We start from the raw sequence: 103,872 nt of genomic DNA on the forward strand, positions 1-103,872 counted from the left end.
TTGAAGCCCTGGGTTAGGTGCCTTGATGCCCTCCCACTCCCTCAGAAAACCCCTGCCCTCCCTGTCGGAAGATATCCCTCCCCTAAGGCTTTGGTGCGTGCTTGCAAGCTTGAGTCTGTGAGCGGTTGCCCTTTGCTTAGTCAAGCTGACTTGTGGACGGTGAGGATCATCCCCAGTGTTTGATGTAATTGACATCCTTAGAAATGTACCCAAAAAACCATGCACACCTCTCTAAAGTCAGTAGTTTTTTCTCGGCTACCATGTCTGATCACATACAAGAGAAGGATATTCTTTCTGAAAATGGTACTTCTTTGGCAAGTTGCAAAAGAGTAATTGTGTTGAGAATACCTTCCTTTTTAAAAAAATTTTTATTTGTTTATTTGACACAGAGAGAGAGAGAGAGAGAGCACACAAGCAAGGAGGAGTGGCAGGCAGACGGGGAGGAAGAAGCACGGGAGCCTCACCTGATGTGAGGCTCGATCCCATGACCTGGATTCATGACCTGAGCTGAAGGCAGACACTTAACCCACCGAAGTGCCCAGAGAAAAAAAATAGTATCTTTTCCCTGGATTTAATTCACATGACCAGAGGTGTATATTGCCCTTTTTACCATCCGAGGGAGCAGTGCTAGATCTTGAGAGATTCTTCTTTATCATCTCTTTCCTCCCTTCTAAACGAGGTAGAAGGTGAAAGTTCTCCCATCAATTTAGCAGTCTACATAGAGGGGCAGTGAGAACCCCCGATAGAGATGGAAGCAATGGAAAAGTGCACAGTAAAAGCCAGAAAGCCATGAGAGAAAATTCGTGTTGATCCTCAGCATCAGATGCTATCTTTTGGACTTCCATAAAAACTCTCCGTATATTTATAAAGATAAGCACAGCAACCACCTTCATCTAAAAAAGGGGTCAGCAACTTTCTGTAAAGGATAGTCAAGATTTCAGGCTTGGCAGGCCACACAGTCTCCGGCAACCACTCAGTTCTGCTATTGTAAAGGCAAAAGCAGGTATGTCATAAGCATGACTATGTTCCAATAAAACTTGATTTACAAAACCCAATCACAATACCATTCTCCAGTTAAAAAAAAATAACTGGGGTTCCTTGAAGAAATGGCTTATTCTAGACATTGGGTGGGGAATCCATGAGTCAGGAGTATCTTGTAGTGCCCGTAGGTAAGGAAGGGCTCAGAAAACAAGACGACAAGGAGCCTGTTGGAAAGGGACACAGGAGCCAACCCGGAAGAGCTTCTCATGGCCAAAGCAAGAACAGTTTGAGCAACGGCATGGGGAGAGCAGGGAGAGAGGGAAAGGGACAAGCTGACTCCATGCTGAGCAGAGCCCATTGTGGGGCCAGATCCCACAAGCCTAAGATCATTACCTGGACCAAAATCAAGAAAGAGGCCCAACTGACGGAGTCACCCAGATGCTCCCGGGAGGTGGCTAAGTTAAAGGCAGGGAAATTGTAGTTCTGAGTGCGAGAACCCAACAGAGGAAGTAACAGGGATGAAGGCTCTGGAGAGGCTGGTTTGCATTTGAAAGGAGCACTCAACAGCACTCTGTAGGAATTGGCTGTTGGCCGTGTTAGGTCCCTAATCAAAGAAGTGAGACTGATACAAAGTGAAGGTCAAGCAAAGATTTATTTCGCACCAAGCATCGAGAACCAAACTGACCATTCCGGGTTGCCTCTTACAGAGAGGGTGACCCTCCCTGCCTTACCGACTAACTTTTATGGAGCAAAGGCCATGTGGTTGGGCCTGGCCACACACAGTTGGCCAATGAGATTGTAACACACAGAAAAAGCTGCACAGTCATGCTAGGTCACACATGGGTGGCCAATTGAATTACAATTTACCCTAGTAGATATTTGAACTATCCTATCACCTTGGTCAGAATTGGCGCCCAAAAGGCGGGACTCATACTCCTTGGTATGTGTGCCCCACTGATTGGATGTCTCCACCTGGCCTGACCCGCCCTTGTATTTGGGCTTTGTTACCTGGGACTGGTTTCCCAGTCTTGCTTCAAGTAAGTTCCCGGTTGGGGGGGGTGCGGGGAGGGGCAGGGTCACTTTAAGTTTTACTGCATAAACAACAAAATCACTGTTTAACCGGATGGAATCGCCCTGGCTAAATAGGCCCTTACAGGTGGGAGGGCCAGTCTCTTCAGGGTTTGCAAGATGTCAAAGCATCAGAAACACATGGTTAATATGGTAGTATTGGATGATAACCCAAAGCATAAAATAAATATCCATGATTCTACACTGATATAAATAAAAGATAGAATATTTAAACACATGGAGAAGAGTCAAGTCTCCCTTATAGAATTCTAGAGAATTTAGGTAACTCCTCTCCATTCTAGGAGATGGAGCTTAATTTCTACCCTCCTGTCTTGAGGATAAGCTGTGCATACTGACTTGCTTCATCAGAGTATGGAGGATGGGAAGAGAGGGAAATGATGTTTTCATCCAAGACGAAGGTAGAATCTTGTGTCAGAGAGTGTTTCATGATCCAATCCTACACTTCTAGCCTTCAGTCATTTTCTATCATTTCCAGGATCTGTTCCCCTTACATGAGTGAATGTGTCTCCTAGAGGAACTAAGGTAAGTTAAGCAGATAGAAGAACATCTGGTTGTAGAATCTTAGGATGGTATGAGCCTCATGTCATGGGAATCAGATAATGGCCCATGTTCCCTCCAACAAAAAGGGTCACTTCTCCCAACTCTCCTTCTCACATCCACAATCCCTCTAACTGAAGGGGGTCAGAACATTTTCTGACTATATTTTATTACCAATGCTTTCTTACTCTCTTCATTTCCTCAAAAGAAGATAGTAGGTATTCTAAAGCAATGAGATGGGGGCAATTTAGAGAATAAAAAGAAAGTCATTATGCAAATATGTTAAGTTATTCAACCTTGAGAAGCGTTGTTGCTTAGAATGAAAGGGGATGCTAGAGTCTTGGTTTCTGCCTCAGTTGTTAGCATTCCTTGTAATGAATGCCAAGTCTCTGGTGATCTTACTCCTCACTGAATGGTTATTATTCAACCTAAGAGCCCTCCAGCTGTCTTTCCCAGCACGTCATTCCCTTTCTGTCCTTCTACTACTTTCTTTGGCAGAGAGAAACCCCCATATGGTCCCCTAGCTTTAGGAAAGCCCACCTGAACACACAATCCGTTGAAGCAGAGAATCCAGGAACAGTAAGTACCAGGCAAAAGATTTTTGCATCCTCTTTTTTTTTTTTTTTTTACGATTTTATTTATTTATTTGAGAGAGAGAGACTGAGAGCCAGAGAGCACGACGAGTTGGGCGTAGGGCAGAGGGAGAAGCAGACTCCCTGCTGAGCAGGGAGTCCAATATGGGGCTCAGTCCCAGGACTCCAGAATCATGACCTGAGCTAAAAGCAGATGCTTAACCTACTGAGCCACCCATGCACATCTTGTTTTTTGAATGAGGAGTTCCCAACACTTTTGTGGAGAAGAGCTAGCTAGTTATTTCCTAAACCCTTACAAAGTCTAAAGGGCTTTTGCCTCTACCCCTTCTCAATAGAAATGCCACCTGTAGGCTGTGATGGCCCCTGGTTGTGCAGGGCCTTTTTTTTTTTTTTTTTTTTTTTATCTGGTGGGAATGCCTGCCCTACAGAGCCTGAAGGAAAGAAAGGTTGAGCACTTTGTGACTGTCATTTAAATTTAAAATTGAGGTATGCCCCCCTGCTAATTGTGGCTCCAATGTAAATGTAAACCACTGAAAAACCAGTTGGCTTAGTTCACAAGCAGGGGAGCTTTGGTCATTCATTAAGAGAGATTTATGCTCAGTTGCGGCAATAGGTTGCAAAGGAGTGTGTTTTTTTTAAAGACAATTTTTTTGGACGTTTGAGTTCTTTGGGGAGGCTCTGCATTTAGGCAGACAGTGGGGTTAAGGGGGGAAAATGCCTATTCTCCAATGCCTTCAGCTCAAAATACTTTTTGTTCTGCATTGGCTACTATGGACCCCTTAAGCCTTATTCCAAGTAGAGGCTGCTTGCTGATGGTAAGACTTGACTGAGTGCCATGTTGTGATTGCTGCTCACCACTAATCCCTTACCCACTAATCCTTGGAATCCACACCCCTCAAGCTGCTGTTCCAGTACCACACATTACAGTGACAAGAACCACCTTTCTCTGACATGTGTGTTCTTGTCCTGTCCCTAACCACTGCTGCTCATGAACCACTGTGGTCTCCACTCCTGAAGCCAGGGTAGCTAAGTCCCAGAATGTAGGTTAGAATTCTTTCACCTCAAGGGTGACCTCATTTTCTGGAGAGAGAGCTCCCCCTGTTGAGAGGTGACCAAGTCTTCAGGTTGCAAGACTCCCAACTCATGGGGCATCTGGGTGGCTCAGTTGGTTAAACCTCAGTTGGTCATCACCTCAGGGTGCTGGGATCGATTCCCACCTTGGCTCTCGTCTCAGTGGGGAATCTGTGTCCCCACCTCACCCCGTGTGCCTTGTACCCCCTGCTCCCAACCCCCCTCCATGCTCACGCTCACTCTGTCTCAGATAAATAAATGAAACTTAAAAAAAAAAACTAACTCAAACTAGTTTAAAAATAAATAAATGAAACTTAAAAAAAAAAAAGAATCGAACTAGGTTAAAAAAAAAATCACTGGCTTACATAATGGCAAGTCTGGGGAGGGAGGAGAAGATGGCCTTAGGCACAGTATTCTGAGTCACATGACTTCTCTCCTTCTCTACCTTCTGACTTGACTTCTTTAAATCCTGGGCTTTTCTTCTTCTATCTCTTCCTCTGGCTGATACAGGCTATCTGGGGGGAGGGGGACGCATCCTTAGGTCCTCAGAATAGAAGAAGAGTTTCTTGGTGTCTAGGTAAATCCCCAGGGGAGGATTCTGCTTGGTTCTAATTGAATCCACTGACTGACTCATCCTTGACCCAATCACTGTGGCAGAGTGGGAAGGATTCTATGATTGGCAGCCCCAGGAGGACCAAAAGGAGTAGGGGTTCTAAAAGCCAGGAATCTTGGCCGACAAAAACAACAGATGTTTCCTACAACAATATATTGATAAGTACCAGAACTCCTACAAAAAAGACACATAACCTCATTTAAAATTGGCAAATGTGGGGTGCCTGTGGCTCAGTCAGCGGAGCCCTTCAGCTCCCGGGATTAAACCCATAGGTCTCCCTGCTCAGCAGAGAGCCTGTTTCTCCCTCTCCCTCTGCTGCTCCGTCTGCTTGTGCACCCTCTCTGTCAAATTAAAAAAAAACCTTTAAAAAAAACTGGCAAAGTTCTTGGATAGATATTTCTCCAGAGAAGATATACAGGGGCGCCTGGGTGGCACAGTGGGTTAAAGCCTCTGCCTTCAGCTCAGGTCATGATCATCAAGACCAGCAGGGAGCCTGCTCCCCCCTCTCTCTGCCTCTCTGCCTACTTGTGATCTCTATCTGATAAATAAAATCTTAAAAAAAAAAAGGATATACAAATGGCCAATAAGCCAAGATGCTCAGTATTATTAGGTATGATATGCAAATCAAAACCACAAGATACTACCCATTAAGATGGCTATAATCAGATAATAACAAAGATGTACAGAAATCTGAATCCTCACACGATTATGGTAGGAGTGTAAAATGGGGCAGCCACTGTGGGAAACAGGCAATACTTCATATGGATTAACATAGGTAACATATACATATATATATGGAAGAGATGAAAATATATGTTTTCAGAAAAAGCTTGTAAATGAAAGTTCATAGCAGCATTATAATAACCAAAAAGCAGAAATAACTTTTTGATGAATGGGTAAACAAGATGTGGTATACCACACAAGGCAGTATTATTCAGCCCTAACAGGGAGTGGAGTAGATACATGCAAATGTGGATAAACCCTGAAGACATTATGCTAAGTGAAAGAAGCGAATCACAAAAGACCACATAAACATGCCATTTATACTAAATGCCCAGAATCTGTAAATCTAGAGACAAAGATTTGTGGTTGGGTAGGGCTGGGGGAGTTGAGAGGATTGGGAGCGATAGCTCAAAGGTATGGAGTTTCTTTTTGGAGTCGTTAAGATATTCTCAGTTCCATTATGGTGATGTTGCACCACTCTGTAAATATACTAAAAACCGCTGAATGAGCACTTTAAATGGGTTAAGTATATGATGTGTGTGTAATATACCAATAAATAAATAACCAACCAGCGTTCCTTCTTCATGTCCTGCTCCCTTCTTTGGAGTCTCTGAGCCACGGGGAAAGCTCCATCTGAAGCTAAACAATTCCAATCCCGCTTCTATTTCCCCACAGTTAACTCTTTCCTCAGTAGTACCATGGTATGATAATCCCTGCTTGGGAAGGTTATGATTTTTAAAAATATACATCAGGGTTAATAATGTACAGTATCTGATACATAGTTAATGCTCAATAAACACTGCTGTGAATGTATACAGCAATGCATACATATATACACAAAAACATGGGGGCTGCTGGGGAGATTTTTTTAACGACCAGGATCTGGAGGACCGGTCGGATCCGTGGTCTCAGCCCTGGCCGTCCTTGTCTCTCCAGCTCTGGGACACTGAGGCAGCAGCGCAGCGCACGAACCCCGGGGCCAAGGGAAAGTCCCGCATCCCGGGCCGAGCAACGGCAACGAACGGGATCGAAGGGCGTCCAGAGGCCGCTCTACCTAGCAGACAACGATGCCACGTAACCGTGGGGAACCGGAACGCAACAACATAGGTTACCCATGGCTGAGATCCCCACCAACCGCTCACAGCAAAACCGCGAGCGGAGAACAATGCGCTCAGCCCTGCGCGCGGAAGCTCGCGGCGCCGCGCCCGGGGGCGTGCCCGGCCCGGGGCCTTGTGGGAAATGCAGTGTCTGAAGCTGTCCTACGCAGCCCTGCTGCTCTTCGGACCGAGCCCAGTGCAACTACAAGTCCCATCACGCTCCGCGAGGTCTTGCTCTCCCGGCTTTTGCAGGGAAAGGAGTGGGGCGAACATGGCTGAAAGCAGCAGGGGCGGCCCAACGTGCTGCGGGGTGGACCCCCGGCAGGACACGGTCTCCAGCAGTGAGAACTGCAACTTTCCAGAGTACGAGCTTCCAGAGCTGAACACGCGCGCTTTCCACGTGGGCGCTTTCGGGCAGCTGTGGCGTGGCCGGTTGCGCGGGGAAAGGGATTTGTCGCTGAAGGAGCCACAGGCATCTGCGTTGCCTGGGAGCCAAGGGGTCACCGACTGGGGCCAGGAGGATGCTGCGGTGGCCGGGGATCTGGGCTGCAGCCTGGAGGCCGCAGCCGAGCTGCGGACTGTGTGCGGGTGAGTGCGGGGCCGAGGGCTCTTGTTGCTTAGAGCTAACCTGGGTGCAGCCTTGCTCCTGCGGTACTCTGAGACTCATGTTTGGGAGGGCCTGTGGTTTACCCTTAGGGGTAAGAGGACCGCCCTTCCAAACCTCTCAGCTGCTGGAGTCTTCCTGGAACCCCCGGAGAAGTCCCGTGATCCGAATGAGCAAGTTCGGGGAGTTGGGGACGGGAGAGCTGCATAAAAGCTTAATTTTTCTACTGGTTAATTTTTTTAAGTGCTTGATAATGTAGAAAAAACATCAGAGTAAGGCGATGTGTTGCTGCCATTGACAAGACACTTTGACAATGGAGGAGCCTTAGTAATGATGAGGCTGGAAGGAGATTTAATCAGAGGAGTGTTAAACCCTTTGACTAATCGTGGTTACTTTTGGGGACCTCCAGGTATGCTGGAGGCATAAAGGGCTCCAAAGTGCTTTTATAGGGTGGAAAAAAAAAAAAACTTTTAACGATCTCTTTCTTCGTTTAACAGTATTTGGCCACCAGCCATCAATCGGCCATGTATCCTTTTCTCTGTCGAAAATCCGCATAGATGTCATTGTTCTGAATTCCGGCCTCCTCTGAGGCCCGCCTGCTGGGTTTTATCTGACTTCTTAATTGTTTAATGATGTATTTAGGACACAACCCTGACTCGTTGTGGTCTGGAAGGGTGATTGCTTTTCCTTTTTGTTTGTTTTAGCCTTGATAAACTGAAGTGCCTTGAGGAGGGTGAGGATCCCGAAGTCATCCCCGAGAATACTGACCTAGTGACTTTAGGGTACGGAAGACTTTCCTTTTATTATGTGATACTTATTTAAATATTTTTTCAACGTTATACGATTGATGAGTTAAGAGTACATAATTGTTATCACCCCACCCGCTAAATCGAGCCATTAAACATTTGACCGAATTTGCTTTAGCTGTGTGTGTTTGAGATACCTGCGGCAAGTCCCTCTATTGCTGAGCCATTCAGTAAGTTTCAGCTATGGTCTTTTAGACCTAAATACAGCAGCATATAGGAGGAGCATATAGCTCCTCCAAGTATCATTCTCCCACATAATCAGAGTGGTATTATGGCACTTAGGAAAATTAGCAGTAAATCCGTAACCTCTAATGTCCAGTCTGTATTCAGATTTGTGTTTATTTTTGTTTATTTTTACTTATTTTTGTGTTTCTTTTTAAATGTGTGTTTACAAAGGGACAGTGAATCGACTTAGGTTCCAGTGCAAGCTGGATACTGATTGTGTCTGTCAAACTGTTTTCAGTCTTTAATTTTCACAGACTCATTTTTTGTGAAATAGGATACCAGTGAATTACTAGGAAAATAGAATTAAAAGGCAAACTCAATGATAAGTTTTTTTTTAGAACAGAGGTTATTATTACTATTATTTTTTGAAGATTAAAAAGACTATTAGGGGCATCTGGGTGGCTCAGTGGGTTAAGCCTCTGCCTTCGGCTCACTCAGGTCATGATCTCAGGGTCCTGGGATCAAGCCCTGCATCAGGCTCTCTTTCTTTAAAAAAGAAAAAAAAAATACTTTATTAAGATAACTCCCCCTCCCAAACTTCCAGACCTCTGGGTTATTGTGCTTTTTATTTTTTTCATTTTTGGAAGTATATCATTGTTTTGAATTTTTTTGGAGAGAGATCATGCAGGGGAGGATGGGGTTCAAAGGGAGAGGGAGAGAGAATCCTAAGCAGTCTCCACACTCAGGATGGAGAGCTCGATCTCATGACCCTGATATTATTACCTGAGCCAAAATCGAGTTGGATGCTCAGCTGACTGAACCACCCAGGTGCCCCTTGAATTTTTTTTTTTATTGAAGTATAGTTGCGATAAAATGCTTCATTAGTTTCAGGTGGATGGCATAGTGCTCTGACCGCTCTCTATGTTCTGTGCTTACCATCTGTCACAACACAAGGCTGTTCATAATACCTGTTAAGTTACCACTCACTGTATTCTCTGTGCTGTTCCTTTATCCCCATGATTTATGTATTCCACAGCTGGAAACCTGTACCTGTCACTCTGCTTCACCCATTTTGCCATCCCACCTCCTGGCAGCCATTAGTTCTCTGTATTTATGGGGCTGTTTTCTGCTTTTTTATGCTTGTGTGTTTTCTTTTTTAAATTCCACATATCAGTGAAATTATATAGTATTTGTTTTCCTGTGTCTGCCTTATTTCACTTAGCATAATACCTCTAGGTCCATTCATGTTATTGCAAATGGCAAGGTCTCATTCTTTTTTTTCTTTTTTTTTTTAAGATTTTATTTATTTATTTGACAGAGAGATCACAAATAGAGAGGCAGGCAGAGAGAGAGGTGGGGAAGCAGGCTCCCTGAAGAGCAGAAGCTCGATGCAGGGCTCGAACCCAGAATCCTGAAATCATAATTTGCACCAAAGGCAGAGGCTTAACCCACTGAGCCACCCAGGCACTCCAAGATCTCATTCTTTTTAATGGCTGAGTAGTATTCCATTACACACACCAAATTTTAATCCATTTATCTATCAATGGACACCTGAGTTGCTTCCATATCGTGGCTATTGTAAATAATGCCTTAGTATAGGAATGTATATATCTTTTGGAATTAGTGTTTTTGCTTTCTTTGGATGAGTACCTAGTCGTGAAATTATTCGATCATATGGTATTTATATTTTAATATTTTTCAAGAACTTTCATACTGTTTTCCACAGTGGCTGCACCAATTTAATTCCTACCAACAGTGTGCAAGGGTTCCTTTTTCTTTACATCCTTGCCAATAATTATTTCTTGACTTTTTGATTTTAGCCATTCTGACTAATTAGTGATCTCTCTTGGTGGTTTTGATTTGCATTTTTTTTTTTTTTTTTTTTTAAGATTTTATTTATTTATTAGAGAGAGAGACAGCAGGAGAGGAACACAAGCATGGGGAGTGGGAAAGAGAAAAGCAGGCTCCCCGCTGAGCAGAGAGCCTGATGTGGGGCTCAATCCCAGGACCCTGGGATCGGGACCTGAACAGAAGGCAGATGCTGAATGACTGAGCCACTAAGCCCCACTTGATTTGCATTTCCCTGATGATTAGTGATACTGAGCATCTTTTCCTAGGTCTGTTCACCATGTGTATGTCTTCTTTGGAGAAATGTCTATTCAGGCCCTCTCCTTTTTTAGTATAAGTTCTTTATTTTGGATATTGACACTTTATTGGATATATCATTTATAAATATCTTCTCACTTTCAGTAGTTTGCCTTTTTGTTGATGATTTTTGTTGCTATATGAAAGCTTTTTATTTTGGTATAGGCCCAAGAGTTTATTCTGTTCTGTTTATTTGAAGGTTTTATTTTATTTATTTGTCAGAGAGCACGCAAGCAGGGAGAGTACAGGCAGAGGGAGAAGCAGATTTCCGGTTAAGCAGGGAGCCCCGTGCAGGTCTCAGTCCCAGGACCCTGGGATCGTGACCTGAGCTGGAGGTGGACACTTAAACCAACGGAGCCACATAGTTGTCCCATCCCTTGCCTGAGATGTCTTGAAAAATATCGTTAAAACTGATGTCTAAGAGATTTTTGCCTGTGTTTTCCTTCTGGGAGTTTTACGTTTCAGGTCTCACATTTAGGTCTTTAATCCTTTAATCTATTCTTTGTGTGTGGTGTGAGACAGTGGTTCAGTTTCATTCCTTTGCATGTTAGCTGTCCAGTTTTCCCAGCACTATTTGTTGAAGAGACTGGCTTTTTCCCATTGTATATTCTTTCCTCCTTCGTAGAATAATTGACTGTGTAAGTGTGGGTTTATTTCTGGGTTCTCTGTTCTGTTGTATGGGTCTATGTGTGTATTTTGTGTATACTACAGCTTTGTAGTATATCTTGAAATCTGGGATTGTGATACATCCAGCTTTGTTCTTTCTCAAGATTGCTGTGGCTGTTCCGGGTCTTCTGTGATTTCATACAAATTTTTATATTATTTGCTCTAATTCTGTTAAAAGTGCTATTAGTATTTTGATAGGGATTGCCTTGAGGCTGTTGGTTATTTTGGGAAGTATGGGTATTTTTTTTTTTAAGATTTTATTTATTTATTTATTTATTTGACAGAGAGAGAGAGAGAGAGAGAGATCACAAGTAGGCAGAGAGGCAGGCAGAGAGAGAGAGAGAGAGGAGGAAGCAGGCTTCATGCTGAGCAGAGAGCCCGATGTGGGACTCGATCCTAGGACTCTGAGATCATGATCTGAGCCGAAGGCAGCGGCTTAACCCACTGAGCCACCCAGGTGCCCCCGGGAAGTATGGGTATTTTATCAGTATTCTTCTGGCCCATGCGCATGTACTATCTGTCCATTTATTTGTGTTGGCTTCAGTTTCTTTCATCAGTGTTCTATAGTTTTCAAAATCCAGGTCTTTCACCTCCTTGGTTGAGTTTATTCCTTGGTATTTTATTCTGGTGAAATTGTAAACGGAATTTAAAAAAAATTTTTCTTTCTGCTACTTTATTATTAGTGTACAGAAATACAGTCAATTTCGGTTCATTAGTTTTGTATTGTGCAACTTTATTGAATTCAACTGTTACTTCCAATTATATTTTATTATTAAACTCAATAGTAAAAATTTTATTCATACTCAAAGTAAAATTCATTACTATGACTTTCTAAATGCGTACTTTCATTGTTTCTACTGATTGAATGAAGAAATAGCTCTCAGATCAGTGTTGGTCTGCCAGTCACACTGAGCTGTGCTGTGATAGTACTATAGAGAAAATATGTGTGTAATGGTGACATTTATCATTTCCAGTTTGGAGTCCGCTTCACACCACCTCATCATTTTTAAACTTTGATCCTATCCTTTCTGTTTTCCCCCTCGAAAATTTGGGTGTTTCATTTCCACCTTGGTTTCTTTTATAATTGCTAAATCTCTTTTCCTTATCCCCACTGCTAATGTGTACATTAGTGACTTGGAGCACCAGGAATGCCTCCCATCTCTCCTAGGTCTAGTTTTTTCCTCTTCTGATTTACTCATCTGTGCTGCCACTTGAGCATGCTCATTTGCTGAGAAGTTCCCAATGGCGTACCTTTCCTCCATGACAGATTTTAGATTCCTTACGTAGACATGTGAAACTCCCCACTTAGAGTCCAAATCTGCCTTTCCAGAGTTCTTTTCAACCACTTTCTCTTTCAAATGGCTCAGGAGGGCCCTTTCCCATCTATTTGAAGCCATAGATTCCTTTCCACATTACTATAGCCAATCTCCTCCCTTAGGAAATAGATTCCCTTGTAATGTCCAGAACTCCAATTGTAATATTTCTGAAGTTTTTGAAAGCTCATTGAGAGTCCAGACTCCCCTATCTGTGTATTGCCCCTAAGCTTACCGTGCTGTTTTGCTTCCATTGGTGCTCTTTAACTGTCATTGATCGATGGAGTTGGATAGTTCTAAAATGTATATCGTGTCTCTCTTAAAATCTTTCACTGGCTCTTAGGCAAAAATCCTAAGTTACTCAGTGGCTCCCAAGGGCCTCTGTAGAATGGGTCTTGCAGATCTTTTCAGCTCTCTGTCTGCAGTGCTTCAGACACACTGCAGTTTTCAGTGCCTGGAATGTGCACTCACTCCAGGCCTTTGCTTTGAACACTTAACACCTCTGCATCCTTCTGGTCTTGCTGACTTTTACTCATCCTTCAAGCACTGAAGGACTGTGGACTCCCAGTGAAGCCCCTTTTATGCTCATGTAGCCCCCGTACCTCCCTGTTGAAATACTCATCACAGGCACACCTGGGTGGCTTAGTGGGTTAAGCCTCTGCCTTTGGCTGAGGTCATGATCTCAGGGTTCCGGAGCCACATCCGGAAACTGCCCCCCCCCCCACTCTCTGCCTGCTGCTCTGCCTTCTTGTGATCTCTCTCTCTCTGTCAAATAAATAAATAAAATATTTTAAAAGAAGAAATACTCATCACATCCATGATATACTTGTTTAATTTTTTGTCTTCCTAGCTAGACTTAAAAGTTCCATTAAGTATGTCTGTCATACACACTGTTGTATCCCCAGTTCCTGGAACTTTGGCACATAATAGGTAGTCAGTAGATACTTGCAGAGTGAGGAGAATAAATGAAACTTTCATAAACTTGAGAAAGCAGTTTTTAGCAATTGCCTGAAAAAAGATTTTTTTTTTAAGGTTTTATTTATTTATTTGACAGAGAGAGAGATCACAAGTAGGCAGAGAGGCAGACAGGGGGTGGGGGTGGGGGGTTGGGGGGGATGGGGAAGCAGGCCCCCCGCTGAGCAGAGAGCCCAGTGCCTGGCTTGATCCCAGGACCCTGGGATCATGACCTGAGCTGAAGGTAGAGGCTTTAACTCACTGAGCCACCCAGGCGCCCCTAATTGTTTTTTTTTTTTTTAAAGATTTCTTTATTTATTTTGGGGGGCAGAAGGAGACGGAGAGACCATCTTAAACAGATTCCCAATGGAGCACGTGGAGCCTGTTGTGGGACTCAATCCCACAACCCTGAGATCGTGACCTGAGCCAAAATCGAGAGTTGGACACTTAACCAACTGTGCCATCCAGGTGCCCCTGAGATTAATAATTATAAACAAAGCAAACTTCTTTGCTATAGTTAATAAAATACCAATTGGCTTATAATAACTTTTTTTTGTTTACTTGTAATGATTTTATTAAGCCACATTGTATAATAATTTTCAGGTCACTTGACACGTTTCACCTGGCTGATTTTCCAGATCGACTGAATCTCCTTGCTTGTCTTCTGGTCCCTTCCACAGGACATGTGAATTATATATGATCTAATGTAAAAGGAGTCAGTGTGGCATTATTTTGCTGGAATTATTTAGATGTACTTTGAAACGATTAGATTTTAAACATGACTAGCAGTAATCTGAACAGTACTGCAAGTAAATTAGACTTGTACCAAATGCTAAATCTGTATCCCTTTGCTTTCTCTAAACCTTCCTTTCTTCTCTCCACCAGTAACTTAAAGACAAAATCTGAATACATGACCCCTTTATTATGGCATAAAAATGAATACACTTCGAGCACTTTTTAACCTCAACAAAAGGCACTTGAAAGAGGTTGATTCTCCTCTCATACATGCTGCTGTCTTTGTTCCATACCAAGCTAAATAACTTGCTGTCAGCATTTCTGAAAATTTTTTTAACTGCTTGAAGACTAATTCCTAGGAACTGGAGCATTGTAGTGATTGCTACTACATGGGCACTACTGAAACTTATCTGTCATCCCCAAAGCTTCAGCAACATTAGTTTTAATACAATAGCGATTTCATTTAGTTTGCCCCATCCTCTGACTTGACTAGCCAGCAGAGCACTGTCCACTATTTAAAGGATGTGAAAGGGGAACTTCAGAGTCCTGCAAGAAAAAGAGAGCCACAGAACTGAAGGACTCAACTCTACTCTCCCTGCCACCAGAACAAACAAACAAACCCATTGTAGTTTACCTGGGCTTTGTTAGAAGGACAGAAAAGAGTACCATTAAACTAGGAATCTTACAAACCCTCTTCCACCACAAGTATCACAAAATGAGTAAGTAGAAATAAAGTTCATAGGGAGTTTATTGCAGAAAATCAGAAAGCTGTTTATACAAATCATCTCTCTCTTTTTCCCAGGTAATAACTAGGAATCAAGAAAACCAAGTTTGCATTCCAAACAAAATTGAGTATACTAAAACAAGCATTTGAGGATAGAAAAGCATTTTGGATCTGAAATTTTGAAACTAAGAACAGAAATGATGAGAAAAAGGAGGAATGGAGGAAAAAAGTGGTGGAACTCAGAAGTGGAAGAAAAAAAATTTATCAAACGAGTTATGATATAACTAAGGCAGAATAGATGCAAATGAAAATTTGATTTGATTTAATGCCTCTCATTAAATTAGTGTCCTACTGTTAGGGAGTTCCTAGCTGTGCATCTTGTATGTGCTATAGTTTTGTTCTGTAAAGTTGATCACTATTATTTGGTATGTGTGTGTATACATACATGTATGTGAATGTGTGTGTGTGCGCGCGCACGTGTGTGTATCCCTAAGTATTCTATCTCAGTTGGGATTTGTGGCATTAAAATGTGACCTTTGTGGGCACTTGGGTGGCTCAGTGGATTAAGCGTCCTACTCTTGGTTTCAACTCAGGTCATGATCTCAGGGTCCTGGGATAGAGTCCTGCAGTAGGCTCCACACTCAGCATGAATTCTCTCCCCACCACGCCCTCTCTCTGCCCCTCCTACTTGTGCTGTCCCTCTCTCTCTCTCAAATAAATAAAAGTCTTTTTTAAAAAAATACAGAGGTCCCTGGGTGGCTCAGTTGGTTAAGCATCTGCCTTTGGCTCAGGCACAATCCCAGGATCCTGGGATCAAGCCTCACATTGGGCTTCCTGCTCAGTGGGGAGTCTGCTTCTCCCTCTCCCTCTGCCTGCCACTTCTCCTGCTTGTGCTCTTGGTCTATGTCAAATAAATAAAGTCTTAAAAAAAAAAAAGTGAACTTTGTCACATTTTATGTTTCAGGGCTTGAAATCTGTTTCCTATCAGGACAGCTGTAGCTGCGTGATTTTCCTTTCCATTTATCTGGCATACTTTTGTCCAGTCCTTTTTTTCCCCTTGGAATCACTTTATTTTATATATGCCTGTTGTCTGCACAAGGTTTTTGTTTTGTGAGCCACATGTAAACCCCTTTTATATTTTTTCGGTTTTTTTTTTTTTTCAAAGATTTTATTTATTTATTTGACAGAGATCACAAGTAGGCAGAGAAGCAGAGGGGGAGGAATATTAGGGAACACTTGGCATACCCCCACGAGTTGATTGTATATTAGATCACAAAGAAAACATAGTAACACACATAAAGTACAAACTACTATAAACAGTACTCTGTGGTCACAACATAATAAAACTAGAGTTTACTAAAAAAAACAAAATGAGGCCATTCTAGGGGTGCCTGGGTGGCCTCGTCACTTGGACTCTCAGTTTCTGCTCAGGTCATGAGCTCTGGATTGGGAGATCAGGCTCTATGTTGGGCCTTGTATTTGGCTGGGAGTCTGCTTGCGATTCTCTCTTTCCCTCTCCCTCTGTCCCTTGGCTGGCTTATGCACAGTTCTCTCTCTTTCTCAAATAAATAAATAAATGCAGACATAAATTTTTTTTAAAGATTTTATTTATTTATTTGACAGAGATCACAAGTAGGCAGAGAGCGAGGAAGGGAAGCAGGCTCCCTGCTGAGCAGAGAGCGGGACATGGGACTCGATCCCAGGACCCTGGGATCATGACTTGAGCCAAAGGCAGAGGCCTTAAGCCACTGAGCCACCCAGGTGCCCATACATAAATAAATCTTAAACATCAGCCCATTCTACCTGGAAATTTTTAAAAGTTGTTAAATACAGGCATACCTTGGAGATCTTGTGGGGCAGTTCTAGGCCACTGCAGTAAAGCAAATATTACAATAAAGCGAGTCAGGTGAATTTTTTTGATTTCTCAGTGCCTATAAAAGTTATATTTATTTTTTATTTTTACTTTTTATTTTTTTTAAAGATTTTATTTATTTATTTGACAGAGAGAAATCACAAGTAGGCAGAGAGGCAGGTAGAGAGAGAGAGAGAGGAGGAAGCAGGCTCCCTGCTGAGCAGAGAGCCCGATGCGGGACTCGATCCCAGGACCCTGAGATCATGACCCGAGCTGACGGCAGCGGCTTAACCCACTGAGCCACCCAGGCACCCCTATTTTTACTTTTTAAAAAAAAGATTTATTTGAGAGAGAGAGAGAGAGAGAGTACAAGCAGTGGGAGGGAACAGAGGGACAGGGAGAATTAGATTCCTGCTGAGCAGGGAGCCCTACGTGGGGTTTGATCCCCAGGGCTTTGGGATCATGACCTGAGCCAGAGGCAGACACTTAACCAATTGCGCCACCCAGGTGCACGGATATAAGCTTTCTCTAGGGTTATTTGGTAAAGTCTGACACAAACTACATAGGTGCTTATCTTTTCATCCAGGCAGGCCCACTTCTGGCAGTCTATACTAAGAATACACTCCCAATAATATGAAAATATAGTATGAACAAGGTTATTCATTGCAGCATTGTTTGTAATTCAAAATATTTGAACTGTCCTAAATATACATACATAGGAGAGTGTTGAAAAAGAGTAGGACGTCCATATAGTTGAGTGTTTAAGCTCTACTAAAGGTTGAGGAAGGATGAACCAATAGGGTGATTTCTAGGAGATGCTGCTATACAAAAAAAGCAAAGCCTCCCCAAAAAGTGTATCCTACCTTTCATGTGGAAAGTAGGTTTGCAAGTCATCAGTTTGTTGGCTCTCATCTATAAATTGACCTTTTTCGCCTGCTCTGTAAAAATGGGCCTTGGCCCTTTAAATATTTATCCTTTGTCAGTACCTGGCAGTCAGTAGCACCCATTGCTCAGCCCCTTCCTTTGCTGCTCCTCTCCTGATGCATCTCCCATACAGCTTTTCCTGGTACCCTGGATTTCTACAGTTGCATTGGTGGAGAACCATAGCCACTTTCTCTGCCCTTCAATGAGTCCCAGCCATGGCCTTCGAGCAAAGTGCAGATCTCATTTCCGGGATGGGTGGGGGGGTACATGACTTCTTGGATACGACTTCTTGGGTATGCTTTCTCTGTCCAAATGGTAGGATACTCCTTAGATCTGCTGTTCCTTTATAGTAGAGTTTTCTTCTTAAGAGCTAATCTCTCATTACTCTAATACTCTTTTCATTTTTGGATTAAGCTTTCTTTGTTCTATACTGTTTAGGTCTCAGACTGATAGAAAATTTTAGGAAAATACACAAACACTTGCTTATTTGAACAAAAGAAATGGAAGGGATAAACTAGAAATGTAGAGATTGGTTGCCTACAAGGGGTGGGTGGGCATGGAGTAGAAAGTAAGAAGGGAGTGGGAACAAGTTAGTAGGGATGAAGAGGGAATGACACTTCTTGGGAGTGTGGTCATATATGTATTTATAACTCTGATTCTTAGAACCATAGTGATGTTTCACCTGTCTTTTACACATCCCAAAAGCAATCAAAACCAGCCAGGGTGTGGGTGGGGGAACCCACAAATAGAGTATAAAAACTAACACACGAAGGGCACCTGCGTGGCTCAGTTGGTTAAACGTTTGCCTTCGGCTTGGGTCATGATCCTGGGGTCCCAGGATCAAGTCCCACATCGGGCTCCCTGCTCAGCCGGGAGTCTGCTTCTCCCTCTGCCCCTCACCTTGCTCATGTTCTCTCTCTCTTCAAATAAATAAGTAAAATCTGAAATAAGTAAATAAATAGGTAAATGAAGTTTAAAAAAATAAAACCAAACACTAACCCATGAGCCTGTGTCACAACATAACACTGGAGAGAAGGGGAAGAAAGAACTGACCTAAGTGCTACAAAAGCATGTCTTGATTTAGTGTTACAAAGCTAGAAACAAAAGGTACTGCTCATGTTTTAGTGTTTCTCACAGGGGTATAGATGAGCAATTCTGAAACTATGTTTTCTAGACTCAAACAAATAATAGATAATAGGAGTGGGGTTTCTCACTTTTGGGGAAAAACGTGACAACAAAAGGTTAAAGGCTAAATGAGTGATTTTAGTTTGGGATTAGGAGCATCAGTATAAACTCATGGTTTTAAGTATATAACAGAAAAATACAGAAGTGCAGATATTCGTACATATATGGTATAATACACATTTATGTTTTCTACCTTTCTCCCCCAAGAGGTCTGGAAGAAGTGCTGACTGCTCCAACAGTGACCACACCTAGTACTCAGCTGATGGCCTCTAAAACCTGTCTTGTTGAGGCTCTTAGATTTTAAGACTGAGACAAGGAAGTGCAAGGTGAACCTCAACCATCTTACAGTGTTAGAAAATAAGGAAATGCTCATAAAAAGGGATGAGGGTTTGTTGAAAGACAGGCTCCAACTCAAAGGAGCTCCTAACAGCCACCAGTAGAACAGTTAGATTGATAGAATAATTACATTATTAGATTTTTTAAAAAGATTTATTTATTTATTTGACAGACAGAGATCACAAGTAGGCAGAGAGGCAGGCAGAGAGAGAGGAGGAAGCAGGCTCCCTGCTGAGAGCCCGATGCGGGGCTCGATCCCAGGACCCTGAGATGATGACCTGAGCCAAAGGCAGAGGCTTTAACCCACTGAGCCACCCAGGCATCCCACATTATTAGATTTTAACTTACAGAATGAAATAAATGCAAGCTCATAGTAGTATAAATGATCAAATATATGGGAGGAGACAGATAGGTCTTCCTCATAATACCAGTGAGTAAATGTAGAAGGAGGGAAACAGAGAATCACCCTTAGGCATGTTCCACGATAGAAAATGTTGCAGACAAATCTGCCTTTGAATGCTAAAATCCCTGGGTGAAATTTTGAGGAGAAACAAGATTTGCATGGTTTCAAAGTATCTTCTCCCAAATACTTAACAAGTACAGAGGAAAAGAAAGTTACCTCTCTACTATAGGAATCTGGTGTTCAGGAGCTTAACCAAAGTAAACATCACCAGTAGCAGGACATGTAAATATGAACATGGTGAACCTCTTGGTGTGACACCATGAGGACATCATCCTTGTGATCGTCCTGCAAAAAATGGGCAGCATTACTCCAGTCGTGGGGAACCAGCAGTCAATGCAAATTCAAGGACATTCTACAAAATAACGAAGTAGAGCTCTTCAGAAGTGTCAGGGTAATAAAAGACAAGGAAAACTGCAGAATTGCAGACAAATAGAGGGAATGCAGTATAGTGTCCTGCAGAGGATCCTGGGGCAAGAAAAACGGCATTTCATCAAAAAAAAACTTGTGAAATTTGAAAAAGACTTAGAGTTACTGATACTATGTTAATGTTAATTTTCTGATCCTGATAATTATGATCATGTAAGGTGTTAACATAGGGAAAACTGGGTGAGAGATTTAAGGGAACTCTACTATTTTTATAGCTTCTTTTAGCTTTAGGTCTAAAATTAGCTCAAAATTCATTCTCAGGGCACCTTGGTGGCTCAGTGAGTTAAGTGTTGGACTTGATGTCGGCTCAGGTCATGATCTCAGAGTCATGAGATCACTGGGCGCAGAGCCTGCTTGGAATTCTCTCCCTCTGCCCCGCCACGCTATCTCTCAAAAAAAAAAAAAAAAAAATCAAGTGAAAGTTAAGTATTAAAGATACCTCGGAAGACCTAGTACAGGTATTGAAGTTTGATTTTTCTTGTTCCTCTAACAGGATTAGAAAAAAGCTTCTGGAACAGCGGGAAGAAACTATAACAATAGACCGGGTTTGCAGACAAGAAACGTTTGCTTATGAGATGGTAAGAATCTCATCTTTTTTTTTCCCCATGAAATTGTGAACGCTGTCATTGGGTGTTAGTGATGACTGATGGTGTCTTTATATTGGATATGCTTATTTGAAAACAAACTTAGAGAAACCTCATTGGGACTGGTAAAGTAGGAGAAAAAGACCCACAGAATTCAAATGATGGAGCACCTGGGTCCCTCAGTCAGTTAAGTGTCTGCCTTTGGCTCAGGTCATGATCCCAGGGTCTTGGGATTGATCCCTGTCTCAGGTTCCCTGCTCACTGGAGAGCCTGCTTCTCCTTCTCCTCCTCACACTAACTCTGCCTCTTGTCTCAAATAAAAATCTTTGGGAGAAAAAAGGGATTGAAGTGATGGCACGTTTGACTCTCAGATCTCTGCCTTTGTTCTTACATTTATTCATTCAGATTTTATTTATTTATTTGACAATGAGAGAGCACAAGCAGGGGGAGCAGCAGAGGGAGAGGGAGAAGCAGGCTCCCCGCTGAGCATGGAACCCAATGTGGGACTTGATCCCAGGACCCTGGGATCCTGACCTGAACTGGGGTCAGACGCTTAACTGACTGAGCCACCCAAGCATCCCTTTATTTCTGCTTTTAATTTGGTTTTGCTCTTTATCTTAGGCTAAATTCATGCCTTTTCATCCCCCTGTTGCTAGTACTTTAGTCTGCTCCTGATTTTGGTTTAGCCACATTATTAATCCACCATCTCTTATGTAAACCCTCAGAAAAATTTAAGATAATAAATAATGAGGGTTCATTCAGTACATATTCTTAAGGACCTACTGAGTATCAGATGCTGTGTTGGGCACTTGATAATACATAGAGACATTTGTTTTCTTTCCCTTTTATTAATTTTTTTAAGCTTTTATTTATTTGTTTGAGAGATAGAGTGAGCATGTGTGAGAGAGAAGAGGCTGGAGGAGGGGCGGAGGGAGAGGGAGAAGCAGGCTCCTGGATAAGCAGGGAGCCTGATGCAGGACTTGATCCAGGCCCCTGGGCCGAAGGCAGACGCTTAGCAGCTGAGCCATCCAGGCACCCTTTTTTTTTTTTTTTTTTTTTTTTTTTGTGGTAAAGTTTGCATTACATAAAATTTACTATTTAACCATTTTTAAATGTTTGATTTAAGTGGCATTAAGTACATTCACTGTTTCAGGTACTTCTCCCTCTCCCTCTGCCTCCTGCTCTACCTGCTTGTGCTCTCTCCGTCAAATAAATAAATAAAATCTTAAAAAAATAATCAGAGATTTTGATAGGGATTGAATTGATTCTGTATATGACTTGGGGTAGTATTGTCATCTGAACATCTTCAAATCCATGAACAAGCCATGAACAAGCTATGTCTTTCAGTTTATTAAAGTTGTCATTAGTTTTGTTCAGTAATGTCTTATAGTTTTTAAGTGTACAAGTCTTTGATTTTTTTTCTTTTTTTATTTTTTTTTATTCTTCTAAAGTAATTTCTACACCCACCATGGGCTTGAACTTAACAACCCTGAGATCAGAGTTGCATGCTATACAGACTGAGCCAGGCAGGCTTCCAAAGTCTTTTCATTTCTATGAAATTTATTCCTAAGTATTTTATTACTTTTGATGCTATTGTTTTCTCTTTCTTTCTTTCTTTCTTCTTTTTTTTTTTTAAAGATTGTATCTATTTATTTGACAGACAGAGATCACAAGTAGGAAGAGGCAGGTGGTGGAGGGGTGGGGGGAACCAGGCTCCCTGCTGAGCAGAGTCTGAGAGTCCGATGCAGGGCTCCATCCCAGGACTCTGGGATCATGACCTGAGCTGAATTCAGGCAGAGGCTTTAACCCACTGAGCCATCCGGGTGCCCCGCTATTGTTTTCTTAATATCCTTTACAAGTTATACACTGGTTATATAGAAATACAACTGGTTTTTGTGTGTTGATTTTGTAGCCTGCAACTTTGGTAAATTTATTTGTTCTAATAGGCTTTTTGTGTGGATTCTTTAGGATTTGATACATAGAAGATCATGCCTGTTATCTGTAAACAGAACTAACTTTATCTCTTACTTTCTATTTTGCTTGCTCATTCACTCTGTTTCCTTCCTTTTTAAAAATCTAATTGTAGCTAGAATTTCTAGTACTATGTTGAGTAGAAGTGACAAAAGTGTATATCCTTATAGTCTTTCAACACTGAGTATGATTTTAGCTGTGGATTTTTTGTATATATCCTTGATTGTGTTGAGGAAGTGCCCCTTTATTCCTAGTTTATTCAGTGCTTTTATTTTGGAAGGGTTTTGGATTTCCTCATACTTATTCTGCATTTCAGTGAAATAATGATGTGGGTTTTTTCCATCCTTCTGTTAGTGTGGTGTATGACATTGATTGACTTGCATGTGTTGAACTACTCTTGCATCCTGAGGATAAATCCCACTTGGTTGTGGTATATAATCCTTTTCATATGCTGCTGAATTTGGCTTGCTGTATTTTGTGGTTTTCTTTTAATTTTTTTTTTAGATTTTATTTATTTATTTGCTGAGCAGGGAGCCTGATGGAGGGCTCAATCCCAGGACCCTGAGATCATGACCTGAGCTGAAGGCAGATGCTTAACTGACTGAGCCACCCAGACACCCCAGTTTGCTGGTATTTTGTTAGGGAGTTTTGCATTTATATTTATAAAGGATATTGGCCTGTAGTTTTCCTGTGGTGTCTTTGTCTGGCTTTGGTATCAGAAAATGTTGATCTCAGAATGAATTAGGAAGTATTCCTTCCAGGGGCACCTGGATGGTTGGGCGTCATGATCCCTGGGTCCTAGGATTGAGCCCCACATTGGGCTCCAGACCCTCTCTCTCTCTCTCAAATACATAAATAAATAAAATCTTAAGAAAAAAAAAGTATTCCCTCGGTGCACTTGACTGGCTTAGTCAGTAGAGCATGTGACTCTTGACCTTAGGTTATCAGTTCAAGTACCACATTGGGCATAGAGCTTACTTTAAAAAAAAAAAAAAAAAAAAGGTATTCTCTCTTCTTCACACTTCTTTCTTGGAAGACATTGAGAAGAAGGATGTTAATTTTTTGGTACAGTTCACCGGTGAAACCATCTAGTCCTGGGCTTTTCTTTGTTTATAAGTTTTTAATTACTGTTCAGTCCCCTTACCATTATGTCACTGCACCAATATACTGTTAATATTCAGATTTTCTGTTTTTCTTAGATTAGGTTTTTTTTTTTTTAGATTTTATTTATTCATTTATCTGACAGAGATCAAAGTAGGCAGAGAGAGAGGAAGGGAAGCAGGGTCCTCACTGAGCAGAGAGCCTGACGTGGGGCACGACCCTGGGATCGTAACCTGAGCTGAAGGCAGAGGCTTTAACCCACTGAACCACCCAGGCGCCCCTCTTGGATTAGTTTTGATTGTTGCCGTCCTTCTAGTTTTAGGGTCAGTTTCCCCTTCTTACAGTTCCTTACTGTATACAGTAAGGTTATTTACTTGAGATCGTTCTTTTTTAATGCAGATGTTTATTAGCTGTAAGTTTCCCTTTTTATATTGCTTTTGCAACATCCTGTTCCTTTTTTTTTTTTTTAAGATTTTATTATTTATTTGACAGAGAGAGAGAGAGAGAATGAGAGAGCGCGCACGCACAAGCAAGGGGAGTGGCAGGCAGAGGGAGAGGGAGAAACAAGCTTCCACAGAGCAAGAGGAGCCTGATGTGGGACTCAAACCCAGGACCCTGGGATTATGACCTGAGTCAGACAACCAACTGAGCCACCCAGGTGCCTTCATATAAATTTCTCTTGTGTTTTTGTTTTCATTTGTCTCAAGGTATTTTCTTGTGATTTCTTTTTTGACCCATTGGTTATTTAAGAGTGTGTTGTTTAATTTCCACTGATTTTTTTTAGTTTTTTTCCTATTACTGATTTTTAGTTTTGTTCAGTTATAGTCAGAAAAAAAACTTTTCATGATTTCAGTACTTTCATATTCATTAAGGCTTGGTGGTCTAGCTCAGAGAAACATCCATGTGCACTTGAGAAGAATGTTTTATTGGATGGAGTGTTCTGTATGTGTCAGTTAGGTCTCATTGGTTTATAGTGTTATTTCCTAATTAATTTTGTGTTTAGTTATTCTACTCATTGAAAGTGGGGTATTGAAATTTGCACCTATTATCATTGAACAATATGTTTTTTCCTTCATTTCTGTCAGTTTTGCTTCATGTATTTTGGCTTTCTATTGTTAGCTACATGTGTGTATAATTATTGTATCTTCTTTTGGGATTCCATATTTTAAAATACTCAGTGTCCTCCTTTGTCTCCTGTAACCTTTTCTGACTTAAAGTTTTGTCTGACAATAATACAGCTTTCATTTGGTTACTATTTGTGTGGAATATTTTTTCCATTTTTTTTTACTTTCAACCTCTTTGTGTCTTCATGTCTAAAGTGAGTCTCTTACAGAGAGTGAATGGATGATCAAATATTTTTAATCCATTCTGCCAATCTTTGCTTTATTAATGGGAAAGATTGGCCCATCTCTATTTAAAGGAATTACTGATGAGGATTTATTTCTACTATTTAGGTATCTGTATGTCATATCTCTCTTTTGTTCCTTGGTTCCTCTATTACTGTCTTTTTTGGTATTTAGTTAAATTTTTAAGGTATATTTTGTTTTCCTTCTTTCCATGTGTATGTGTTTACTTATTTTTGTAGTGGTTACCTTGTGGATTACAATTACCATTTTAAAGTTCCAACAACCTAATCTTAATAATACCAACTTTGGGGGCACCTGGGTGGCTCAGTGGATTAAAACCTCTGCCTTCAGCTCAGGTCATGATCCTGGGGTCTTGGGATCGAGCCCCACATCGGGCTCTCTGCTAGGTAGGGAGCCTGCTTCCCTTCCTCTCTCTGCTTCTCTCTGCCTACTTGTGATCTCTCTGTCAAATAAATAAATAAAATATTTAAAAAAAAAATACCAACATTTTTTAATAATACCTTGAAGGATAGATACTCCATTCCTATACATCTCTGCCCCTACCCCTGATGTTGTTACTGTCTCAGATCACATTTTTATGTGTCTGTTAACATAAATTTATAAATATTGGGGTGCCTGAGTGGCTTATTTGTTAAGTGTCTGCCTTTAGCTCAGGTCACCATCCCAGGGGCCTGGGATCAAGCCCCACATCCAGCTCCCTGATCCACGGGAAGCCTGCTTCTCCCTCTCCCACTCCCCCTGCTTGTGTTCCTTCTCTCACTGCATTTCTCTCTGTCAAATAAATAAAATCTTTAAAAATAAATAAATAAATTTATAAATATTTTATCCATTTGCTTTTGGGAAAAAAGTTAATAAGCTAAAAGTACAGTAGCTCTGGCTTTTATATTTGCCTATGTAGTTAACCGTTCCTAGTGTCCTTTATTTTTTTCTTATGGATTCAAGTTATTGTGTATTGTCTTCTAATTTCATCCTGAAGAGCTCTCTTTAGTATTTCTTAAATATAGCCTACTGGTAATGAATTCCCTCATAATTTTTATTTTTATTTTTTAATCTGAAAATGCCTTAATTTCTTCTTTTAATTCCTGAAGGTTAGTTGTGCCAGGTATAGAATTCTTGGTTAATGTTTTTTTCTTTCATGACTTTTGAATGTGTTTTCCTACTCTCAGCTCACTGAGTGCATTTAAAACAGTTGATTTAACATTTTTTTTTAAAGATTTTATTTATTTATTTGACAGAGAGAGATCACAAGTAGATGGAGAGAGAGGCAGGCAGAGAGAGAGAGAGGGAAGCAGGCTCCCTGCTGAGCAGAGAGCCCGATATGGGACTTGATCCCAGGACCCTGAGATCGTGACTTGAGCCGAAGGCAACGGCTTAAACCACTGAGCCACCCAGGCGCCCTGATTTAACATTTTTGACTAGTAACTTCTATATCTGGGCCACCTCAAGGGTAGTTTTTGTCAGATTTTTTTTTTCTGTGAATGCGACATTTTTTTTTTGTTTCTTTGTGTGCTTTATGTTTTTGTTGAGAACAACAAATCTATACTGGACATCCTGAGTATATTTTTTTTACTTTTTGATTGTTGGAGCTGCATGTATTCCTTGTTGTATATAGTTATGGATGTTTCTGTTTCATCATCTCTGCGGACAGCCAGTGACCTGTTTTGAGATTTCCTTAAATGTCTGCCTCCACAAATTTAAAATAAAAGTGGGGGAGGGAAAAATGAAACATGGTGAAACCAGAGAGGGAGACAAACCATAAGAGACTCAATCTCGGGAAACAAACTGAGGCTTGCTGGAGTGTGGGGGGGGTGGCAGGGATGGGGTGGCTGGGTGATGGACACTGGGAAGGGTATTTGCTATGGGGAGTGCTGTGAATTGTGTAAGACTGATGAATCATAGACCTCTACCCTGAAACAAATAATACATTATATGTTAATAATAAATAAATAAATAAATGAAAGAAATAGTTAAAAAAAAAATAAGCCCTTTTTCTAAATTTCCCAGTAGGTGCTGCTGTGGGAAGACACTGCTGGCAGGAGGCCCAACACCAAGGCCAGTGTCTCATCAGGGCATTACCAGAGCAAACGAAATAACCCCCAGTTTTGGGAGAACTGGTTTCCCATTGCTTGTCATGGCATCAGCCATCATTTAGGAATGGGCCCCTATTTCCACATCTTCAGGGGGGCTGAGGACCGGGGATGGTGGCTGGTTTGCACTCTGTGCTTATTAATAAAGAGAAGCAGCTTGTCCTTTCATTGTCACTTTCTGAGTTGATATAACTGACTAATCAGGTTCCAGAATTCCACAACAGTTGGTTCCAGTCTCTCTTTCCATCTTCTTGGTTGCTATGGGGGAGGGACTGATCCCTAGAGCTGCCTGCTGTGCCATTTTGCGTAGTGTCACTCTCTCTTATTTTTGCGTCTGTACTTCCTAACTGGTCTCCTCTAGGGCGCCTGTTTTATAGTTATCGTGCACACATAATAGAAGTGTGAGGGAGTACAGATGCACTAATGTTGTAAAAGGCAAGACAGTGTTGGTTTTAGAGCCAAACCAGTCTATATTTACATTCAGGCTTGCTGGTTTATCTTGGGTAAATCTGAACCTTGGTGCATCTGTCAAATAGCTTCATAATAGTGTGAGAGGAGGCATGTGGAAGTGCTATTAGCAGCTGTAAATGCCAGCATTATACCAACATTAGTTGATACTCATGTTTTATCATCGGTTACTAAGCATCTAGGGCCAACCATTATTAGATGCTTTATATACATATTCCTAGCAGTAGTCCTATAAAACGAGTATTTTCTGTTTTGTTGGGGTTTTTGTTGTTGTTGTTTATAGACGATGAAAATAAAGCTTAGAGAGGTTTTAACAGTTTTCTTAAGGTAAAATTGGGAGTCAAAGCCAGGGCTGCCTGACTTGCTTACCCACTGCCTCATAGCTGAGTCACACTGATTTTAAGGTCTCTTACTTGTTTTTTTCTCCTTCAGGAGTCACATGCCATAGGAAAAAAGCCTGAAAATCCAGCAGACATGATTGAAGAAGGGGAGCTTATCCTATCTGTGAATATCTTATATCCTGTTATATTTCATAAGGTCAGTAGTAAAACCTTTTTAATTTCACAGATAAAATGGGTGACTTGTGTCAAACGATTTAATTATTTGAAGAGTCACAGTCCTTAGGGTCCAAAATCAATGCAAACATATGCTGTTTTATGTAACAGTTATACTATTGGAATGTGTTATTCCTGATTACTTCACTGGAAGCAACTGAAAGTATATGTGAATCCACAGTGACTCTAATTATATGAATTCTTGGGTTTGTTTCTTAGTTTTCTTTTGCTTTTGTTTTTGTTTTAATAGAATAGATGACTGGTAAAGGTGTAAGTGAACCTTTTTTCATGAATTCAGAATACTTGGGAAGTTGTCTAACTAAAGACAGTTCTTCTTTGATGAAAATGCAGAAAGTCAATAGCTTAAGGAGTATTCAGAAATTTCATAGAGGTCTCTAATTAAAAGAATTCAGTCCTAGCCCAGATGTGTGTATTCTTGATTTCCTGAATAGATGTCACAAACTTTGATAAGGTTTAATTGAAATAATAGTATACCTGATTTGACTTGTGAATAGTAGTCAGTAATGAAGCATCTGGGATGTAGTTGGTACTAATTACCCTGCCAGTCAAATCAAACCAATAAAACCAAACTTTTGGGTCTGTAACATGAGAGTAGTGTATAGATTGCTTGACTTCCATGAGGTAACTTGCAAGACATTTTAAAACACTGTTGCTGGGGCACCTGGATGGCTCAGTCAGTGTAGCTCGCCCAGCTCTTGATCTCAGGGTCATGAGTTCAAACCCTTGGGTGTGGAGCCTACTTAAAAATCATAATAAATAAAACAGTGCTGCTAGGTGAAGTTATATTCCAAAGGTTCTTGGTAATTACATTTTAGTAGCATCTTGATGATAAACTTTTTAGCTTAAACTAAGAAATTCTGTTGCCAAGTGTCTTAGTCTTTGTGGCTGCTATAACAAAATATCACTGATAGAGAGGCTTATAACCAGCCGTTTGTCCCAGTTCTGGATGCTGGTGGTCCAGGCTTGGGGCCAGCACAGGTGGGTGAGGCCATCTTCCATGTCATGGACTTTTCAGGTGGCAGAAGGAGCTAGGGTGCTCTGTGGGATCTTCTGTAAGATCATGAGGCTCAACTCTCATGACTTCATCACCCCCACCCCCCAAAGACCCAGCCTCCCAACACTATCACTTGGGCATTAGGATTCCAGTATCTGAATTTGGGGTAGACACAGACATTCAGACCATAGCACCAAGTATCTCAGTTGTCTGTTGGATTCTAAACTTAACAGAGGTGGCCGACTGACCATACGAGAGGTTCGTGCCATTGAGAAGAGCGAGTCGGCTGCAGCCACAGGGGGAAGCACTAGAGACAATTGGGAGTGAGAAGGAGTGAGGAGAAGCTATAGACCACAGCCTTTATTGAGGTTTCCACGGGCAGGGCAGGGCAGAGCGAACGGTTCAGGCTTGGCTAGTTTGAATAATTCCAGCGGGCTTGGGGGTATAGGGTCTGTCTCCCTAGTTGTCTGCTACCTAACCTTAATTGATTTAGAACAGGGAAATAACCTACTTGGTGTGTGAGTGAGAACAAGGAAGGGGCTGCAGAGACCAGGCTCTGGATCACGGTGGGGATGTAAACAATTTTGGCCATTAATGTGGACCTGTAATTAACGGGTGCCAAATTGACAAATACAGAATCTAAGAAAACACAGAACACTGAGTTATGGGGATAACTTCAAATTAAGAAGACCAGTAACTTCATTTAGATCTGTTCAGGACAGGATTTACAATTTAATTGCTTTGTCTGTAAGTGGACATTTACTTATTTACCATTTGATTTGTAGCACAAAGAACACAAGCCATACCAGACGATGCTGGTATTGGGCAGTCAGAAGCTCACAGAACTGAGGGATTCAATTTGCTGTGTCAGTGACCTCCAGATTGGTGGGGAATTCAGCAACACTCCAGATCAAGCTCCTGAGCACATAAGCAAAGTAAGGTGTTGTGTTTTCTTTTTTTTCCTTAACCCTCATAAAACAAGAAATAATAATAGTAGTAACAATAATAATAAGCTAAATAAGTAGTGATTACTGTAGCAGAATCGTAAATGTTCCAGAAAATCCTTTCTTCTTTTATGCCATTCTGTCAGATTTATCTGTTCTCTTCTTTTTATCATCAAGTCATTTTCAAAGATGAGGCTGGGCTCAGGTTTGATTTTCTGTCTATCTCCCATTCAGTTCTCACCCATTCTCTTGTATACACTCTTCCTTTTAAGGTCATAGTGACACCTAATTGTCTCCTCCATGTTCATACAACTTGACCTTACTAGCATTTGAATTTGCCATTCACTCTCTCCTCTTTCAAACTCTGAGTTTCCATCTGTCCTAACTGGCCCCAGCAAAGGGTGGGTGTCCGCCTGAGGGCTCACTGCCCAGAGAAGGTCCTGTCAGTCCAAGGTGCAAAACCAAGCCCAGACACATGGCATCTGATGTTGGTCCTTAGCTGCTATTTGCCACGGAGATGCTGTCAAAAGGACAGAAGTTTACATATCCATTGGTTAAAGATAGAAAGGGGCAGAGTGGTAGACTGGCCACCCACAAAGTTTTCCGAAGGGATTGCTTGCCCTGTAGAGTAGTAGGGCCTTGATCTCTCTGTAGTTCATGGTAAGGCCAATGAGCTAATTCTGTTACTTTGTGCAACTCTGGTGGAAGACTCAGATTTACTGGCCCACTTAAAAGGGGCAGCCTCTCCTGTAGCTCAGAAAAGAATATTTGGGTCAGATAGAATGGGGAGAGAGTTTGGATGAGAACCACCACAGTCACTATTTTTGCCAGTTCCTGTGCCACCAGCCACAAAACTGTTCTTAGCACATAGGTTTCAGGGTGCCTGGGTGGCTCAGTCAGTTGTGTCTGACTCCGCTCAGGTCACGATCTCAGGGTCCTAGGATCAAGCCCCGGATTGGGCTCCCTGCTTAGTGGGGAGTCTGCTTCTCCCTCACCTCTTGCCTCCTTCTCCCTGCTCATGCTCTCTCTGTCAGATTTAAAAAAAAAAAAAAAAAAAGTGGGCTTCACTTTGGTGGTTCTTATAAATTCTTCTGGGCTTTCCTCAGTTTTCATGGTTTTAAGTGTACGCTAATCTTTGTTAGTGACTCTCTGTCTGCTGCCTTCTCTCCTCATTTCCAAACCATTATTTTGAGTGCCTGCTGGACATTGTCATTGAGCCTCAGTGCTGCCTGGCATTTTTTTCACATCTCTATAGTTGATTCACTCTGCCCCTTTTCCGGAGGTGCAGTGGGGGGCAGCTGTGATTCATTCTGCAACTGCCTACATATCCTCATGACTTACCATCAGTGGAAACTCTGGCTGTTTGTTTCATGGAGAACATAAAGTTACCAGAAAAGAAGTTTCCATCACCTCTCACCTCTTTACCTCCACTGAGCCATCTCCTGCCTTCCCACCCGGGACAGAGCTGGACTAAAGCTACTGCCACCTGAGGCCAGGCTGCCTGCCCATGCGGTCCCATGTCTCACCGTGCTTGGCCTCACATCATGGTCCACTCCATTCTGCCAGTTCTCCCTTCATTACAGGTGTGCCGTGATGGCTCCCTTCCTGAACCTTGTCTCGACGCGCGGCTTCCTCTAGCCACCATTCATCTTTCTGCTTCCTCCTCAGCAAACCAGAGAGAATAACAGCAAGTAGGAACAATAATGCGTTATTAATAATAGCTCCTAAATTCATTGTTTGTCTCTTTCTGCCATCACCTTGTCTTGTACTCACTCTTGTTCCCACCACTCTTCAAAAATCACTTTTCTTGCTGCCACCGTATATGTCGTTCTCAAACCTTTTCTGACCACTTATCAGGTGTGACTCCATTGACTGTTCCTTCTTCCTTGCAGGATTTTTTTTACTCAACTTTTAGGACATTACACCCATCTGATTTGCCTTCTCTCTGACTGACTTTTCATTAATTCCTTTGTTGAATGCTTCTCATTTTCCTGGCTCTTGTTGTAAAGTCCTGGGAGTCGGTCCTCAGACCCCTTTGATGTATCCTCCCTAGGTGATCTGACCCAGATTCAGAGCTGTCAGTACTGGGAATTCCAAAATTCTCTCCAGTCTCAGCATCTTCTCTGACCTCCAGACTTCTATATCCAACAGTCTTCTTGACAGTTTTTTTATTTATTTAAGTAGTGTCTAACCCAATGTGGGGCTCTAAGAGTCTCATGATCTTGGTCCCTGAGATCAAGACTCGCGTGCTCTTCCAACTGAGCCAGCCAGGTGCCCCATCCTTGACAGTTTTTCTTGGATGTCCAACAGCCATCTCAAATATAATCTGCTCACCAGCAAATGCTATACTGCTCCACGAAAGCCTGTGTGCCCCCCAGTGTTCCTGTCTCAGTAAATATGCCCATCGTGCATCTGGTGACTTGGGCTAGAAACCTGGAGTCCTCATCTCCTTTTCCTTCCACATTGAAGGCATCAGCGAGAGCTTTGACTCTACTTTGAAAACACATTTAGGCTTTGCCCTGCTCCTCTCTCTCTCTCAAAGATAAAAAAAATAAATCTTTAAAAAAAGTAAAAGATAAAGTCTTTGAAAATAAAAATGAAAAAAAAAATCAATCCTGTCATTCTCCGACCTAAAAATCTAAGTGGATCTCTGTAGGCTGACATACAAGGCCTTTTGTCATGATGATTCCCAAGTTAACTTTCCATGCTATCCAGCCTCTACTTCTGCAACTTATGTTCCAGCCACAGAGAATTTGTGTTGCTCAAGCATGACACTTTTTCATGCCTCCAAATGTCTGAACTTGGTCGGAAGCCCTTTCCCTCCCTCCCTCTGTCCGTCTGACTCATGCTCATATTCCAAACCCAGCTTAAAACTCATATTACATAAAATCTCTCCTGACTGCCCTCTCTTCGCCACTCTGGCACCATTTCTTTGGCCATTATGGTGTCTGTAATAATTGGCTGGTGCTGTCTGCTGTGTCTCTGTGCCCCACAAGGTGGGCTGTGTTCCAGTCCTTTTGCTGATGGGCAAGGAGACCAGCATTCTATGACTCACATGTAGATTTCACTTAGTTTTCTCTTTCTACCAAAAATGGTTTTAAGATCATTGGTTTTTTCAGGTTTGGCATCTCGGTGCTGTGGGACATAAACATTAGATTAGAGAGAAACAAATGGAATTTCAAGGCTGTATGCAGACCAAGAAATAAAAATTTATCTTCTTTTAAAGGAGAAGCAGCAGCCTTCAGCAGTTTCTCCACCCTACCAAAAAAAAAAGTGTAATTATAAAGTTTTTATAAATCCACTTTAATAAGCAGACTCTGAGTTCACTCTCATGGCAGTCTCATGTTGTCCTTGTTCAAGGCAGCTGGATTCTGATCTGGGAGTCAGTCTGAGGGCCAGAAAGCCCAGAGAGGGTTTCTAACCAGGTATGCCTAGTTTGTAGTTTTTATGTGTCGGAGCTGATGTGTTTCACAGCCTTTTTTTTTTTTTTTTTTTTTTTTTTTTTTTTTTTTTTTTTAAAGATTTTATTTATTTATTTGACAGAGAGAAATCACAAGTAGGCAGAGAGGCAGGCAGAGAGAGAAAGAGGAGGAAGCAGGCTCCCTGCTGAGCAGAGAGCCCGATGCGGGACTCGATCCCAGGACCCTGAGATCATGACCTGAGCCGAAGGCAGCGGCTTAACCACTGAGCCACCCAGGCGCCCCATCACAGCCTTTTTAAAAAAGATTTTACTTATGTATTTGTCAGAGAGAGAGAGAGCACAAGCAGGCAGAGGCAGAGAGAGGAGCAGGCTCCCCGCGGAGCAGGGAGCCCGATGCGAAACTGGATCCGAGGACCCTGGGATCATAAACTAAGCCAAAGGCAGTGGCTTAACCAACTGAGCCACCCAGGTGTCCCCGTTCAGCAGCTTTCTCAGCAGGGGGCTGGTAGGTTTCATTATCCTGGCTTAAATACCGAACGCATGTGTGGTTGTATTGTTTCTGCCTCTTCCAGCTCTTTATTAAACGAATAACCTCTGATGATTGAGTGCTTGCTACCTGCTGGACAGAAGTATGCTTTGGACAGAATTAGCACTGGTCGAGGGGTAAGAAAAAGTTGGGTCAGCGGGCCCTCATGTGTTGCCAGAGTTGGGTGAGCAGGGTGGAGGATTCAGACTGCTGTTGACTTGCCTTCCAAGCCCCACATCCTCCTTTGCTACATGTGATGTCAGGCCCGAGGGTTTTCCCTGCCCTTTGGTTGACTTGCTGACTAGGCAGCGAGTGAAACCCCGAGCTGTGCTGTGCGTCACCGCAGCTTCTATAAGGACTCCGGAATCTCTGTTCAGAGAGCTGTTTCGTGCTGCCTTGGTCTGCAGCTGTGGTTTAAGGAAGTGAACGGCTGAATTAGTGACATTTTGCAGATACTGACATTTGTCTGACCTATGGAAAGATTTTCATTTCACTGATTGGCATTTGTATTTTATGGTTTGGTTTTTTAAAAAGTTTTGCTTTGGAATTTTTTTTTTCCTCTGATTATCTGAATCCTCATCTTTCTTGGTGAGTCTGGTCCCTTGGAAAAGTTTGACCATACGCACAAGAGATAGTATGAGTCCTTATGTACCCATTACCCACCTTCCCCAAATCTCAGCATTTGCCAGATTGTTTTATCTGTTCATCCAGCAAAACGGAGAACTGCTCCTTAAGTTATAGTGCTTTTTCTTAAGTTAAATAGCATGTACTCCACTGGTAAGCATGGGCAAAACATCGGTAAATTGCAGTTCCTGTAGCTGAGGAAAGGAGTATCTTCATTTCAACCATAAGCAAGAATTCTAAAGGCTAGATGACTTTAGTATCTGAGCAGACTGGGAACATTGAGCCAGTATATTTTAATCTCTTAAATCTTACATCTGAAGTGTAGTAAGTTTTGCTAACATTTGTTTTTTGGACTATAGTAATCAAAGAATGGAGTGCATTTTTAAAAATACATGTATAAGATCAGGCCACTGGAGTGGTAGGATTGGGCCCCGAATCAGGCTTTCTGCTCAGAAGGGAGCAGAAAGGCCGAGAATGTAGTTCGTAAGTGACAAGGCTACTATCTACAGGAGTCCCACTGGTAGTCTTTCCCCCTGAACCGGTTCCTTTGCTGTTTTTGCTTGCCTCCGGCTGCAGCTCTCCCTCAGCACCTCCCCACAGCTCCTGCTCTCTCTCTCTCTCTCTCTCAGTTAAATAAATAAATAAACAAAACCTTAAAAAATAAAAAACCCAAAACACCAGGTCTTTATTTATAATAAGTAGCAGCAACAGGTGCCAGGTATTTTCTTAAAGTTCCTCTAAGCAAGATGCTTAAGAGATTGACAACAAAAAGAAAGAAAAAGATGAACTAATCTGAGCAATGTTAAAAACAGACCAGATATTAAAATGTGAGGGACCACTAAAAAAGCAAAACAACACTCGAGTAGAAAATAGTGGCCTGATTTTATACATATATTAATTAATTAATCATGATCTGAGCTGAAGGCAGTCACTCAACCAACCGAGCCACCCAGGCCCCCCGGAGGCAGACACTTAACCAACTGAACCAGCCTTCTGCCCCTGCTTCTGAAGTTCTAATACAGCTGATTTGAATGTTAGCAAAAGAACAAACTACTGATGCTTAAAATTACATATAGGTGACTTTGTTCACATGATCTGGTTAGTTCTTGATAGTTACTTTGTTTATGAAGTGGAAATAGTAGACTCTGGGGCTATGTTAGGTTTATAACAGAAGTAACTTCTTTCACTAGGTTTTCCATATTGGTTGGCGATCCTCCCCTCTCCAAAGCTGGTCAGCTAAACTAGCTGACAAAATAGGGAAACTATTAGTGAGGATCTCTGCTTGCCACTGAAAATCAGAATTACCTGGTGTTGACATTGCTCACATCTTCTGTTCTGTTTGTGTACCAGAGTTATTATAGGAGGACTTCAGATTTAGGGAAAACAGTTCCCCTTCTAAATAATAACGATGCCAGCCAAAAGCATTAAGTTGCCTAAATCACTTCCATTTTTGTAGAAGCATTTTATAATGAATAAAAAATGAAACTTTTGTTTTTATTTCCAAAATAAGGCAATATTCTTTCAGAACCTTTATTTTAGGGGCGCCTGGGTGGCTCAGTGGGTTAAAGCCTCTGCCTTTGGCTCAGGTCATGGTCTCAGGATCCTGGGATCGAGCCCCACATTTGGACTCTCTGCTTGTCAGGGAGTCTGCTTCCCTCTCTCCCTCTGCCTGCCTCTCTGCCTACTTGTGATCTCTGTCTGTCAAATAAATAAACAAAATCTTTATTAAAAAAAAAAAAAGAATCTTGATTTTAGACCCTAGCTTTCTTCGTTGAGGGTACAGAAGTATATTTAGTGGTAGTTTTTGTGTTTAACAGTAGCTCGATTCAGCATTCTATTACAGATTATCCTTTTATCTCTGCAAGCACCTAGGAAGAACGTAATGGCTTTACTCATGCGTTACATGAAGAAACAGGGTCGGGGTGCCTCGGTGGCTCAGTTGGTTAAGCAACTGCCTTCGGCTCAGGTCATGATCCCAGAGTCCCAGGATCGAGTCCCATATTGGGCTCCCAGCAACACGGGGGGTCTGCCTCTCCCTCTGACCTTCTTCCTTCTGCTCCCTCTCACAGTCTCGCTCTCAAATAAATACATAAAATCTTCAAAGAAAGAAACAGGGTCAGGGAAATGGAGTGACGGCCTGAGGAGAAACAGCACAGCCAGTCTCGTAAGGGTGGCTGATGTCATTACCGGATAACCTGTAAACGAGGGCATGGAGAAAGAAAAATAGAAGCTTTGTGGGAGGAGATGAATTGCAGTTATTTTGGGGGAAGATTTTTTTTTTGAATACCCAAAACTTACATATCTTTCATAGTTGATGAACCACAGTCTTGTAAGATAGCGGGACAGAGAGACTCACACAGGTGAGGAACCCAAGGTCTGAGGAGTACATATACGCAAGGAGAAAGAACACAGGTCTCCTGACCCTCCCCCAGGGCTCTGGTTGTTAGGACATCGTGAAGAGCAGTCGAACAGAGTGCCTCTGGCACTGCTTGCCTGTCTGAGTCCTGGGGAGCTTGGGAAAACATCAGTGCCTGGGCCACATCCTGAGAGCTTCTCATGTAATGGCTCTGAGGTGAGACTTGGTCTTTGGTGTTCCTGTGATTCATTCTGTTACCAGTGAGCATCAAGAGACACTCGCCCCTCTGGAAAGGCTGGTAGGCTGAAAGTTAGGAAACCTGACGGTTCAAGCCAGTTGTGCGACTACTCTGGTATTCTGGGGCAAGCCTGCTTGAGTAAAAAGAGTTAATTTTGCCTAAAAAGAGTTAATTTTGCCTAAGTCAAATTCTGCCTAAGAATTACTGAAGATTTGAAGGGAGAATTTTTTATAAAAGTACACTGAGAGGCGGCACCTGGATGGCACAGCTGGTTGATCCGAATCTTGGTTTCGGCTCAGGTTGTGATCTCAGGGTTGTGGGATGGAGCCTGTTGTTGGGCTCCATGCTCTGTATGGAGCCTGTTGGAGAGTCTCTGTCCTTCCGCTCCTCTTGCTTGCGCTTTCAAAGAAATAATCTTTAAAAAAAAAAAAAAGGTATACTGAGGGGTGCCTGGGTGGCTCAGTCGGTTGGGTTTCTGCCTTCACCCCAGTTCCTGACCCCAGGGTCCTGGGATCGAGCCCCACACCGGGGTCCCTGCTCAGCAGAGAGTCTGCTTCTCCCTCTCCTCCCCACTCACACTCTCTCTCACTATCTCTGTTTCTTTCTCAAATAAATAACTAAATTTTTTTTTAAAGTATCCTGAAAATATTAAAAAATAGAACAGAACAACCTAAGTTTGTGATCACTAATTATTGCTGGGGAAATATAAAAGATGTGACTTTTGGTTTTTACTTCTAGTATCCAAAATAATTCACTGCTGTGTATTCGCAAAATAAAATAATATTGTTTATTTCACTTCTAATTAGGGTCCTTTCACAAATCTCAGAATATACAAAATTTAAGTCGGACTTAGTGATTCAAACTGCAATAGGATAATGAAAACAGCTGCAAGGATCAGATGTTTACATTTCCATCCCTGGTAAATAGCATAATACTTGTCACATAGGAAGTTCCCGTTAAATAGTAAGGAAATTACCGAGCTAAGCGTGTTCTGTAAGGTTGCATACAGTTACTATAAAGCATATTAGTGTGGTTTTATGACCTATAGATTTTGAATTGGTAGCAATTTCCTAATCATTAGTAGAGGACTCTCTTTCAGTGCCGTCTGTTTCCTTATAGGACCTGTACAAATCAGCCTTCTTTTATTTCGAAGGGACATTTTACAATGATAAAAGATACCCGGAGTGCAGAGATTTAAGCAGGTACAATTTTCAAAAATCTTCTCGGTTTTTCCTGGTTCTAGTTCTTGGAATAGATCTCCACACATCCTGTTAACTGGTCTGTTAAGGGTCTTTGCCAAAGAACTGTTTTGTTAAGACTGTTTGGTTGTTTGTTTGGGGATCAGAAGTATCTCTCAGTTTAAAATATATTCAGTTATTTCATCTGGTTGGCTTAGGTATTAGTAAGTTAATCACAATTCTTACTTCAGGAAGAAACTTCCTAGCAAAGACCTGACACGGACCATTTCAAAATCTTTGTGTTATCTACTATCTTAGAAACGACAGCAAATCTTGGAATGCTTGGTTGGCTCAGCCAGTAGCTACTCTTGATCACAGGGGTTGTGAGTTTGAGCCCCATATTGGGTGTGGAGCCTACTTTTTAAAAAGTCTAGCAAATCTTGTATTGAGCCATAGATAATCTGAGAAACTAACTCCCTCTGAAACACTTCATTAGTCTTTTTCATATTTAGGTGATAGCAATAAGTTAGTCTTACTGTTTTTTCTGTTTGTCCAGTACATACTGTTGTTTGCCCTAGATGAGTGTGTAAATACATGGGTAAGTGTATAACATGAAAAATGTATAGCTTATAGTCATGTTAATTAGCTCATACTTTTGCTATCAGTGTCCTAGCAACTAGAACATACATGTATATTGCTTTTGATTATGTGGGCTATAGCTGTCAGTGTTTACCATATTAGAAGTTGAAACTAAGAAATATTTCAAATATTAACTACTCCCATCACATGTTAACATTAATAATTTGGGGGAGGAAATAACTGTTTTTCAGAACTGAATGAGACAAATGGCAATGTTCTGAATTTTCCATTCAGTCTGAAGTAATAAAACACATCATGTAGCCGTTAGAATACTGGAGAGAATAGGAGTTGAAAAGGGCAAATGACATTTTATCACAAAGATCCTTTTGACTTCAGGAACCACACTTTGAGAACTGTTGCTCTAATGGATAAAGACACATTCAGAGTTCTTGATTTCTACATGTGTCAACCACTGAGATTTTCACCTCAAGGTGGCAATTGTCCAGTTTATTGGGTGAGCCAGGCTTTTGAAATACTTGTAGTCACAAACCATTTTCTGTCATTTTTAGATTTTTGTGGCATAATGAAATATCATCTTTTTCCCCCGCTTCAGAACTATCATTGAATGGTCAGAGTCCCATGACAGAGGCTATGGAAAATTTCAGACTGCCAAAATGGAAGATTTCACCTTCAATGACCTGTTTATTAAACTGGGTTTTCCTTACTTATATTGTCACCAGGGGGACTGTGAACATGTCATTGTCATCACTGACATAAGGTAAGTAGCAGCACTCAGAACATGGTGTCATTTGCTCTGTTTTCCTTTTCTTGATTTCACAGTGTAAAAGCACAGGCAGTTGGAGTTGGTTTGTTTCTGTTTTTAAGATTTTACTTAATTTGACTTTAGCGAGAGAGGGAGTGGGAGAGGGAGAAGCAGCTTTCCTTCTGAGCAGGGAGCCCTATGTGGGGCTTGATCCCAGGACCCTGGGATCATGAACTGTGCTGAAGGCAGATGCTGAACGACTTAGCCACTCAGGCTCCCCTGGTTTTGCTTTTGTTTTTGTTAAGATTTTATTTATTTGACAGAGAGAGATCACAAGTAGGCAGAGAGACAGGCAGAGAAAGGTGGGGAAGCAGGCTTCCTGCCAAGCAGAGAGCCCGATGTAGGGCTTGATCCCAGGACCCTGAGATCATGACCTGAGCTGAAGGCAGAGGCTGCACCCACTGAGCCACCCAGGCACCCCTGTTTTTAATAAGAGAAATAGTCAAGCTAGTCACTAGCTTGGCTTGGGACCAGCAAAATCATGTCTGCTTTCCATGGACTGACCAACTCTTCATCCATTTGTATCCTGTCTTTATTTTGGGAATATCTATAATAGAAATACTTGATTAGAGTTGTCAGAAATCCATAAATAAGTGTCTCCATTTGTATATCCAGCAGGCAGTAGCCATCCACTTCGTGTAGCACTTTGTATCTCCTGTTGCGGCTTTTGCTTAGCAAACTTGCAACTGTGTATCTAGGTTTCTTGTCTCTTTCCAGAATTTTAAGGAGATCAAAGGGAACTGGGGGGAAGAGAAGAGTAATTCTAATATTTGACAAATGTGAAGTCTTAATGTTTTCATCAAGTATAAAGTGAGGACTAGGTTTTTTTTTTTTTTTTTTAATATTTTATTTATTTGACAGACAGAGATCACAGGTAGGCAGAGAGGCAGGCAGAGAGAGAGGAGGGAGAAGCAGGCTCCCCTCTGAGCAGAGCCTGATGCAGGGCTCGATTCCAGGACCCTGAGATCATGACCTGAGCTAAGGCAAAAGGTTAACCCACTGAGCCACCAGGTGCCCAGGACTAGTTTTTTATAATTAAAGATTTTATTTATTTATTTGAGAGATAGTGAGAGAGTATGAGAGGGGAGAAGGTCCGAGGGAGAAGCAGACTCCCTGTGGAGCTGGGAGCCCAATGCGGGATTCCATCCGGGGACTCTGGGATCGACACCTGAACCAAAGGCAGTTGCTCAACCGAGTCGCCCAGGTGTCCGAGAGGACTAGTTTAAAATAAGATTTTGTTATAATTTTATATAGCTTGGGTTGTGTCTTTCTCATGAATAAGGCCATTCGTTTCCTTATTTAGGAAATCTGTAAAGGATCAGTATATAGAAATAAGCCCTGCTCCATCCCTGCTTTAATTCTGAGACCATTTTTAGGTTTTTTGTTTGTGGAGCAGTGATACACCCATACTTTTTATTATACCAGTAATAGGAAATGATGCCTTTACAAAGTCCCTGCCTCCACATTTCTTGAAATTTAGTGACCAGTTTCCAAAATTTACCTGGCATGCACTCATTCTTGGGAAGGTCCCCAAGGAAGTACTCCAGACTTACCTTTAGTAAACCTTGAAATAGAAAAACAGGAGTACAGGGGCGCCTGGGTGGCTCAGTTAGTTAAGCATCTGCCTTTGGCTCAGCTCATGATCTCAGGGTCCTGGCATCGAGTCCCATGTTGGGCTGCCTGCTTCTCTGTCTGCTGCTGCCCCTGCTTATGCTCTCTTTCTCTGACAAGTAAAATCTTAAACAAAAAAACCATGAAGGCAAAGCAGAACAGATAATGCAGGGAAAGGAGAATCCCAGCACGATGGCCATCTAGCCAATTCGTCCGAAGACTAGAGCACAGCGGAGAACTCGGGAAGGAAGGGTGTCTAGGACTGCCATGTCTCCCGCTTGTGCATTAACACACTCGACAGTGCGGTTCTCATACTGTCGGGAAGTACAGAACTAAATTGGCGACAGGTATGTGCAACCTAAGCAGATGTGAATCTGAGAGAAGTAGCTAGCTGGCAGCTTCTGGCTTGCAGCTAGAGAACCGTGTATTACACGATAAAGGGAAAGTTAGGGAGTTTTAGGTGCAAGTAGTAATATTAATTTGGCAACATGTAAATGTTGAATATTTAACCAAAGTTATTTTGGTTCTGTAGAGGGATGTTGAGGGGATAAATTCTAAAGAAACAGTTAAATGTTTCAGTAGCCCTTAGGGGAAGGAAGTAAAGGAAGCAAAGGGCCAGGGGGCCAGGAGAGCTCATAAACTCCAGTTTTGTAGGACTGAAAATTATATACATTTGATAATGTGTTACATTTTATATAAGCTTTTCTGCCTGCTCTTTCACTGAAGCGGAATGTGCCTGAGAATTAGCCTAAGATGGAAGACAACCCACTTTTCTGTTATTTTAGTTTATCATTTCTTACTGTACAGCAGTGTCATCCTTAAACTCAAGGCAATATGGGAAAAGAATTCATGCTTATTTATTTTTTAAAGATTTTATTTGACAGACACAGCAAGAGAGGGAACACAAGCAGGGGGAGTGGGAGAGGGAGAAGCAGGCTCCCTGCAGAGCAGTGAGCCTGATGAGGGACTTGATCCCAGGACCCTAGGATCATGACCCAAGCCGAAAGCAGATGCTTAATGACTGAGCCACCCAGGTGCCCCACAATTCACGCTCATTAAACATCTGAAGTGTGGGATGTTTCTAAGGAAATTTTTAGTTTGTTTTTTTTTTTAAGATTTTATTTATTTGACAGAAAGAAATCACAAGTAGACAGAGAGAGAGAGAGGAGAGAGAGAGAGAGAGAAGCAGGCTCCCCGCTGAGCAGAGAGCCCGATGCGGGACTCGATCCCAGGACCCTGAGATCATGACCTGAGCCGAAGGCAGTGGCTTAACCCACTGAGCCACCCAGGCGCCCCGGAAATTTTTAGTTTTTAAAAAAAATTTTTTTAATTTCACTTTTTAAAAGATTTTATTTTTAAGCAGTCTCTACTCCCAGTGTGGGGGTTGAAGCCACAACCCCCGAGACCAAGAGTTACATGCTCTATCAACTGAATCAGGCAGGCGCCCTTTAAAGAATTTTTAGATGTAATTTGGACTACAAGTCATTTTTCAAAAAGATTTTATTTATTTGAAAGAGAGGGCACATGAGCAGGGAGGAGGAGTAGAGGTAGAGGGAGAAGCAGGCTCCCTGCTCAAGCCTGACACAGGGCTTGATCCCAGGACCCTCGGATCATGACCTGAGCTGGAGGCAGAAGTTTAACTCCCTGAGCCACGCAGGCGCCCCTGCACTACAAGTCTTCTAGGTGGATTTAATCATTCAGTGCCATTCCATAGTCTGATCGTTGGTAAACTCTTACAAGTTTACTAATATTTTTTTTTAAGATTTTATTTATTTGACACAGAGAAGTCACAAGTAGGCAGAGAAGCAGGCAGAGACAAAGAGGGGGAAGCAGGGAGCCTGATGTGGGGCTCGATCCCAGGACCCTGAGATCATGACCTGAGCCGAAGGCAAGGCTCAACTCACTGAGCCACCCAGGCACCCCTACCAATCATCTTCTGATACGAAGTTGATATATTGCTATCCTTTCTTACTAAAAGACAAAAACTAAGAATAATTTTAAAATTAAGGTCAGGACCTTTAGAATACTCTGGCACAGTCCCTTTCATTTTCTGGATGACGAATGTAAGGTCCAGTATGGTTAAGGAATTTATTCACACCCAGTCAGCTGATTAGTGGCACAGTAGAGACTGATTTCATTAATAATTCACAAATTCTGACACCTAAAGCTAAAGTCTTCTGTCAGTTCACATTATACCAGGAGTCTGATTTAGATTTTAATAAAGAGGATAGTAAACAAGAGCCACGTAACACATGACCAAATAGGTAAAATAGTTGCTCAGACTGTCTTCCAGGAAGGTGGTGAGTGTTGAGTAAAGCAGGGGCTCTCTGATGGAATGTGTTCAAGATCTGCACGCAGACTGCCCTCTTGGAGGGTCATAGAGCACATGACCTGTTCGGGAAATTTCACCTGAAAGAAAACATTGTTTAATCCCAAATGATCTTCAGGAGATGTTTTCTTAGAACAAAGTTTAGTCAGACCTAGTGTAACAATTTTATACCTGAGTCTTTCCTAAGGAAAAAAATTGAAAAATATATCTACTAGGTTCTTAATGTTGAGGAACAGATGTTTCTTCATCGATAACAATTTGCATTTTAATATATTCATTTACTTCTCGTGTACAAAAGGCTCGCACATTGTGATGACTGCTTGGACAGGACACTTTATCCCCTTCTTATCAAGAAGCATTGGCTGTGGACTAGAAAATGTTTTGTTTGTAAAACATACACAGCCAGGTAAGTGGTATCTATTTCTTTCTTCAAATTTACTGGTTTTCAGTAAGTCAAGTACTTTCCATTTTTGGTATTTCGGTGTTTCCTATTTTAAATTTGAATCTGAGAACTTACACTGTGGGGGTATGAATAAAAGAAATGGTTTTATCTAGTACATAAGTGCTGCAAATTAGCAGGTTACATTTAAACAGTAAGGAAATGCATTCTGTGTAGTGAAAGTCCAGAGCTGGCTCAGACTTTGGATCTTTAGGGAGCCATGTTGTCTTTCTCTCTGCAGTCTACAAAATCAGCTTCATCCACGGCTGCTCCTCCATGAAAAAACAATACAGCATTCAGTATATAGAATGAGGTCAAAATATGGGTTCATAAAATTTTTACTTTATGTGATACTTCACGTTTAGTTTGGTTTTTAACTGTGGATCAGGGTCAAAAAATTCTGAGGAAAAAAGAATATTTGTGTATCAGATTTGGGGGTGTGGGTTCTTCCCATCCCGCCCCTCCCATGAGCTTTTCTAAATGATCAGTAGGAAAACATGGTAAATCAGTTATCAAACTGAAAATCGGGGAATGTTAAAATAGACCATGAGAAGCAGATTCAAATAGATTGCTGAAAAAGTCTTTCATCTTCCCATGACCAGTAGTAATGTCTCAGGCAAGAAAACATCGCATCAATTCAATGTTGCCCATATTCCCATTTGCATACACTCTGTAACATTTTATCCGGACTTCTAGGTAAAACACATGGGAGTTTCCAAATTTGCCAGGACTAATTTACCAGTTAAAAAGATAAGTTACAGAAAAGTTCATCAGGTCTGTAGCATCTAATATATTCCGTTTTTTCAAGATGGCCAATTACATTTTAACAGTTACTTGGAGGATAGGTTAAGTCATACCAGAAGTGTACATAGGGTGCTTTCACGTATGGATTTTTATTTTGCTGTACTTACTTTTAAGAAGTCTTTAAGAGAAACAGCCTTCTGCAGGGTTTCTGTTAGTTGCCCTTTTGCCTTGCAGAGTATTGGTAGTGATATTTCTGTATCTATATGTATACAAAATTGTAGAAAGGATTACAGTGTATTAAGATAGGATGACAAGGCAATAGTGGGAATGTTACGTTTCCACATCACTACAGGTCATAATGCATTAAAGTTTGAGAAAGTTGATTGTGATGGTGTAATCTTTTTTTTTTTTAATTACAGATGGGTAACGAACAATGACAGTTTTGCACCAGAGGACCCATGTTTCTTTTGTGATGTTTGCTTTCGGATGCTCCACTATGATTCAGAAGGCAACAAACTAGGAGAATTCCTTGCTTATCCTTACGTTGATCCTGGAACCTTTAATTAATAACAACAAAAAATGTACCTGTGAAGTAACTGTCCTCTTGGATGGTTACTTTATTTCCAGAAGGTGCCACTGAAGAACAGGACCCACCTGAAATATTCAGCTAGTTACCCACATGCCAGCAAAAGTTCACATCACAGGTTTTTTGTTTTGTTTTTTTTTTTAAATCATAGTTTTTCTTATAAAGTAACTTCTGTTTAGAAATATTTTTTTAGTGTTCATTTCAAAATAAGGTTTTTATTTGATGTGTTTGCCCATTTTTTAAGTGTGTTTATTTTACTTAGTTGTAGGACTGCTTTATATTTTTTTTGGCCATTCTGTGATATGCCTATTCATTCTGTGTCCAGAGTACTTATTGCTAATCTGTAGTTAGAAAAATTCAGTTAATCAAATCATACATCAAGTGGTGGAGGTGTTTTGAAAATTCTTTGGAAAGAAAAAAAAAAATTCTTTGAAGAATATGAGAGTTGTATCTTGTACCATGAGGCTTCCAAGGTAAAGATCCTTTAAATACCTGTGATAAAAATGAGGGGGAAGAATAAAAGTGTATTTAACAAATACAGTATTAAGAGTAGCGATTCTGTAATCTGATCTCACAGTGGGCTCTTTTTGTAATACTAACTTTTTGTTGGTAGAAACTAGTAGGCATACTAATCATTTTAATGAGACTCACTGCATGAATTATGAATATAAAAATACTTCGGTATATACTCAGACCTTCACAAAAGTCACATTTCAATTGATTCATTTCTTGAGAACTTCTTCAGTTTAATATTATGCTTAAGAAAATAGATTTTGGGGCACCCGGCTGGCTCAGTCGGTAGAGCATGTAAGTCTTGATCTTGGGATTTTAAAAGTTTGAGCCTCACACTGGGTGTTGAGATCACTTAGAAATAAAATCTTAAGAAAAAAAATAGATTTTCTGTAATATGATCATTGGGACATGGGAAGGCAGGATCCTGTGGATTGCCAGCTCTGATTCACTCATTCTTGCGCAATAAAAATATCCAGGATTCTATATGCAAAAACAAAGAAGTTTTTCTGGCCCAACTCTTCCAAATTCCTTCAGCCCCCTCACCCTGACAACACTGTGTATTCACATCTCTAATTGTGGGCAATAGGACACCTGAGATGAATTCCAAGATCTAGATCATCACAGAAAATTATGTTTTCCCAAAATCTTTAGTTTTTGGTGGAAAGTTTAGTTTTAAGATGTTTAAGAATGCTGTAAAATAGTTCCTTTTAAATGTGTTATTATTTAAACTCCACTTTCTCTCTCCTAGGTTATTTATTTAAATTCAGCTGAGTTCCACATTCCCTGGATGGCTAAGAACAGACATTTACCATATAAATAAAAAACTGATGAAGCCTTTAAGCCTGTATGTTAAAAGACTGGCAGTGAGATGTTTTATGGCCTTAAGTACTACATATCCAATTAAGTTGGTGTGCAGAGGACAGGCACCCGTTTCTGGTATGTGTAGTGATGGTCTCATTCACTGATTCAGTAAACAGACTAGAGGATCAGTAAAGAGAAGAGGTGCCTCCCATGGCTGGCTTACATTACTGTCTAGATTTTTACTTTCATGTTTCCGATGATGCTAAATCGAACAGATTGAAAATGCTGTTAGAAAACCATGTTTACCCAATTCCTATAAGTTCCACAGCTAAAAAAGAATTTTTGAAAGTTTTTTCTTAGAGAGCCATTGAGTGTGAAGGTAGAAGGGCAGTGAGAGAGAATCCCAAGCAGACTCTGATCCCAACACAGTGCAATCCCAGGACTCCGAGATCATGACCTGAGCCAAAATCAAGAGTTGGACGGTCAACTAACAGAACCATCCAGGCACCCCTGCTTCCTTTTTTTTAAACTGTATTCCTTGTAGGTCTTGCATTAGTATGCAAGGGTCTGTTTATCCTTCTTTCTCTCCAAATTAAACTCTAGTTAGTTAATATATAGTGTAATATGTTTCAGGTGTTTACTTTTATTCGTTTCCATTTCATATTCTCAAAACTGCAAATTCCAAAATAATGCACTGTATTGTCCTAACAGAAGCATTAGTCCGTGTGTGGTCAATTCCTTTTAGTGGTCAATTCCTTTTAGTGGACAAAGAAGAAAGACCGCTAAAATGCTACTGCTAGTGAAATTGATTTTTTTAAATTTAAAGATTTTTGTCAGCACACACAAGCAAGGGGAGTGGCAGGGAAAGAGAGAATCAGGCTCCCCACTGAGCAGGGAGCCCGATGTGGGATGTGATTCCAGGACCCTGGGATTGTGATCTGAGCTGAAGGCAGATGCTTAACCAACTGAGCCACCCAGGTGCCCCTTATTTTATCATTTACTAAGAATCTTACCCTGCTGGTTCTTGAGGGTACTTTTCCACCAAAGTTAGAAAGGCTCAAATATCTTTATGTTATCATTTCCCCTTGTGAAATCTAGGGTTAGAAAGACTAACCTAGTCACTCCCAGAATTTGCCCATGTATTAAGTTTATCAGTTACAAGTCGAAAGGCCTTCCAAGTTTGAAACAAGCCTAAAAGAGTATTTGAATTAGGGACTCTCTAGCTGTAAATTTCAGTATTAAACAGGACCTAAATTATATATGTTATTTTATCTAATGAAGAAAAGCAAATATGAAAATATGGTAATGAAATTATTAATCAGCATCCTCCGTAGTTAGAAATGAGATTTTTTTAAAAAAGATTTTATTTATTTGATAGAGATCACAAGTAGGCAGAGAAGCAGGCAGAGGCAGAGGGAGAGGGAGAAGTGGGCTCCCCGCTAAGCAGAGAGCCCGATGCAGGGCTCCATCCCAGGACCCTGGGATCATGACCTGAGTGGAAGGCAGAGGATTTAACCCACTGAGCCACCCAGGCACCCCTAGAAATAAGATTTTGGTATGACAGCTGAACATGCACAAAAGCACTATTTAGAAAAGCACTGTTTATCTTTAAATATTTTTCAGCCTTTGTTATCCTTAAGGATAATTTTACCTTCTCTTAATCAAATCATAATGTCTTTATTATCTTTAAGGTTAGAGAGTTCCATAGCACACATTTGAAAACATTTTTCCCTATATAGCAGCTTCATTTCTTAAGGTTTGTAATTATGGGTTTGTTATTTCTGATAGATCATCCTTTCTCTGACCAATGGGACAAAATAAGGTGTTAGTAAAGCCCTCACAGAACCTTATAAAAGCCTTTGCTCTTATATAGGATTAGTTGGCTGACGTCATCTTGACCTGACATCTTCAATCAGGTAAGTGTGTGCCGGTACACTACAATCAATGTATCAGCAAAAATCGGGTAAAAAAGATCATCCTAGTTGAAAGCACAGGATGTATTAGCAGAAGGTTTAATTAAGATCATCAAGTTGTTCATACATTCATTTTCTCCAGTTAAGATGACACCTCTGAAATGTCTCCAGAGCAGCTAAGCAAGCTTCCAACAACTCATTCTGAAGGGCCCTGCTAACCTCCTCTTTTGAATGTTAGTGGATGGTTTCAATAGCACAAAATAGGTGGTTTATATGTGCCCCGCAAAAAGAGGAAGACATTTTTTTCTCTTATTTCATTTAAATTCTTAGAGAATTGTTCAGCAGTGAAGTTTTGACCAACTGCTTCTGAAAGTTCTTAGTATTTAGGACTTTATAAGAGTTCGGAGAGTAGTAGTTACCTGTGAATAAGCTTATGACCAATAGAAAATGGAAGGCCAGTTATATTTTCACACTACAGTAATCAACTGTTCTGCATGGCCAGCCCAAACAAATCATACACAAATTATCACAATGCTGGTATATGTATCTCCTGAAGCTGAATATTCTGTAGTTTCTCAGTAAACTACATTGATCTGTTGGGTCACAGAATAAAAGAGAGTGAACAAAAAATGACATTTTTAGTTACCTATTTCCCCAGCCAACACAATCTGTATACCAAGTTAACTAAGAAATTACTCCCTTGGAAGCAAATCCAGAATTCCAAAAACACTTTGACAAATAGCAAAGAATTAATTTACTAGTAGAGTTTTGATAGAAAAATCCTTTAATCAAAACAAGTTTACAATGTTGACACTTATGGCTTAACTAGAATAAATCTGTCCAAATTTAAATTATATTAAGGACCAGCTATAATGTAATATCAATAGTTCCCTTAACACAGTAGGTCCTAGTTCCATTGTAAGACCTCTCAAAAAGCAGAACTCCAATTATTGAAATAATTCAAACTTCTCATTTATAGATGAAAACCATTATCTGAGAGGTCAAAACATACAATGCATGTCACATGCAAACACTGATACCAATTAAGCCTTTTCTCTGTATTCATAGTTTCAAAACATGAAAAGTGTCCTTTAGCTACTGAAAACCACCAACTGACCTAATCAAAATATCTTAGAAATGCTATCTGTTAAGTTACCCTTAAATTTTAACCTTGGTTTACCCTGATTTAGTCCGTATCCATGAATATACGAACTATCAAAGTACTCCTTTACTTTATCTAACTGCCTCGGAGCAACGTATTTCTACTCCTTACAAGTCTGTCACATGGAGGATCTCTAAATAATAATCCCCTTCTGATATAACCATGTTTTTCAAATAGGTTAGTTTTCTTATATAGCATTTACTTCTACTATTTACTGCATAAGAATCATGGAGTTTTTTTTCCCAATTAAAAAAATACTTAGTGACTTCCTTAATGAGTGTGACTTTTTTTTAAAAATTCAGAAACACGAGACAGTTCTCAAAAATAAACTTTTATCATTTTGTTTTTAGTTTCAGCTACTAGTGCCTGTAAGGATCTTAGATTGTTGAACCCTAAAGCCAGATTCATTCCTAACCATACCTCTTTCTGCTTTCTGTAGGAAAGTCCTGTGACTTCACTCAATTCCCAGCCATAATACTAAATAACCTTCAAAAGTTAACATGAGTTTTGTACCTTGTAGAATTGTCAGTTGGATATCTAGTTGTCATACAAAAAGGCATACAGACCACAAACTGTTACAAAGCAGCAGGATAATGTAGCACAACGTAGACTGGGAGATTAAAATTAACTTTTGATAAAAAGAGTGAGTACTTGTATAGAAGTAACATTTTATCTACCATAAAAATGCATAACTTCTACAAAACCCACAAACAGTGAAAAGACAGTCTGGTAAATCCAAGGTTTGTAAAAACTATGCACAAAACCCACGGTATTTGGGAAAAAAGGAAAGGTTTATACAAGTAGCAGTTTTAAAAATGTAACTTTTTTCTACTATCAATTACACATTAACATACACACACTAATTGAAATTATGCTACAACCAAATGTCTGGAAAAGCAGTTTAACATTTCCTAAATGGATTTTCCCTCCCATTTACTGAATAATGTAGCTGTTAATACTGCACAAGTACAATTAGCAATAATGTTTAATTACTTTCAAACAAATATAAAGGGATTTTCTCCCTCAAAACAAGTTTTCAACATCAAAACCTATGCTTATAAAAATTTAAAACTTTCAACAGTCTAAATATTTCAAATGAAAACCATTACAAACTTCTCAAATGTTCTTTATATTCCAGGTATATCAACCTAGTTATCCAGTGTGGAATCCTTCAGAGTCTCTCTTTCAGTCTCTCTCTCTTCACTGGATGACCTAAAGGAAGGAAAGAAAGGTGTGTTAACTGGGATTAGGGACTTGAATTCTTCAGAAAACATATTAAATCCATGCATTGTGTTTTTACTTTTAAAAATACTTGATTATCACTAAATTATTTTTTAAAATAATATTTTTGTTCAATTCCAACTTTAAAATGAATTCTCATGAAAATTATATATGAATTGCCAATATATTACAAACTTTAATAAAGAGAGGGGTGATACAGACACGACTTCCCTGAATTTCAGGATTAGAAGGGATGCTTGATTCTAAGTCCTTCAAATGTATAGCAGAAAAAAACCAAGACTGGGATAACCATAGTCCTATAACTAGTTATTTAGAGGCTATAGTAGAAAATAGCCTGTAATTCTAGATCTCATTTTTGTATTAACCTGTCACAATGCAAGAAAGTATGAATGTAAGTCACTCTTAAAGGTGTATCAGTGAAAAAGTCCAAAGAAGAACAATTATTTTAAACTGGATTCCTACTATCTAGCTGTATTCCCTTTGAATACAGAAAAGCCAATCGTAAATTACAAAGTTTTTGTTTCCTTTTTGATTTATATCTTGCTTCCTGAGTTCAGGAATTGAGTGATGAAAATATAATCCTATATAAATAACCTTGGAACAGCAATGCGATTTAAAAATTAAAAATATAAATGATCCATTAAAACATGTCCTCACTTTTTCTTACTGCTGGCCTCGTGGTTGTCTTTGCTTTCTTCACTGCTATCTCCATTATGTTGTGGTTGATTACTGTCTTGAGCATCAGATCCTCCATTTAGAGTCTTTGAACCTTTAAAAAGGTTCCAATGGAAAAACTGTTAGAGCTTCTAATACTTTAAGATGTCCTCTAAAGAGCCAAAATAAAAAGTAAAAACATGTCCCTAAAGTTTCTAATACTTAGTACACCTCATTTGAAATGACACTGTAATCTTTTGGATAGCTGAGGCACACTGATAAATTGTAGGGTTACTATATACAGATCTATGGGTACAAGAAAGGGGGGATTTTAAAGATTTTATTTAGTTTTTAGAGAGTATGTGTGCACAAGGTGGTGGGGGAGGGCAAGAGAGACAGAGGAGAAGACAGGATCTTAATCAGACACCGTGCTCTATCTCACAACCCTGAGATTGTGACCTGAGCCGAAATCAACAGTCGGGGTGGGGCGGGGGGTGGTGGTGGTGGTGGTGGATTATTTATTATTTTTAAAGATTTTATTTATTTAGGCCCCTGGGTGGCTTAGTTGGTTAAGAGTCTGCCTTCCTGGCTCAGGTCATGATCCCAGGGTTCTGGGATCAAGTCCTACCATCAGGCTCCCTGCTTGGGGAGCCTGTTTGTCCCTCTCCTTCTGCCTACAGCTCCCCCTGCTTGTGCTCTCTTTCTCTGTCAAATAAACAAACAGAAGATTTATTTGAGAGAGAGCCCAAGCGCTTGTGCACATAGGGAGAGGGAGAAGCAGAATCCCTGCTGAGCAGAGAGCCTGATTCAGGGCTGGATCCCAAGACCCTGAGATCATGACGTGAGCCGAAGGCAGAGGCTTAATCCACGGAGCTACACAGGTGTGCGGGGTGGGGGGGATTTTTAATCTGGTCATTCCATTTTTTATAAAAATGTGCATCAAAGTAAAATTTTATATTTTTCCTTGTTACTTCACAACAATGTGTCAAAAGAGCTATTCATAATTAACATGATTTTGTGTCCTACCGAAGTAAATGAGAAGTATATCTTATTTCTAAGAAATCTCTAAGGAGACCTACATCATCATTCCCTGACAAATAAAAATATCCAACTCCTAAGACATAACATGGAACTGGGGGAACTGATCATGAATGGTACTATGGTTCTATTTAAGAATCCATCACAGATACATCCTAACGTATTTGTGGTTGAAATACCGTATCTGGAATTTGCTTCATAGAGAAACCAGAGGAGGTAAAACAGGAATGACCGTGTACTGAGCACTGCAGGAGCTGGGCGATGGGGACACGGGAAGTTGCTTTCTTGACTATTGTGTGAGAAAAAACAGCAACTGCTAATTTAAGCTTGACTATATGATTTAAACAGAAATTCTTAACCTTAGCTTCTGTTTTTCTAAGTGCCTTATGAAACGTTAGATAAGGTATTAATGAAATTACATATCAAAGCCATTTTTTAAAAGCAATCCCAGCAAACAACTTAAATCACATACCTGTTTGTTCCTTTTCTAGCTTTTTGTTTGGCCCTTTCTTCCCTTGATCTTTGGTTTTATTTGCTTCCTCATGCTGTCTTTGTTCGGCAAGAGATTTATTCAGCACTTGTGTGATCACAGAATCTCCTTCACCAACCAGAAACATATTCTTAAACTTGTTATACAACATTGTAGACTTTTCCATGATAACCTGACTAACTTTGAATCGCCGTATCTGAGAAAACAAAATATACACTCACAATTGTTTTCTTCACTGATTTTTAAAAATGTTACTTCTTAATGAAGTGGTGATGAGGAAGTTTGAAAAATCAGATCACTTACTTTTTTCAGTGTTGTAATCATCTCTGTGTGTTTCTGAGCTTGTTGCATTGTGACCTGAAGTGAAGCAAGTTCATCCAAGGCCTCAATACATCTGTTCACATCCTTCACGACAAAACAGTAATTTCATAACTGTTAATTACCACAACCTATATGATCTATTCCTAAAGATCACTTTTAAAATCTCAAACAGGGCAATATAAAAGAACCAGTAATAGTCCCATTTCTCTTAAATTTACACATGTAAAACACAAGAAAATAAAATATAAAGCTAAAAAAGAATACTATTTTTAATGAGATATTAAAGACTTACAAGATTATCAATTTTGAGTGAATTTTTAATTTCAGCATGTATCCTTTGAAGTCGAGAATCCATTGATGTTTCTATAAATTAAAATTTGAAACACAGTAAGTAGTTTTTCCAACACCAGTATTTCTGTATAAATCTAATAAGCAAAGCATAGTAAGATTTGAATTTTTAAAAATGTTCTTCATAATCAGCCTAGTTCACTAAGAAGTTAAGCCATTTTAAGTATTTAGGAAAGCAACATTCATCATTTGAAGAAAAAAAATCACCATCTAGCTACATAGGTTTGTAAGATAAGCAGTCTGTAAAATCCCTCTATTCCAATCCTTACACAGCTGTTTTACCTTACACATGTAACTAAAAATAGAAACTCTATCTGAAATCATGAGATCTGTAAAAAAAATGTGAAAACATCTAGCTTTTGGCAATGTTACAAAAATGTGACCCCTAGGTAATAAGCAATAAAACCGTAAGCCTGCATCCTTAGCAAGTGCGCCTGATTAGAATTAAAATATAATGTATACAGAATCTGTTAGGGATTTGAAAAAGCACTTTGGTAGGATTTAAGAACATAAAATGCCTGATTTTAAAACCTATACATGAAAAATTAAGTGTATAATTTCCTTTCTGTGTATTATTTTATACATCTTAGAAAGTGAAACAACTAACCTCGCTTCTTCTCCACTTTCTTAACTTCTGGCTTCTTTCCTTCATCTTTATTCTGCCTATCAAATGTTAACACAAATATTTCAAAACATTGGAACTTGTGACTCATTACCAAATGCCCACATCCCTTATGTAAAAGCTAAGAAACTTTTTTAAAATAGAAAGTCAATAACCTAGATCGTAAGGAATTGACTGTAATTAATGGGACTCTGGAATGCCACAGCATTAGTATTAATTACTAAAAACACGTGCAAAAATTAACATGCTAAAATCGAATGTTTCAGTGGCATTACAAATAATTTTCAGACTTGTCATGGTGAAATTTTTTTCCAACAATAAATAGTGTTGTTTAAAGACCCAATTTCAGGGTCAGTGGACAAACAGACCATTGTGGGAAAAGAATACCTATAAACATTTCATGAGTTCTATATCACAATTTTTTTAAAAAGTAGCATGTCAAAAACAGACTAATTTTTCCCACATCTCCACAAGGGTAGATAATTGAGGGGTTAAGTTTCTAGGTTAAATAGACTGTTCAAAGATGATACTATGGTATTAAAATGGGTTCCTTTTGGCCAATATTTCAAACTTAAAAGGACATTCACTGACACATACCATTTCACAAAAGAAAAGGTACCATTTTACTGCAGATCACAAAAATAACCATTTTAAAATGAATTCTTAATTTCTAGTACCTTGGCTTTGAGTTCGGGCCCTATTATAAACCAATTGAAATAGACAAGAACAAAACAATATCTAAAAATCAGGTTTTTTTTTAAAAAAAAACTTTATTTTAAAATTTTGGTTACAGTTTCATTTTTGTTTTCTTAACAAGTCTACTGTTTAATCTCTCAGGATTAAAAAAAACAATTATTAAGATTCTAAAGAATTAAACAACAAAGGAATGTCAAGGGAAGGGCACAATTGCCCCATTCTCTGGGGTATCAGAGCTATTCCAGTTTAACACCTAGCTTCAAAACAAAATGAGTTTTTATATTTTCTAAATGAAATAATGTACAACCACCATCTTCTAACTTCCAAACACAAAGCTTCATCTTAAGCTTGGTAAAAAAAACTTAACAGGAATGATGGCCGACCTTAGTATGTAGTGTGTACCTTACAGGAATTTTTTTTTTTTTAACAATCATAACACAGTAATAATGCCATTAATGAAGTCCTCAATTTAGAATCTGCAACATTCTTCCATCAAGGGGGGGGAGGGGGAAATTCAGTCCAATGAGTCTGTCTCAAGATCTTCATCTCTTGTTTGCTCCACTTGTATTCTCTTTTCAGTAACTGGATTAATGCTTTGAGCCCAAAATGAGATATATTTTTTATTACTGTAGATTACATGTTGTTTGGCTGGGAATACAATACAATAAACTTTATTTTGCATAATGCATTTCACACAAGCTGCATCTGAAATGCTTTACAGAGCAAAACTGTCCAAGTACAAAGTTTTGTAATAACAGGAGAAGGAAAGAAAACACAAATATTAGAATTTGAGAAAGTTACATTCGGAGGACATTCAAAAAGAAACTGAAACACATAAAGATAACTTTGAGATAAGAAGGGTTGGGCTAGATTTACTAAGCAACGACTAATTTTATATCTTAATTTGGGGAGCATAATAAAGTTAAAAGCAACAAACAGTCCAACAACTTTTCAGTGAAAGGATAGAGAAGGATAGGTAACAAAAAATAATGTAATTTACAGAAATGGTCAAAAGTCTAACAGAATGGAGGGAGTAACATTTTTGAACTTAAGATAATTTTTAAATTACTCCCCTCAAGCAGATGAAACTGCTTATTAATCATCCTCCAAACAACTAAGAAAGCAGATAGTCAAACACTATACTTGTAGAGACTTTGGCTTACAAATGTATCTTATAAAGAAAAAGTACATAATTACTTAATGAATTCACTACTTGTCATTAAGTATGTCTTCATAACCTACAGCATGTTTTTAAAATCACCTCCATTAACAAAAAAACCAAGTTTAGTTAGAATAACAAAAGATGCTTCACAAAATGCTTTTCAAAGAAAGAATTCAGAAGTGACAATCTCAAGATAACTAGGAAAACAAATGTAATAAGCACATGAAGTGTAATCATCACCAGTGCTATTTTGCTTTTAATAAAATTACTTTATAGAATAAAATTGAAAGGGAAAGAAATTCCCCATGGTCTGTATATACTGTCTCCAAGTTATCAAAACTTAAATCAGCTTTGAACTTCATTTATATCACACACACTTAATGCAAACCCTGTCAGCCTTTAGATTTACTGGCCTTCTCGGGTTTTCAACTGCTGCTACTATTTTTGCTGGTCTTTTGGGAGTCGCCTGCTGGTGGTATGTGGCAAATAAGGGTATTTAATTCTTTCTCCACCAACATATTATCACCACTCTTTCTATATTTAATACTCAACAAGTGAATAGTAGAGGATGAGGACAGTTTCAGCAAAGCTACACAGTTTAAATCCTATCTGCACTCTCAGTTTAAATTAAAAATAATTCACAGAGTGACTACCTCAGTGAATTTCATCCTCTTACTCAGCAAAGAATGAAGCCTAAAAAACATGATTATCATCATATACTGGAAGATTTTTTCTAACACCTGGGGAAAGTCACTTCTCTAAAAGGCTTCATACAGTCTGGAAAATGAGATTCTATCATTTAAAAATTTCATGCTAGCTTAAAAAGGAAATCAAAATTTAGAATAAAAAAATACTTACTGCTCAGTTTCCATCTGTTCTTCTTGCTTGCGTTTTCTATCTGCTGCTTCTTTCTCATGCTGGCCTTTCAGCATATTCCTTCTATGAGGATTCTGAAAGTTCCTTCCACCTTTTCTCTTCTGTTTTGAGAATTAGGATGAATTTAGTTAACTATCAAGTCAGTGACTAGTGCTTCTGGGATTACAATCTTGGGAGGAAAAAAAGCAACTCATTCTCTGAAGGGACAAATACTTCTATAATTAAAAAAAAATCTCAGAATTACACATGTTGCTATCTAAACTGAACTTGGCCTTGATGACTATAGGAATAAAAGTAGATCAGGCTATTTGCTGCTATACAATGGTTCTCTATACTATGGTTCTGACCTGTTTGTTTACTGACAAGTACCTGTTTACTGACAAGTACGTTGCTTATGCTATCCAACTAAAAGTTTTTGGCCTCTAAAGAAAGTATTAAGAAACAGGCAAAAAACCCCAAAGATACAGGACCTGAATCTGTAGATCTCCAAGGCTATACACAATACTGTGTCTTCCTATGCAAAAAGATGTATAGCTTTAATCAAATCCCTGAACAACAGTGGCATTCAAATAAAATATAACTGATACACTAAATAGGCCCGAAGAGTGCTAAGAATTTCAATGTAGTAAATAATAAAACTGTATAAATGCATCTCTATTACATCTATCTTCACTGGTCACAGTCCATTTGGTTTAATTTGTACTTTTCTAAATAAGTGGGTTATTGGAAGATTGTTATATAACATTTGATTTCCACATTATAACTGAAAAGGTGACACAAATTTAGAATGTTCAATAAACTAAAGTTTCAAATATGCTTTTTAACACAGCTAGTTCAAGCTTACAAAGAAAGACAAATTCAGTTTTAATCACACTCCTACTCTGAGATACTGAATGCTTACTAGGTAAAAAAGAACTACATAGGCAACTAAAAAGAGAACAAATATTTTATTTGATAAACACTGTACCTTCTCACTTTCTTGATCATCTCCTTCCTCTTCAGAATCAGAGGTTGATGTAACCCCTGTTTTAGCTAAATTTTTTCTTTTGGATTCAACTTCTTTCTTCCCTTCCTTTTTGTCTGGCTCTTTTCTTGGCTTATCCTCTTCCTTCTGGCCATCTTCATCCTTTTTAAGCTGCTTTTTAGGTTGTTTTTCTTCTTGCCCCTTTTTCTTACTTTTGTCTTCTTCAGTTACCCTATTTTGGAGAATATAGCAAAAAAAAAAAAAAAAAACACACACACAAACCATTTTTTTAAAAGGTATCATTATGGGCTATCTTTTAACCATACTCTCCCAACTAAATAAGTATTTTGGAGAAGAAAATTTAACATATCTTCCAGTTAAATATAATGTCTTTACCATCCCATCATAAGAGGAAAAGAACATCCTTTTATTATAAATTAGAAAATACAAAAATTACAGTGCAATTAGGGTAATAGAGGAGTAATTTTTTCCTTTGTTTTCCAAGTTTTTTGTAATGTTCTTTATTTAATGAAAAAATTACCTAATATGATCATATGTGCCAAGATAATTCTTCACTGTGGAGATACAGCAATAAGTTAAGATGGGTGTGACACCTGGATCTTATATTCTACGTAACTGTAAGAATAACATGTTTAAAAAGGACACGCATTGGGAAAAATACAATTGCAGAAGTGAACTGCTTATGATCAAATATGATCACTTTAGAATTCAAAGAAATACTTTGTAAGGTAAAAGGCTCCCAAATTATGCATACAGTGCTAAAATATATGGCAATTATGCAGAATATATAACATAAATAAGCATAATATATAACAAAATATATAATATATATGTAATTAAACATAATATATAACTGAATTCACTAGTACTAAGCATTCCCATTACCAGTGGATTTACAGACATCACTAAGTCAAAATTAACAAAATTGCTCAGTAAGCCTAATGTTACTACTGGATGACCTTTATGCTAACTAATATAGCAGAAATAAATACAAGTTATTTTTGGTCCGATGATAGGCTCTAGGAGAAGCAAATGATGCCATTATTTTTTTTTAAAGATTTTGTTTATTTATTTGACAGAGAAAGATCACAAGTAGTTAGAGAGGCAGACAGGCAAAGAGGAAGGGAAGCAGGCTCCCTGCTGAGCAGGGAGCCCGATGTGGGATTCGATCCCAGGACCCTGAGATCATGTCCTGAGCCGAAGGCAGCGGCTTAACCCACTGAGCCACCCAGGTGCCCAAATGATGCCAATATTAACCATAATAATGACTTTTATGGTATATACATCCAACTAAAGCCATCCCATTAAAACACAACTTGAGGCTTGGACAAGCCGTTTAAAAATTCATCTTTTTATCAGTCTAGGAATTTCATTGAGATTTTCAAAAACTATGCAATTATATCAATGGACCTGAGAGGTGCAAGAGATGTCAGATCATTAGTCCAACCCATTCAATTTGATGAAGGAGAAAATGATGGTGTGAAGGTCAAATAATTAGCCCACCTACTATCTCAGTTCCAAATCCAGTGACAGCCTACCAGACAACTGCTTCTTGAACCCTTAAGAGATTATTAAATTGGAAGGAAAAAAATCCATCATTGGCTATGCTTATTTTCAAATGTCACATGGGTTTCCTCACTAATTAATCAACAGAGAAAAAGCATGCACATACAATCATTTAAACTTTGTCCAATACTTTCACAGATGTGAGTATTTTGATAATTTCATGGAGATGGGAATACCTACTCAAATACAGAAAGCATTCCCATGGCTCTTAAGACATACCAATTCCTTGCCCAAAATATCCCTTCAATGGAAGGAAGCAGATATTAAAAATCCAAATACCCTCTGAACTAGCAAATCTGCTTCCAGCAATGTATTCTAACCAACATATTTGCACGTGTACAGAATAGATGACAAAGCTTTTAAAAGGATGTATCCATACTTGAGATGGATGTTAAGAATTGTATATACAATGGACTACCATGTGGCCATTTTTTTTTTAAATTATTAAACACAGATTAAGAAGTGTATAATACTTCTTATCCTGTAAGAGATGGGAACAGTGGTTCAAGGGTTTTTGAACAATACCAAAAAGACTGCCACAGACTTAACTATCCTAGCTTGCTACAAACAAGTACTTTCCCAGTGGTCCTCCCACACCACCTTTCAAGAAAAACAGACTTCTCCCACAGTGACAATTTCCCTTTTCAATGTGAAAGCACAGTACAAAACTATTAGTAAAGAGTTAAAAATATGTTAACATAAGTAACAACTAATGCAAATATAACTCCAAATATCTCAGTGGCTTATACCAAATATTTCTTACTTGACATGAGGATTATGAGATGGCTTCAGCTTTTCGGGCTCTATTCCACTATCCTGTTATTTCAGAACTCACTACAAAAAAGCTATCACTAACACATACATCCTGTGCTCATGGTGGAGAGCAAAAACTTCAAGAAGGGCTTATATAGTATAGCCCTTCGCCCCCAGTGTTTGTGCTCAGGTACACAGCTGAGAACAGACACAGCCAATGCCCAACCTAAATGGAACATGAATGAGAAATCTCATAAGCTACCACTGTTCTGAGGCTGTCCATACACTGCCATCACAAAAAGCTCATGGATACAGAAATTTATGTAAAAATTTAAAATGTGGCACTGACTTTAGGGCTGAGAAATTGAAAATCCTAGTACATTTTTATATAATGGGTAAAACTGTTCCTGTGATAATGTGAAAAAAAATTCAGTGGCTTTGGGTAAAAAGACTTCAAGATAGAATGGTAGCATCTTGAGTGGGTTGTTATCAGGATAAATTTAATAGGGCACCTCAAAAAGAAACGAGTTTTAAAAATAGCAAAATGACAAAAGGAATACATAAAAATTCCATGCATTTCAGTGTTGAAAGTCCCCTCCACCTCATAAAAAATTTTCAAATTCAGAAAAAGGGATCAAATATCCACCAAAGGTAGTTTACACCTTTCCTTAGGAATTCAAATTGGGCTGCCTTGGTCCTTCAGATGAACAACTTCTAGGGAAGAGACCAAGGGATTCTCAGGAAAACCTATAAACTCAAAGTGTAAATTAGGTATATAATAAGCATGTCTGGGAGAGGGGCAGTGGGGGAAAAATGAATTAAAAACAAGTCTGAGAAAATCCTAGGGACAGACCACTGGGCATGAAGCTAACTAAAACACACCCACATGCTATAAAGTATTATTACCAAAAGCAACCGCCTCCAAGAGAAATTAATGGAGATCAAAAAAGTAATCTTGGGTCTCTAACACCCTATAGCCTAAAAGCAGACACAATACCACTCAGGTGATGAGGATAATAACCTCCAATGACCTTTCAGATACAACTAAGGAAGATATGGAGAAGTAGACAACTGTCACAGCATTAGCTAAAAGCCATGCAGAGAAATAGTTTTTAGCAAGACAGAATCAGAAAAACTGGGGCCTAATCAAGGGAACCTTCCTTATACATAAAATACGGAGATCACACAATATTTTCCAGGATTCTAGATTTCTTAGGGAACAATGACTGCTGTATGGCTCTTAATATTCCCCTTTCCAAATAGGAGCATTTATTTATAATGGCTCCTTATCCCAGATCTAAGTACATGATAAAGGGGAGAGGGGAGCAGATAACTTATATTTTCAGTTCCTAAGTCTCCAGATCGAGGCCTTACAGCAATCACAAAATCATGCCTGATTCCATGATTAGATTAGGCAGGGAATGAGTGAGATCTATTTTTTTTTAATTAAAAAAAAAAAATCTTTTTGAGAAGATTTTTTTTTGAGATGGGAGAGAGAGAGAACATGAGAGAGCAGAGGGAGAGGTAGCAGTAGACTCCCTGCTGAATAGGGACTAGGATCCTGGGATGACCTGAGCCAAAGGCAGCTGCTTAAACAACTGAGCCACCCAGGCACCCCTATTTGGTATGCTTAAAAAGAAAAACTCACCTACATGTACCTAATTTCTTAATTTCACTACAGGAGTTAAAACCATATTGTAATTTTGTGCCACTATATTTGAGAATACTTTAAAAGCTAGCTTGGCAGTAAAATAAAACTCTGGAAACATATGTTAGTTGAAAAGTACCAGGGCTTCAGTGTTCTATAACTAAAATTTCCTATAAAAATGTTTCATTCAAAACACTATAAATCTCCTCTTAAATGCCCTACTTGCTTGACCCTTCTCTATAAAATCTTTAACCACAATAGCTAAAAAGAGTTTTGCTCTTTGTCTAAATATACATTCTTTCCTTTCTGGTGAAGTTTCTACACAGAAAAGCCACATAAACAATATTCATCTGTGGAAAACAAAGGTGGCAAGAAAAAAAAACCCATTATTTTGTTAAGTAGTTACACCAAAATACTTTAAAACTTTAAATTCACAGTATAAAAATAATCCTAATAACGTTTGTAAAGTAATCTCTATGCCCAACGTGGAGCTTAACTCACAACCCTGATACCAAGAATCACATGCTCTACTGACTGAGCCAGCCAGGCGCCCCTTAGTATTTTTTCTTTTTAAAGATTTATTCATTTATTTGAAAGAGCATATTTGAGGGGGGGGGGGAATGAAGGGAAGTGAGTTTAAGCCAACTCCTGAGAGCAGAGCCAGACGGTAGGCTTGATCTGATCTCATAATGCCAAAATCACGACCTAAGCAGAAACCAAAAGTCAGATGCTTAAGGGACTGCACCACCCAGGGCCCCCTCCCCCTTAGTAGTATTTTTAAAAGTTATTTTGGAGGAGCTAGAAAGGATTTGTGGAAACTGCCTTTCTTTGTCTAAACCTTCCTTAAACATGTATCTTGCCCAATTTTCTCTATTATAGGTTTTACCCTGTTTTATCTAAGTATCTTTACATCCTGATATACCAAGAAGACGTCGTAGATTAATGAAATGATGATCACAGCAGATTTTTTGTAAAGTAGGTACCAGGAGCAGTGTGGAGCTCAATGGAGAGCCTGAACTCAGGACTCTTAAGATCAAGATCTGGAGCTGAATTCAGGAGTCAGATATTAATTTACTGAACCATCCAGGTGCCTCTCATCCTATCTTTCTTGATTCCCCATTAATTTTTACTTTCTATACAACAAAAAACTTTTCAATAGTTCTTCCCCATAATTTCTAGAAATATAAAATAGTAAAAGCAAATATCATATAAAATAAAACTGGTATAATACAAAGAGATTTATACTTATTTAAGGTCAAATACCTCATTCAGTGTATAATTAACTATACATTAAAAATAAACTCACATGTCACTCTCTGAAGGACAGGGCTGTTTTACCATTTTGGGTCTGCCTCTTGGTTTTGGAATCTTTACTTCTGTAGCTAACATTCAGAGGGAAAAACAAAATTAGTAACTATCATTTTTCAAGATGCAATTCTCAGACATAAAGATTATAAATGATATATACTAAGAATATTGGTGGTTTATTATAGACATTATCTTATTATTTTAAGTTTTAAAGATAATATCCTCCAATGATTCAAATGAGCAACAACAGAATATTTACTAGTGGTAGATCAGCAAAGTAATCTTCATTCCCTCCTTAGTATGGCTGAGAGGGCTTAAAAGAATGTTCCTCATTTTAACATAAGGACCACAAAATTCAACTTTATAATGCATAGTACCACTTATATTCAATATTTATATACATATTATAGTACTAAGTGTATACTGTACATTAACATCTCTGAAAATCTGTATCAGAATTCACTAAATTTTCTAACACCATTAACTGACCCATTAAAAATTAAATTCCAAATAATTATGAAAACAAATCTCAGGATTTTTCTTTTCTGGGTTTTACTGATCTTCCCCCCCTTTTCAAAGAATTCTATTAGGTAGAGAAACACTGGCTCTGTTTTGGTTAATTTTCTTTGTTTTACTTTGTATTAGAGGCATATCCTTCCACACTATCTTCAATTTCCCAAATTAGGACAATACTTTCTTTCTATAAGGCAATGCTGAAGATAGCTGCATACTGTAAAGGTCCTAAACAATGAATGCAATAATTTTCACTTGGAAAACTTGTGCTTTCTACAGTGAGAGGGAAAGTAAATCCATCATTCATGGAATTTAACCTCACCACAGCCTCATGTGCCGCTATTAGGGGAAAATATGAGAGAGATAAAAACACAGAAAATGAAAAAATATCCCAAATAATTACTTTAAAATAATCACACAAAGCAGAAACCAGCAGGTTTATCTCCTCTGAAATTTGTATATATATTACACATAGCCAATTGTCTATCCACTTATTCCAAAGTATCTGAGGCACAACACTGTAACAGGAGTATTAATCACAAATCAGAGGTTTAAACATGAATAATCCTACCTGCAGGCCGTCCTCTTTTAGGACTCACTTTTAGATTAACAGATGCTGTTGCTGTTGTCACTACTCCTGCCTCCTCCGTTTCTATTTGTTTTTCTGCCTGAATCACAAAGATTTAATTAACTTGCTTAGCAAATAAATAGTAGGCATTCCAAATTTAATTCAACAACAAAGATAAGCCACCCTAAAGAATTTACATGTAAGCATAACTTGTAAATTGTTATTCTTTTCAACAGTTAACTTGTCAGAATGACATCTCCAAACACAGCTTATAACAATTTATAAGAGTGAACAATTTTTTTTTTTAATTTGAGAAAGAGTGCACAGGTGAAGGGCAGAGGGAAAGGGAAGAGAGAATCCTAAGCAGACTCCCCACTGAGCTCGGAGCCTGTGCAGTGGGGCTCCAGCCCACCACCCTAAGATCATGACCTGAGCTGAACTCAAGAGCAGCCATTTAACTAACTAAGCCACCCAGGCACCCCTCCAGCAAATAATTCTAACAAACAAAAAAATCACTTCTTAATATCCTTGGCCTAAGAAAATCATTTGTAAAAACAGAGCTAACATGCTTGATGCAAAATGGTGACCCAAGTATAATTACACTTAACCCACATGCTGCTTATAAATGTACTTTCACCAAGTATCTCAAAATGTTACACTCTGTAATTATGAGACAGAACCTAAATTAATATCCTAATATTAGTAAAGGCAAGACATTAAGTTGCCGATATTTTATTCTTTTACTTTGTTAATATATACATGCTTTACTACTGAACTAAAATGACATCTGTTCCTCTTCTCTAGGAAGAGGATATATAAGGCAATATATTTTCCATAAAGAGTGAGTTACTATAGTAAAGTAATAAATTCCAGTGACCCTTTGGAAACTAAAATGACCCCTGAAGAGTCAAGAGCCCCAAATGAGAGTCAGTTTAACTGATTAAAGCAGTAGAGTAGAACAAAGGTTAAAACCACCAATTAGAAAGGAAATGTAAACAACTGATCATAATTGAAATGGGAGGAAAGAAACAGTGAAGAAGAAACAAAAAAGGAGGATGGCAGGACCACAATGAGCTGCTTCCCTATGACCAATTATTTCAACTCAGCACTAACTAAACAAAAATAAAGGCAATAAACCATGTAAAAACATGTACAATCCAATAGGACTGATGAAAAACTTAAAAATATTTTTTAAAAGATTTTATCAGAGAGAGAGAGAAAGAGCATGAGCAAGGGGAGAGGCAGTGGGAAAAGCAGACTCCCCGCTGAGCAAGGAGCCAGATATGGGGCTTAATCCTAGAACCTGGAGACCATGACCTGAGTCCAAGGCAGACACTTAACTGAAACACCCAGGTGCCTCCAAAACTTGAAAATCTTTCAATCAACAATCTGATTTGCAAACATTTATTAAGAGATAACACCCAGTACTGGTAAGGAAATGGAAGAATCATATTATTACCAATGATCAACAGACTGGCAACACCTTTCTGAAAGATGATCTTTATGAATACCAGCAATTAAAAATATGCAAATTTTTGATTTAGCAATCCCACTCTTTAAGATTTTATCTATTTGACAGAGAGACAGTGAGAGAGGGAACACAAGCAGGGGGAGTGGGAGAGGGAGAACAAGACTTCCCACTGAGCAGAGAGCCGGATGTGGGGCTTGATCCCACCATCCTGGGATCATAATCTGAGCTGAAGGCAGAGGCTTAACCCACTGAGCCACCCAGGTGCCCCTCCATTTTAAATTTTTAAACATGATTTTTACTTTTAAAGCTGGAAAATAATAATGCCTGTTCAAAGTATTATTAAAAGTCAATAAACTAAGATCCCCCCTGAACTGTTCTCAAGGAACATTATAAAAATTGCTCTGTTAAACATTGACTAAGTTTGTATTTCTAGAATTTTAAGAACTTGCCTACTACCCCCACTCCTGCCCCAATCTTGATTCAGCAACTCCTCTGGTGGGGAGCCAGGAACATGTGGTTTTATCAGGTCCCCCCGGTACCCAAGGTTGAGAACCCAACACTGTATGACCGCTCTTTTCAGACTGAGATGTTTCAGAGGGTAAAGTTCTCTAAGATTCAGTTCAAATGATGAGCTCTTTAGTGCAAATACAAAAACAAAACAAACCCACACATCTCTTCATTTACACTTTCTACTTTTGAAAGTAAACCATAACATTACATAAGAATTAAAGGTAGAATGGATCTTTTGGAGGAGGTACAAGTAAGAGGCAACAAATTGATCAATAATAAGTATCATAAATAAAAATATATTAACACTAATACTGCATCAAAAAACCAGTGCTACCATGGATATGTATTCTTGACTGCTGGAAAAATCAGGCAAGTCAAAAGCATTCCTTGTGAAAATATGTATTTCATCCAGAGAAAAGACAGAAACTATTGTTATTCTGAATATACATATATTTAAATCTTAAATGCAAACAGAGTACAAATTTTTTGTTTTACTTGATCTCCCTGAGACCTTTAACTCTTTCACACCTTTACTCCATTACCCCACTTTCTAGCACTACTCCCTTCGTGATCTTACCTAAAGCACCCCTCCCACCTACCAATCATGGGACTCATATTCATATCCTCAAACCCTCTGCATTCTTGTTTTACTGCACCTTTCCCACAAATCTCCAGCAGAGAATTAATTACTACAAAACTCTACCTTCTCTGCTCTATTATTCCTGGCTGATGAGACCTGAGGGGGGAAAAAATGATACTACTACATTCATTTTATGTAATCTCAGTTGAGATCTCAAAGCCATCCATGAATATCTTTACCCTGTTGAGCAGGCCCTCTTCTCCCCTCACCAGCGTAACTTTCAATCCTTTCTTCCTGCTTTATACCATATACACATTCCTCCTTTGAACTGGGTGGTGGAGTAAAGAGAGACTGAGGCCAGCAAGAAGGAATTCCCTAATTTTCAATTCTCCCTAGAACTTTTTTTTTTTTTTTAAGATTTTTATTTATTTATTTGACAGAGAGAGAGAAAGAGATACAAGTAGGCAGAGAGGGAGGAAGCAGGCTCCCCGATGAGCAGAGAGCCCGAATAGGAACTCGATCCCAGGACACTGAGATCATGGCCTGAACTGAAGGTGTAGGCTTAACCCACTGAGCCACCCACGCGCCTACTCTCCCTACAACTTTTAAATAACCTCCTCCATCCTTCTCTTTACTGTTAAAGAGGAAGAAATGTCCATTTCCTTCTTCCTATTAAGGCTCTTCCTTCAAATATGCCTGCCTTTCTCTCATCCAGCATCTTCCTCTACAATTACTCATATTTTCCACATCTTCAATCTTTCCTAGTTTTGCAAAGAAATTGTTAAAGCCATTATTTTTTCACTTTAAACTCTCTCCTTTAACCATGCAAATCCCTGTTGCTGCATTTTCTCTCCTTCCCTTCAAAGATTTCAGAAACTGTAACTTTAACATTATGTGTTTTATTCTGCAATCCCCTTCATCAGCCCTTACTGACTTTAAAATATCCTGGGGGAGTCCAACTGTCAGATATCTTCTGGGATCTTCTCCATATCAGGGCACTATTGGCCATTAAAAAAAAAATTCTCTCCTCCCTTGTTTAGCTTGATATCCTCTCTTTTCTCCTGATAGTTCTTTCTCAGCCTTAACTTTACAAAACAACCTCTCATCTCCATTAAGTTCCTTCGGGATTCTGGTTTCTGTGTTCTTCCCATCTTTCTCCCTTGACTACCTCACCTATCATCCTATCTTTACATCAGTGACTCTATCTTTAACTTTTACCTTTTCCCCTTTTGGTGTTAAAAACAATGTATCTGCAGTCTAATTCCCCTAGATGTTTTACTTCCTCCTCCCAATGTCTTTGCTCCCAAATCAAACCAACCTTGGAGTCACTCTAGATTCCTCCTTCCCTTCACACCTACTTCCAATAAACCATTAGCTTTACCACCGCCCTCCCCCCACCCCAAAGTGCTCTTAAAACCTATCTCTGATTCTACACTACTAAAAAAAACCTGCTAGAAGGTCCTTTCCTTCCAATCTCATGCTAACTGCTTAGAAAAGCCTTTCATGACTCAGTTACCAAGTCACTATCATAATGCCCTATTTTAACTCTTATTTTATGTATTTATTGTCTGTCCCACAAAAATTTAAGTTCAACAAAAACAAAGACCTTATCTTTTTTATTCACTGCTTCATGCTCTGCCTGCACCAGTGATGTTAGTACTAAAATTCTGAACAAATTAATCAGTGAACTTGTCTTACTACCCCAATCCAGTCTCCATCATTCACATGCTTTAAAAAAGGATGCATGTGAAATTTAAAAAGATTCAATGGCTTCCCATCACTTCTCTAAGTTCAAGGTTAAGTTTAAGGTGTACCATTTTCCCTCAAACTTTATTAATACTGAGATACAATGCTTGAAATAAAATTTTCTCTATACCTGTGGATATACTATTCAAATTGCCTCACATGTTCTCCCCCACCTTCATCTGCCTGACAAGACTGCCTATGTTAAAGTCTTGTTAAAAATATCATACCCCCTTCCACACACATCTCACAAGAAAAAAAAAATCCACTATAATTATTTGTTTTCATATTGTACTTCCTCATGAGAAACCGAACCCTTAGTTTTCCTTGGATCTTTGGCACATAATAATCTATGAAATAAATAGGTCAGAAAAAGGTGATGAACAAAACTTCACATAAGAAAGAAGAAACATTAATTAAAAGCAGAGAGTGTACCTCCTCCTAAAATGTAACATATTCTCATTTAACAATGTTGCTAATATTAACAGTAGAATGGACAATACTGACAGCAATTACTGTGTACCAGGATTTATTATGAATATTTAATGTGGTAGCTCATTTAATTTTCTCAAAAACCTTATGAGTATATGTTATCCATTTTACAAACAAAACTTGATGACGTGTCATTAAAAGGAAAGAAAGCTGATGCATTTCCTTTACCATTAGATCTATTGTAAGGATGCTGTATCACTAGAAAAGAAATAATTTTCCTAAATAAAATACCCTATCCTTTAAAAAAGTTAAGGACTTGGGAGTAAAGGCCAACTTTAAATTTAATAATAGGGTTTCATTATCTCTACTCTTTCTCAATTTGAATAAAATAAAAATTATTTTAAGATCCCTGTGGTTAAGCAGCAACATTACCTTTCTCTTTCTCCCTCTTCTGGCAGCTTTTGGAGTGGTTATGTCAATTGCTTTAGTCACATCCTGAAATTGAAAAGAAAAAAAAAACGTGTGTGCACACACACACACACACCCCTGAATAAATTATGTCAAGACTTAAAGAAAATTTCCTGAAAAATAACAGCATATTTCACTAATGGTACTAGGGATACTTGTTTTACTTCTCTGAAATTTGAGATTATCAACATTAAAGTCTTAACATTATCATTATAAAATGAAAGGAATAGCTAGGATCTTTGTCTACCAAAAAAAAAAAAAAAAAATTATTTCCTCTGTCAGATTAAATAGAAAATTCACACTTGCTAGGACACAAGACAATCTTTTTAAATTTATAAAACCACTTTTTTCTACAGCAGAATCCTGAGTTTTAGGGTTGTAAATTTTAAGAAGTGGCTGAGACTTTGGAGATCATCTAACAACTACTCCATGAGGCCGGAAAAGGCTCAGTGAGTATCCCCACCTATAATCAAATAGAGAGATGAAAATAAATCTAGATTTTTAAAAATTCACTTCAATGCCCTCTCCAATACCTCCATCCCACAATACCATGCTTTAAAAAGATTCCTAACAAACAGTAACCCACTCTCCTGCATGTAAACGTCAGATATTGCAAAGCAAAATAACTTCAAATAAAAACATCCATGGCATCTTTTTTTTTTTAAAGTTTTTTTAAGTAATCTCTATTCCCAATATGGGGCTCAAACTCACAACCTCAAGAATCAAGAGTCACATGCTCTACCAATTGAGCCAGCCAGGTGCCCCAATATCATGGATCTTAAAAATGCAAAAATTATTTCACAATACAGTATTTAATATTCACATAAGGAAATAAGCCTTAAATATTATTTCATTCATTACTTTAAAGATTACTTTCTACTTCGTGGTCAAATAATGAACCCATCTTACAATTTCTTCCTTGCAACAAAATGGGTTTAAAATGCAAGAGAAATTAAACACACCTCATTGCTAGCTTTTTCTTCATGGTCAGTATCTTCCTTTGAAACACTTGTTTCTTTTTCTTCAACTTCAACATCAGATGATGCATTTGATTGTTTAGTTGATGCCTATAAACAACCAGGTCTATTAATCACCAAATAACACTTTACCCCAATTTAAAAGTTTTCTACCCATGAAAAAATTCAAAAGCCTATTTGCAAGAAAGTTAGAAAAGTACCCTCATTTCTGTTCCATAAGATGTTTTCAAATACACAATTTTTTAAAAAGTTTTAAACTTTTTTTTTTTTTTAGGGATTGTATTCCTTTAATTGAAGGTATAAAAAGTGTAAAGAATAAAACTGTTAAGGCAGAAATGGGAGTATAATTACAAAGAATACCATTCTGATGTTCTTACCAATAAATATCCAATAAGATACAATGTAAATTGATTTAGAATAGCACTGCTTATTCAACTACTGACATATTCCAAAAAGAAACTTACTCCAAGACACAGACCCTTAGGAAAAGGCATATTAACAACTTCATTTAAAGACTTTGATCTTTATCTCATACTTAGTTTATTTAAAAGGCACGGAGTGGGAGTCCAGTAATTATCAATTTTTTTTTTTTTAAATTCGTGGATGGTAATTTAATCAAGCAGTGATTCATTCCTCTGGGTTTGGAGTGTGGGTGAAAACCAATCATCATTAAATTTTAAAAGTACCCCCAGATGATAAGATTCACAGATGATCTACTAAGGGCCCAAAAAGATGAGTAACAGAGGTAACACAGTACATATTAGAAGGTAAGCATAGGTCTACAAGATGACAGCACTGCAGTCCAAACTGTGCCCCTAATGATTTCCTTTCCAAGTCTAAACTGTAAACCCATTTCTTCTTTGGTAAAAACCCATAAAATTATAAGTCACAAGAGAAAAATATTAAAATGCCCCCAAAATTGCTTATATAAATTTTTGTAAATGATGATGGCCAATTTTTCTGTTTTGTATGTTTAGAATTCATGGTTTTCTCCAAATCCTAGGAATGTGCCACTGGGGACATGTTTGGGCTTGAATACAAAGTATATCACATCAGCACAATCATTCATACTTTTTTAAGGACAGAAAATTACGAGGTTTTATACACACAATCTACCAAAAATTTCATTGTGGAATGGCAAATTCCAAGCATGTATGGTAAAAAACTACCTGAAGATTAAGTAGATACAAAGGAACACAGGATAGGGTGATTTGCTGGGCTATACGGAGGATGAAAAAGTCTAATCACAGGACACATGATCCAAGTGAAATTACAAATTGCTGGCTTCAGGAAATAATGAATTCAGTCTCTTTGGACTCCCACCATACAACTGAGGCAACAATGATGGGAAACCATCTACCCTTACATTCATGCAACAATATTTAGTGAATACCTATTCTTGCCACACATGTAACTGGCATATACGACACACAACTTCTTTGTTCATGGCGCTAATAAACTGTGGCAGTTAAGTACAGAAGCATATATGATATGGTATGATTAATAAGTAAGTTTTGGGTGGTAATGAAGGTACTTAGGATCATCTAATGCAGCCATGGAGCATCAATATAAGATTTAAATCTTCCAGGGAGAAAAGCACCTGAAAATTTCTTCAAGGTGAGAAAAAGCATGGCACATGTATGTATGTATGTATGTACGTACAAATAAACAAACAAACAAACAAACAAATAAATAATTCGGACTTCAAAGTAGTTAAGTTGTAGAATTTTCTACAGTTTCTAAAATTTTCTTTAGTTTTTACTACCTCAGTCTTATTTTTTTAAGTAAACTACGCCCCATGTGGGGCTTGAACTCACGACCCCAAGATCAAAAGTTGCATGCTCTACTGACTACCAGTCAGGTACCCCTACACCTCAGTCTAACTGAAATGAACAAAACCTCTGAATACGTGAAAAACAGTAAGAAGGAAGGTTAAGGCTGCTCTTCTAGATACCAAAAACATGAAGTATAAATTGCATTGTGCTAAAACGACTTCTGTCACATACTTAATTTAACCCATGTGAGGTTTGTATTTTAATACAATTTTATGGATTTAGAAATTAAAATGAATAAGAAAAAAACAAACATCCTTTGAGTTATAATACCCAAATTTAAGAGAATAGTACATATGGCTTTAAATTCAATGATACATCAAACTATCAATCACAATTTAAATAACTGAGTATTTCCCAGTTTTCTGAGATCTGTTTAGGTAGGTATTACTTTCATCATTTCCTTCAGATATGAAAGATCAAGTTTCAACTTCACAAGTAAGTACTAGTATTTATTTTCCTACAGCTAGCATAGTGATCATTCCTCAAGACTGACAATACTAAAGTAAATTTTATGTAATACAGGACTGTAATATAACGCACCTGTTGACTTGAAAATTTCACTTTTGGATTATTATCTATCTCCCATAAACCTTCATTAAAGCCTTTTCGTTTATTTGGTTTGCCGTACTTTTCCTTATTTTCTGAGTAAGGAAATATATCCTTTGGGCCTAAAAAAGCACTAAAAAAAGAGAGGGAGAGAAATGTGAGTGCAAAGCAATCTCAAATATATCTCCTTAAATAGCACTATGCTATGATGCAATTATAAACAATTCTTAACCCAAAATTGATTTAAAAAATCTTACATTAAAGGTAGACATAAATAACTCATTAGATTTAAGTTCAAATGCTTTTATTAAAAATTCAATCACATGCCCCTAGAATCCAGTCCTGTATTAAAAAAACACAGGTTGCACAATGTGACTGCAATGCCACTGAACTGTACACTTGAAAAAGGTTAAAATGTTAAATTTTATGTATATCTTAAAAAATGCCCCAAAATGAAAAGAACTGTGACACAACTGCATTAATCCATTTAAAATGCACTCCAAAAAGAATTTTATTTCAAAGTAATTTGCTATAAAACACAACTCATTAAACACTATCAATAAGGTATATTACTATATGTATATGTCTGTGTGTATACACACATATATATAGGTTTTTGGAATAAAATGTGTTAAGAATTTTACTTTATTCAATGTAGGAATGAGAGGTTATAACTGGTTCATTTGTTCATTTATACATTCATTAAAGTCAGTCTTGTATTTGTGGTAGTTATGTTCTATAAAGTTTCCACAAACACTGAATTAGCAAATAACACACTACTGCGCCCAGAAAAATACAGGGTAGGGTTCTTGAGAGACTCCGGTCACATTTTCACCAACCAATCAATATATCATCTTGTTTTTTGTGTGTGTTTCTTCTTAAAGACACATTAACATACGTTAGGGACTCATTCACACTGAACTCACAGTGAGCAAGTTATACAACACATTCTTTCTCCATATAGCACAAAACTGCCTTCTTGCACTTAGGAATGCTAAACAGCACTTCAGCACTATATTTGGGGGCCATAACAAACTGCAAAATAACAACAACTACAAAAAAAACCCACAAACATGCAAAAACTATAGCACTACCTAGGACTGCAAAAAGGACAGTTTATAGTATAAAACCAAAAATAAGAAGGCAAAATACTGCCCGGGTCAACCTCTGCTAGGAACGTGTGCATCAAATCACTCACAATTTTTGCTGTTTTGCTTGCACATGAAAGCACTGTTGAGTACTGATTTGGGTATATTTTTAGTGAGCAGGCAAATTCACAAATATGGACTCTGAATGATGAGACTAAACTGTGTGTGTAATGGGAGATATTCTCCAGAACAGACCCTTTATATCTCCTACATCAGCTGGTCCTGCAGACATCAGTCAGTTCTATAAAGGAAGACGCACTGTGCCTGTGAGTGATGCTGCTTGACATACATGTATTCGTCAAAGGAAAAGGAAAAGCAGATTACTATTCCTCTCCTCTAAACTGTGCTACGATTTAAATTATGGATTATTAATTAGGTATATATCACAAATTCCTTATCTGGTAAAATTCTTTTAAGAATTAGGGACCTATGGGGCGCCTGGGTGGCTCAGTGGGTTAAAGCCTCAGCCTTTGGCTCGGGTCATGACCCCAGGCGCCTGGGATGGAGCCCCGCATTGGGCTCTCTGCTGAGCCAAGAGCCTGCTTCCTCCTCTCTCTCTCTGCCTGCCTGTCTACTTGTGATCTCTGTCAAATAAAACCTTAAAAAAAAAAAAAAAATTAGGGACCTAATGATTACAGTTAACACTCCAGTTAAGAGTATTTCAGAAGGCTTTAGGATAAAATTTTAATTAAAAAGAGACTTAGAGGGTGCCTGGGTGGCTCAGTTAAGTGTCTGCCTTCAGCAGGGTCCTGGGATCAAGGCCCTCATCCGGCTCCCTCCTCGGAAAGAAGCTTGCTTCTCCCTCCCCCACTCCCCTTGCTTGTGTTCCCTCTCTGACTCTGTCAAATAAATAAATAAAATCTTTAAAAATAACAAAAATAAAATAGAGACTTAGAGCTCTACTTAAATATAACCAGTGCATATAAAAGCCAGCTTTATAATTTAAATTCTGTAATTTAGGAATTCTCACTGTATCTGTGTATTTTTAAATGCACATTGATTAAAGCAAATTTAAATCATCATTATCTCATTTGATTGAGAAATTCAGCCTTTTACTAGGAATCATTCATTCCTACCCATCATCTCTAATTAGAAAAATTAACACATTTAATTAAAACAGTAAAACAATTCTTCCTACATAATGTCTCAAATTCCAAGTAAATAATTTGAGTTAAATATCCATCAAAAACAAATATACTTTGTTCTACTTAGTTAGAACAAAGCTATTCAACACAAAGTCTCTTACAAAACCTCACAAAAAGAACTTATAAGGCTGAAGATGACAAGAAACACAATACCATCAGAGACCTTGAAGCTGGAAAGTAAACTGATAAAAGGCTGGATTCTAAGCAGCAACATACAAACACAGCACCATCCCTTGCAGTTCAAAATGCCCGATGGGCTCAAAACTGGTGCCATCAAGAACTTCCAAAAGTGGAAGGGATCTTAAATACTTAACAAAATTATATAAGACTGTTTTAAAACTTCAAACATGGGGCATTTTGAGATATGACTTTAAACCTAAAAGCTATTCAGGGGCGCCTGGGTGGCTCAGTGGGTTAAGCCACTGCCTTCGGCTCAAGTCATGATCTCGGGGTCCTGGGATCGAGTCCCGCATCGGGCTCTCTCTCTCAGCAGGGAGCCTGCTTCCTCCTCTCTCTCTGCCTGCCTCTCTGCCTACTTGTGATCTCTGTCAAATAAATAAAATCTTAAAAAAAAAAAAAAAAAAAAACCCAAAAGCTATTCAAAAGAGAAGACTGGGGGTGCCTAGGTGGCTCTGTTGGTTAAGCATCTGCCTTTGGTGAGGGTCATGATCCTAGAGTCTTGGGATTGGTCCCATGTCAGGCTCCTGGTTCAGTGGGGAGCCTGCTTCTCCCTCTGCCTGCTGCTTCCCCACTGTGCTGGGCTCGCTCTGACAGATAAATAAAATATTAAAAAACCAAACCAAACAAACAAAAAACAAGAGAAGACTGATTCTACCACAATGTTATTTGGTGTATAAAGGTTTAACAGTTCACTTAATGTGGGTTATTATCTCTCCTTAAAACAGACAGTCCTTACTTTGCATGGCAGCATGAGACTATAAAAATGACCCTGCAAAAACAAAAAACAAAAAACAAAAAACAATGACCCTGTAAAAAGGCACCTGGGTGGCTCAGTCAGGTGTTTAACTCTCGGTTTCAGTTCAGGTCATGATAGGTCATGATCTTAGGGTCTTGAGATTGAGCCCTCTTGTCAGGCTCCACACTCAGCAGGGAGTCTGCTTGAAGGTTCTCTCTCTCTGCCCCTTCCCACACTCACACACTTAAATAAAACTTAAAAATAGACAAAACAAGGCAATCTTAATTAACAGGGGAAAAATTATGATCATTCCAGAATTTAAAATTGTCAAAACATTAAATTATTATTTTTGACAGCAATAAGGCATGAAAAAATAAAATACTTATTTAGTACATTGTATTTTAAAACATTATAAACATCGAGATTGAAGTGTTTTTCTTTGTAAAAAAAAAAATAACTCAGGAAGAATAGTTTGAACAGTGCTTACCTTCTTCTGATCATATAACTTATATATGGAGTGAGCATATTTTCTATGCCTTGACGAATTGTCATATTCCTTTCTAAGTCTGATCAACTTCCAACATTTTATCCTTTGCACTTCCAATGTTGTGAAATATGTCTAGTGTTTTTTGTTGGCATCACTTCCTCTGAGACATCTTCATCCTTTTTATTACAAGCACTTTCCTCATTTATGTTGCTAAGCTTGCCTTCACCAAGTTCCTCTGGCTGCACACAGTCCCTCCAAATGCAGCATGTCTACATTTGAAGGTTAGTTTTTTATTCTATAACTCCACTTACATTTGGTTCAAATTTGACTTCTATTGTTATTCTTTCTTTGCTGCACTTTCATTCTTTTTGGCCAATTCCCTACATTGTTTTTTTTTAATGTAACCTGAGTGGGTATATCACTGAGATAACCATTCAACACCACTAATACACTCTCATCTATGTAGGATTTGAAAAACAAGATGCACACTGACCAATCACCAAGAGCCTTTGAAAAACGTGACATGCTATGCATCTGTTACTTACATTTTGACTTGTGGACTGAAGAGCTAGCAGCAAATTTTGTGGTTTATGCAATTACAGTTAATATTCTAGGGTATGTGAAATTTGAACCATGTTATTGGGGGACTGGTGTTAAAATTTAAAAAATGGTAACCAAACTTCATGCATACTGGGCCTGTACCCTTCTCTTCATGCTTTGACCTTAAAATTCTATTTTTATTAGAAACCAATACTGCTACTCTTGCTTTCTTTATGACTATATTGTTACTTGGTTATGTCTAATTTGAGCTTTGTCTCACAAAGTAAGACACAGCTAGATTTTTTTTTTAAAGATTTTATTTATTTATTTATTTGTCAGAGAGAGTGAGACAGCGCACGCATAAGCTGGCAGAATGGCAGGCAGGCAGAGGCAGAGAAGCAGGCTCCCTGCCGAGCAAGGAGCCCGAAGCGGGGCTCAATCCCAGGACTCTGGAATCATGACCTGAGCCAAAGGCAGCAGCTTAACTGACTGAGCCACACAAGAACCCCAGACACAGCTAGATTATTAATCCAATCTGAAAAAGATTTTTTCCAATCTGAAAGTCTTAACAGAATTCTAGTCATATAATGTAATCATTTATATTTGGTCTTATTCACATCTTGTTTTACATATAACTTTTGATTATACTTGGATACCTATTATTCTTACTTTTGCTGAATAGGACTTTTTTTTTTCTTAAAGATTTTATTTATTTATTTGACAGAGACAGCTAGAGAGGGAGCACAAGCATGGGGAAGCTGGAGAGGAAGAAGCAGGCTCCCTGCTTAGGGAGCCCAATGTGGGGCTCGATCCTAGGATACCAGGAACATGACCTGACCCAAGGGCAGAAAGTCTAACGACTGAGGCGCCCCTGCTGAATAGGTTTTTAAAAATTCCACCCCTCCATCCTTCTCTAAATTCAGATTTCATGCTCCACTTTATTTTTACTATTCATTATGTTCACAGTATAGCAGACTCTTGAACAAAACAGTTTGAACAGTGCAGGTCCACTTATGAAGGGGATTATTTAATAGTACTGTAAATGCATTTTCTCTTTCTTATAATTTTAATTTCATTTTCTCCAGCTTACTTTATTGTAAGAACACAGCATATAATACATATAACATACAAGATATGTGCTAATTAACTATATTATCAGTAAGGTTTCCAGTCGACAGTAGGCTATTAGTAGTTATATTTTTGGGGAGTCAAAAGTCACTTGCAGATTTTCCACTGCATGGAGGGTCAGTGCCTCTAACGCCCATGCAATTCAAGGGTCAACTGCATAAGTCATACTTAATTTGCATCTCTATCAATATACTAAAATTTAAGGAGATGCTCAGTACCATTAGTCATCAGAAAGTGTAAATCAAGACCACAAGATACTACCTTCACACCCACTAGGATAGCTATAACAAAAAAGACAGATAGGGGCACCTGGGTGGCTGAGTGGGTTAAAGCGTCTGCTTTCGACTCAGGTCATGATCCCAGGGTCCTAGGATCCAGCCCCAAATCTGGCTCTCTGCTCAGCTGGGAGCCTGCTTCCTCCTCTCTCTCTGCCTGTCTCTCTGCCTACTTGTGATCTCTCTGTCAAATAAATAAATAAAATCTTAAAAAAAAAAAAAAAGATAACACGTCTTGGTAAAGATACTGATAAATTAAAATCCTCATACATTGCTGGTAGGAATATTAAAATGATGCATGGCTGATTTGACAACAGTCTGGCAATTCCTGAAAGGATTAAACATAAAGTTATCATTTGACCCAGGAATTCCACTCCTATAAAAGTAAAAATATGTCCATGCAAAAACTGGTACACACAAAACTTGTATTCATAACAGCCAAAAGTAGAAACAACCCAAATGTCTATACAATGGATAAATAAAATACGGTAGATTAATACAATGGAGTATTTGGCAATAAAAAGTTAACAAAGAACTATCACATAATACAATATAGATTAGCCTTGAAAACATCATAAGTGAAAAAAGCCAGTCTTTAAACACCACATGTTATACAGTTCCATTTATATGAAATGCTCAGAACAAGCAAACAGATTAGTGACAGCCGTGGTAAGGCAGGAGACAGAACTTCAGAAAAATGAAGTATCTGCTAAGGGGCAGAGGGTTTCCTTTTGGCATGATGGAAATGTTTTAAAATTGTGCTAATGGCTGTACCACTCTCTTGGATATACTATGTATCTATGAACTGTACACTTTAAATGGATGAATTGTATGATATATGCATTTTATCTCAATAAAGCTGTTGAAAATATTCTTTAGTGAGTACCTCTCCTACCAAAGAAAAATGATTCATAATTTTACCAACTATAGACAGCCACTGTTTCAGTCTGCTTTTTAGTTGTATATATACATACATAAATTAGATGTATGTACTACATACTCATCCATACTGTTTCAAATTAAAATGAGCATGTCTTCATGGTAATAACTACCAACAGCTACATATTATTTCACCAAATGGCTATCTCAAAATAGACTGCCTATTGTTGGAATACTTTCTGTAACATATTTTCTATTATAAAAATAATGCAAAAAAAAAAAAAATAATGCAGCCATAAAAAATATTGCTCAATCTTTGCACCGATCTTCATAATATATTCTCAGTAGAATTGCTGGGTCAAGGAATGTGCTCAAGACTAAGGAACCCCTTGGGGTGCCTGGGTGGCTCAGTGGGTTAAAGCCTCTGCCTTCGGCTCGGGTCATGTTCCCAGGGTCCTGGGATCGAGCCCCACATCGGGCTTTCTGCTCAGCGGGGAGCCTGCTTCCCTTCCTCTCTCTCTGCCTGCCTCTCTGCCTGCTTGTGATCTTTGTCTGTCAAATAAATAAATAAATAAAATTAAAAAAAAAAAAAAAAAAAGACTAAGGAACCCCTTAATCAGACTCAAAAAACCATGGAGGAAAAAAGAAGAATCCTCCCACATTCTCACTGTAATAAAAGAAAAGATAATTATGGAACACAATGGAGGTGTTAGCTATTGCTCTAGTGGTAATCCTACTGCAATACAGAAATGTATCAAATCATGGTGGTTATCATACTGCAATATGGAAATGTATCAAATCAGTATGTACACCTTAAATTTATACATTTTTTAATGATTTTATTTATTGAGAAAGACAGAGAGGGAGTGAGCAGGCTCTCGTAGGGGGAGCAGCAGAGGGAGAGGGACAAGCAAACTCCGTGCTGAGCTCCACAGCCTAACATGAGGCTCTAACTCAGGGCCCTGATAATCTGAGCCAAAATCAAGAGTCAGACACTCAACCAACTGAGCCACCCAGGCACTGCAAACTTACAGAACAGTATATATGTCTACTATATTATAATAAAAAAAAAATAAAAGTACATGTCCATGCACCCACACACACATACACAGGATTCTCCCTGGGGCTGCAATCCTACAGGTCTGATGAAGAGGGTTGAGATTATCAGACAGCCATCACAAGTCCCCAAGGGCACAACCTGATGTGGCTATGGCTGATTCATTCTTCAAAGCAGCCCGTTTTAAAATGGCACACCAAAAATAAATAAAAGGTTTTAAAATTGAGATTTAAAAAAAAATAAAATGACCTACAGATCTCAAAGAAAATTCATCAAAACATTAACAGGTTTGGTGGTCATTTCTAAAAAATAGGAATAAAAGTGACTTCTTTCCTTTATAGGAAACTTTTAAAAATTTTAACAATGGTATGATACATGTTAATTCAGAGTTACCCATCAAATTCCAGAGGTGAAAAGGAACTTAGGTATCACTAAAATCCTCATTTTTTTTTTGAAGATTTTATTTATTTATTTGACAGACGGAGATCACAAGCAGGCAGAGAGAGAGGAGGAAGCAGGTTCCCCGCTGAGCAGAGAGCCCAATGCGGGGCTCAATCCCAGGACCCTGAGATCATGATCTGAGCCGAAGGCAGCGGCTTAACGCACTGAGCCACCCAGGCACCCCTAAAATCCTCATTTTAAAGATGAGAAAACTGAAGACCAGAAAAAGGATGAACTCATTCAAGCAAGATCATCTAGCTATTAAACAGCAGAGCCTCAACTTTGTACTATCTTCCTTAAGAGGGTTTCAGGGTTTCCTTTATAAGTCTCTGAAACACCTACTAAAATACTGATACCATATTCCTATATAAATGAACTCTGACTTTAAATACCAATGTCATTGCCCTTAAGAATCAAGGCTAGGGGCGCCTGGGTGGCTCAGTGGGTTAAAGCCTCTGCCTTCGGCTCAGGTCATGATCCCAGGGTCCTGGGATCGAGCCCCGCGTCGGACTCTCCACTCAGCGGAGAGCCTGCTTCTTCCTCTCTTTCTCTCTGCCTGCCTCTCTGCCTACTTGTGATCTCCGTCTGTCAAATAAATAAAATAAAATCTTAAAAAAAAAAATAGAATCAAGGCTAATGTAAAATGTCCTAAGAAAATAGCAAATTGGGGGTGGGGGCGCACATGGGTGGCTCAAGTGGGTTAAAGCTTCTGCCTTCGGCTCAGGTCATGATCCCAGGGTCCTGGGATCGAGCCCCACGACAGGCTCTCTGCTCAGCGGGGAGCCTGCTTCCTCCTCCCTCTCTCTCTGCCTGCCTCTCTGCCTACTTGTGATTTCTCTCTGTCAAATAAATAAAATCTTTGAAAAAGAAAGAAAGAAAGAAAGAAAGAAAATAGCAAATTGGGGTGCCTGGGTGGCTCAGTTGGTTTAGGAACTGCCTTTGGTTCAGGTCATGATTCTGGGGTCCTGGGATTGAGTCCCCTGCTTGGCAGGGAGTCTGCTTTTCCCTCTGACCTCTCTCCTTTCATGCGCTCTAACAAGTAAAATAAAATAAAATAAAATAAAATAAAATAAAATAAAACAGCAAATTGGGGGGCCTGGGTGGCTCAGTCATTAAGTGTCTGCCTTTGGCACAGGTCATGATGCCAGAGTTCTGGGATGGAGCCCCATGTTGGGCTTCCTGCTCAGCAGAAAGCTTGCTTCTCCCTCTCCCACTTCCTCTGCTTATGCTCCCTCTCTCAGTGTCTCTCTGTAAAACAAAGAAATAAAATCTTTAAAAAAAGAAAATAGCAAATCATTAACAGCTGGCCCTTGAACAACATGGGGGTTTGGGGTGCTGATCCCCTCCATTCAGTTAAAAATCCTCAAATAACTTCGTCTCCCACTAAACATAATTACTAATAGCCTACTGTTGACCAGAAGCCTTACTGATAAGTCAATCAACACATATTTTATATGTTACATGTATTATATACTATATTCTTACAATAAAGTTAGGAAAAATGAAACATTATTTTAAAAGTCATAAAGAAAAAAACACATTAAACACATTCACAAATACTATAAAAAGTCCACATAACAGATTTGTGCAGTTCAAACCCACATTGTTCAAGGGTCTGAAGCGATGGATCCCTCACCAAAGCTCAGTTATCACACACCTGGGGCTCTCTACCTTTAAGGTAAACCAGAGGTCATATGTAAAAAATCGGAAAGCTTACCAGAGCTGAAGATACAAAGCTCAAAACTCATTTAACTGTTGCCAAGCAGTACTACTAAACAGCCCGACTTCTGGAAACACCGATTCTAACTTGCTGCTTCATTCCTCCATTATTATTAAATCACAAAATAATGAAATACTGTTTTATAACTAGGCTTCTATTTTTTTTTTAAGATTTGTATCTATTTATCTCACAGAGAGAGCATGTATGCATGAGCATAAGCAGGCAGAGTGGCAGGTAGAAGTAGGGTCCCCACAAGCAGAGCCTGACGTAGGGCTTGCTCCCACGAAGCTGGGATCATCATCTGAGCCAAAGGCTAATGCTTAACCGACTGAGTCACCCAGGTGCCCCTATAACTAGTTTTCATAATAGCATGCATTTCTTATTTGTTTTTGTTTTTTTAAGATTTTATTTAATTGAGAGAAAGAGATGGCGAGAGAGGGAACACAAGCGGGGCGGGGGAGGGGAGAAGCAGACTCTTCACTGAGCAGGGAGCCCAATGTGGGGCTTGATCCCAGGACCATGGGATCATAATCTGAGCCAAAAGCAGATACTTAACAACTGAGCCACCCAGGAGTCCCTCTTATTTGATTTTTAAAGGTTTTATTTGTCAGAGAAAGAGAGAAAATAAGCACATGCCAGGGGAGCGGTAGACAGAGCAAGCAGAGCAGGCAGAGGGAGAACAGGCTCCCCACCGAGCAGGGAACCCAATGCAGGTCTCGATCCCAGCACCGTGGGATCATGACCTGAGCTGAAGGCAGCTGCTCAACTGATTGAGCAACCCAGGCGTCCCAGCATGCATTCTTTTTAACAGCCAACAATTCAAGAGACAACTAAATCTGTATTTGTGTGCCATAAGCCTGCTGGCATAGAGATAAATAAACAGTATAGGGCTTATGAGAAACTGTAAGATCCCACACCAACACGCGCAGTTAGTTATGGCTAGAGTACAGAAGCTGTATAGAAGAACAAGCAAAGAAAATAAAATCCCACCCTACGATTTCATTTCTTTACTCCTTTGTCATGGACAGGTTGCAAAAACCGCCACCTCCCGATTCATCTTCACTCCTCAAATTATGTATCAGGTTGGTTTTAAAACAGCCTGTGGTAAATATTTTTTATATTCCTAGACTGAGGATCCAAATTCTTGTATAATGATAAAATCAGTTAAGGAGATAAATTCAACAAAGTAACATCTTCATTTAAACTTTCTAGACTTTAGAGATAGACCTGTGAGAGTATTTCCTCAGTAAGCAACAGCCATTAGCAAAACTCAAACTGCATTTCAAACAATTTAACACAAGTATTAGTCTTTGAAAAATAGTAGGCTAACGTTATCTTTAGTAGCTGGCATTTATTATTAAATGCATAGGGCATACACTTACAATCACCAAATATTTACTTAACAGCTACTACGCACCAGCCACTTAAGTAAATGATGACAAGATAGACAAATGTCCCTGCTCTCCAAGCTCCTCACTTGTGGGTAAAGAAAAAAATTTTTTTTTCATCATAGCAATGAAGAAAATAAGTATGAAAAAGAGGACATGAGCTAAGATCTAAATGTCTTTGAAAAATCAGAAGGCATTTCCCAAAAAAGAAAAAAATAAGGATGGACCTGAGATAAGAGAAAGATTTATGTAACAGTGAACAAAATATGATGAGGTTGGAGAGGTAAGCATAGGCTGATTCATACAGTTCTTAATACACAGCATTTATAGATAAATTGTGGGAGTGTTTGTCGATAATGTTAATTAGGAAGTCACTGAAGATTTCTGGACACGGAAATGACATGATATGACTATCTTTTTAAAGACTTTATTTATTTGAGAAAAAGAGAAAGAGAGACAGACAGACAGACACGGCATGAACAGGAGGGTGGGGCAGAGGAGAGAGAGAAGCAGAATCCCCTCTGGGCAGGGAGCCCAATGTGGACTCATCCCAGGACACTGGAATCATGACCTAAGGGGAAGGCAGATGCTTAACCAACTGAGCCACCCAGGCGCCCAGGTTAGGTCACTGTAAGAGTAATTGTGGCATGAGCTGATGCTATATTAACCTTATATACAAAAGGAGACAGGGAAGAGCGGACAGATCATAATGCACTGTAAAAGAAAAGAATAAAACTTGCTAGCTGACTGCTCCTGGGGAGGAAGGGAAGAGACTATAACATGTAATCAAAGATAACACTATGACTTGGCTCCAGCAAAGCGCTGGGTCCTTGTTAGTCTCATTTACTAAGAACCTGTCTTAAATGTTAGTTTTAAGATACTTAGCAGATGGTCACAGTTGGTATACTAAGGGCTCATTATTGTCTAATATTAAAAACTCGACTGCTAGATGAATTTACTGTGAATGTCATAAAATGCTAAGAAAAACCAAAGTTTTTACATTAGAGCAAGAATGAATGAAGCTCTAAAATGGTTTTGCACTAAATTCACATTTTAAAAATACCTTAAAAAAATCTTAATCTATAAATCAGTTACAAATAAGTATAGTTCTCCAAATTGCCATTTCTTCTCCCATGTTCTTCCCTTCCCATATCCCTAACTATAGGCTATAGAGAGCTTATAGAATATTCTCTCATTTATTATGCAAAATCCACACTGAAAGGTTCCCAATAACCACCATCCCAATTTAGGGGGGTGGGATGCAGCAAGTCAAATCATCAGAGACCTCGTCTCTAAAAATTAACCTTATATACAAAAAAAGTTAAGTCACCAGACCTAGCAGGTATATCAGCCCTGCCTTTCCAAAGATAATAAATGGTATACTTATGTTAACACTAAAGCACAAAATGTCACATATTGAAATGAAAATTTAACATTAGTTTACTTCTAAAGTTATATTCTAAATCCTTGAACATATTCCAATTACTTGAATATTAATAATTGTCTTCATTAATCATTCAGTACCACTTTTTGTTAGTAACCAAACAATGCTTAAATGAAAATTTGGTTATTTGGTGTTGTTTCAAAATTTACAGGTATTTACAATGTAAAAATCTTCATTTTTGAATGCTGGGGGAAAAGGCATAGTCATTCCCCTAAACATAATATAAAAATAAACTATGTGTTCTGTGAAGCTATATATAAGGCCACATATGAAAGTATATAAAATCTGCCCCATTTCAGAAAAATCACATTTAAAGAATTCTAAACTTACAAAACTGAAAAATTCGAAGGACTGTCTATTCACATTACTACAGTGTTTCCAAACTTCACATGCATCGGAATCATCCAGAAGGCTTGTTAAACAGATTACTGGGCCCCACACCCCAGTTTCTGATTCAGTAGTTGTGGGGGAGGGGGTCCAAAAATTTGCAGGTTTAAAATTCCCATGTGATGCTGGTGCAGCTTGACCTATTACCACACTTAAGTTACTACTCCAATACCAAGTATACAAATTTTTCATCAAAAGATACCTTTTCGGGCGCCTGGGTGGCTCAGTGGGTTAAGCTGCTGCCTTCGGCTCAGGTCATGATCTCAGGGTCCTGGGATCGAGTCCCACATCGGGCTCTCTGCTCAGCAGGGAGCCTGCTTCCTTCTCTCACTCTCTATCTGCCTGCCTCTCTGCCTACTTGTGATCTCTGTCTGTCAAATAAATAAAATCTTTAAAAAAAAAAAACCTTTTCTTATTAAATTTATGTATTTTAAATGGTAGATTACCCTATTGAGTAAGAAATTAATCATTTCTTATAAAACTTTTTATGTTTAAAAAAAAGTTCTTGGGCGCCTGGGTGGCTCAGTTGGTTGGACGACTGCCTTCAGCTCAGGTCATGATCCTGGAGTCCAGGGATCGAGTCCCACATCAGGCTCCCAGCTCTGCGGGGAGTCTGCTTCTCCCTCTGACCTTCTCCTCGCTCATGTTCTCTCTCACTGTCTCTCTCTCAAATAAATAAATAAAATCTTTAAAAAAAAAAAAAAAGTTCTTGGGCGCCTGGGTGGCTCAGTGGGTTAAGCCTCTGCCTTTGGCTCAGGTCATGATCTCAGGGTCCTGGGATCGAGTCCCGCATCTGGCTCTCTGCTGAGCAGAGAGCCTACTTCCTCCCCTCTCTCTCTCTGCCTACTTGTGATCTCTGTTTGTCAAATAAATAAATAAAATCTTAAAAAAAAAAAAAAATTCTTATGTTTAGGATACACCTAAACCTGACTCAAAGTAATTATGAAGGCAGATCCAATTCTAGTCTCAAAACTGCATTAAAAAAAATAATTATGCAACACTATATAATACCATTAATATGACATGTCCAGAATTGGCAAATCTACACAATGGCTGTCTAATTCTTGGAAGGAGAAAATTGAAAATAAAACTGCTAATGGACATGAAAATAAATGTACTGGGAGGCCTGGGTGGCTCAGTGGGTTAAGCCTCTGCCTTCAGCTCCGGTCATGATCTTGGGGTCCTGGGATCGAGCCCCGCCTCAGGCTCTCTGCTCTGCCTACTTGTGATCTCTCTTTCTCTGTCAAACAGATAAATAAAACCGTAAAAAAAAAAAAAAAGAAATGTACTAAAACCCACTGAATTACATACTTTAAACAAGTGAAACTTCACTATGTAAACTTCACCTCAATAAAGCTGTTGACAGAAATTATGTGAAAGTTCATAAGGTAGCTAAGCAACACTAAACCAAATGTTGCCATTGTAGACACTGTTAGGATCACATAATTCTAATTAACTATATCAACAACTTTGTTTCTCCTGGTCCAAAGTAAACAAGCCTACTTTAGCAAAATTATTGCAGATTTTAAACTTCAAGTCCAGAGTCAGCAGAATTACATAAACAGTACTTCTAAGCCTGTTAAATTATAGGTATGTAGGATTATCACACACCAAAATCAATGAAACAAGCCTTGGAGTAGTCCTATGCACCTAGAAGTTATCAGCTCAACATTTGGTTGCAATTTTTGAAAAATTAATTTGCTCTACCAAATTGGTCCTCTGCCCCCATATCCACCAGGGGCAGCAGAGCAGTTGCTATGGCTCTCAGGACCGCAGAAATACACGAGAGAACTATCCAGACTTCTTCCCACTTTTACCATAATACAGCATTTGTGTGGTAATATCACAAAAGTCTAGAACAAGGAGCTAGGCCATTCTCATGAAAAGCATTTAGTATATTAAATATCATTACCAAATGCCCTGTTAAGAACTTTGTTTATATATTTTCATCTATCGGTCATTCTTCTGGTTGCTGAGAGGCTCCATATACATCCTCCTTTTATAATTAAGGAAACATCTATTCCAATGAAAAGTTAAACCGGCAGCATCTAATTTTTCTGCCCTAAAAATATATTTTAAAAGGGACACTTGAAGACTTTTTCCAAAATACAAAGATGATCTTAAAGTTTCCTATTACTACTCTTATTTTCTCTATGACGTAATCTCTACTTGTTTTTCATTGTATGCTAAATGACCCTACTAAATTAACTCTGATTTGCCTTTAGAGCTAAAAGGACTTACGTCTCATGAGTTCCAAAAAAGAAAATGGGTAGTTTGTTTGTGGGTGGTTTTACAGCTCCATCAGGAACTTCATCTACCTAAAAGAAAGATCAGAAAAATTAACATCTTTTAAATCACACACACCTCAACACACCAGAATAAAGTGAGAACAAGACATCCAAAAAGGATCTGATAAAAGTAGACCAGTTCTGTAGGTCATAATCCCTATCTTAGTTCTGAAACCCACGAAGTTCTGAAACCCAAAATACTTCTCAAAAACTCATTTCATGGCAAAACCTGGACTGACCATGAAGGTATTTCGTCATTTCTTTTATCCACCAGTGTTTCTACTGATGCTTCTCTGCAAAAATACTGTTAGATTACCATGTGCCATTCTAGAAGCCTACCAGGAGCAAAATATATACCATATGTACCACAGATACCTCAAATTCTGAATTTTTAAATATATCTGACCCAGAGTATTTCAGATAAGGGAGCCCAACCAAACCCATTAAAAAATCCTAAATGGTATTTCTGCAGGGAGGCTATACAAGTACCCGAGTAATGTAAAAGCAGACACAAATGAAAGTTACAAGCAGTATCTCTCTAAGTTTGAAACACACGTTCTAGAAAGATCTTGCACCTATATGGCTAAATCAGATGAAGTTCTGTTCCTTTTTCATTTCTCTGTCAATCATTCTAATCAAGTAACGAAGAAAGTATCGGGCACTATCATGTCTAACATATCTGTTATACCTGTTAATTTCTCTTAATAATAAAGGAGAAGCAGACCTCAAAGGCAAAGCCATCAGGCAGTAATATCAAGTCAGAATTTACCATTTCAATTTTTTCATTACTTAACTTCCTAATAACATTTCTGTGTCACAACCTTCCTAATTTCAAAGACATTTTAAAAAATCAATTAGCTTTGTTAAGAAGGAAACAGACCATCTACTATGCATCTACTATGCTCTATATGCATAACCATGTTGAAAAAAAGATGGTGAAAGTGATCTGATTGTTATGCAGTCTGAAGGTTTCAGACACCAACATTATCATTATCAACTAACATTCTAAGGGACTTTAATCTCCTCACCTATACCATCATTATACTTATATACAAAGTCCTTAGAGCCCTTAAGGGATACTTTCTGTAAACCCAGTTCATACGCTTCCTTCTGCTAGCAAACAGTTTTAAATGTGCAGTACCTATGGAGTTTAATAAGCATTAGGCAATTTTTAAAAAGTTGACTGTAGAAAGTTACTACTGATACAGGATTATAAGAACATGCAAAACTTAAAAGAAAACTTAAAGTAGTTTGAAATATAGAGACACAAAACATTAAAATCAAAATATGGACAACTATCATCTTCACAGATGATAATAAATACCCTAATCTCTCTAAAGCAAAGACATAATTTGTTAAGACTGGAGATGACAGAAAAAGGAACATAATTCTTGGACACAGACAGTATCAAACCAAAATCAGCTGCCTATAAAGAAAAAAAGGAGAAAAGAAACAAAAATTTCCCATTCCAATCAAGTGACCTTGTTGAATGAATATAGAACTTATTAATGAAGGAAAATTCTGGCCCTCCTAAGGCTACTTATTCTGCTTTTAGGAGTACCAGCTCTTAATCACCTAACACAATGAAGCATGTGGAGAAGACAATTTGAAAGAAAAGTAGATAACTTTTCAAACATTTTCATTTGGCTCATAAATGTAATGTAGCATCGAAATGTGAATATAGATATACCCTATAACCTCAGATTTTATAACATGTCAAAATAAATAAGGATGTTAAAACCACTGGGGAAAAAAAAAGTATCCTGGAGGGGCCTTAAACCTGCCCAACATCCCTCTCCTCTATTCAGACAAGAAAGAGTGTTTTATAAGTACATGATTGCAAACTAAGGAGTGTGGAGCACATGAAGAAATTCAGTTTATGTCTACTGCCCTCAAGAAGCTTACAATTTAAGAAAAAAAAAAAATCTTATAAATAATCTATTTAGAAATCAAAGCACACACCTAAGAGTTTAAAATGTCATCACAAAGGAAACAGATTAGAATGTCAAATATACAGAAAATTATGAATAAGGATTGTTCAAGATAAGACTCCAGCGAAAAGGCAGACTTGATAGACTGTGGGGAGGGGAGGATCCTTCCAGGTTTAGGAAGGAACCCTGCAAGCAAGATCTGGATGGGAAAAACCAAGAGAACAGTAAACATTTTATACCTGGACAGCAATCAACAAACATACTACATGATTCTCTGTAACCAATGGGTATGCTTTCTCCCAGCTGACATAATTAAAAATACAGGATTTAATTGTCTTTTAAGAAATAACACCCCTCAAAGAAGAGTAAATTGGCGGAAATTACAACTTAATAATATCAAGTTTATATTTAAAAAAAAAAAAATCTTGAGCATTCTAATCTAATGGATCTCAACAGTTTTTTGGTTCTATCATGATCTTAGAACCGGAGTCCTCCCATAAGCTAACAAAAAGACCTCTTTTTCCGAAAATGGCATTTAGGTATTAGTCTCAACTCTTTAAATGTCACAAAAATCCTGGGCCTTAATTACCTCTCTGTACCACTAGAGTGGGAATCTACTCTTTCGCCTATGGGAAACAAAGAGGTAAAACAACTTCTTCAAGGTCATAAGGCAAACTTAACGAATACAAACATGAAAATAAATTTACAAAAAACTTATCGTACAATTTTCAAGAATATCCAGTCCTAAATCTCTATATTAAACAAGCAAACCCAGGTCTCATCAACTACAAAACATAAAAAAATCCCTATGAAACCAATTTAATCACATCTTTGACATCCAAGAGTCTGCATAAACTCCACTGATACTCTGCCTTTTACTCAAAATTTTTAAAATGTCAATGCTTCATTAAACGGTAAACAAAGTCCAACCTTGATTATTTTCACCTACAATGGAACATTTAACTGGCATCACGTTTAAGTATTTCCTATTAAGAAAACCTGCCCAAGTCTGTCAAAAACAAACCCACAGGGAAAGTCTTAAGCAGAAACACCTGGATTTTTACAATTCCACGGGAGATTCCTGGGCAAAAAGCTAAAACGAAAGGTTACAAAAGAATCCAAAGGAAAGCAAGAGGGAGAAAGCACCCGAGAACAAAATTACGAGAAAGGGTAGAAAGTAGGCCCCTGGGGAAGGTAGCACCGCTAAATACGAAGGCTAAAATCACTTACTCGAGCTGGCCAATGAGGATAACCTTTCATCTTGGCGAAGATGAGGTCTCCAGGTTTGAAATCGCGAGTCATGTTTCGGGGGCGATGCGGGGGGTCTGAAGCCCGGGGAGGAGGCGCGGCGGTGCCGACGGCCGGGGGATGCCGGCGGAGGGCGGACGGGCGCCCAGGCTCCCGGGACGGCGGGAGGGGGAAGATGCCTCCAGGCGTCCCGACGCGCCTGCGAGGGAGAGCACCGAGGGCGGTTAATGCTCAGAAACCCGAAGGGAGGGGCCGCACGGGGAGGCCCAGGGGAGGGGGAGGGGAGGGCCGACGAGAGGTGGGGGTGGGAGAGTGAGGGGAGAGCCGCCTCCCGCTCCTCCCCCGCGAGTGCGCGGCCTCCGCAGCCCGGGAGCTACCCCTCCAGGCTTCTGCAGGTCCACCGCTCGACGACGGAAAAGACGCCACCACCTGAGGCTGAGATGCTTCTCAGCCCCCGTTCCCCTTTCTCCCGCCCCATCTTTCCCCTGGCTTTTTTCTCCGGGCTTAAGCCCCAAGAGGGAGGGGGTCTGAGGAGAGGGAAAAAAGATGGCAAAGGAAGGGGGAACGTCCCCCTCCCATCCACACCGGACATCTCCCCCAACCTGCTTCGCGACGGTCGCAGCCCCGGGCCGCCCCTCTGCTCCCGGGCGGGCCGCGGCCACTTCCCCGCTACAGCCAGGAGCGAGGCCACTGAGGGGGGGGCGGGGCGAGTCCCCGCCGCCCGCTCACCTGCCGGGGCCGCGGGCGGTGAGGCTGCGGTGGCGGGCCGGCCGCCTCTGCCCGCGTCCACGCAAGCCACCTGCGCCACCAGCTGCCGCAGAGGCGTCTCAACGGCTCCGAATCGCAACCGCCGCCGCCGCTGCCGCCGCCGTCGCTGCGCTGCTCCCGCGCGGCTCCCGCTCGGCGCCCGCTAGCACTGGGGCGGGACCAACGGCGGGCCGAGGGCGGGGGGACAACGCAGCACCCGCCTGAAGTGTAGGGCTCGGAAGCGGAACTTCGGAAGCCGCTGGATCCCCAGCTTGGCTTCTGCCCGACATTTACAGCCAAACCGAGAGAGCTACTGAGGCAAAGGAACAAATACGTGGGAGAAAAAAGCTCCGTCGTCGGCAGCTCCCCCCTGCGGTTTGCAGAGTGGTCTGGCCCGGCCCGCCTCTGCTGGCTGCTCTGCGTGTGTGTATTTGTATGTGTACTGTATGTAAAAGGCGGGGAGGGAGGAAACGATTGTTGTGGACGGGGTTTGGGGGCGGGTATCCGGGCCTCCAGCCTTTGGCTGTGTGTTAGGGAGAACCTGGCAGCCTAAGCTGCATGTTCTTGCATCGTTTCCCAGGGCGGGGAGGCTTTAATGCTGCACTTGCGCGGTTTGCACCATCCATCCAAAAAAGAACTGTACAAAAACCCATAGATGAAATCGGAGCGTGAGGCTGTTGCAGGGTGTGCAGCTTGTAGGCCTCTTATACCTCGTTGAATGGGCCTTTTCCTTGAAGTTGTAATATGAGAAAGCCCTATTTCTTTTCTTTTTAAATTTAAAGCACCAAGAACTGTTAAAACTACAATCCTAACGAATGCAAAATATGAAGGGAAAAAAAACAATGACAGGAAAGCATAAGTCTTTCGGATAGGATGTGGGTTTGGGCCCCTGCTAAATTTTAGCTGCATCTAAATTGTATTTGTTTAGTAGAATGGTAGTTCGGTGGTGGTCAAGTGTAGACGTGTTGTTAAACCTCACATGTTTTGTCTCTTAAAATACTCTTCAAAAGCTTTCTAAAATTATTTTATTTTTTGATCCTTCAGCTAATACACTTTTTAAGACGTTGGCAGCAACATGCCCAACTCTCTAATATGAATTGATATTTTAATATTTTTACTGTATCAGAACGCTGTCACTAGAATTGCCTAATTTTACCGAACAATTAACATTCACCCAATACATGTAGTAAATTAAAAAGGCATTTAGAAAATTAATAAAAATTAATCTTGAGTTTTGTTTCATGCTTCACTGAATTCCCCCCAAAAGTACCTACTGTGTGTCAAGTATTTTTAGGTGCTGCGCATACAACCACGAACAAAAGGCACAAATACTTCCCATCTAAAATAAAATATGAAAAAGTTTAAGAATATTAAAATACATCAATAATGGTATGTAGCGCATACTCCTTTAAAAGAAGAACTCACAACTGGGAATAAATCAGGGAAACCCTTATTAAAGTAGGTAAATTTGAGAAGAATACTTTGAAAGAGATACTCCCTTAAAAAGAATGAAGGCATCCCTAATGCAAACTGTCCTGCCTAGAATCTGAAGAAACTAGCAACAGGCAGAGGGTTCCAAGTGTTGCAAAAAGAGAAACTGACTGGCAACCAAGAGGGAAAGGTTAGAGAAAGGTCTGGAAGCCTCTCATCCTGAATGAGTTTGATATGATGTATGCTAGGGAGCTACTACAGTTTGCTGAGCAAGAAAGTAAAGATGATTCTTTAAAAAGTTATTCTTGCTTGCTACAAAGTAGATGACAGTAGAAAGAGGTTGGAGGTTACTGTTGTACTCCCAAAGGGGCCCATTTCTAGATGAGACTGGTGACTGAAAAAGGCAAGAAAGTGAATAACTAAGTACACAAAAGAATGATTGCCAGGCGTTAGCCATAAATCATGCACAGGAAAAGTGGACAAAGATGTATTGAAGAAAATTCCAAGATACTGAGTAGGAGAGACCAAGCCATCATTCAGCTACCATTTCTTGCACACCTCCTTTGTTCTAAGCCTTTTAAGGCTTTGCATTTCCAAGTATGGTCCCGGGCCCAGCAGCATGGGCTTTATTTCCCTAGACTTGCTAAACCATATTCTGCATTTTAACCAGAACCCCAGGTGATTCTTATGCATATTCAACTTTGAGAGATTATTGCTGTAAACCAAGTAAGGAAAACAGGTATAATAGATAATTTATAATGCATATTAAAAGATAACTTTTTATTAGTGCTAAGTGATAAAACAAACCAAAAAAAGGAGTGGTAACTGTGAGTGGGGGGTGGTCCTCAGAAAAGACATGAAAATAGAGGGAAAGTGGAAAAACATTGATGTGTCAGTGTGAATGTTAAAAATAGAGTACAATCTTAGCTCTTGGTGTCTTTAAACTTGGCAATTTCAATTTGTGATAGTCTATAGTCAACAGGGGAAGCCCTGGAAAACAGTAAGTCAGGGCAAAACAGGTGGTAGTTTAAGCCTCCGGAGAACAAAAGCCCAGGATCCCTGGGAGCAGCAGTTTGGAATGAGAGGGAAAGGGGGAGTGGAGAGGGAGGAGGGAGGGTTGCCCTCGGCAGAGCTACTTGGAGAGCTTTTCTGAACTACTGGGAGCCTGTGTCCCTCTCCAGCTGCCCCCATACTCCATCTTCTTAGGGAGGGGATGCCAGGAAAAGTACAGCAAGATAGAAAGTGAAGGGCAATGAGAAAGTAGTAAGGAGAAAGAATACAATTTCCGAAACAACTGAGACAAGGGGCAGGGGAGGTGAGGTGGGGGAGGAGATCTAAATGAATTCAGGAAGGAACTTGATCTACAGTCTTTCATTTTATCAGGGTGCTCCTATCCCCATTTTACAGGTGAGAAAACAGGCTCACAAAAGTTCAGCAAACTGCCCCAAATCACACATCTTGTCAAGCGGCCAGGACAATGCTGCAACCGGGTCAATTCTCCAGTCCACGCCTTGGTGTGGTCCCACACCACCTCTAGGTGGAGCAGGGGGCCAGCAGTGCCCGAAAGCCAAGGAGCTTATAATTAGAAAAAGATGCTAGAAGGAAAAGCAGCCAGCGCTCACTCTTCCACCTTCTATCTTCTGACTTGAAAGTATTTTCAGCATCAAATTTCCTAACGACCTTCCTCTACCCCACCCCATTCCCCAACTTGTCCCTACATCAGCTCATTTTATTTAACTCCCGGTTTTAAGAGACTCAACCCCAAAATCATCTCTGGAAAGGTTTCAGACCCCATCTTACTGTGGCGTAATTTCTTATTTACAATCCTTCAAATTAATATTTAAACCGTTTTGAAATAGGCACCATCGCTACCGGGGTGGCTCCAATGGTTGAGCATCTGCCTTCAGCTCAGGTCATGATCTCCATGTCCTGGAATAGAGCCCCACATCCAGCTCCCTGGCTGGCTCAGCAGGGAGTCTGCTTCTCCCTCTCTGTGCCTCTCCTCCTGCTGGTGTTCTCTCTCTCTCTTTCTCAAATGAGTAAGTAAAATTAAAAAGAAAGAAAGAAAGAAAGAAAGAAAGAGGCAACTTCTAGTCACCAGTACCTGGCATTTACCGGGCACTAAATAAAATTTTTTCTCAACAAATATTTGTTGAATAAAAGGAAGGGGCAAGTGAAAAACTCCGTAGTGTTTTAGTCTAAGAAAACAGTTAAAAAAAACACTTTAAAAGACTTTTGCTTTTGTTTTGACTTTATGACTTTTTCATGTACTTAAAGGTTAACCCTTTAAAAGCACTGACATGTTTTCATGGACTAAAATACATTCATTTAATAGTTTTGATGGAAATCTTTCTAAATGAGATTTGATACATATCCCCCAAATTAAGTAATGATAATCCTTTTCTTCACATCTTTTATGTAGAATATGCATAATTTCCTACCATAAATATGCAGTGTTTATAACAGATGTTAAACTCATGAGTATGAACCATAATCCTGAACTTTTCTTTTGTGTGATCCTTCAAGCCTCGTGATGGGGAAGTTAGCAAGAATAAGGGGAAGATAAAAGGCATTAATCAAAGACCTAGTTAGGGGGCACCTGGGTGGCTTGGCCATTAAGCAGCTGCTTTTGGCTCAGGTCACAATCCCAGCATCCTGGGATCAAGCTCTGCACCTCACCGGGATCCCTACTCAGCAGGAAGCCTGCTTCTCCCTATCCCACCCCACTGCTTGTGTTTCCTCTCTCACTGTATGTCTCTCTGTCAAATAAATAAGTAAAATCTTAAAAAAAAAAAAAAAGACCTAGTTCAGTCAGAGATGTCATAAATCTGGTCTAGGCCTACCTTCCCCTGGCTTTCCTTAGCTTCAATGAGCATTTGGAATTTGTTAAGCATATGGCTAGGAGAAGGAAAGACAGACAATATTTGTAGTGTCTTCTCATGTGTGTGTGACCCTTGTCTCCTACAATGCTTTCTTTTTGTGTGTATGTGTGTGCGTGTGTTTATTTGTGTGTTTTTATTTTATTTGTGCTTATTTGTTTTATTTTTATTTATTTGTCAGAGAGAGAGAAAGAGAGAGCACACAAGCACAGGCAAGGGGAGAGGCAAGCAGAGGGAGAAGCAGACTCCCTGCTGAGCCGGGAGCCCAATGTGGGACTTGATTCCAAAACCCTGGGATCATGACCAGAGCCAAAGGCAGATGCTTAGCAACTGAGCCACTCAGGTGCCCCTGCTTTCTTTTTTTTCCTGCATGACCACGAATATCTCCCTACAGCTACCACCTACTTTAGAGGCATTCCAACCTCTTGTTCCTTGCCATCCCTAACTGTTGGCTATCGCCAATCATTTCTCTGTCCCTATAATTTTGTCATTTCAAATTTTGTCATTTCATTTCATTATATATATATATGGAATCATACAGCATATAACCTTTGCAGAAGGGCTATTTCCATTCATCTTAATGCTTTTAAAATCCATTTAAGGGGCGCCTGAGTGGCTCAGTCCTTAAGCGTCTGCCTTTGGCTCAGGTCATGATCCCATAGTCCTGGATTGAGCCTCGCACGGTCCTGGGTGCTTCCAAGCTCAGCAGAAAACCTCCTTCTCCTTTTCCCACTCCCCCTGCTTGTGCTCCCACTCTTGCTGTCTCTCTCCTCTCTCTGTCAAACAAATTAATAAAATATTTGAGAAAAAAAATCCATATAAGTTTTCTGGTTTTGGGGGGTTTTTTGAAATGTTTTATTTATTTATTTAAGAGAGTGTGAACCTGAGTGGAGGGAGAGGCAGAGGGAGAGGGAGAAGCACACTCCCCATTGAGCAAGGGCCCGAAGCTGGGCTCAATCCCAGGACCCCAAGATCATGACTGAGCCAAAGGCAGATGCAGAAATGATTGAACCCACTCAGGTGCCCCCATTTAAATATTTCTGTATATCAAAATTTCATACTTTTTATATCTCAGTAGAGTCCATGATTTAGATTTACCTCGTTCCTTTAACCATTTACTTGTTGGAGGACATTTTGGTTGTTTCCAGAATTTTGCTATTACAATGAAAGCTGCTGTAAACTTTCCTGCACATGTTTTGTGTAGATAAAAGTTTTTGTTCCTCTGGGATGCATGCCCAGGAGTACAATTACTGGGTCATATTTTAGTTGCATACTTAGGTTTTTTAAGAAATCGTCGAACCATTTTCCAGAATGGCTGCGCATTTTACATTCCCACCAACAATGTATGAGAGATCTAGTTTTCCACACCTTCACCACCATTTGAATTGTCACTAGTTTTTCTTTCCACTGCTCTAATAGGTGTGGTCTTAATTTTCATTTCCCTAATGATCTGCGATAGTAAACAGCCTTTCATGTGCTTATTTGCGATCTGTATGTCCTCCTTGGTGAGTTGTCTCTTCATGTTCTTAGCCAATTTTCTATCCTTTTTTAAAAACATTTTATTTATTCATTGGAGAGAGAGCACGGACGAGCACACAAGCAGGAAGAGAGGCACACGGAGAGGGAGAGACAGACTCCCCACTGAGTGGGGAGCCTGATGTGGGGCTCGATCCCAGGACCTGGAGATCATGACCTGAGCCAAAGGCAGCTGCTCAACCATCTGACCCATCCATGCGCCCCCTTAGCCAATTTTCTAATTGGATTAATTTTTTACTGTTGAGTTTTAAGCATTCTTTCTATATTTTAGGTAAGAATTCTTTGTCAGGTGTGATTTGCTAATGTTTTCTCCCAGTCTATACTTTGCCCTTTCATCTTCTCTACAGGCTCTTTCACAGACTAGAAGTTGTTAATATTGATGAAATCCAATTTAGCAACTTTTTTCTTTTATACGTTATGTTTTGTTGTCATGTCTAAGAACTCTTCATCAAGTCCTGGGTTGTAAAGGTTTTTCCTCCTATGTTTTCTTATTAAAATTTTACAGTTTAATATCTTATGTTTAAATCTATGAACCATTTTGAATTAATTTTGGGGTATGAGATGACTTTTAGGTAGAGGTTCATATATATATATATATATATATATATATATATATATATAAATATATATTGTCAATGGATATCTAAATGCTCCAGCACCTTTATTGAAAAACTATCCTTATTTCATTAGATTGCTTTTTTACCTTTGTTAAAAATGATTTTACCATACTTGTGTGAGTGTGTCTATTTTGTTCAGTTGATCATTGTGTCTTTTTGTCTGAGCCACGGTTTTGATTACTTAAGTACTACACACTGTCTTGATTACTGAATCTCTATAATAAATCGTAAAACAAGATAGAGTGATTCCTTCCACTTTATTCTTGTTTTTCTAGTTTTTTTTCTAGATGTTCTAGTTCCTTGCTTTTCCATAAAAATTTTAGAATAAGTTTGTCTATATCAATTAAAAAATCTTCCTGAGATTATAATAGGATTTTTTTTTTTTTTTTTTGAGAGAGAGAGAGAGAAAGTGAGAACATGTGGGCGAGGGGCTGAGGGAAAAAATATTTTTTGTAACTTTGTTATTTTACTATTTATTTATTTAAAAGTGTTTTTCATTTATTTGACAGAGGGAGAGAGGGAGAGAGCACAAGCAGAGGGAGCAGCAGGTGGAGGGAGAGGGAGAAGCAGGCTTCCTGTGGAGTAGGGAATCTCACATACGGCTGGATCCTAGGTCTCTGGGATCATGACCTGAGCTGAAGGCAGACACTTAACCAACTGAGCCACCCAGGTGCCCCTCTTTTTTTTTTTTTTTTTAATCTTATTTATTTATTTATTAGAGAGAGACAGCATGAGTTGGGGGAAGGGTCACAGGAGAGGGAGAAGCAGACTACCTGCTGAGCATGGAGCCGAACCTGGGACTTGTGGCGTTTGTTGGATCCCAAGACTTAGATCAGGACCTGAGACAAAAGCAGATGCTTAACTGACTGAGCCACCTAGGTGCCCTGGGAGAGAGAAATCTCTCTATCTCTCTCTCTCTCTCTCTCTCTCTTTTTTTAAGATTTTATTTATTTATTTGAGAGAGAGCATGAGAGTAGAGAGGTCAGCAGAAGAAGCAGACTCCCTGCCGAGCAGGGAGCCTAATGCGGGACTCCATCCTGGGACTATAAGATCATGATCTGAGCCTAAGGCAGTCGCTTAACCAACTGATCCACCCAGGTGCCCTGGGAGAGAGAAATCTTAAGAGGCTCCATGCCAAGAGCCTATGCAGAGCCTGATCTCACAAACTTGAGATCTGAGCCAAAATCAAGAATTGGATGCTTAACCACCTAAGCACACCAGATAGGAATTATTTTAAACCTATATATCAATTTGGGGAGAATTAATGTCTTTACTAGGTTGAGTCTTCTGATCCATAAACATAGTACGTCTGTTTGCTAGTTTAAATAATCTTTAATTTCTTTCACTAGCATTTTATAGTTGTTAGCCTTCAATCCCCATATATGATTTGCTAGATTTACAATTAAGTATTTAATTTTTTGTATAGAATTGATTTTTGTATGTTCATTTTGTATTTTGAAAGCTCTCTGACTTCATTTATTAGTTTTAGGAGGGTATTTTGTTTTCTTTTTTTTGTCTCTGAGATTTTTGGTAATTTCTTGGGATTTTCAACATTATCATGTTATTTGAAAATGGGTTCAAAAACAGTTTATATCATTTTAGTTCTTTTAAATTTTCAAAAAGATTTGTTATTTATCTATTTGATTGAGAAAGAAAGAGAGAGATGGGGCATGAGTGGGAGGCAGAGGCAGAGGAAGAGGGAGAAGTAGACTCCCCACTGAGCAAGGTGCCCAACGCAGGACCCAGAGATCACAACCAGAGCCAAAGGCAGGTACTTAACTGACTGAGCCACCCAGTTGCCCCATAGTTCTTTTAAATTTTTTGAGGATTGTTTTATGGCCCCGGATATGGTCTAATCATTTGTTTTTTTAAAAATATTTTATTTATTTATTAGAGAGAGAGAGCACACAGGACAGAGAGAGAGCACAAGCAGGAGTGTAGAAGGGGAGGGAGAAGAATGCTCCCCTTTGAGCAGGGAGCTAGATGCAGGACTTGATCCCAGGACCCTGGGATCATGACCTAAGCCTAAGACAGACATCCAGTCGACTGAGCCACCCAGACGCTCTGTTCTTGTATTTGTAATGACTGTATATTCTGCAATTTTTTCAAGATTTTATTTTATTTTTTTTAAGATTTCATTTATTTATTTGACAGACAGAGATCACAAGTAGTCAGAAGAACAGGCAGAGAGAGAGGGGGAAGCAGACTCCTGGCTGAGCAGAGAGCCAGATGTGGGGCTCAATCCCAGGACCCTGAGATCATGACCTGAGCCGAAGGCAGAGGTTTTAACCCACTGAGCCACCCAAGCGCCCCAAGATTTTCTTATTTTTAAGTGAACTCTGTACCAATGTGGGGCTCGAATTTACAACCCCAAGATCAAGATGCATGCTGCACCAGCAGAGCCAGCCAGGTGCCCCTATTTTGCTTTGTTGAGTAGAATTCAATAAATGTCAATTTATATCCTATCCTGCTGGTTGATATCATTGGGTTCTTGTATATACTCCATTATTTTCTATTTATTTGTACTATCAATAATTAACAGAAAAATACTGAAGTCTCCAACTATAGTTGTAGATTTATCTATTTCTCCTTTCAGTTCTATCAGTTTCTGCTTTATGTATTTTGTAGCTGTTGTTTGGTATATATATACATTGAGAATTGCTATGTTTTTGCTGTATTTCCTTTGCCAACTTTTATCATTATTTGTTGTTCCCCTTTATTTCTGGTAATTCTTTTTTGCTCAGAAGTCTACTTTATCTGATATTAATATAGCTATTCCTACTTTTTTCTGATAAATATTTTCACAGTATAACTTTTTCCAGCCTTTTACTAACATGTTTTATATCCGAGGTGGATTTCTTGTAGACAGTAGATAGTTGGGTTTTCTTTTCTTTTCTTTTCTTTTTTAAGATGTTATTTATTTATTTGACAGAGAGAAAGAGTAAACATGCACAAGCAAGGGGAGTCGCAGAGGGAGAAGCAGACTCCCACTGAGCAGGGAGCTGGACTTGTAGTTCAATCCCAGGATCCTGGGATCATGACCTGAGCCAGAGGCAGACACTTACCAACTGAGCCACCTGGGCACCCTAGTTGTTTTTGTTTTGTTTTGTTTTTAAGGTTAAAGCTTTTAAAGATTTAACTGTTTTTTAAAGATTTTTTTTTATTTCTTATTTTTAATAATCTGTAAACCCAACATGGAGCTTGAATTTATGACCTCCAGATCAAGAGTCACATGCTCTACTAACTGAATCAGCCAGGTGCCACAGCTGGGTCATATTTTCAATCCATAGTGACAATCTCTGTCTTTTGGTGTATTTAGAACACTTACATTTAATGTAATCTTCAGTATTTTAGAGCTTAATTCTAGTATTTTTTGTTTCCTTTTTCCTACCTTCCTGAAGGTTATTGAACCTTTATTAAAATTCCATCTTGATTTATCCATATTGTTTTTTAGTATATTTCTTCGTATGAATTTTTCAGTTGTTGCTATAGGCATTATATTATATACACATAATTTATGATAGCCTACTTCTGTTGATATTTTACTAGTTTGAGTGAAGTATAGAAACCTTAACTCTCAGTCCTTTTACTCTTCACTATTTATAAGATGGCTGTCTAAATATTCCCTTTATACACACCAAGAACCACATCAGAATGTATAACTTTGCTTCAACCATCAAACATAATTTAGAAATACTCAAGAGGAGAAGTTAAGTCTGTTGTGTTATCTACAGTTTTACACTTTCCATTGTTCTTTCTTCTGATGTTTCAAGTTTCCTTCTTTTATCATGGATGTAAGACCACAGTTTTGTCCCCGGTGTTTGGTTAGAGTAGGGTAATAATTATCTAAACTTTTCTGTCTTGCTAGGCTGCGCCCTTCCTGGTTCATTGGCTAGAGAGGGCAGGCTCTTTTTTTATAGCTTTTGTTTGTGTCTGTTGAAATTTCTAGTTGCTGGCTTTTCCAGCTCCTATTTCAAGATGTATGAGGCAAAAAGAAAGCCCAGCAGACAATTCACCACTGTGTCATTCCTTGAGTCCCAAAGTCTCTAGCCAGTTTGTAACCTCTTCACCTTTCAGAGACCTCTTATGTTTGTTTTCTTTACAATGTCCTGTGGGCCTATTTTTCTACTTTCCCATTACCACCAAGTTTGTGGGCAGAAAAATTGTTTATTAAAAATAGTTTGCCTCTACTTCATCACTCACAACTTAACCTTCATCTCTAGTGGAATTGAACTTGTTTATATTCATGACTGTCTACTAAAGATACAGGGCCTGACACAAAGCAGGTTTGGGTAAATATTTTCTTTCACTACATTGTCCTTCTTTATTCTCTCAATGAACCACTCCTGTATAGAAACTTCATTAGCTCATGCATAAATGAAAATATTGGTTTATGTTTTATGCTTTTTTCCCTGTGCCTTTCTTTATACCATTATCTTCCTCAGAAATGCCCTTCAATCATTCTCTGCTTTTTATTATTTTTTCTTCTCTTAAAAGTCCGGATCTAGTTTCTCCTCTTAGGTCTCTTTCTGACCTCATTATCCTATTCTAAAATCCTATATACACTACTCTCTGTAGTATTTATTTTTTTAAATTAACATATTGTCTCAGTTTAAAATGCTTTCAGCTTTAATTAACAGTAGACACTGTTGTAGAGGGTTATGCAAAAGAAATTAAGAGATAGATGCTGGCACTGTAACTTATTACTCCTGGCCAGTGTCTCTTCAATTCACTTGACCTTTTTCTCACACTGGCTCATCTACTTGTAAGCAGATGACTACTCTTCTGGAAACTACATCTGAATTTTAGGTAGGAAAAAAGGGCATAGAATGAAGGGTTAGGCTTTGCAGGTCCACCTCATTTTATTCAGAATACAAAAGTTCTGGGGTACCTGGGTGGCTCAGTCAGTTAAGCATCTGCCTTCAGCTAACGTCATGATCCCAAGGCCCTGG

General features: G+C 39.2%; 2 protein-coding genes across 8 annotated transcripts; one reads left to right on the forward strand and one right to left on the reverse strand.

The window, feature by feature from the left end:
- The first annotated feature begins 6,933 nt into the window (after nucleotides 1–6,933).
- SNAPC3 (small nuclear RNA activating complex polypeptide 3) lies at nucleotides 6,934–46,907 on the forward strand. Of its 3 annotated transcripts, XM_004765725.2 has the most exons (9): nucleotides 6,937–7,292; nucleotides 8,013–8,090; nucleotides 20,496–20,580; nucleotides 28,013–28,117; nucleotides 29,935–30,084; nucleotides 38,378–38,460; nucleotides 39,629–39,793; nucleotides 44,077–44,184; nucleotides 45,381–46,907. In XM_004765725.2, exons 1-9 carry the CDS (start codon nucleotides 6,976–6,978, stop codon nucleotides 45,526–45,528), a joined length of 1,239 nt encoding a protein of 412 aa, XP_004765782.1. In that variant the 5' UTR covers nucleotides 6,937–6,975; the 3' UTR covers nucleotides 45,529–46,907. The 3 variants fall into 3 exon arrangements, with proteins under 3 accessions (XP_044935585.1, XP_004765783.1, XP_004765782.1); XM_045079650.1 differs by lacking the exons at nucleotides 44,077–44,184; nucleotides 45,381–46,907 and adding an exon at nucleotides 39,412–39,529 and having other exon boundaries at nucleotides 6,934–7,292; nucleotides 39,629–39,772; XM_004765726.3 differs by lacking the exon at nucleotides 8,013–8,090 and having other exon boundaries at nucleotides 6,936–7,292.
- A 2,633-nt stretch (nucleotides 46,908–49,540) lies between these two features.
- Nucleotides 49,541–92,620, reverse strand: PSIP1 (PC4 and SFRS1 interacting protein 1). Of its 5 annotated transcripts, none has more exons than XM_004765722.3 (16): nucleotides 92,440–92,620; nucleotides 91,693–91,909; nucleotides 88,485–88,561; nucleotides 73,283–73,421; nucleotides 70,893–70,997; nucleotides 69,895–69,957; nucleotides 64,730–64,826; nucleotides 63,644–63,719; nucleotides 58,353–58,581; nucleotides 57,368–57,486; nucleotides 54,637–54,692; nucleotides 53,974–54,044; nucleotides 53,664–53,765; nucleotides 53,343–53,556; nucleotides 51,836–51,947; nucleotides 49,541–51,148 (listed from the first exon to the last, which is right to left on the reverse strand). In XM_004765722.3, the coding sequence occupies exons 2-16, from the start codon at nucleotides 91,762–91,764 to the stop codon at nucleotides 51,085–51,087; spliced, it is 1,596 nt and encodes a 531-aa protein (XP_004765779.1). In that variant the 5' UTR covers nucleotides 91,765–91,909; nucleotides 92,440–92,620; the 3' UTR covers nucleotides 49,541–51,084. The 5 variants fall into 5 exon arrangements, with proteins under 5 accessions (XP_004765779.1, XP_004765780.1, XP_044935583.1 ...); XM_004765723.3 differs by lacking the exon at nucleotides 92,440–92,620 and adding an exon at nucleotides 92,313–92,417; XM_045079648.1 differs by lacking the exons at nucleotides 49,541–51,148; nucleotides 51,836–51,947; nucleotides 53,343–53,556; ... (1 more) ...; nucleotides 53,974–54,044; nucleotides 54,637–54,692 and adding an exon at nucleotides 55,402–55,940.
- Nucleotides 92,621–103,872: the final 11,252 nt, after the last annotated feature.

This window comes from Mustela putorius, unplaced genomic scaffold, assembly GCF_011764305.1.
Source record: "Mustela putorius furo isolate JIRA1106 unplaced genomic scaffold, ASM1176430v1.1 tig00000421_pilon_pilon_pilon, whole genome shotgun sequence".
NCBI classification, from domain to species: Eukaryota; Metazoa; Chordata; class Mammalia; order Carnivora; family Mustelidae; genus Mustela; species Mustela putorius.

Excerpts from the sequence above, each read along its gene's own strand:
- SNAPC3 (XM_004765725.2), top strand. The coding sequence starts at position 6,976 with ATGGCTGAAAGCAGCAGGGGCGGCCCAACGTGCTGCGGGGTGGACCCC. Across the intron at positions 20,581-28,012 it reads AAACGTTTGCTTATGAGATG|GAGTCACATGCCATAGGAAA; the intron begins GTAAGAATCTCA and ends TTTCTCCTTCAG. Across the intron at positions 30,085-38,377 it reads CTCCTGAGCACATAAGCAAA|GACCTGTACAAATCAGCCTT; the intron begins GTAAGGTGTTGT and ends GTTTCCTTATAG.
- PSIP1 (XM_004765722.3), bottom strand. The coding sequence starts at position 91,764 with ATGACTCGCGATTTCAAACCTGGAGACCTCATCTTCGCCAAGATGAAA. Across the intron at positions 53,766-53,973 it reads CACTCAAAATTGATAATCTT|GATGTGAACAGATGTATTGA; the intron begins GTAAGTCTTTAA and ends TTTGTCGTGAAG. Across the intron at positions 51,948-53,342 it reads GCTAGAAAAGGAACAAACAG|GTTCAAAGACTCTAAATGGA; the intron begins GTATGTGATTTA and ends ACCTTTTTAAAG.